This window comes from Teleopsis dalmanni, chromosome 2 (genome assembly GCF_002237135.1).
Source record: "Teleopsis dalmanni isolate 2A chromosome 2, ASM223713v2, whole genome shotgun sequence".
NCBI classification, from domain to species: domain Eukaryota; kingdom Metazoa; phylum Arthropoda; class Insecta; order Diptera; family Diopsidae; genus Teleopsis; species Teleopsis dalmanni.
In genome coordinates this window covers 61,346,982-61,491,160 of record NC_051847.1, presented here as the reverse complement: position 1 = coordinate 61,491,160, position 144,179 = coordinate 61,346,982, and the positions used below count along the sequence as shown (strand labels likewise).

Genomic DNA, 144,179 nt, shown 5'->3' with positions numbered 1-144,179 from the left:
AGAAATTTGTGATTCTCATGGTTTAGGTAAAGATGACATGCAAATGTTGAAGAAAAATTTGGTTTCTAGAGGACCAAATTCTGTATCGATAAAATATGTGACTAAGCAAAATAGAGGGGTTCCTCATATTAATAATATTATTTGTTTTGTTTTAAACAAAAAATGTTCAATCACACTTAACAGTTTACCCTTTAAGCAATAATTTTGGTTTATAAAAATAATAATAGAGAAACAAAATTATTAATTCCTATATTATGACAATATCTAAAACTAAAATTAAAATAATATATTCATTAATATCAGGACTTGCCACTAATATGCATTGAATTCGCATTTTATGAACACAAAGATGTGTTAAGTTAGCAGAAACCTCAATTCATACTATGATTAATTTTTTTTGAATTCACCATTAGATCTGTATCTCTAAATTATTTATTAATATTTGATTAAATATTAAAAAATAAATAAAAATTATATTTTGGAAAACATATATAGATAGTGTCTATTACTGTATTTAAAAGCCTTCGCCTATTATCTTTAATTGCAAGCCATGATTACACAGCTTGCAGTGACCTATAAAGTAATTAAATAGAATCCTTAAGTCTACAAACGTCATTTGCACAACACTTAAAGACTTAACCCCTTAAGTCTTTTGCTTAAGATACGAAAGTATCTTTATGTATATTCTTTTCAATAAGATAAAAAATCATTTTCCTAAGTATAGGTATATATTTTATAAATTAAACCTTTGTAATTTTAAGATAATTAAGTGTTTTAAAGAAATATGACTCCTTTTTTATTAGAACTCAATTAGGGCAATTAACTAAACTTCATTTTATAATGCTGTAATTTAAATTTATATATAAACTTTGTCAATATGTTGTGTTGTCACAGAGGATGTAAGTATAGATCTGCCTTGCTTATAATAATACTTCCACTGAATAATATATAATCTAAAGAAAATACACTACAAAAAATTGGGTGTATTTTTCAGTGTAACCCCCTTAACACTATCGTGGATACGCTGCTATTGTCAGCTCGATTTTACATTTAATTGCTTTTCAATAAACTCAGTAAATGTATTAGAATTTTTTAATTGAATTGAGAATATTATATTGTCTTCAATAAAGTATGACAAATTTTATTAGTACACCCCTAACACATTCAAAAGCATTTTAATCGAATCTCTAACAACTTTTAACATTAAAAGGATATCCATCTTTGTCCTTTTAAAGTCAATGCAATAACTTGATATTCTCATTCTCAGTCTCTTAAAATGTTTATAACTAAAAGGAACCGGCCGACAGTGCGTATGATTGATATTTGAAAAGAGCGTATGAGTTAAGTCAAGTCTTACAAAATAATTGTGTTAAAATTGTTGTGTTCTTAAGTGAAAACTTGCTATTGCACTTACCATCTCTCCCTTTAGTCGGTAAAATTTTATACATGAAAATAAATAAAAAAAATGAGAAATGAAAGTTATTAATTCCATTATTTTTGCAATATTACAATATAAAAGGTTAAAATAAAACAATGTCCTACCATGTGCAGAAACAACACCAACACCAACAGAAACAGCATTTCTTTCGTGAGCGATGTCGTTGATTTCTTGATGTTGATGCATTTGCGGAATTGCTTGTCAAGGTAATCGTCGCCCGTGTTCCACCTGTGGTACTATGGACGCCACAGGAACGTGTACAGCCGCTACTACTAGCTGCTCCACCGCTGCTACTCCCACCACCACCACCACCACCACCCTTCCCACCATTTCCGTCGGCTGCACTTGGTGAAGTATTTGAAGTAGTCATGCCACGCAAACGAACACGTGCTGGTAATGTCTCGGTGATGGTACGAGACATCCTGAAGGCAATAAAAAAATAATCTCATTAAAATCAAAATCTAATCGAAGTCGTCATATAAAAATACTATAATAAAATAACTTACTGTATTAAGAAGCCGAACGGCCGGAGGTGCGCTATCTTTAGCAGTTAACAGCCGTAGCTGTACACTACTGATAAAGATTTTGCCCTTGCTGACTTGCTACCGCCGTTGAACTCGTAGTCTTTACGACATCATCTTCGTTTAGATCTGGGACTGATATATTTAGTTTTACTTCAGATTTTATATTTCGAACAGCTGGGACGATGATTCCCTTTTGAAATCATATAAGTTAGCGTTCTGCAAATATAGAAAAGAAAATGTTTTTAGCGGTTGATTTTAAGAATTTTCGATTATTTCATTTTGTAAATACGAAATTGACTACTTGACCTAGTTTTTTATATCTACGATATTACATTTATTTTATTTTACTTTTTCATTTTTAAAAATATAAGAGAAAAATAATATCGAAATATACGTAGTAATTGCCAAAAAAAAATTTCAAAATATATTCAAATCTGTTAATAAAACTAACTAATTGCGATTGGTGTCAACTAAGAAATTGATCTACATTAATCTTTTCTTCGTCTTCATTATATTACAGATTTAGTAATAGTAATAGCATTCTAGTAATTCTAGTAATAGCAATGGCGTTCTTAGCCGCTGCGTTTCAGACTTTTCGAACTTATGCAATGATTAGATTAGGTTAGAATGACGGCCTTGTACTCAAAGACTACTTAAGCTCAAATAATAGCCGATGTAGTACCACAGGATTAGAGTTTGTACACGCACAGACTAAATATTAACGCACGAGCAACATAGAGGACACCACTCTCCATTAGGTAAAGATGAACTAACCTGTCAATTATATATATTATATGTTAATTTTCAAATTATTATTTTTTATAGACTCTAATTGAGATTAAATATGGTATAATCCAAAATTGAATAAAATTTTTTCACAGTTTATTCTATGTGTTAATTTAATTTTCATTCCTTTAGGCGATTAAACGAGTCCATAAAAAATTTAAAGTTGCTTGATCAGCTTTCTTTATATAAAATAATTAAATTATTATAATTATTTTTATAGTAACCTTGTCAAGATGTGATCAAATTTTTATTCTAAAATAGACACTGAAGAAAAAATAAAGTACATATATTCTTGATAAGCTTCATAAAAAGAATCAGTACCATCTGCTAATTGTTTGAACCGAAACCTATTTCTCAATGTCTTTTCTAGATTCATGACTATCTAAAATATTTAAGAATGAGTTTGAAATATTAGTTTCAAAGACCAAAATATGTGAAGTAAATATACTGATTTCTTTGTTATTTATTAAGGTAAATAGATACCTTCGAAATAAGAAGGAATATCAGGCTTGGTAACCAATTTATGACGCAGGTTGAGATGTGTGAGGGAGGATGGAAGGTTGTTCCAGTGTATTCTATATTACCAAGGAGAGAGGGAGGGTTCTCTTTCCTGTAATCCTCCACACCTAGTAGCGATCTTGATGTCTTTTTATAATTACTTAACGTATGTTTTATCTAATCCAAATTTAGTTTGATTTTGTAACAGACTTACAAGACTTGAAATATTATAAATCCCAGTGTTTAAAGAGATAGCTCGCTCTATTCATCAATGTACTATATTCTCTCTCAGTCATATATAATCAGTCATAATATTTCATAATATTATAAATCATATTGCTTAAAAAGATATTTCGCTTTATTCATCAATATAATCAGTCATAATATTTCCGGTTATATCTGGTTATAGCATAAAATTATATGACATATTTTTGGTTTTCTAATAATACTGCAATATTTTTAAAAATCGATTTATCAATTGAATTAAACATATTAAAGTGCTAGCTAAGGGGCAGTTCTAGAGAATATATCAGGTGCAATTTATACATAGTAATTCAGTAAGCCTGCGTCATCAACATCAAGATATATAGTTTATATATCGGTTTAATATATCAAATACACCAATTACGCTTTATCACTTTTGTTGGTTTTCCCTTTTAGAGAGAAACATTGTAATTTCATTTGATTGATCACAGCATTAGAGGTACCAGTGACTGTTCAGTGTGATGACTCATGTTTTTGGAATATTTAATTTGTATATGCGGCATTCTTTAATTTTTTCGTTTGGTTATCAAATGCACAATAATTTTTCCCTTTTTTGTTTAAAAGCAAATTTAAAGATAACATGGAAACATTTTGGGTTTCTTACAAGTTAAGAGGACAGTATTGAATTTAGGTGAATCAAATGTTCTTTATTATGAATTAAATGGTCTATATAAAAATATTTATTAACTAAATAATTCAATTCCTAAGAGTTATTTTAAATTTGTTAATGATATATATTCGTAGTAGATATACGAATATATCAAGTATTCCCTAATAATCTGACAAGTTGTTGTCATTATGAAGAGAATTTCTGTGCCCTCCTTTCTGGTAGTTTAGTATTTTATTACTATCAAATCACTCATACCCTGGTATACAATCTAGTGTTACTTTGTTTGTGTTTGTAAGCTCATATATGAGTCGTTCACTACTTAAATCATGGATTTTGACTAAATATATTGTTTAGCTTTTTACTCTTTGAATGAATATCTAATAATTAAGGCTTATTTATATTCTGCTGAGATTTTTTATAACACAGACTACATACCATGCATTTCTGACTGAATTTCTAAATAAAATTTTTTTTTATATAGTTGATATAAAAGTTAATAAATTCTATTTAAAATTATTACAAGTCGATAAAGGAACTGTATATGGAATCTATTCCTTATAGACATTGCATTAATAAAAATGCTGAAAAGGAAATTACTCCACCTTAGATATATGTAAACCGGAAAGTATAAGAAATTTTTTATATAGGATATCTGAAAACTTGATATGAGGATTATCAATGGAGACTTCCAATTTCTATATAGTTCTTGTTAGTTCGTCCTCCATATAGGAGAGAAAGTAGGAAAGTCGAAAAGCTAATCTAATTGCTTCATATTTTATATATAAAGTATAAATATTCAACTTCCTTTTGTAAATGACATAAAAACTAATATACAAACTTTTTCAATGCCAATTTTGAAAGTATATTTAGGTGATAATCATTAAGAAAGAAAATTTATTTATACCTTAGAGAATAAAAATATATAATCGTTACTATTAAACAAAAAGAAAAGGACATTCCCTATTTTTACACACAAATCCTTAATAAAGCACAAAACAATTTTACTGATACCAGTATATAAAACTAAACAAAGCACACTTTTAGATTTAATCACTAATAGTAAACAATTTCCAAACGATTTGTGAAATTACGTGAATGACATATTTGTCCTTTCCGACATGTACGCTTTCAATGGACTGATGACAACAGCAAACAATAACAAACCAAAATAATGCAATCATATTTCTTGATTGGAGCAAATAAACAATTGATAATTTATGATGTAATCTTTGTGGTCATTTATGTTAAACCCATTAAATGAACCCCTTTTCCATACAGTCGACATGTCAAAATAGACGCTACAGTCACAATAAATAATCCATTTTTTGTTTCTGTTGTTCGGACGACTGAATGGAAAACATACAATGCCCCAACACCAATGCGCAGGAGTGGAGAATAAAAGAATAACGGAAAACCCTAAAGCTTAATTGATGGGGGTGAGCTACAGTAAATAGAGAATTTATGACTATGTGTACGGAAATGTACACAAAAATCTAATTTATTGAAAATAAATTTTTAAATCTATTTCGTAAATATATTCTCGGTGTAAGTCAAATTCCCTAGCAGTTTAATTTAGGGAACCTTGTGTAACCTAATAATGTAACTGTTTTGATATTTGTATAAATATATTAATATATATACACATAATAATTTATTATAATTACATAGTAAATAAACTTAAATCAGATTTTTAATCACAACTATAGAACTTAAGAGTAACTTAAGAGTCAGTTAAAAAACTAGAAATCAATGTGCAAGAGTAGGAAAAAAATCAATCAAACCCTAAATTTCAGAAGATATATTATATAGTTTTTAAATAATTAATATCTTTTTAAATGGTTCCAGTGAAAGGTGGGTGTAATTTATATTCAAGTTTATTTTAACTTGAAAGCTAATTGCACTGCACCACATCCACAACAATGCCATTTGGTCGGTATGATGTTACTACTTAAGAAAAACAACATCAACAGAAGCTTATGAGGAAACAATGCTGAGATATGAAAGGAGTAAATTATGATCCAAAACATAGTGAAAATGGAGCGTTTTAAATATAATCGAATTAAGAATCTAACAGGTGTTGAAAAACTTTGTTCGATTTTTTAGTCATAATAAACTCCTCAATAATATAAATCCTTATTCATATAACACCAACAACAAAGAAAGCAATATACGATTATATACGTAAAGAAACAGCTTTAATTTTCAAAACCCGATATTAGCTTCAACATCTACACAGATTTTATTGGACCGATATTAATATAGGGGGAGCATCAGGCTGGTAGATGAGTAAAACAAATTTTTCTTATCTTCTCTAAATCACAGTTTAGACAGCAGGTGTAGAGCACAAGATATTCTTCAATATATGTAAAGTTTTAAAAATTTGATAATAATTTGAACCAAGTAATTTTAGGACCAAGTATTTTAAGAGATAGAAAGTCCATATTCTAGAAACTTGAATAGCATCTGTATGATGGAATAAAAGGGAAATTGAAGTTGAAATATAATTAAAGATAAATATAAATTTAATATTTTCTGATTTTATTAAAGGGTTTGATACTTTTAAAAAGGCCGATGATTTTACTATAGTATATTTAAAAAGAGAAATAATAATAATAATAATTAGCATCACGTCAAGTTTTAGTATCTACCAACAATCATATTTATAAAATGATTAATTACTTAGTAACAAAAAACAATTTAATAACATAACAGTTAACATATTGTAGAACTTAAAGGATCCTTAAATAAGGTTTGGTTACTATGGTCACCCTAGAGATCTACTCTAGCCTGTTTGTCAAATGTATTACTATATAAATCACAAAAAATTTGTTACAATTTCACACACTTCTAATAATTTTAACTTCTGAATTGTAAGATACTCTTCAATTGTAGAACTAAAAAGTTTGTCTCTAGCATGTTTAATGTACATTACAGTTGTTTAAAAGTTGTACTAGTCCATCTAGTGTACTTTATGGTAAGTTTAGGATTACCAAGTATTATGAAGTGACTCAGTTAAGTTATTCAACTTAAAAAGTATATATTTAACCTATCTTTTTAATTATTACATTAACAATCAAGACCCAATATTGATATGTTCTTTGCTCCGCTGACAACAGCTTAACTCCACTTTATTTGAAGGATGATAATCCCATACGCCGAGTTCCTTATTTTGTCCCGGTTTCATAAGATTCATTCTTGTATTCATTTCTATAAAACCATCTGAATAACTTATTATGAAAATTCGACGGAACTCTTATTACAGTGGATCATCCAAGTGCGTACAGGGACAAATAAGTAAAAATGCTTTATAGAAAGAAGAAGAAGACATATTTATTGAGTCCAACATCATAAATAGCTTTAATATCAATTGTATGTAAAGGTATGGCGTTCAGAAAAAACAGGTTCGTTACAGGAAACAGACAGGACTGAAAACAGAGTACATTTTTAACAGTTTAGCATACTGTTCATTGATACAGATGAAAAATTACCTATGCTATCTACGTAAATGTTAAATTATCTAATTTTTACGGAACGCATTTAGTCCTTCATTGCTTTTTTTAACTTAAGGTTTTTTGCATAGTAGTAATATGGCGAAAAATCGCTTATTGTGATTAGCGGAAAGATATCTCCTGACCTGCGAATATTGACAACCAACCAATCATATAAGAAATCTTTGGTTGAAGTGGTGGTTTTATAAATAAATAAATACATTATACAAACACATGCATTGCTGTTTTTATTGATGTGATAACAGCTGAGTATCGCATACTATAATGCGACCAATTATGATCTAATCTGTATCCAAATTAAGACTGAGGTTATTAATTTGTTCGAGTGGTGAATCAGTGATTTCTTTGAAAAATAAACTTGGTAATGCAACTTGGTTGCAGTTTTTCAGAAAAATTTTTATTAACTATAAAATTTAAAAGTAATAATATTGGGATGATTGAACGAAAATCATAGCACGAAACTTTTTTGTAAAGTTTATTGGATTGCATTCAAAGAACATTTCTTCGCAATGGTTCAAGATTTTATTTAAAAAATTGAAGAACATTATTGAAACTGACAGAACTGAGAACACTTTATCAATTTATTTTGTTACAGTCATCAAGAATATGGGAGGTTGTCAAGTGCTACTTTCTTTTTACTTTGGCAACTAAAATCTATTCATTTGTTCACCGTTAATGTGAAGGATGTACAAAGTCAGTACAAAATTCGCAAAAATTTTGCGATATTTGTAAAGAAAGTCTTTCATTTTGTTGTATTTATAAATTTTTTAGTAATAACAAAGAATTATTTATTTTAATAATAATAATCGGTAAGTCAGCACTTTCTGTGTAATCCATTGAATCCATTGAATCCATTTCAAATCAATGAAACCGCCATATTTATTTAAGGTTATACAATTTATTGTTTTTCTGCACTGTTCTTGCACTGTTTAACATTATTCAAACACAACTTATACAGTAACCATTAACAAACTTATTATAAATAGTGCAATAATGAAGCACATATGAATAAACGTGTGCTAGAAGGAATGAAAAAAAATGATAAATTTCATTGTATCTCTACTACATGCCCATATATAATTTATAAAATTGTTATATATGCATATTTATAATAAATATTGTTATATATAATAGTTTATAATATAATTTTTCCTATTTGGAAGAGAAAAAAAAATATAAAATATAAAAATACCCGACAAAAATAACCGACAACAGTAATCCCTATTCTGTTCGCATAAGCCCCATTTTCTTACCACGTACTTGATTCAATAAAGGATATACTCCACGTACTCGATGAAAATTTAATAAAAGAGATAAATTATGCCTATGTGATTTGGTTGTGAAAATTTAATAAAAGAGATAAATTATGCCTATGTGATTTGGTTGTGGGACTTTTAATAGTCTCCTTAATTCGTAAGCTTCTGCAGCAGAATGCTTTAATTTGACCAGACCTAGGTATTTGTATTTTTGTTTACATACCGTTTAGTGTTCATAAATGAAAAAAGTTGAATTAAAACTTCATTGAAAAACATATATTAAACTAAAAAGGCAAAACTTTGAAAGCATTTAATAAATATCAATGACTATATTAACAAACATCACACTAGTAGAAAGAATTGCCCTGGTCCAATTGAGGTCCAGATATTGTCATGTGCGACATTGTCACTTGCCACTTGTAAGCTAAGGTACCACTGCAACTCTACTTTTTTGAATGTTCCATCTATTCACTTGTCTTAGCGCACCGAATAAATTAAATTCTATTGATTTGTAGGTCGGACCCTTTAAGCTAGCAAAGTTCTTCTACTTGGACCCAAGTTCAATTCACTTATTTCTAATCACCACACTAATATTAGCTACATTAACAGCAAAACTGATGATTTTGCTAGGATGATTTTGTAATATGTTCCCAACTTTTGTATGTATAACTGAATGTCTAGTCATTCAAGTCAAGCCACACCTAATAATTCTTCAAATTATGCATTCTTGAAGTAGTTATGAAATTATTAAAAAAGTTAATGAATTTTCTTATACAAATAACTATGCAAATAACCAGCAGATTAACAAAAAAATTCCTAATACAAATACACAATTCAAGTACGGCTTTGGGTCAGTTTATTAATGAACACTGACTCTGATCATAAAATTTGGCAGGGTACAATTTCAACCCTCGGTACTTGCAGTCTTAAAAAATTATTTATGAATGATAAAAAATTGAAACAGTTCCAAGACAACTAATGATGGGTATTTAGCAATACTCGAAATAACTGTATGGTCAGCGAAAAATTTATTTAATTAAAAATAATAAAAATCTTGGTTGTTGCAATTCACTACTGTTCGACAAAAACCTCTCTATTAAAAATAATAGTTTATATTAAGAATTTAGTTTCTTTCGTCAAAACGGACATTACAAATGTAATAAATAACTAATAAATAAATAACTAATTAATATTTAAATAAATACAAGTAACTAAATAGATATTAAAGCTGTTAATATTAACTGCCATGGCAAAATCCAAATGTAAAATTCCCTAGAGTAAAAATCTACCTTCATAACACTTGCATGAAATCTGATCTTTTGTAGGGCACTGAAAGGTGGTTGTCGAGAAATAATATGTATAGAAAGCTTTAGAGCTTTTCTAACAGTTGTCTTCACAAAAATTTATGAATGTAGTGCAGTGGCCACAATGTGTTCCAACAAATCAAGAGGACATTAATACATAGATTAAACATTGGAAATACAGCTGTCTATAAAGTCAATCACAAAACCATAATTTGTCAGGAAGTCCTTTTGCTATTCAGTGGTATACACATAATGTTATGTTAGTCAGTTAAGAAGTTAAAGCTAGAATTGGTTGAAAAAGTTGAATGAAAGTTGTGCACATAGTCTTACCTATAAAATGCCTTTTATTATGAAAATAATAATTAAGAAATATTAGTAAAAGTTTCTTAGCAATTCTGAACAAATTATAATTTTTTATACATCTAATATGGTCATTTATTCTATATGTACATATATGTTTGGGAATATTTGGTCATATATGAAGTAATAACAATTTTTTATTACTTGTAATTACATTACCATTACTAATTTATTGATGTGTCTATTCATTAACCGAAACAAAAACAAAACTAATAATATTTGATAAGCACGTATTTATTTACAATTTTTAAAAATTAATAGTTTATAATTATTACCCATCACTCATAGTCTGTGGAATATTTAATGTACATAAACGATGAATAATCAAACAAAATCTATGATGCTAATATTCACACACATTCGATGGATTGCTTGTTTTTCAAATATTATTGAATGGCAACGATTTTTGAAAATCCAATAAATAAACTTACAATTTTTGGCAATGATTTTCAAAATAAAAACTTTTGAAAATAATTACAACAACAAAAAATAAAAAAAAACACTTCAAAACTATCTTCCACATAATGCTCTGAATGTGTATCTTAGAGATGTTCACATATGCAAAAGTTTGAAATACAAAGAGAAGAAAGGTAGACTAAAGGGATTCTTTTCTTTTTTTGTTTTTTGTTTTTGTTTTGAAAGAAATTCAATTAAATATTGAAAGATACTTAATTTTTCTTTAATACCTAATAATGAGTAGCAAACTCTTGAGATAATAATTTAAAAGTAATAAAAGTGTGAGGTTGAATAAATCATGAATTGCTTTTGATTTGCAAATTGACATCCGCCTACCTGCTGAGCAAAAGATGTCCACTTTTCCAATAAGGTAGATAGATAGCGTTTTGAGAATTTTTAGTTGTACCACGATGTCACTCACTAACTCTCGTTCTATCACACTATCTCGCTCTTCTGCTCTATCTGCTCTTGTGCTCTATTTAATGATGATTCTCCGTTTTGCTTTCTCCGTTCTGCTTTCTCCGGCGTGCTTTAACAGATTGTAGAGGAGCAATTGTAGCAAACAGCAGTGAAGAATCGCATTTATTCTATGATATTTGGTTATTTTTATCTGTTTCCAATTTGTTTTTAATTTTTGTTTTATTTATTTTTTTTTTGTTTGCTTAATTTTTTTGTTTATTGTATTTGCTAATTTGTTTTGTTTTTTGTTTTATTAAATTATTTATTTATTTCTTTTAGGCAAATATTTTAAGATGCACTATTCACACATTTCACGTACCTTTCAAATAGAAACTAATTAACATGCGCATCATCACTTCATTTTCTATTTTATTTATATTTATATTTAATATTGTTTTATCTGTAATGAAAATGAGTATTGAAATCAAAGGAAAAACAATTTGCTATCTTTTCACTGTACAATGTATCTGGCAGTAACCATGCTATTACTGGAAGAATTTCACATAGAAGAATTTTCAGTTGTATCGCAAACTCTTAAGGTATGAGTTTGGATTGTTTTCAAAAGCATTTGCTGAGAGTAACTCTGTAATCTCAGCTGTGCAAAACTATTATTTGATATTCTAGTTTGCAAATCATAAGATACTATTTTGAATTTTTCTTAATTTTTATGTATCTGAATTTCAGAAAAGTAGAAAAAGAAACTCTTAAACCCACAATAACATCATTGATAACTGTAAGTTCAAATAATTATTTGAACTTATAGTGTTTAACATTTGTCTAACTAATAATTATCTACATCTGTCCGATGTGTACACATCAGTGTGTTTATGATGAAGTGGTGGCGCGGTAGTGTACACACATCTTCCATATTCCGCGCAGCTCAAAGCCAACGCACCGCAGTGGCAATTAATTCAATCGAAAGTCTTTTCCTCTACCAAAATTCCATAAATATATGTACATACACAAAAAATCATTTAAAAAATCACATTTTTACAATCGATTCGATTCGATTTGGGCAAAAAAAAAACACTTAACTAATCACAAAAAATTTTTTCAATTAAATAAACAATTCTATTACATACACATATTTTTTTTTCAGTGTAAATATGGTAAAAAAATTATTGTACATAAAATGGAAATAAAAAAAAAATTTTTTTTGAATTGAAAAAAAAAAAATAAATTCAAGGATTTTATATGATTAATTCTTCTTTTTAATTATTTACTCATTTATTTATTTTTAATCAAAAACTTAATCAACTTCTTCATATTAGTCAAATATGTGTACACAATTTTTCCCCCCGTTCTAGCGGAGAAGAAAGAAAGATAGTGGCTCACTATTCGTTTATCACTAAAATTTTGTACTTAACACACTATTTTATGGTAAATTGTTTAAATTTTTTCCATAAACAATACAAAATAAATTCATACATTTTATTTGTAGTTAAATGTGTTATATTTGGTTTTTTCATTCAACTAGAATATGTTACAAAATTTTAAATTTTTTCTTTTACATTAAATTTTTTCTTTTCTTCAGTAGCGTTCGTCCGAACAGCAGCTTTTGCTTGCATTAGTCAATACCCAACCGTTTAGTTGTGAAACAGAAAATTTAACTAAAGCAAGGTGCCAGCTTTATGGGCGATTCCAGTGAAGTACTCCCAAAAATTTCTTTCTATAATAAAAACAATAAACGCATGCGAAAGCTTTTCAAAATCGAAACAAAATGTTCTCGCATTTTTAGCGAAGCTTTTTTAGCAAAAAAAAGCTCTCCGACAGTCTGTACCGAATAAAGCGGGAGCATAATTACCCGCAGAACCTTTTTCCAGATCTAAGGTATTCGTGGGGGGACCTACACAAAGAAAGTTGATGAAAATAACTTTCAAATGTTTAAACTTTTTAAGCAAAAATTGTTTAAAAAATAAAAAATGGTATTACTTTGATAACGGTGATTAACTGGTTGCTCAAAAGACTCAAACAATCAAAATATGTAGATAATATATAATAAATGCATGAAAAGCTCTCTTAAGCGGTCAACAAAGAAGCCACCAATTTTATCAGACGAAGAGAACTAACTGTTTAAAAGAACGGACTTTATATAGAATGCGAATATTTTGTATGATGTAGTGAGTTGTTCATTAACTATATTTGACTTTCATAGTGCTTTCACTGTATCAAAGATTTTAATATATAATATATGCACGAAAAGCTCTCTTAAGCGGTCAACAAAGAAGCCACCAATTTTATCAGACTGTTTAAAAGAACGAATTTTATATAGAATATGAATATTTTGAATGTTGAAGAGACTTTTCCGTTAATTTGAAGCATTCTTTAATAGATCTTTTACTGTATTTTAATATATAGTAGTTTCTGCTCAAAAAGTACTCGGATTTTGTAAATAAAACACACAAATTTAAATTTTATTCCAAATTTATTTTATCTCCTTCAAAAAACGATTCGCTTCTTCTGAAACGATACACGCTTAACCCAATCTTCCATACACTTTTCGTAGGCCCGTGAAGGTATGGCTTTTAGTTCCTTCAGCGAATTCTCGACTCAAAACGCTTACCACGAAGGGGCAATTTGAGTTTCGGGAACAGGAAAAAGTCACACAGATCCAGATCTGGCGAATATGGTGCCTGAGCGATGACAGTGGTCCAAAAATCGCGTACAACAAGAATTTTCCATAGTAAAAATCGCTAAATGCACTTGAGGTAGTCTCACATTAACAGCTGCTGTAAACAAACTAATTGACAGATGGCGCTCAAATTTGTACCATATATCAAGAACGGGTGTACCAACATAACACCCGTTTTTTGAAAAATGTCTATTACTTAAGGAGTAGTTAACAAACAACAAGAAGAATTTTTGATAATTTTTGAGCAGAATGTATGTCTTATAATAAATATTATTTGGTAAAAAATATTTCAACGATTATGATATTTATAATTAAAATTTTTACAACGAATCGGTTGACTTATTAGTAGCATGAGTACTAAAAAAGTCCGACATATGTCCGCCGCGGCTAGGAGTTACATGATCCATTCGATCAATTCAATATTTTAGTTCATGGCGTTAATGGTGGCATGAATATTGGTTTCCAATACATCAAGAGTTGAAGCATAAACCAATGACTTAACATAGCCCCATAAAAAGTGATAGAGAACGATTAACCGCACGAATGAGACGGTTAACAGGCTAGTTAATAGAACCAATTTTGGAAATAAAGTTCTGATCAAATTGTTAAACGCGCTGTATGACAAGTTACGTCGTCTTGCAACTAGTTGGAACGAAATGTCGTCGATGTTTAACTGATCAAATTTTGGAAACAGAAATTCAGTCATGACTCGACAGTACTTGCCAGAAATACAGCCCGACCGTTAAGCGGGTATGAAGTTGCATCAAGCGGCCGTTAAGGGAGATATAGGTGTATATAATATATAAAAAATTTAAATGCCTACTAACAATTACAAAATTTTATATAAAAAATTTAAATGCCTACTAACAATTACAAAAATGTTAGATTATTCTAAAAATAGTCGATTAGGTAACAAAATCCGACAGATTGTGTAGGAATCTAGATTCAATCTAGATTTACTAATAAATAATGCCAATAAACTGGCATTTTAACACACTGGTACAACAGTGATCCAACATATATTCCAACATATATTCAAATTTCTAAAAAACTGGTAATCGTATGACTATATCGAAGAGAATTGACGATTTGAAAATCTAACTACAGTCCAAATGCCACAAAATACAGTGACTTTTCCAGAGGTCTTTTGGTAGTTATTTGTAGATTTTCACTACTATAGATGCGATAATTGGTTTCGTGATAGATCATTTACATTGTTTTTAATTGAATTGCTAAAGTGTCCGAATTTAAAAAGTTATACATATATAAATACATAAAAATACAAAAATACATAAAAATCGCATATAATTTTTGATATGAAAGAATATCAGTGACTGATGTTTTCAGAACAAAAAAAATTTAACAAAGAAAAAGACGATATTAACATGTGATAACTTTTTGCGGCAAACTAACATGTTTTGGTTTAATTTTCAGCAGCCGATTAAAAGCGATATGGTCTATATGCTCAATACATATAATCTCTGACAATTCACAGAAATAAGTTTGCAGAATCTAAAATTGTATTGGTTCTTATTGGACACTAGACTATGGAGGACAACATAAATCTAGGTTGAGCCTGCTCTACCCAAAACTCTTGTAAATCGTGTTTACCTGCGCTTAAAAAAAAGAAATACCAAAACACCTCTTATTATTGTTTAGTCTAATACAGACTTAAGCTTATGGATATCCTATTCTTTAATTCACTCCGCGTTATATCCAATATAAAATTTCATTTATCAATTTTGGAATCAAAATTGAGAGTTCAAACCTCCTTTTATTTTGATACTGTTGTCATATACAATTTTAATTTGTGATTAATTAAATATTTAAATTTAAATTAATTTTTTCACATAAATATTTTAAAAACTTCTATAATGGATTTTTAAGAACACAATTTAATTAAGTATTTTGTTTAATTTAAAATCTTAATATTGAAGAATTATAATTCTTATTTGCTTCAAAAAAGTCTTTTTATAATGTGGAGACTGCTATTGACACTTGCATTACAATGTTAATAAAATAATATTTAAAATGATACAGTTGAAACATGACTTAAACAGTGAAAAAGGGTTTTCTGTAGTAGATCTGAGTATATCAAATATTAAAACTAAACTTATGTTTTAGCTTAAAATGTGAATTTAACCAATGTTAAATGTTAGTTGTTTTAATAAACATTAATTTTTTTTTTTTTCCAAATATTGGAATATCTTTTCATGAGAAGTGATGCCAATACTAAGTAGAACGTGGGAAAGTTAAATCAAATTATCGAAGAAAATAAATCACAGAAAATAAATCATTAGTTTTAATAACAAAAATTAAATTCGAAGGATAAAAGCAATTAAATCACCTTTGGTTCTCAGTTTGTTTCATTACTTTATTTTACCTATATATATTACCTTATTGAGAGAAGCGAGTGTTACTTGCTTATCTGGGTATATAGTGAATCCTGCACGTAGAGTCGCCCACTCCTGGATATTCATTATTAAAGTCCAGCTACCTTATACATATACTTTCATAAAGCACACAATAAATTATTATTAAATAAAGAATGCAAATAAGTTTTATGATTTTTCTATAGAAAAAGATATGCGACAATATTTAAATTATTATATTTTTTATTATACATACATGTATTTTTAAAAAGTTTTAACAAAAGAAATGGAGGTCAGAATAAATTTTAAACAGAAATATATAGTTTTGTTATCTTTAAAACAAATATCTTCTTATAAAGCCATTACAATTTGTTTATAAAAGGAATTTGAATATATACAGTTTTAGTTACTTTTTATTGACAATTGATTTGTTATATTAACATTGCTAGAATTCAAATATGTTGCATTTTAGTTTTATTTATACTGGCTCTCATGTTTTCCATAAACTCAATATAAGCAAACAGTAGCTGTTAGAAGTGCTAAACTTCAGAGCCGTGAATCGCACATATTGCTGAAGTAGTTCGATTTAGTAAATCGATACTTCTTTATTTCAGTTCAATTGAAAAACTTTTAGCAACAGTGATTTTAAGCATAATTTGTAAAGCAACATTGGTACGGTGCGTAGTTTGTTTCATTTATACTCGTAGTTTGAAAGTTCCGGTTCAAAACCATTCAGTTCTCGTCTGGTTCACAGCCCTGCTACATTTGCAACGAGCATAAACAAATTACAGTTGAAATTAGATGAATTAAAGTATCCGGAATTAATTTTTAACTAGTTTTCTTTTGGATATACTAACTTATATGCTAAAACATATATAATGCTACACTAAGCCCTTCACATCTTCACTTTATGTATACAATCTAATTGTAGCATCGGCACCAGTAGAGAATACCCAAGGTTGAACTGGATGCCACACAACATCAAGTACACCAAATTCTTCTCTCTTTTCGTGTGTTTGTAGTTTTTTCAATGGCACAATCAATGGATTTTGTAACAAATCACTAAAAATAAATACAAAAAATCAATAAACATTTTACAATAACTTTTAGTTAATAATACGTACTTATAGACCATGCCATGTGATACAATGACCGATTGATCGTCACTAGCAGAAGCAAATAGTGGATAACGTAAATGGAAAGCGACACTACGTACAGCGTTTTTATGCAAACGCATAGTTTGATAGGGTTTAGTAGATAGATCCAAATCAAACCAAAGCATTTTCTTATCATACGTTGAGACAAGCAAGTTGTCGCCTTTAGGATGTATGCTCATGCCTGATATCCATTTTGAATTGGTAAGTAATTTCTTGACCAGTTCTTGCTTGACTAAGTCATATATGCGTATATTATGTTGAGTCTATAATTAAAAAATATAATCAAAACAACTTTTTTTGGAATGACTAAAAGAAAAAAACTTACAGCCACAAACAAACAAGGCTTGATGGGATGGAAAAGTACACACTGTATAAGACCTTTACTCTTCGAAAATGGTATTTGAGATCGCCTCTTTGATAACTGATGTATGATAGCAGAGCGATTAGCACCTTCGGGCATAACTGTAGCTAGATAATCACCACGTCCATGCCAAGTGACTTGTCTTATAGGTTTAAAATGTGTTATAACCACACGTACACCTTTTTCTTGTTCAGCTGAACCAGCTGTTGCCCATTGTACGGCATTTTTAATACGCTCAGATTCCAATTGTTCATTTTTCGGCTCTTCACTTAGTAGATCATCAGTTTTTTTAACAATCAAATTGTCACCCACTTTGGGATTAATGAGTAACAAACGATTACCAGTAGCAACGGCGATAATTGATAACTTGGCATTGGGACACCAAGCCACGCAACGTACAACATCTTCAGTTTGAATGGTGCGTATGCAACGTCCAGTTGCAATTTCCCAAACTAAAATTATAATTTAATTAATTTTATATTTAAACAAATAAAATTTTCAAACCTACTTTTAACAGTTTTGTCATCGCAACCCGATACAATATACTCTCCCTTCGGTTCCACACTGATCGAACGCACCAAATCGGTATGACCACGATATACCATACTCTCGACTGTCGGAAATGGTTGCAGATCTTTTGGTGATGGTAATTTAGGTATCAAATATTCAGCATCAATACTCAACTTCATACGCTTAGCACGCGGACACAGATACAAGTCCAAACAACGTAGGAAACGTTCACGTAAATAACGTGGATATGCGGGCACTGCACGCAATGAAGTATATTTTTGTGGCATAAAATGCAATTTACGTTTATGTGGTTCATCTCTCAATTTTAACCATTCTTTTTGTTCCTTTTCATCGAAAAGATATTCTGGAGGTGGATTGTAAGATTCAGCATGTCCAGGTAAATCACGTTTCGGCGCAGAAACTGGGTCATGTATGCGACGCATATGCTCACGACCAGTATCAGTTTCCCATAACATATAGAATTTAGGACCACGTTTCGCTTGTTTTTCACGTTCTACTTCCTCAGTAGTTTTCATCCAACCCATTTTTAGAGCATGCACCATGCGTGAAACTTTTTTCTTCTCTGATACCGATGGCAAAAACGAACGTTTGTGATCGGGCACATTTTTAATAGGCATACGTTCCACTTCAGACGTAAACCACTCGATCCAAGGTTCATATTCATTGTGTTCTGGATTTGGCACACGTGCTGAATTGATACGCTTTATCAGGTCAATATCAGCATCTGTAAGCAACACTTCTTGTCCAGTTTGTGGATCTTTGACAGTGCGCCAAAAGTTTGGATCTTCAATTTTACGTAAGAAGTCATCAATTTGATCACCTTTTGGCGGTTTCACTATTTTCCTGCCATCCCAGTCATAACCGATGTGTTTGTACTCATCATACCAATGCATTGGTATATTACCTACCGTGTTGCGTATATCTTCTTCATCAGAGGTATCTGAATTCTCATATTCTGGTAATATTCGTTGAACTATTGGAGGCAATTGCGAAGTTGTTGTAGTGCCAATGGTTGTCTCACTGCTTTCAATTTCTGTGCTATTACTCGTTGATGGATGATTAGCATTTTTAACAGCTTTAGTCTTCTTCTTCTTTTGCTGTTTTTGTTGCTGTTGTTTTTCTTTCTGTTTTAAATTGCTTTTTTCTTTTTTAGACACAGCAACAGGTTCATCATTATCACTATCCGCATCAGCAGCTGATTTTAGATCATTTAAATTATTATCACTTTCATTAGAGTTTTCTTCATTTATTGCTGAACTGTTGTCTTCATCTTCTTCTGTATTATTGTCATCACTGGAAACATCTTCAATGTCTGCCTCATCGATATCATCCTCACTAGAGGATTCTTCTTGCGCCTCTGTTTTGTTTTTTGACATATAATTACCTTCATCATCACTTTCAAATTCTAACTCGTCACTATCATCGGAATTATGGTTTTGTTCGATACCCTCATCATCTGAACTATCTGCATCCATATTTTCAAATTTTTGCAATAAATCCTATAATATTTTATATTTTAATAAATGAAAATAATTTCCTAAATGCAAAAATTAACTTACATCTTCGCTTGCGTTTTCATCTTCTGACTGTATTTGCTCTGTTTTATTTGATTCTTTTAAATTTGTATTATCAGCATTTCCTTTTCTTTTCGCAGCCTTTTTTGCCATAATAACTTTAATTATATATTTATTTATAAATAATTTAACTTTCCGCTAAAATCGCAATGCACGTGTATTCAAACAACAAATGATTGTGATTGCCTTAGTGCTGCCAAGTTTCGGTAGAGATGTGGAGAAAAAGTGTGGTAGAAAGATATTTACTACATATTTTTCTGAGTTCATATATTATAACGGGGGGAGTCTGCTGTGTTTAAAAAGAGGGAAACAAAAAAATAAAATTTTATAGATATTACATATATACACACATATTTGCAATTAATGGTATTGAGCAAAATTGGTTTTAAGTATTTATTTTTTTGTCAAACTTGAGGGATTTTTTTTCATTTCTTAAATACTTTAAATAAAATCAAAAATATTTAAATAAATTGCTATCGACCATATTAGAATGGGAAATCTGTAATTAAGGACGTGTATGAGTTAGGCTAAGTTGATGCTAAACCAAATGGGAGAATTTTTGCACTGCACACATTTAGCCATCTATCGACACGTATCGACATATCACTACATTATCGGCACAACTTAGAATTTCCCTCATTTAGATCGCAACTTAGCCTAACTCGCACACGTCCTAAATAACTGCATTTGTACTTTACATTGTGAGATTAAGAGAACGATATTGAATTAATCTGCATTTTTAATCTCTTCCGTTTACATTGAAGATTAATTTTGATGCTTCTCTTATTGTATTTTGGTGTTTGACAAATTTTTGTAAATAAAGCATTTAATTACAATTTTGTGTGTAATATATTAAAAAAATAGTTTTATTACAATAATTTAACAAATTTTAGTTATAATTATGTATAAAACTATTATTAAACCAATTTTCAATGTTAGTTTTAAATTGATTTTGACATTTCTCCTTAAGATCGAAAAAAAATCTACGATATTAAGACATTTTTCTAAGATCGTAAAAAAATCTACAACATTAAGATATTTGCAGAGTTGCAGAGAAATAATCACCATTTCTAAGTTGATTTAAAATTAATCGCGACCAAAAGGAGATTAACTTTTGTATGCGGAATCTTTACTTTTGCCTTAATCTACTTTTAATCACATAATGTAAACGCCGTATTCGTTTATGACTGTAATCTACTTTTAATCACACAATGTAAACATGGTATAAGTATTTTAAAAAAGCAAATACTTGATTTTAAAGTTATTTGCGATTTTTAAAGTTATGTTAATTGTTGCGGTATCAATTTTCGAAATCTCTTACAAATATATATGGAAAGTGCATTAATTAAATTGTTACAATACTATTGTAATTGTCGATTGCAAGGATCATAATCTTATTAATCTTGTAATGATAAACAATTCGAATAATGAGCATATCGATACATTCTGAAGAGAACTTTTATTATTATTACATTTTTTACATAACTTTTACATAATTTGCATTTAAAAGCATAATTTGATAAATTTTTACGTGAATATATTTACAAAAATAATATTGTTACTTAAAAATTGTTGTATATTAAACGATTTTTTCGTTTTATTATGTATGGACTGTTTAAACATTCCTTGTATTATTTATTCAAATTATACAAATATATTTTATACTCCAAATGAAATAGTGTTCCTCGTTATAAAGTAAATAAAATTATTGCGCTAGGCAACCCTGGTGGAGCAGTCAAGCAGCTGATGTAGTTCGGAATAGTTTTTTAAAAAAATTTTGTAACTGAAAATATCAAATTGTACATGGTAATGTACATAGTAATTAATTTTCAAGTAAAGTAGACATAAAAGTATACGGTTAGTGAAAAATAAAAAATTATTCAAAATGGCTTCCATTGCCAGTGAAGTATAATAGTTTACGGTACCAATTATTAAAGAAAATATTGGTTATTATTTATAACATTATATATAATTTTTCAATATAATACATTAACTATATTCTGTTAATATATATATTAAATGTAAAACAAAAACTTGCGAGTACAAAATCCAGAACAAAATTGTGAATTTAATATAAATTAAAGAATGCCTTTGGCATATCCCTCAATATATAACGGTTTTACGCATAAAATATAGGGAAACCTTAACGCTGCAGCAGCAAAAAATTCAAAATATATGTTTATTTATTGATTTTAAAACCGAACTGTCTGAAACTATGATCTATCTGAAATAATATATCTATGTTTTCAAAGAATTTTATAAAAATCTGGTGGAAAAAATATGTAGTAATTTTAATAAATAAAATAAATAGTTCTCTAAAATAATATTACTAATTTAATGATTTTAATGAAAAATAATTTACTCATGAATTATTAAGTCTTAAGACATTAAAAGCAAAAGTAAATGATTCCACACTCTTCGTCGATAATTAATTATATCGTCATACCATATGAAGAAAATAATAATAATTAGTCCCTTCACAAAGGTAAGTAAAGCAAATGTTTTTTTTGAATATTTATTTTATTTTCGTGATTTTATCTTCTAAAATATATCATATATATATATCATATATATCATATATATATATATAATAATTATTTATAGATCAAATTTAAAATTAATATTTACCCTTCATATAAATGTATTTTTCGATCTTCAAGTTGATTTTTTCTCACACACTTAATCTAAGATATTACACCATGTTTCCACTTCTTTCATTTAGGTAGTTTTGCTAATTAAAGCCGCTAATGAAGATCATTTACCACATAAATAGCCTTCACATAAATAAGGTCATTATAAATAAATTAACCACACAAACAGCCTTCACATAACTAAGCTCATTATAAATAAATTAACTGATTTAAGGCGAAAAATGTTGAATGCAACTCTTAAAAAAAAATTTCCTACAAGGAAAATTACCAAAATTAGAAATATTTGTCATATATTTTATAGGTAAAATGTAAACAATCAAACTATTTCACAAGCATAAATCACCTTATGTCAATCGAAACAAACAAATCTTAATTTAATTAACATAGGTATTTTTAACAATGGAACTAGCTGTCTCACTGTTTGTCTATAAATCTTGACTAGTTTAATAAACTTAATAATTCAGTAAAACGGAGTTTACATTTTCTTTTTATTTATTTACGAATATGTGAATTAAGATACTTGGATGATAGATAGTAGATTGAAGTAGCAGTCCATTTCGAAGAAAAGTTGCAAGTCATTAAAGCTCTAAAAGCAGGTGCATTCACACACCACATAATGGGCAGACTTTTGACGAAAGACGACCCTTTCTTCTGGTTTTCTAATTATTGCAAGGCAAGGACAAAGTAGATGAGTAAAATTTTCTTCTTCTTGAGTCAGTGCCCCGACAGTATTGGAATTGCGTTGTAAAGTGAGTGGTATTAAGATTAATTAGTTGCTTGGTTGTTTTTTGTTTGATTATGGATTTTTGGATTTGTTATATTTCTAATGAATCGACCAATTTTTCCAGTTTTTGTTATATTGGATTGAAGTTAATTATATCCCAGAGAGAACATTATACGTTGCCTTATACAGAGTATTACCTGACATCAATATTTTTCTAATCTTTCTTATAACTTGTGAATTCTTGCTGCAAAGACTTGATATCCTTTCAATGAATCAACATAATTTTTGTAGTTTTTTATATATTGGGCTGAAGTTAATTGTATTTCAGAGAGATAGTTCTACATTGGCCGAAATAGGTGGTAGTTGATAGAGATAAATTCTGAACTATATGCTTTCCATTCATCATCAGTGAAATATTTTTTAGCCAGACAGCAATGTGACGAAAAATTAAGAACTAGCGTCTGATCGGATGTTCCATTTTTTGATTATAGCTTGATTGTTTTTTTAACAAATTGATTGTTGGGTTTATACTATTAGATTTCTGGATCTCAGAATAAATGTTACTCTTTTCATTTCGTTAAATAAAGAGGATTGTCCAGGTGCTCGCTTAATAATCAACTTCGATTATTAAGAAATATATTCAATTATTTATATATTTTTCATGTCAATTAATGTCAAATCAGTTTTCAATGACTATGTCTATAATTAATTAAAACATAATAATGTTTTGTATTTTTTTTTATTTAATTAAAAAACTTAACACATTTTTAATAACAATGAACAATGTTTACAAATATCTTTTTTTTTACATATAAGAATATAATTTACCCACGTAAATATTTATTGAATTATATTTAATAGTGACTTTTGAGTTGACTAATATTAATTTATTTTTTTTTTGATATTATTTACAAAATAATTGATATGGAATCTGTTCAAAAAACGGACCCATACTATAATATTTTTTTTTGTATTTTTAAGTTCAGTTTGCCTATATACATATAATTGTATATGTGTTGATATATCTTTCGCAACTAAACTAGTATACATAAGTAAGGTAAAATGCTAAGGCAGTTAAGGAACAACAATTATTATAGGAACATACTGATCTGTAAATATCTTCATCTGCCCATAATAGTAGGCTCATCTGCCATAGCAATTTCATCAGTTGGTGCCTTACTACCCTTCTTCTTACCAGAATACCAAATGAACATAATACCACAAACGATGTTAACAGCAAATGTAAACCAAGCTAAGTAGACACCAAATCCATAACTAATAATTGGGAGATACATTATAAATGACAGATAAAAGAAAATCAAATGAAATAAAATACTTACGTCAGTTCTGCACCATCCGGATATGAATAGAACAAATGTTCTTTTGTGTAATCTATTGAAGCGAACAGCACTTGTATTACTACAAGAGCTGTCGATGCAGAAACCAAATGTATACCACCAGCAAGTCTCTTAAACATGTAGCGTGGATTCATAAAAGTGTAGAAAGAAAAAACTGAACCCAAAGACATGACGAATACCGTAATACAGGCGAAAGATGCTTGAGTACGTATATAATCTATTGTGAAGTACTTAAGTGAGTTTATATAAATATGAATACAATCTGATATACGAACCTAGTAGTGTATCATCATAAGCAGGTTCATTGCGCAGTGCTTTTGCATTGGAAAACATATCAATATATTTACAACGAGCTAATCAAAAAGAAAAAATTGAATCATATATTATAACTATATATATATATATATATATATATATATATATATATATATTGTAGTTATGTAATTGTATAACATTCAACTTACTACTTGGCACATAATCATAACCATAAGCCAATCGTTGCTTCTTAGGTGGTATTGGTGGTACCAATTGTAATACAACTCCATTCTCATTCAACACGTATGGTGGTATACCTAAATCCCGGAAATATGCCCATAATAAATTAAGTACTTGATCTATTTTATTCCAGTTTTCAAAAATGGCTGCTTGTCCAGATTCCGGTATAACAAAATTATAATTTGTTGAGTTTACAACCACTTCCTGTAAAGCATTTCCGAATGTTTTACGTTCTTTCGCATTTTGTATATCCAAAGGATTTATAGCTATCGGTTTAGCACTGCTCGGATTTAACGCCTTGCGTGATTTTTCTGATGAGAGTTCTAGACTTTGGAAAGCAGCTTTCAAAGTTTGGAATTCGGGTTCATCGTTTCTTATCCAATGTGCGAACATACGTTTCTTAGCTTCTTGTGTAAAATTTTTTAATGGAAATGTTACATTTTCATAGCGAAAATCATCAATAAATTCCATATGTGACATATTCATTTTAGCGTTGTTAACCAAACCAACATTCGTAAAAGCGAAGGATGTGAAATTTCGTATGACAGTCGAATTCGGTAAGGCATTAGGTGTTTTCGTTTCTCGACAGTGACGCCATAAACCGGAATGCGAAGCCATAAAGAAGCGACGAGTTTCAGGAATAAAAATACCTACAAAATTAAAAATTATGAAAAAATGTATAAAATGTAAAAAAGTGTGAAAAAAATTATCTTTAAGGCAGCTAATAGATAATTCTTTAACGACAATTATCTACAATATAATTATCTACAATAAAAATCTAGTTAATATATTAACTTATAAAATGTTAATTATTGTAGTTATGCAATATTTTTAATAGTTAGTTCTAATAGTTAGTGATTTATCACTAAACTGAGTCGAAAAATTTTGTATATATCACGTTCTGGAAGACTGATTTAAGCTGATAAACTCACAATTAAGGCATTACAAATCGTTAGATAATCATGCTGAGATAGTAAATTTATCATATTTCAAACTTCGTAATCAGTTCGTAATAAGTGATTTGTGAGTAAGTAAATCCCTTCGTAATAATAAAATACATAGATTTCATTTTAAGTTTTGAACCCATAATTGTCCATCGCATTGACATGTATGATTTGCTTTTCAAACTTAAAGAAATATTTCGTTTTGGAGACGAAGCATCATCAATGAAAATAAGAAATTAATTGTTTAAAACAAGGTTAAATACAAAAAGTCACGGTGTAAAAGACGATACTCTCGTTAGACGATACTCTTAAAAAAGAAGAAAGTGCTATTCGGTTAGATTTTAAAGGAATCGTTTTATTTTGGCCTTCTACTAAACACCAAAGGGATAAATTTTGATTTGTACTATCACGAGCTAGACAAATTGAATGATTCGCTTGAACAGAAAACGCTAGAATTAACTCGATACAAGCTTTGATAGCTTAGCTGGAATATTCTACCATATTCTCCAGATCTATTATCTTCGGATAATAATTTATTCTAGTCTCTATAAAATTTTTTAGACTCTCCCTAAGCATTAATAGCTTGCGTGAATTATTTTACCACATCTACTTTATTCTCCAGACCTAGTATCTTCTATTTATAATTTGTTCTAATCTCTATAAAATTTTTTAGACGGTAAGACATTTTCTTCAAATAAGAAGGTCAAAAAAGACTACCGAAAAACAAAAATTTTATAAGTATGATCTAGTTACTGCTATAAAAAACGTTAAAGATATTGCACCAGAATGGACAATATATAGTTCAATAAAATAATTATATATTATAGAGAAATTGTATTAAAATAAACAATTTCACGACATTACTTTCCGAATAACCTTACATATTCAAATCCGATCTTAACTTTATCTTCTGAATGCTTATTTATATCTAAAGATTACAGAAATTTAAAAACTGTACTGGTATAACACTATTTTTTTGTAGAGATTCGGTAATTATATTAAAATAAAAAAATAATAAAAACTAATAAATAATAAATAAATAATAAAATAAAACAGAATAATAGAAGATAAACATGGTAGAATTATTATTTTTGTAAATAGATTTTAAATCTACAACTTTTAGATAAATACGACAAGTGAGTTCTAATAACGTGCAGGTTTCTATTGTATGAATGTGATGTAGATATAACTTTAGGTAAATTTTGCGATATTAATAAATATGAATCAAAATATAGAGAATTGAACAATGGCCAATATATTTGTATACAGAATCTTAAATTCTCCAAGCACAAATAATAAGAATTTTGTATTTGTACATTTATTATGAGCACGCAAATTTACTGGAACATAATCGGGGACGTTGAAAACCAATTCCGGTCACATTCCGGTCACAGTTCCTCTTGTGGGTAAAAGAAAGTCGAACTAAAACCACCCTGAAGCATTTATAAAGGCGAGAGTGTGGCCAATGCTAATACTGCAGATATCGCTAAGTGTGTTAAAGAAGGAGGCCCACAAAAACTCAAGCTTCGTTCTGGCCAATCCTGTACATAAACACAAAAGGTGTTCTAGTGTCCTTTCTTCGAGAGTTGGTAGACATGCGTTGCAGAAGATACCACAGTGATTGAAATAGGGGTATTCGTAGAGGCGTCCATTCTATCTCAAGCTCAAACTAAAAGTGCCTTGAACTGCTCATTTAGTGAGTTAATAAATTTTCTACATTATTTCAGATTAGTTATGGATGAAATGTAGGCCACTGATAAAGATTTAATAGCTGTCAGTAAGAATATAGACTTCCTTTCCGTGAAAGTGCATTTTCAAAGTAAGACCACATGCTCTAAGGATGGCGAAGATTTCTGCCTGAAATATTGAGGTTGAATCGGAGAGATGGTAGGATTTATTAATCCTTAGGTCTGTGGAAAAGATTTCGGCTCCAATGCTTTAATCTTATATTTTATAAGATATTTTTGTTCTAAGGTTAAATGGAACACATATTAACTAATAAATATTTTATATACATAAAATAACTTTATAATAATCAAAATATGAGAGAACTTAACAAAAAGAAGATAATACACTATTTTATTTATATATCTTCAATACATTGTATTTATTTTCTGTTTGCTTAAAAATATAAATTACCTCCTCCACCGGTTATGATGATCCAACGATCGGTGGCAATGGCAATTATCCAGATAATCAGAGATAATGCCATTAGCACGCTACAGCCTAACAGTACACGTCGCTGGAACATGTAGGCTGCCATCAGTGGTTTTCTGGCTTCATCGTGTCCAAGCGTTGACGTTGAAGCATCACGCTTCACACTCTTCACACTCATTTTTTTCATTTTTAATTTTTATCGCCTGCACAAATCGCTTTCGCGGGGACAACTAAAATTTCAGAGTTATCGTCCATACGTTTTTCACAAAGCCACACGGGGAATTTCCGTAGCTAAAAATACTGAAATTGTCATAATAAAAATTAAAATTCTTGCCTTTAATAAAATCTTTTTATTATAGTTTAGAATTTTCGCTTTTATTTCAATTTTAATGCACTTATCATTTATATTTCGGAAATTCATTTAGAAATTATTACGTTTTTCAAAAATAATATTTTGACACACTTTATCTCAAAGTGAATTTACATTTCTTTGTAACATTATTGCTTTATTAAATTATTTTTAAGATTATTTCTTTGTTGAAAATAAAATTATGTGAAAAAAAAAATTTTAATTCTAAATAAACACTCAATAAATTTTATTTTATTTATATAATTTATTAATATTGTAACTATTTAACAAAAATTGGATTAATTTTTGTAATTTTCTAATTTAATACAAATTTTATTTTTAGACCTATAAGCTGAAAATTAAGTATTTATTGTATATCATTTACACTTAATGAATTTCATTATGTGTAAATTATGCACAAATATTTATTTATATATTTTTGTCTAAATTTATTTTTTTTTATATTAATTTTATTAATTTTTGTTCTTGAATTAATTTTGTTTTTTTTTAGCTATTAATTGGAAGGATTTTGAACTTGTTTTTTGTGATTAAACATGATTTATTATTGTTAATTATTATAATTTATATATTTGTATTTAATATATATTTTTGTTTAAAAACAAAAAGGTTTTTCATTGCTTTGTTTTTGTTGCTAATATTTTTTTTTTTACAAAAATATAAATCATTTATTAATTTCTTTTCATTATACTCCTAATAAGTTTGCGGTTTGGGTTAAGAAAAACAAAGAAAAATGTATGAAGCAATTTGTTAATGACAAAAATATGTTTATAGAGTAAATAAATAATCATTTGTCAACAATTTGATTTCCAGAAAAATGGCTAATTTTCAGTTAAATAAAAACAAAGAAAATTTTCCGTATAATTTAAAATTAATGTGCACACATTTTTTTGAGTCTTATTAACTGCAAATATATGGAAAAATTTTCGTCTATAATGTATTTTTTGTTTTTGTATTTATTGTACATTTCTCATATATAATATGTCTGTTTACTTTTATGAACTATAGAACTCACAGTTCTTCTTATATATTGACATTTTTGACATATATTTGTTATTTCTTTCATGGTCGATCTTATATGTGATTTACGAGACTTGACAGTCTGAAACTCACAGAAGAATTCACAATTGGGAAATATCTTAAAAGCATTTTACTTTAGATTTTGAAATAATATTGAAAATGTGTAGCGCATTTTGAATATATAAATATGTTTATTTATTTAGATATATAAACATTCTTTTTGTTTAAGAATTTTTATTTTTGTGTTATGGTTTTGTTAATGTCACAGTTAGTTTATTTGATATATGTTTGCTAGCTACAATTGAGAAAAGGTACATTAGTTCCATTTAAAGTTGTAGATTACACCTTTTCATTGAAGCGAATAGTATACTGAATATTATTATTATTATTAGCATTAGTATTATTATTAAAAGAATAGATCGTGCACTGCGATCTAAAAGTTCTATTGTGCCCCTTAGTCGGATTAGAGTGTATCTCCAAGTCCGATTTCTTTAATGAAAGACAGTATAGAGCCTATCTTTCCTAGTCTTGAATCCTTATGATCCATGAAATACCCTCCTAGATGTTTTTTCCGCTTGTGCATCAGTGTTCTTGTTATAATATTTTTTTTTAATATTTATATCGTATAATTGAATTTAATAGTAATAAAATTTATTTATTATTTTTGATAAATAATTAATAGATCAATCCACAGCTCCGGCAGACGGCTAAAACGTTTCAAAATTCTTTCTAATACAATAAACTTATAATGAAATAAACTGAAGCTAAAATAGTACTACTATTCAATAATTTCGCGAAGCATCATCTACTCATTAATATTAGAACTTAAATTTAGACACCATTTTAATACTTCTTTCATAAGATTGAAAAAATTTTATTTTGATCTGTCAACACATTCTTTGTTTGCTTTCATTTTAAAATTGACGTTTCATTCCATTTTTTAACAATGGAAAATTTTGAACAACGTACAGTAACAAACCTCTTAGTTAAAAGTTCAAAGAAGTTCATTGAAGTTCATACCAAAAAGGTAAATTGGTGAATCAATCTGATATATAAGTACATTGGTTTAGTTAAAAATGCCGTACCTATTAAAAGTAACCTAAAATATTCTCAAGTATCCTTAGTATCCTAAATATTTTAAAGAAAAACAATCAGTTTTCCGTTTCATCACAACGTACTTGATGAAAATGGATCCAAAAACATGCCAATTTTATTGCAACGACCCGAACCGTGACTGAGTGATACCTCAGCAAAATTAAACGACGAATCCGTGTCGTTACAATTGGCACCCGAACAGGGACTAGTGTTCGAGAGTAGTCCAAGTAGAAAGAAAAAGAATTACTATGGACCTGATTAGACAAATCACAGTGGTCAATGCTAGAATGAAAAATCAAGACCCAGAGGATAAAATTTTAACGATTATCGCAACAAGGAACAATGTCGGTGGGATCAAAAGGAATCATATGTAAGTTCAATAAATCCTCCAGTGCTTTGCTACCTTCAGATGGTTGAAGAGATACAGAAGTAGTCCTGTAAATATGATGGTGGTAAGGATCCATTGGGTTTTATTGATCACATAGAGGAACTGGCAGAGATGTGCTGTAACGATGTAAATCTAATTCTCAACATGATGCCTATACTTTTTAAAAACAAAGCATCAAAATGGTACGGAAACAATCATAAACCTTGGCTCCTCTGGTCAAGCTTCAAGAGTTATGAGTGTTTTTTAATTAATTTGCAAATAACTTTAAGGTTCCATTTCGAATATACTGGAGAGCGGAGGAGTACAATAAATTTTTTAAATAATATCCTTTTACTCTTCCATTTACTCTATTCAAAAGTAGTGGTTTGAAAATCTTTAGACATACAATATATGGATTTGTGAAATTTTTTTGAGGACATTCGTAAAATGTTGACAAAAAGAGATCCTTTCGAGTTTGGGATTGGGTAGTTACACAAGATTTGAAGACAATCCATATGAAAATCATATATAAACTAAGATAACACAAGAGGTTGTCATAAAAATTTGATATAGGGTTTTGGAAGTGCTTCAATTGATTGAGAGAATTTTTATAAAACAAAAAATTCTGGATATTTTATTAGCATAATTTATATCAAGTTTGGGTTTCTAAAATCTCTATTTATTGCAATAGTTACTGCGAATAATATCGCTAATAATGCAAAAAAAAAAGATTTGAATGCCACATTATCAAGAACATCTGATGAGATTAGAAAAGAATAAACAGGATTTTATGAGCCGTTTCATTAGAGTGGATGAGGCTTCGATCACCCGCAGACATCTTAATTCAAATAGAACATAGAAGTGGTGTAAACCCGACTCTTCGGCTACAAGGGGATTTCGTGTCCAAAAATCAGTCATTAAAATTATATTTTGGAATGCCGGTATATCCTTAAAATATGAAATCTTTATTAATTTTATAACTAAAAATATATTTTTTTAAATTTCGTTCCACACAACGATTGAATAACCTAGTAGCTATTCGAAAAATGCATATTGTGTAGCCAAAAGTAAATGACGGCAAATACTTAAATAGGTGCTATTATAGTTCTTAAAAAACTAAAATTTTCCAAATATTATATGTAGATATATTTTAATCTAAATTTATTTGTTTTTGTCGTATATTCTCAAAACATGTAGCGCACCAACTAATTATGTATATTTCCGTAGGCTGAATAGTTCAGCCGTGTGTTCATTTAACATATTTTATTGGTTTAATATAAGCGCCAATATATCAAAACTGAAAAATTTCTCTAAATCCACGTGTATTCATCCATAACTTATAGTAGTAGTGGATTTTCTAATGTGCAGAGTACACACGAACTTGCGAAACAGATTTATGGCAGTATCGGATATGTTTCAATAGCGCATGGCTCTGATATATGTATGGTAAAAAAATTTTATGTATGGCAAATTTGTTAGATTTTGTGATTCAAAATTTAGAATCGTCTTCGGTTCGCGTATAATATAAATATTTAAAATTTATTGACAGGATTTTTTAATATTGCTTTAAGTTTAAAAAAATATTTAATCCTAAATTAATAGTCTATTTTTCATTGTCCATATAACATTTATCATAAAAATGTTTAAGTGAAATTTAAATATTTTGATTTTTTTATGTGATTAACACAACATTTAAAAACATATTTATGTGCTTATTGAATCATTTGTGGTGTTCATTATGTGTGTAGAATGTCTACATGTTGTAAAAATGTTATGTGACAGCCCACAACTATTGTAAATCTTAAAATTATTTTTGTGTTTCCCCCAATTAAGTTTTGACAGCACTCTCCCCCAAAAGGTTTCGGCATCACATCTCTTAAATCAGTTAAATAAAATTAATATATTTTAAGTTTTCAAAGAGCACGTGAAAATATAACTGCAGATAACTTTGTTGATCCATTGTGTATAGAAAGAAACTTTTGAAGAATCCTCTTTATAATCTCTGAAAGATTTTTTTACTGAAGTAGCGATAAGTTTACTTTTATATGTGGTTTGTAAAAGTCTTTATTTTAGTAAAGAAATTTTGAAGTTATCAAGAAAACATGACTGGTATCCATACCATTCAGAAGCGACGATATTTTATATAATATACACTGTTAAATTCTCCCTAATATGGCTTATAATTTAGATTTTCTATCGACTTCAGATAATACAAGCAGTTATGTTGAGTATCTTCAAGATATAACCGTATATCAGAAATTTGATAAATCTGATTAGTATCTGCATCAGTACGTCGAATTTATATTAACAGATATTGGATTAACTAGAGACTTAAAGCGAAAAAATTATTTTGTTTTTATTTTTACTTAATATGCTTACAGCAGTTACCATTGAACACAGAGCATGATTTTAATTCCCCTGCAATATGTATTTCGCAAGGAATTTTAGTAAATTCTTGAGAATTACCAATAAAAAATAGAAACGTCATATGTCACTGTTAGCCGCTGTTTGCGTAATCTATATAAAAAATTGCATACACTATATAATTGCATATGGTCTATATAATATGTTAACAATTCTAAACGTCGATATCTTAAGAGGTAAACTATATCAACACATATCGTATTGGAAAAAGTTGCTCGAAATAGCTGTATCTACCAAAATCCGTTGTCAAATTGGCGGGCCTAAAAAATCGGAATGCTCCACTTATTTGTTTGTAACTCTGGGATTAATGTAACCATCGTTTGTGTAATAATATGAAAATGATATATACTACTCCACACCTGATGACATGTGTAGTTTTTATTAATGTAATCAATACAAAAAGTAAACTATATTGAAATAGCTAACTTTACCAAAATCCGTTGTCAAATTTGAGTGTATGGGAGCTAAATACTGTCTTAGTAAACCCGCACATGTCTTAATTAACATCTATCAAGTACAATTTAACAATAGTTATAAATTAACACATAGTTAGGATTGTACCATTCATATCCAACAAAAGACATTTACAAAAAAAAATGATTCGTGTGCTCAGAAATACGGAATGTGATATAATTCTAAAACTGGCGCAATCGTCATCTTTTCAGTTAGTGACAGTTGTTATACGAAAGATTGATCTTGTATGATCGTATTGCTTTGCAACACTGGAAGCTAATATTTCTATCGTCTATCAATTTAATATATATGCAACGATTAACTAAAACCTTAAATGTATAATAAATTTAATTCTCTACCTAATACAGCCAACTCTATATATTTGAAAACCACTTTTATATATAACACTGTATTACTACCATCTTTTTCTTTATTAGTGGGTTAAACTTTTGTTGAGAGAAGTGGGTTGATAAATTATTGAGTTAAGAAAACTAATATAATTAAAATAATGTCTTGCTATTTTACTCATTTATATTGCGAATGCATTCTAATAGGAAATATGCATTATATTGTATATAAATGTAATCAGCTGTATAATCCAATTTATATGCAAGTTATATTCAAGCGTTGCAATATATTTTTATAAAAAAAATATTTATATATCTTATATATATGAATATGTATTTAATAATTGCAATTATTTTGTATATTATGAGGAAGACTGTTCCTATTAGCTATTTATTTTTAATTAGTATTTTGTACATAAAAAAAAAATTATAATAAAAGTTGGAAATACTAAACTAAACCTTTAACATTATTATTTCACAAAGAAATACGTGTAAGCAATTTTAATAATTTATATGCTCAGATAATCATATAAAATTTTCTGCATTCATTGCAATTTTTATAGATAATAAAATTTAAATTTACTGCATTGAAGTGTTGAATGTTTTGTAAACTAAGAAAATGTATATAATTCTAAAGAAAATCTGTGCGGATGATTTTATAGAAAATAATTATTTTTTAAAAATTTTTGAATTAATAACAAAGATAATGGTTCAACGTTATGATTATATTCCCTTAACTCTTACTAGAGCATGTGGCTGGAGTGTAATTTAATTTCATTAAAATAAAGATATTTTTATTAACGTATTTAATAATGTGTTATATACTATTATTTTTATATTTCACTATAATTTCTATTTTATTTATTTATTAAGTTAATTTATTAAGTTGATTATAGTGACATATAAAAATAATAGTATATAACACATTATTAAATAAGTTAATAAATATGTCTTTATATTTATTAACGTATTTAATAATATGTTATATACTATTATTTTTATATTTCACTGTAATTTCTTTTCTATTTAATTATTAAGTTAATAAAGACATATTTATTAACTTTAATAATGTGTTATATAGTATTATTTTTATATTTCACTATAATTTTTTTTTATTTACCTATTAAGTTTATAAAGATATATTTATTAACTTATTAACTAATATATTAGATATTATTATTTTCATATTTTATTTTAATTTCTTTTTTATTTATTTATTTATTCCAGATATTTAATACTTATTTTTTATTAACGATATTCACTGTCTACTAAATTAATAATATCGATCCATCATAAAAGTTTTGAAAACTTTTTATTACTTTTTTGAAATATTTTTATTTTATTTATATATTTTAGAGCAAAATAATGATCCACAATTAGAAGAACTAACAGGCACTATAAATAATAAATTTGACATAAAATCGTAAATTATATAAATAAATCATTTTTGGTATTTATTCGTATATATTTTGTACATAAATTCTGCAGTTGCAGTTAATCAGTATATGTTAGAACTGTATATATATATATATGTTGAACATTTCTATATATTATGTATTTAAACATTTCTATGTATTATATATTTAAGCATTTTTATATATTATATTTAATAATATATATAAAAAAATTGTCAAAATATTTTTTCCTTACATTGATTTTAATATGCAAAGTAAAAATTATTAAAATATTTTGTATATAACGTTGAGTATTTCTTATTATTTTCACTTTTTTTATGACATTAGGTATTATCTATAAACATTTAGTGTAAAATATTATTATAATACATTTTCACATTCGAAGTCGTACCGAAAAATTCTTTAGGTTTGCTTAAAATAGTGTCAAGCAAAATTTAAATAAATAAAGAAATAACTTATTGTTTAATTTTTAAATTTCACTGCACGGCACACACGCACACACACATACACTTAGCCGACGTTAGGTGCTATACATATTCCGCCAGATTGCTTCTTAGACCAAGTCAATCAGTCACTTACTCGGTGCGCGACCAATTTAAACTGAAAGGTTGCTATCAACAACATAGCCATCAAGCAAATGTTGAGCATGGCATCCTCCCATCAGGGTCCGGTACTGTAGTATGAAAATCTAAATTGAAACGAAGAGATATCAGCACCATATGATTAGTCTCTTTCACTATAGTTTAAAAGAAATCTTGAAGAAATTCTTTGTTTTGATTCTCTCGGGAAGCGCTATATAAACAAAAGAAAAAAATTTAAAAAGAATAAAGGCGGGTATCTGCAGCCACTGTACATTTACAAAATGTTAAAAAAAACCTATTTTTTGATATATGTTTGTTTGTTGATATCAATGTAGAGAAGTATAATTAAGTAAATATTATTGTAAGGCACAACAACAAAATAGCATATTTAAAGGGACGGATTCTCAGTAGTTCACTTCATTCACAAGTGCGATGATTTTTAATGTTCAGTTGGAAAGTCGAGCAATTTTGTTCTGCAGCAGCAGGCAGGTTAAGTTTTTTTCTTCGGACGACTTTATTTTCTTATTTTACTTAGCAAAAAGTTTGTTTATTTGATGCGTGAAAATATTTATTATTTAGCCAAGTATTCCCTCTTTGTGCTTAATTACTAGATTTTAATGATTAAATGTTCTATGGGCGATGTAGTCGGTATGTGTACAGTCCGACGTCATTGTTTCATATATTTGCTTTTTCTAAAATTTTTGTGTTAGATATTTTAAAACAATGAACTAATTATTAATTAGTGTTAACAATTTGCACTTGAATGCCAATCTGAATTCTTAATAATAAATCTTAAATAGATAGTATCAGGAAATAGTCATATTTAATATTCTGTCTAATCTGTAACTTTAAGTGAAAATGTGGGTATTTTTATATAACAGGAAACAAACATTTTTATAATATGTTACAATATAAATAAAATCTGACTGACATCTATGTTGTATAGACAGTCATATGACGAACGGTCATTAAAATTTCACGCTCTTATGTCGTATCATAAATAGTCATATCACAATTAACAATTAACAATGTGATATTTTTTGTTGTGCCGAAATTTAAAACATAATTTAAAAGTTAGACGGATTCGAATAGCAAAGAAAGGACAAAGACAAAAATTTTTTATTTTTAATTTATTGAAATTTGGCTGACCATACAACGCTGTTTCGAGTATTGCCAAGTACTCTTCATCAGTGGTCTTTGCAAATAATCGAATTTTATTTAATTAGTTTATAGTTCGTATATAATTTATTCGGACTGCAAGTGCCAGGCTTGGAACTCGTGCCTGTTAAATTAGAAGCGATGACTAATCGTGTTTATCCACAAATAGCCAAGGCTGCACAAACTTTCAATGCTCAAATTCCAGGTTTTGTCACTTATTATTATTTAATTAGTGACACCAACCAAAGCACTTGCCGGGCTTTAAATTAGATCGAGCGTTTAAACTAGAGCTTTATTTGGAAACACAAGTTCAACGAATTGAAAGTTAATCTTTGAGTTTGCCTATTTTTGTTTCAAAGCTATTCTTTTGAAAAGTCTTTCATCTAAGTTAAGGACACTTAAAAGCATATAACTAACACGTTCTTTGCTGAAAACGATGTTAATATATATAAATAAAAAATTTTTTGTATTTAAAAAAACAGATGGCAGTTGAGTTTGGGATGTGAACTCGATTTAGAGCCAAAGAATCGGACTCACACCACTCTTTAGCCACTCTCTCTCTTTAACCACTCTTTTTATATAGGTCTAGCACCATTAACCTTAAACACAATAAAAGACTAAAGAGTGGTGTGAGACTGATTCTTTGGCTCTAAAGCCGAGTTCACATTCACAAATCAACTGTCATCTGTTTTTTGGGATACATTGTGACCGAAAAGTTTCCGGAAATTTTAAATAAAACGCAAAATTCTTAATCTTCATCAATATTTATTTTATCTCCTTCAAAATATGCTCCATTAGAAGCGATACACAAATGCCAACGTTTCTTCCAATCATCAAAAAATTTTTTATAGGCGATTTCCGGTATGGCTTTGAGTTCCCTCTGCGAATTCTGTTTTACGTCTTCTATGGATTCAAAACGCGTTCCTCTGAGTGGTAATTTGAGGTTGGGAAACAGGAAAAAGTCACACGGTGCAAGATCAGGTGAATACGGTGGCTGTTCGATGGTATTTATTGAATGTTTGGCCTTAAAATCGTTGATAATGTTGAACAAATTGAGGTGAATCGGAACAAGCCGGGCGTTGACACGTCGCATACACAAATTGTCCACCAAAATCAAACGAGCCATCTCACGACCGATGCCTAGCTCTCGTGCTATCTCTCTAACACTCACATGAGGATTTTTGAACACGATTTCCTTTGCCTTTTCAATGTTTTCGTCGGTGGTAGAGGTCGAAGGTCGTCCAGAACGCGGCATGTCTTCGACGGTCGTACGACAGTCCTGAAAGGCTTTGTACCACTCATAAACTTGAGTTTTCGATAAAACTGATTCCCCATAAGCCTTTTGTAGCATTCGCAACGATTCTGCACACGAAATTTCGTTCGAAAAACAAAATTTGATGCAAACTCTTTGTTCAATATTTTTTTCCATTGTTTTTTTCGCAACGCACTACTGAGGTGAACTGGTTTCAACAGCTGCCGTAAACGAACTGTCTGACAGATCGCGCTCATTTTTGGCATAGTAATTAAGGACAGTGCTGCCAAACTACATAAACTTAAAATATCGAAAAATATACAGCGCGCGAATTTTAAATGAGAATTTCCGAAAACTTTTCGGTCACAATGTACAAAAGAAATTTTCTAAATGTATCACCCACAGACTGACAAAACAATAACCTCAGATTATTATTGCAACTTTTTAAATGAAATGAATGCACAAATTAGTGAAGAAAGATATATTTTACAAAAAAATATATAACATTTTAAAAAATTACACTGGGATCAGTGAATGAAAACACGATTTGCTAGTTTGCAAAAACTAGTTGATTTACTATATTTAATTTCTTCTCAGTTTGGGCTCTTCTGGCATCTCAAAATTTTTTTCATGAAGTATGGTTTTCAATAAACGGAGAGCTAACAGTGGCTGTATGCGTGTATTTCTCAGGCCTTCGGAAAACCACTGCGGTATTTAACAATTGGACAACTATTGGATGAAGTTTATTGACGCTAATGCATATTTTGCTGAATAATGAATTCAATTTGACAACTAGAAACTAATCTTTTATTTTAATGTCAAATAAAATTAAAAGTTTATGTGAGTTAAGACTTGAGATTCTCAAAAAAAATTTTATTTCAGTTAAAAACTTGCGAGTATATAGGAAAATCATTAGAATATATTAGAAAAATCAAATTTTCTTTGACAACATATGACACAATGCATCTTTAATCCCACACAAATTTATTAAATTTTTGGATCAAAGCTTCATCTACTAAATTTATGGTATCTTATAATGATGCATCGTTTGTATTATGTATATATGTGTGTGTTTTTAATTTAAATTCTATACAATAGATAAATCCATAGCTATATAAATTTTAATTTACCTTTGTGTAGTTAGTTAATATATTTAGAGAAGTATATATTGGATTTGTTTTTGGCGCTGCTATAAACTCTTGCGATCGTTAAAATTACAGAAAGTAAACAATATTTTATGGTTGTAAAAACATGCATACGCCCACACTTTACAGTAGTTCTACACTAAACCATACTAAATATATATAAATATACATATATATAACTGGCATATATATAGAGTGTGATTTATTTATGATATAGAGCAGGTGCTAAGTTTTATATATTTTTAATAGTTCGAATAAAACTTTTCATTTTTAGTGTGCCATAAAAAATCATCAGGTACGCACGTACCATGGCGTGTTAAACTTTGGGGACTCTAATTTTAGGTGTTTTGTTAATTTAAATATTGTGTTTAGAAGTTCATTAAACGATGACAACTTTTTGAGCATAAAAACTTAAATATAGAATGAATGTGTCTGTCGTCGATCATATTAGTTGGAAAGATCGTACGGCACAAAGCAATTTTATCACTTGCGTAGGTGTAAAAAAATGTTAATGTTTTCAAAATTTTGTTATTGGGAAATTTTTATTATGATTTTCAAAAACAAAAAAAAAACCACAGAAAAAAATAAGATATCTTATAATAATACTCGAATTTTATTAATTAAATAATTTCACCACAGGGTAAGATACACACACTTTTCGCACATCTTCTTTCATTTGCAAATTAAATTTTAATGAAACTGCAAATGCTCATCTATGAAAACGTCAAAATTGCAAACCACTTGTTAAGACTGAAGAGTGCCAATGGCAGGCTATCCCAAGTGTAGTGCTGCGCCATAAATTTTTGGCAATCGTAATTATTTTAGGTATTGTCAAACCAAACACATAAGCGTAGATAGGTATGTGTTGATATGGACTCAGAAGCACATCTCCTGTTTGCGAACTACAAATATAACATTTTATTCGTGGAAGTCACATTTATAGGTGGATCGTGCCTCTAAATATAGGATTACAAAAAAAAAAAGAGAATAAAATAATAATTAAAATAAAATATGTGAAGAAACTGTCATTTTAACGAATTAAATTTAGGTGAAATTTTGTTTTACTCAGTTCCGTAATATATAATACTAAGTTTTATATATTTTCATATATGCGACCTCTTTCACTTGCATCTTAATCCCCCAAAATTTAGCACTGGCTACTACAATGAGCAAACAATTTTTCAATCGATCTGCTATGAACATAATAGATTTTATTGCTTATTAGTTTACATTTAGCAGTCTCGTATAAAATGTTTATTAGTGAAATTAATTGTTCATGAAAATATTCTTCTTAATTACTAAATTGTTCTGTTATAATTTGTGTTGTGAATCTTACATATATAATAATTTTCAAGAAATGCAATTTTAATTTAATTCCCGCATTTTGTAGTGTATACAATTATCAACAATTATCTTTTAATTGCAATTGTTATGTAAATATTTTTGGAGGAACGCTATAACTCGATGATTCCTCAATCAAAGTATAGATATACGTAAAAAATGTATGTATTTTGTTTTTGTTTAATCGAAGACGGTTGTGTAGAGACCGGGATTCGTGCAATACTCCAAAAAGCTATAACAATGATCAAAACCGCTCAGGTGTAAACAACTTAAACCATTAAAGACTATTAATCATTAAAAACCATAAAACCATGTATTAAAGAATATCTATCTCACCTATCTTCTCAGTCAAATAGCGCTGAAATCTTCAATTGCATTTTCTATTTATCTAAAGTGGCTGTAGAAATGTTTTAAAGTAGTCTTAATACTATCTCTAATCCTATGTAGGAAGAATTCTGTATGTTTAATCTGAATACCAGGTCTTAAGGTAGATGAAGGTAATTAATGGACAAAATGTATAACTTAAGATGACACAGATAATTTCTTTACAAGCCCAAATAGTAAATTGATTTAACCTGAAGTTAAGTATATTGAATGTATGCTTTTTATTACTAACTGTTCACATGTTCTACATGCAAGTGCTGATAACTTCATTTTATTAACAATTTCTTGAATAGTCTTACATCCTCTTAAGTCCAATTAAAATTATATGTATATAACTATTTTTAACTCCTACAGTTATATACACATACTGCCCCTTAAGTCTCTAACTCTAATAGTAATTACAATATCACTTATATAAATACGTATATCACTATACGCAGTCCTATATCAGCAATTTCAAGAACAACGTTTTCGCGAATGAGAAGAAACCAGAGCCTATTCTTTAATTACTGCATATTTTTTTTAGTTTTCCTTTAGCGATTTAAGTTGTTTGTCGTCTCTGTGAAATGATTTGGTGCCTATAAAAAAATTACCTGCCACTCTTTTAGCTGCTTTTATTGCTTAAGTGACCTGGTATTTAGTTTTGAGATACAAAATTCTTCTTGGATTGGGTTGAGAGATAGAGTAGGTTGGACTCAACTAACTTTGAATCAATGGAAAATACCAGTAATCGAATTAAATGAAAATTGTTTCAGACCTCAAGAAAAAAAATATGAAATCTGTAGTAATGACAGGTCATTGAAAATGTAAATACTGTCTAAAAAAAATAAATTTAAATAATTGAGGTTCCTGTTAGATATGGTCTGATAATAACGTTATGTTATTATATTATTATCGTAACATACTTAACATTATTTAGGTTTGAGATTTTAAATGTCGTTTAGGTTTCCAAAACTTAATAAAACAAGACACACAACAGTTGTTAATTTTTTTGAAGTCTAGAAATAAGAGGACTTAACATACTTAGACGGCTGTACCTAAGACCTTTGTGTGCATACAGAGTAAGCTATATTAATAATAATTTGTCTTTAATTTAGCTTTGTTAAGCTAAATTATATTTTTCTTCATTGTTAAGTAGTACAACCTATAACCTATGCAAGTTCTCATTTTTTTATTTTTATATATCCGATATCCGAAATTTGTAAGGGATTGTGCTTAATCGATTATCCATATATAATGATAAACGATATGATTCGATAAGGTAAATGACACGATTAACGATATGATAAGTGATACGATGCATCACGATTGGCGATATGATACTCTGAGTAACTCGACTCGTCAATTAAACAAAACCTATGTTAAAGCCATACATTATCCACGCCGAAATCATACGATTCAACTACAGCTCGATCACATACGTATAATGCTTGTCGCTTAGGTGATATTATTGATTGTTGCTTAACAAAAATTCTAAAATTTTTCAATATTTTTTGATATTCTTGAAGTTTTTGAATATTTTTTTTAAGATTTAGAAAAAGACTACTGTAGCAAATTTGATAACTTATGAATGCTTTTATAAATCGTTGGGTATATATAAAGAAAAGTGAACAGTTTACAAACTCAAAAATACATTATTAATTTAATTTGTGAACTAATTCCGTAAATAAAAGAACTAAATTGAATTGAATTGTGAATTGTATTTTGTTACAAAGCGAATAGATATCGAATAACTGAATGTTGGAGACTAACACTAATGCGGCAAATATTCTTACTAAGAGCTGGGAGCGGTTGTCTGTGTTGATTCTCTTCTTTCTATTGTTCTTTACTATAATGAGCACGAGCAATTATTATTTTTTGCTTTATGCATGCATTTGTAATTATCAAGCAAACAAAAAGATTTCAATGAGTGAATGCATGCGCCTAAAAATGACATATTTATTTAATAAAGGATGAAGTATAAACTGGTTAAAGGTTAATAATGCTTTCTTTTTTAATCATAAGAGAATTAGTTTTATACCGTTTCACATAATGCATTGCCGAATCATTTTGTATACATAACATTGAGTTATTTTTTTAAATATTTTTTTTTTTTGATATGTAAATACCCTTTAAGTATTTTTAAATTTTATCTTTCTATGGCTATGATGCAGAAATACATTTTTAATACGCCCTAATAATCATAATTAAAATTTCTTTTTGTCTAAGAAAACATACATGTTCTACAACAAATCTAGTGTCTTTACACTTTGTTAGAACATAAATTACTAGATTTCTTGCCAATTTACATGTGCACAGATTTATTTTATTTCATTGTATTTTGATATCAAAATATAATTAAATATATTGAAGGGTATTTTCAAATTTAAAAAAAAATTAAATGTATTGAGATCTCAATATTAAAAATTATTTAATGTTGATTACATGTAGATATATACATATATTTATTTTAGATTTATTTTTTTTTGTACCTACAATTGAGTTTTAAAACTGAGTTCTCAAACAATAACTTTAAAACTTGATTTTAGAAAAGTTCTGATCCTGCGGATCGTCTGTCAGGATTAGTGTTAGCTGATAATCTTAATTTTTTTACCTATAACTTAATTTCTACGCCAACTTAATACTATAAACTTAAGGTTCTGAATGAAAGGAAACTAAACTGTGAATTAATATTAAATAATATTCTGGTTTTCTAATATATAATATCCTCTGAATACCCTCAAATTATCCTGTTGCAAGAAAAGTAGGAAAAAATCCGTACGTATTTAATTTTTTAAAATTCCATTTATATACATTTAATCAGAGCATATTTTAATTATTTTGGTTATATCGATTAAAATTAATTGAAAATATTTGCCGCTTGTCTATGCTGCTTTCGAACAAACACTTATAATGTATTTTCAATTATTTTGAGTTATATCTGGTGTATTTTAATGAACAGTGCTACATATAGTTTTGTGATAATGGTAGTTAATAATTTTGCTAGTAATCAATAGTATACTAGTTCCAAGAGGGGCCGGTTATATATCCCAAAGCCACTTGTCGAGTTTGACACCAAGTGCTCTGATCCATAGAAGTGGTTATGTTTCTTCAACTTGATCCTGGTTGACTTTAATTTTAGTCCTATCTATCCTTCAACCCTAATCTCTGGATTCATCCATACATGTTATCTGCTTTATAGATACTTGCGGGTTACAACAACCAAGTGTTGTTCAAACAATAAATAAACTCATTTCGGTAATTATAGCAAAAGAATTATTACCCTTTAACCTTCAGTGTATATTATTTTTTAGATTTGTATTATAATTTTTTGCTTAAAACAGCATCGCATTAAAAAAGTGAAAATAAAATCTGCTCAAGATAGATTTAACTGTATATATAAATAACTATACATTTATTATTATATTTACATATATATTATTATATAATCTATGTGCATTGTCATTTTGGTTTAGATTGAATTCTTAAAGTACCATTTTCAAATTCCACGACACTATCATTTTGTTCAACACTTTGTTGCTTAAGATTGGCTATGATATCTTGGGCCTTAGTACAACCTAGGCAGGCATTACGAATTGCAATTATACTCCATTCCTTCATTACTGAAAATCAAATAAATATTCAAAAATTATTATATATAGTAAATGCAATATTAACTATGTCCAACACTTACAAGGATTACGAGCATCCATATTTGTGCACTCAAACAATAGAGGAAGAAGTTGCACGTCTATGCAGTATTCCTGGTTTTGTTGATTCTCATGTAGTAGATTTGCTATTGTACGTACAAGTAATGTTTTCAGTTCATAACTGACTTCATTTTCGAAATCAGTAGATATATTTGATGTCGTAGCAACCTCATCCAATTTGCTCATTGGCGTAAAAATATTCTGTTCTGAGCTCTTACCAGCATCAAGTATTATACGTAGTAAATAGCAAGCACTTATAAAAAGTGAATGATCTTTACTATAAGATGGTGCATATATTTCATCACCACTAGTGGTGGCAATTACTTTCAGTAACATATAAATTTCACGTGGATGATTATCAGATGCGTTTGTTTGTGCTACACGTAGGAATGTATCGGCTTTGAGTTTGAATTTCTTCGAAAATGTTTGTAACACCTTAAAGTCTACACTGCCATTGGGATTTTTATGCGATATATAAGTAAGCACATAATCCAATAATGATATGCGTTCTTTAATTTGTAATTTATCATAACATTTAGCTGTAGTCATTGGTGCAGTCACTAAAATATGTTCAAAAAAGAAATGCAGACATTCAATGTCCTTTTCGTATTTTTGTGTATGTATATTATCCCAAACTTTCAATATTATTTTTAATACTTCAATATCCGTTAGTGATTGAGTATTACCAATGTATATATTGTATAAGATCATGAGTTGTACGTTTAGGTACTCATTTAATGGACCGTCTGTAGAGGATTCAACAATCATGGCTCCATAACGTTTCCAAACTAATTGCTGATTATTGCTATTTTGTACAATTAAATTTGATAATAACTGGAATGACATTTTTTTTAATTGTGCATCTTCTGGCCAATCTTCTTCACAATCTATGTCGAATATTTTCCGTAAGACGCTGTGTAGTTCTTCGTTTTCCATTATAATATTTTGTACTCGAAGCCCGCGACCACAAATATTACGTAGAAATTTAATAATGGTCATTGCTTCAGTGGTGTCATTTTTCCCAAGATTAACTAAAGTTTTAATTTTATTTTTGATTTCCAGCACGTCGTCGCTAAAGTGAAATTAATTATTATTATTATATATGTACGATATTTATATGAATGGTATAATATTATTAACTTACTCCATATTGTTTAGTAACACGCAGTCTTGTTTTTTGATTATATATCAAAAATGTTTAAAGTAGAATAATATAAAAACTTTAATAAATTTAAACTAAAATTTTGACACACTTTCCACGCCAAACAAACTCGTGTAAACAAATTTGACAATTTTATGGAGACGTCAACTGTCAATTTCTAATCTTTTTACGCTCTTAGTTTGTAAACAAAGCAATTTCATCCATACATATTTTGCATACCTTGCTACCTACACTGAATGAAAGCAGCTGTTGCGCCTTAAGCACGTAAACAATTTACGATATTAGGTTTTTACACATGTTTATAAGTTCTTGCAAAATATAAACAAATACATTTATTGTATTTAATAATTTAATTTTAAAAATATAAATTTTTTGTGAAATGACACAAAGTTATAAATCAAAAAAAGTGCTACGAAAACAACAGCGTTGCATTGCAATTGTCGAAAAGGATTGTGGAGTACAAGCCAGTGAGACTCCTACACGTAATTTGGCTATTCTGAATGCCGGTTTATCAACAGGCTTGACAGAAGAACGTTAGTAACTTAAAAATATGAATTATCTTATTATTTTTAATTATATTACTTCGATAAATAGTTGTATTAACCACAGTCAATCAACATGGCGCCATTAACCAACTCTTTATGCTACCTAACAAATCTTACTGCTTTTTGGAATGTGCCACAATAAAAGATGCGGAAAGCATATACGAAACCCTACATAACTGTTCGCACATTGGACAAAATGAAGCCGTTGTATATTTATCATATTTTAAAGAGCTTCCAACTGCTATAGACAATAAATGGTTGCTACCTTTACCAAATGGTCTAACAATCTTACCAAACTTCGTCACACCAGACGAGGAAGCACTGCTGTTGACAGCTATTAATAATAAAACTGTGGATACTGTTGCTGGTGAACTAAAACATCGACAGGTTCAACATTTTGGTTACGAATTTATATATGGTAAAAATAATGTTGATATTAATAGACCACTTGATAAACAGATACCAACTGCATGTGATATACTTTGGCCACGTTTGCAATTAGAAGCTGAAAAACTTAATCTAAAACTAGATTGGAAAATACCAGATCAATTAACAGTAAATAAATATGCACCCGGTCATGGTATACCATCACATGTCGATACACATAGTGCTTTTCTCGATCCTATACTCTCACTTTCATTGCAAAGTGATGTAGTCATGGAATTTCGCAGAGGCAATGAACGTGTGCCAGTCTTATTACCAAAACGTTCATTACTAATAATGTCTGGGGAATCACGTTATGATTGGATGCATGGCATAACACCACATGTTTATGATGTAGTACAATCCTCAAATGGTGCACTAACACTTAGTAAACGAACTGAACGTACGTCACTAACCTTTAGAAAATTGCGACGTGCACCATGTAATTGCAACTTTCCAACTTTATGTGATACTCATATTGAGAAAATAAAAACTACTGCCACTACATTCGTTACTGAAGATGATGCCGCAAATTTGGAGGAACAAAATGTACATAAAGTTTATGATGAAATTGCTAATCACTTCAGTGAAACACGTCATACACCTTGGCCTCGGGTGGCAGAATTTATAGATAGCTTTGTAATTGGTTCAGTGCTTTTAGATATTGGCTGTGGTAATGGAAAATATTTGCATTGTAATAGAAACATTCTGTCAATTGGTTGTGATCGAACCAATGGTTTACTTAATGTTTGTGTGGGTAATAATAAAAATGCTTTTAGATGTGATTGCTTAAATGTTCCTGTAAGATCGGCGTCTGTAGATGCTTGCATTAGTATTGCTGTCATACATCATTTGGCAACTGAGCAACGTCGTCTAGCAGCTGTGAAAGAAATGGCACGTGTTTTAAGGAAAGGTGGCAGGGCACTGATATATGTGTGGGCTAAAGATCAAAAATCTGGTGGAAATAAATCAAGTTATCTTAGACAGAATAAAGCTGTAAATAAAAGTAAAGTTACTGAAGACCAACAACGTCAGTTGACGGCTCACACTGTGGAATTACAATCCAACGATTTAACTTATAATTTACCTGTGCATACAAACCGTACTGAATTTCAACAACAAGATGTCTTAGTACCATGGAAACTTAAGGGTGCGGATGCACCAATAAATGAGCACAAGGCAACCTTCTTAAGATACTATCATGTATTTGAAGAAAAGGAATTAGAAGCTTTAGTTGCGAAAGTAGAAGAAGTTGACTTGATAAGCAGTTATTATGATCAAGGAAATCATTGCGTTATATTTGAGCGAAAATAAAAAAATATGTTGTAACTATTAAGAGATATTAAAAATACAAAATTTTTATAATATTTAAAACAAATATTTAATGTATTGAAATTAATTCCATACATTTAATATGTATGGTTTCAATTTTACGGATAGCATTAACTTATTTGTTGCCATTTATCATTATTCTTTTACCATTATTATTTTATGATTAATTTATTATCATGTTTTCAATTAATATTTTTATCTGTTTATTTTTTATTTTTTATTCTTATTTTTTATTTTTGTTTCGTTACGTCCAATTTGTTATTTTGTTTTAATTTATTCTCTTTTCTAAGTCTTTATCAATATGGGGTATGTATGCCATCCTTTGTCTATTTATGTTTTTGTTATATCACAATAGGCATTGCTAGGCGATGTACTGATGGCATGGATTTATAACCACCAAGATGGATATGAGTTCATGACGGTGCCGGCACTTCAAAGTCGAGGTCGGGACACCATACACAAAAACAAAATAATGTTTAAACTTTTACGGATAGCTTATTATTAATTTAATTATCAATATATCCTACATCTCCCAATCCCCCACGCTTTAATAAACCACTCATCTTTATCACAATCATTACCTGACCACACCCTAGTCCACGTATGCGTCATGTAATTCCTTTCATGTTTTCTGCTTTAGAGATCCCTGCGGGCTATAACAACAACAACAATATATCAGAAAACTGTTAAATTATTCATAAACTTCCCGTAATTCAGATTATGCCGAAAATCCAAAGAATTCACTTAGGCCTGTTAGCTCAGTTCGTTAGTAATCTTAGACAACTGAACTTGCAATTATCTGTTGCAAAAGCTAAATCACATGTTACGCTGAAGTCGATCAATTTTACAAATTTTAGACACTTTCATCAAATTCTACAACTTAGCAAACCTTTCTTTCTCTCTTTGCTCCATTCTTTATGAAACCTTAAAATACTAATAAACATTCTTTATGGAAGCTTAAGATACTAATAAACAACATTAAAATAACAAACTATATTGCACATATTGTCGAAGAATATATATCGAAACTGGTGTGCGACATTATAGAGGTCATTATAGTAGAAAGATATAGTTTATACTTTAAAGATATACATTTTAAAGATTGTTTTATTAAGAAAATTGCTCATCCTATTATGATGTTTAAAAAGCTTACATATGTGAACTATTTATATATTAATAAACTTATATTGTATATAGTTTTATATTATGTACCAAAAATTGTTTTTATAAACAATTTGTATATTAATCCTCAAAATTTAAACGATTGCAAATAAAAACCATGACATTTTCAAATATTTTTCGATAATGAAAAAGTTTATGTATTTTATTTTTATTGATTACAATTGAATTCTTTAAATATAGAAAAAAAGACATACATACATACATAAATATAGGATATATTTAATACATACATACTTAGTTATAATTTTATCTTAGGCTAAACATTTATTGTAACTTTGGACCATAAATTGACAATTCCATAAATAATAGTCAATGACTATACTTTTGAAATATCTAAACTATAAACGAAAAATATTTATTAATTACATTTATTGTGCTTAATAGATTAAGTTAACATTTATTTTAATATTTAATTAACTCTTAATTTAACATTTTAATTACTAATTTTTTTATAGTTAGTCTGACACATGTAAGTAATTATAAATTTTCAGTTAAGTAAAGCTACCACCATTGTAAATGAGTATATATAATATAGAAGTGTTAATATAACTTTTAATATTAGTATAATACATTAGACCTAGATATAGTTATTTAAACTTTTTAACAAGTGACAGTAAAAATTATATCAAAATATATATCTACTAACCGATTCAAATATTTTATTTGAAATGATTAAGAAATGAATTTTATATAAAAATTTAGTTCATTATTAAAATACGATTTATTAAGAATAAAACATTTTAAATGTTATAGAAAAATATTTATACAGAATTACAGGAGAGTCTGACGTCAGAATACCTTCAGAATAGATATAAAGAAATTTTTAGATTTGGTTCTACTGTACGAGGTAACAGGAAATATTTATTTACTGATAAATATATTCATTTTTAATAGAGATAATTCATAATAGAGATATAATAAAGATAACTTTTTAAATATGATGGACCAATGTTTAGGGTATGAGCATGTGTAAGTTCAGACAGTTTTGTAAAACAATTACCGTTCAAATACATGAATAATGGAATAAATATTGAACTGAACTCTACTGTTTATTTTAGTAGAAGGATGTTTTTCTTATTGCTCTTTTGTTTTTATATAGCGAAACTGTTCCATGATCGTTTCATGTCTTTAACCGATCTTAACCTCCAAATAAAAGTCAGAATATAAGCTAATGGTTTGATCCTAACATCAGATTTGGATAGGATTTTCCAGGGAAAACCGTAATATAATGTTATAGATATTGTAAATCGAAGTATGGCTAAAAATTATGAACATTTAATTAAAATATCGATAGACTGCACATAGTGTTGATAGAATGAAGAACTTAGATTGTTCTCCAGCATAAGGACTGTTCTTCATTTAATTGATTTAATTTTATTCGCTTTATTCGCAAATAAAATTGGGCTTTAGAGTAACTTGAAATATATTTAATACTAAATGCAGAAGTTATTTTTAGTAACGAACCTCTTTTGTGGTTACATGGATACATAAATAATCAAAATTGTCACATTTCGATTGAAAAAACCCACATGTTATTTGTGCTTGTGGACACTTATGTTAGGTTCGTTAGGTTGGAATGACGATCTTGTACCTAGGAAACCCTACTTGAGCTCAAATATTAGCCCGTTGTGGTACCACAGGATTGGCGTTTGTTCATGCATAGATTAACGATCATGTACGACAAACGTTATTAGATGAAAAATAACCAACCTCACAGTTCTATAAACATAACTAAGTCACTAATTTTGCAGAATAACAGTTAAGACAGGTCGGAAAGAAAAGGGGCCCAAAGATTTTAAATCGTCTCCTAGCTAAAGATGGGCACTGACACTTGAGATAAAACACAGTTTTCTCCTCATCCTCAGAGTTACAACCACAACAAAAGTTTTTATGGAGTAAACCCAGCCTACCTATAATGTAGGCATGCTATGAGACTAACCTATAATGTTCCGCCTTAATAGCAGTAATTGACTATTACGTATGGACATTTTGGTAACTGAAATCAACATTTAGTCCATAAAAATTTTAACAGTTTAGTTTAGTGTATGTTCTGGAGGTGTGGTTGGACTGTATTATTTTATAGATGTTATAATGGAATTGCCTTCATTGAAGAGTGCTGGTATGATCTATATATCAACAGGAGATATGAAAAAAACTCTGAAAAATATTTTGAACCATAAATTTGCTCGTTTCCAATTTTTATGTTATCGAAATAAAAAAATGGAAAATTTTTTTCAAATTGTTTTAAAAAATAGCAGGTTATACACCTGCACCTATAGATATGTTTGTCATAGATTCGACTTTAACTTTTGATATTATATTTTGAAATGTATTTAAATATTTTTAGTTTTTGTCTTGCAAATAGATAAAACACGTACTATACTTTCTGTTTACGAATAGAAATAGGTGGGTCGGTAACCCTTATAAATATAGCTACACACATATACTTATAAGTATATAAATATCAAAATTTACGAACTATATTAGTACATGAAAAGTACACATAAAAAATATTATTTAAAATCCTAGTATATATCTAATTACATATATGACAAATATATATTTAAATTTATTTCATACATTTATCTGGACACAACTACACTTCAAAAAATTTATAGTCATAAATATGTACTAAAATAAGTGTAATATTACAATTTTTTTAGATACTTTTTTTCGTAAGCCATCAAAAATATTTTGAAAATGTATATATAAAATATAACTAAACAAATTGTTTTTAAATTAAATTTAAAATTTAAATTAATTTTTTAAATCTCAACATTTTAGTTGATCAGATAGAATTTCTGTAATTAAGAATTTTTTTTCTAAAATATTTCTTTTTTCCTCAATTTTTTCTTTAAAAATTATAAAAAATAAATTTAATTTGTCACTGTTACGAATTTAGTGTATATTGCTAATAAAAACATAATAATGATATATATACATAAATAATTATTTTTTTTTTCTTATATATAAAATTTTCTACTTTACTGCTAGTGTTTGGTCTCTAATTTCAGGAAAATATGTCACGTTTTAAAGATTAGATATGCATAGAGTGCTTTTAATATATATATAATTTATGTAAAGATTTGTAAATATTTTTTTATATTTTTTTCTGTATTTCTGAAATACATAAATACATTTTAATAAATAGTTTATAGTTTATTTTTTTTTACTATAATACATAAAGAATTAATAAAGCTAATCAATTATATATAAAACACTTTTAACAAATTAAAGTTTACTGTATGTAGGTAGTAACAGATTATATATATCAATACATATATGTAAATATATATGTTAATATTTTATATTAAAGCCTGAAAGTTTTAAATATGGTTTAAAGCTTATATTCTTTCGTTTATGTGAATTTATATTCAGTCCAGTTAAGAAAAGTTTAACTTATAGTGTTCTCAGCAGTTCCGAAACATTTATTTGAGCGATTACGGATTTTAACCCGTTTCATTAAGAGAAATGAAGGAAGGAATTTAGTTGAAATAAATAATTAAAAGTTAATTTTTTAATATATATTAAATATTATATATAATCCTAGACTAATATTTAATATTTTGGCTTTTATATATTGTATGTTTATATAGTGCTGCAAATGATCATAAATTTCCTTCCATTCCATGATTTTAAACACTCTTAAATAAATGTCTCGGCTGCCATTTGTTACAAGCAATCGGACGGTGGCGGTTTTTCGTGTGGTGGTGAAGGACCTGATACTGAAACCATAGGTAGTGTACCAATTTTTGGTTTGATGCCTTTGAGCGTTAGCGTTTTCGGACTACTGTGTGTTGATGAAAATGGCGGTGATTGACTGCGTGCTGTGGATGAAGCTGTTGAGGAACGTTGATGTACTAATACTTTAGATCTAGTTTCATTGGGTACAAGAATGAGTTCTTCGACTGTATCGGTGGAGTCACGTGAAGTTGTTTTTGGAGGCGTTCTTATCAATAGTGGTTCTTGTTGTATATCAAGAATAGTATTTAAAGCACTATTACTATCGTCTTTCATGTACGCTGGTGGTGCCTCAATCGATATACTACCAACAATCATGTTTGATGTGGTTACTGGGGCAATATTTCCCAGTAAACTTGTTGTTGCTCTTATTTCACTATCATTTCGATTAGATTTATCAACCATTGGTCTACATTCTTGTAGTTCGATACACATATTATCCCTAGTCTCATCATCGGTATTAGTATCAGTGCCATCATTTGTGCGCCATTGTCGCTTTTCCGAGAAACTTTTCTGTTAAATGTAAATATAAATTAGATATGACTGGATCTTGTTTAAAAAATAAGCTTATTTAGTTGGAAGTATTATAGAGGCTTCAATAAAAAATAAGAAACTATTTATAAATCGTGCCAAAAGTTTGAATATTGCTTTGAATATAACTTTTGATATAGTTGAGAGAAGACGAAGAGTGTTTATCAAAATGGTCTTGTTATTGTTAACGATTTACTGTCAAGAGAATCTTATCTTAAATCAAGTAAATAAATAAGTTAGTGAATAAATAAATAAATAAAAAAGTCAAAATAAATTAACTTCAACTAATGCCGTATTCACATTTTTTAACTATTATACATTGTATTAATTTTTTACACTAAACTTTGTAATATTAATATTATTATTTTTGACAATTATTTTGTTTGTAATTTTAACAGTAGCCTTCCCATTCAATAATAGTATTCTAATCAAAAATTATATTAAATACTTATTTTTAAAATCCATTTCAAGTACCGCCAAAATCTAAAAATCCACATTCGAAAGGATTATTATAGGCAATGAATATAAAATTATATATGTGAAAGGCACATAAAGACAAAATTTTATAAAAATTTTAAAATATGTGGAAGGCTTTTAAAATTTAATAAAATTTGAAATATGAATAACTGGCATTTTAGTGTCAGTGGTAGCGGAAGTGACTGTTTTACGTAATTGAAACTATCGAGACGTTTCATTCAATCATTCTACAGTTGGTTTATGATTTCATTCTAATAAAATACAGCAGGTTAATTTGTTAATGAACTTTCACAGCAAATTAACAAAACTTTCCAACATACAAGTCAAGTACGGCTTTAGGTCTGTTGGCTAAGGAGCACTGACTCTGATCTTGGTAGGATCCGGGTTCAGCCCTTGGTACTTGCAGTCTCAAAAAATATTTTACGAATAATTAAATATAAAAAATAATTTCAAGACCACTGTTGAAGGGTATTTGGCAATACTCGAAACAGTTGTATGGTTTGCTAAAAATTAATTAAATAAAATAATAAAAATTTTTGTTGTTGTAGTTCACTACTGTTCGAAATCTCAATATTAAATAATTTAATATAAAATAGTTAACATGAAATATAATAATATGAAAAGGCTTATTCAAACTTACTTTTCGGTCGTTATCAGTTATGTTCTCTGCACTTTTGGCTTTTCGACAGAGTACACTTTGTGAGCCATGCCTTCGCAGGAATTCAATGGAATCAAATCCTCTTCCATCCGATGAAACGAATATCGCCGAATTGATGCGGCTTCTCGTACAACGTTCTGCTATAGATGTGGAGTGCTCCTCCTGCAACATATTTAAATTCTGAAAATGAAATGGAAATGGATTTGTTTAACATAGAGTTGTGTGCATAGGAAAATGATTTGTGCATCGAAATATAAACTCTTATTGCTAAATTGCTTACACGACTACTGCAGTGTAATGGTTGATAGGCGAGTGCGCCGCAATCGCTGCCGTCGAACTGAAATTTTCAGACAAGATACGAATTTTTCATCAAAAACAGGTAGTGGTGTTATCTGTACAATTCTATTGTGATTGCATACAACAATTGCGTTTAACAAGCACAAAGTGTAGTTTAAACTTTAACATTCTGAACAATATATACATTGCAGCATTTGAAGTTATTAACGCTTTCTTTCAATTTTTACATACTATCACTTTACCATATAACTTTAAATTATAAATATATTGCATTATGTGTTCATATTAGTTTATTCAATTAAACTTTTTATATGAGTTATTTTGTGCAATACAAAAACAGATAATAAAAATTGAGAAAATTTGTGAATTACAAAAGCACATTCATCGTCACATCGATTGGGACTTGAAAGCATACTGAAAGAATTCAAAAAGATGTAACTTATGCACATGTTTTCAATATCAAAGCTAAAAATTTTCTTATAAGTACCCATATGTTCTTTTTATGAGTTAGGTTCTTTAAATAACAGAAATAAGAATAAGAATAATAATACCCATATGTTCGTCTTTATGAGTTACGATCTTTATATATCTTCCATATCAACCTTTGTCTCAATACATGTGTGCTGTGTTTTTAATCTTAAACTGATATATTTAGTTCTAGGTATATTAATTTTAGGTATATACCATATCTGATATATTAGTTCTAGGTGCCGGATCGATTTCAAACTTTCAGGAGCTAACTATAACATTGTTACAAATAAAGTGATAAAAAACTTGAAACTTGAGCATTGAAAGTTTGCGGAAAAACACGACTAGTCAACAATTCTAATTTGACAGGCACGAGTGCTAAGCTTGTCACTTGTAGTCCAACAAATTATATACGCACTCTGAACTGATTTAATAAAAAATCGAATATTTTCTAGAATCCTTGATGAGTACTTCACAATACTCAACACAGCTTTGTGTGGTCAGTCAAATTTCAATAAAATAATCAAATTTTTGTTGTTTCTTCATTACTGTTCGAACCCTTCTACGAAAACTTTTTTGGAGATCAAACTTACAATTACGTTTAAAGATCTCTCAATCAACACCCAACAAAACGTATATCTATATATATATCTATATATATTATGTATATATTATGTGTATAATACATACATAATATAATATATACATGTATGATATTTTAATTATTTTATGTTAAAGATTGTTTTCTATATAATTGTTTTGGATAAATTTTTGGGTCTTGACTCAAAGGTTAAGCAATATAGTACTTATTAGGCGTATATAGTTCTTGTTTTTTTTTTCTATTTTAATACCACAATTTACAAAATTTAAGAAATTTGTAAATATTCATTACAGTAAAAAGTTTGCAAAATCAATGTGATATCCTACAATATTCAGGATGTTGATATTTGAGACATAATTTCTACGAATAATAGTATGACCTGCGATACCTTCAATACTTATAAATGTAAACAAATGTATTTTTTATTAAATTAAATATTTTTATGATATATATTTTTATCAAACCAATACTATGTTTTTTTAGTGCAATTAAAATACAGGTTGGCACTTGTATTTTGTATTGAATATATGGTATAATCTTTTTAAGAAAATAAATCAACATTAATAATAACTTAAGACATTAATAGCTTACTGGTATCAAATGTGTAAATAAAATGTTAAGTTCGATTGCGCTTTGTCTTGCATACATATGTTATAATTATAAAATGCTTGTACTGAGAAGTATAAGCAATGCCGTTTGTAATACTACAAACGAGCTTCCTATGCGGGATGGCTCTCACGCCCCTTATATATATCGAAACTCATAACAAAGCAGTGAAAAATATATACAATTGCTTGCAGCGGTGCTGCTAGTAATTATGTATGGCTTAATATGATCTAAAGTACCTTATCATTTAGTAGTTTACGTGCAGTTAAAAAAGTATTAGTAATCTTTATAGTTTTAGTACAATTGTGAACAAAAGTATTGAATGAAATACTATTTTTTGACTTGCAACCGGCTTCCCCTTATATCTGACACCTTGAGATGTCGTCCTCTAGTGCCCACCTGTAAAACCAATACTGACTACAAACACCCTACACAACGGATTGAAGTTCACAATATCCAATAGATCACCCAATTTTTTAATAATATTGTATTATTGTATTTTTATCTTTAGAAACTATTTATATTGTAAATATTATGAAGATTATATAACAAAAAAAAGTCGATCTCATTATAAATAAAGTTCGTTTATTTCAATATTACAAGTTCACTTATAATGATTATTATAAATTAAATTAAATTTAAACAAAAAAAGGAACAAACCTTAATACTTGTACGGTTAAAAAGCCGTGATAAAATTTATTTAGTGCTGATCACGATGAATTGTGTGTTGTGCGTCCCTAAACCGACGAAGAAGCCTGGATTTTAAACTTAATCACAACTAATTCAAAATATATATTATGGCGTTGCTAGACCGCGTAGATTCTTATAATAAAGTATCAATGCAATGTTGTGAAACAGATACTATTTAAGTTTTATTGTGAAGTTGTTTACTTAGTACCTTAACAAATGCCCCAACATTAAAGGTTCATCGTCAACAATGTTTTATTATATCCTAATAAGAGTCTTTACAGAACGGTGTCTACTTTGTAATGAACCTTTTCTAGCGGTTCGTTTATAGCTGGGATAACTCAGTCTTGTCCAAGGTCCACACAAGAAATTTATTTAGTGAGACCCCGTCACTTCTGATTGCTCTTAATTACAGATACCTAGGTTCGAATACCAATCGGAATCACAGACACAAAGGAATCACTTGACTGAAATAGACACGATATAATACCAGCACGCGTGACTGTTAAAGCTACGTGAGTGGTATTACAGGTCGCTGATCACACGCCCTTCCCTGTTCACTGTTAAAGCGCCCAGGGGCCGGAGACGTTAGGTGACTATTAAAGCTACCTATCGTTTCCGACACTATGGTAAAGACTCACGTGACTATTAAAGCTACGTGAGTTATACCCCGTACAACCGAGATTCAGTTACTATTGAAGCCCCGAATCTTTCTTACCTGTGTCTCTCACTTGTGTCGTTGTGCTGGATTCCCACCTTGAATTTATACCGTTCAGGAGTAGCTAGTCTATGTGGTACTTTATCAATTCTGTATTTGGTTAAGAATCTGATTGCGTTTGTTGAAATACACTTTTAGTTTATTTTCCTTTTAATTTATTTATTCGATATAAAAGAAATTGTTAAGATTTATTATATTAACAACCAAACAATTATGTCTAAGATATAATTTGTACGTACTTTTATTTGGCTTTACAGCCACTAGTAAAATTCAATTGTTAAGTTTTTTTCCCAATTTATTATTGCAAAATTTTCAATATTTCGATATTATCAAATATATATAATCTATGTGTACAAGATTTTAATTTGTGCGTACTTTTTATTTTTACTTAACTTTGACTTTGGTTACAAAATTCAATTTTTAAATGTTCACAATTTATAAATAAAATATTCTATATTTCGATATTATCAAATATATAATTTCTGTGTACAAAATTTTAAATTTTACGTACTTTTTATTTTTACTTAACTTTGACTTTGGTTACAAAATTCAATTTTTAAATGTTCACAATTTATAAATAAAATATTCTATATTTCGATATTATCAAATATATAATTTCTGTGTACAAAATTTTAAATTTTACGTACTTTTTATTTTTACTTAACTTTGACTTTGGTTACAAGATTCAATTTTTAAATGTTCACAATTTATAAATAAAAGTTTCAATATTTCGATATTATCAAATATATAATTTCTGTGTACAAAATTTTAAATTATACGTAATTTTTATTTTTACTTAACTTTGACTTTGGTTACAAGATTCAATTTTTAAATGTTCACAATTTATAAATAAAATTTTCAATATATATAATCTCTATGTATAAAATTTTTTTTTAACAAAATATTCTCACTAAGTTTGAAGAGTCACTCAAATTTCACTGGTGACACCGCCGTCTTAGTCACGTACTTTTTAACTGCAACGGAAACCAGAGCCAGGAGTCTTTCTTCCGCGGTAGAACAAACAAGAGACCTTCTTCTTGGTGAACGCTCCTTTTATCCCCTCCATGGTCAACGGTGTCAGCTGAAAAAAACGTTAAAGTTTGTTGACCCAACATTAAAGCTCCTTTTCTGTACCGCACTGAGCGAAAGTTTAGTTTCACGGCGAATTTACATTTCTTTGAGTACCTTTTAGAAGTGGTTTTTGTCTGAGTTGTGATCCACTTCTACACCTTTTCTGCACAAAGCTTTCTTCGTTTGACAGGTCTCTTTACTATTATTTTGTTTTGCTCTCGTTTGTTTGTTAGCAATGTGTTGTGCCGGTGAACGTGTGTATTTAATTCTATTAATTAGAAAATTATTTTAAAATGATTTTATTTTCCAATAAAGTTCCAGCAAAATAGAACACCCAACGATAGCTCAAGATATGTGTCTTATTTATTCAAAAATTGTTCACGCACTAACCAAGGATTTTCATACAATTTTAAGATTTGTCAAATTCAAAGTCACGTTGTTGGTGGCAGAGGATTGGGGTGAGTTGGTTTAACTTAATGTTTTTATAAGTATTTAACAATTTTTATTACAGGAACCTTCGAGTGAGTGTTACTTGTTGTGTGTTAGGTGGTCGTGTTGTGTTTAGTAGACAGCTATACCCACGACGTTGTAACGATCAAATTTTTGGTTGACAAAATTTTGGCCGTTACACTCCCTCCTTTCTTTCGGGAAACGTGATTTGCCCTGAACCATTACCTGCCAGCGTGATTTCTGTGACGTTGCTTTGGACTCTTATATATTTTATAAAAGTCGTGTTGCTCTTTGGTGTGATGATCGTCTTGTTGAAATACACTTCGCTGTTTCACTTGTTGTTGTCGACTTTGAATACTAGGTGGATTTTTCGATGCGTGATACTCGTAACATACTCCTACTTGTTTTAGAAGGCGGATTGTTTTTTCCTTTTGCTGTGGTAGTTGTGTTAATGGTAATGATTGGGTAAGACTAAGTATTTCATCATATATTTGACCTTTTGTTGAATTCGTTTTGATAATTTTATCCTTTTGCTTCCATGGTATTAGCGAAGTCTTTGACGGTGGTTGTTCTTGCGAGATGTTAAACACTTCTTGTACTGCGTGCTCTGGGGTATCTAGTAGCTGTTTTCCATCTGGACCTGGCGGTACATTGATAGGGCTTGCACTTCGGTGTCGTTGTACTTCTTCCATGCTACTAGGTCTTGAATCTTGCTGTTGTGCCACGTGCTCATGTATATCTAGCTGTTGACCAAATTCTGCTGGCATTTCGTTGAATTTAGGATTTGGTTGTCGTGGTATTTCTGGTATTTGTTTTTTGATATGTTTTAGATCTTGGTGCTGTGCTGCTTGTTCTTGTGTAGCTTGATGTTGTTTTACATCAGGTGCTACCATGATGGGACTTGGATCTCGGTGTCGTTGCGCCTTTTGTACACTATTAGGTCTTGGATCTTGTTGCTGCGTTACTTGCTTCATTTGAACTTGTAATATTTCCTGTTTTTGTATGACTCGTGGTTGACAATACTCTGCTGATATTTCTTTGACTTTAGGACTTTGTTCTTGTTGTACTTCTGGTACTTGCACTTTGATAGGTCTCGAATGATGCTCTTGTTGCATTTGTTTCAATTGAACTTGCAATGTTTCTTGATTTCGTATTACTCGCTGGTTATTAAACTCTGTTGACATTTCTTTGACTTTAGGACTTTGTTCTTGTTGTATTTCTGGTATTTGCAGCCTGATTGAACTCGGATCTTGCTCTTGTTGCATTTGTTTCAATTGGACTTGTAATGGTTCTTGCTCTTGTGGAACTCGCTGTTGCTTAATTATTTTTGGATTTTCTGGGATTAGTTTGCGATCTTGCGGTGATACATGATGTTGTTCCGCGTCATTTCGATGTCGCACGCTTTGTGTTGATATGCTTGCTGCAGTAGTTGAAGTAAAAATTCTAGACGTTTCTGCAGGTGTTTGCTTGGCGATTGGCTGGTGTTGCTGCTGGCTGCGGAAAGGTGACTTGGAGACTGGACTATGAATGATTTTATCACATTTCGGTGTATTGGCTATGCGTCTCATGGTCTTCTGTATTATCAGCGGTCGTGCACATTCCACTGCTACGCGCCCGAAGATTACCTCGCTATCTCGTGCTCGACTTACTTCATTCTGCTCTTCGCGTAGTTCTTCGAAGTCCTCAGCTAGTGCTATTAATTCCTTTAGACAAGTGAAATTCCGACGTTTGATGTATACTTGGTACTCTGTGCTCATGTTGCGATATACTCGTTCTAATTGTGACTCTTGATTTAAACCTGCGTGTCGCATTAGTTTTTGTAGTTCCAAAAGATACATTTTAAACGTCTCTCCTGGTTTCTGTAATCGGTTTCTCAGTTCGTCCTCCAATCGCTCGAAATATTGATGTGGTAGAAAGAATTTCAGAAAATCTCTCTTGAACGCTTCCCAGTGATTCCAGTCTTTCTTATTGTATCTAAACCACACCAAACCTTCTCCATCTAGTAACAGGGGCATTGTTCGAGGCAACATGTTCGTTGATATGGCATACAGATCCGCTAATTCTTCCAATCGCTCGATAAACGTCAATGGATCGCTGTTGTCATCATACCGGATCGCCCATTTTCTGACCTGGTCAATGACGCTTGCCTGTGTGTTCCTTTGAGGAAGATACGAGTGTACATCACATTGCGGATGTGAATGTAACTGCCTTGCTGTTGTATCGCTGATCATGCTATGTCGCTCTGATGTTTCACTATATTCTCTGTCGCGTGTATATTCCATGTTGCTTTCCCTGTGTTACGAAGTTTGTTATTTACCGCCGCAAGTCTTACATTATTCCGTAGTATCCAGCCCGAATTCTATGAGGTTCTCAAGTCATGTTTTCGTAAAATATAAAAAAAATATTTACGACCTGCCCATGTTAGTTGTGTGTATATCACCTCGTTATTGATATTGAAACAGTTGCTATTCGAGTCGTGAAGTGCTGGTCTCAGGGTCCCTGCTCGGGCGCCACTTGTAATGAACCTTTTCTAGCGGTTCGTTTATAGCTGGGATAACTCAGTCTTGTCCAAGGTCCACACAAGAAATTTATTTAGTGAGACCCCGTCACTTCTGATTGCTCTTAATTACAGATACCTAGGTTCGAATACCAATCGGAATCACAGACACAAAGGAATCACTTGACTGAAATAGACACGATATAATACCAGCACGCGTGACTGTTAAAGCTACGTGAGTGGTATTACAGGTCGCTGATCACACGTCCTTCCCTGTTCACTGTTAAAGCGCCCAGGGGCCGGAGACGTTAGGTGACTATTAAAGCTACCTATCGTTTCCGACACTATGGTATAGACTCACGTGACTATTAAAGCTACGTGAGTTATACCCCGTACAACCGAGATTCAGTTACTATTGAAGCCCCGAATCTTTCTTACCTGTGTCTCTCACTTGTGTCGTTGTGCTGGATTCCCACCTTGAATTTATACCGTTCAGGAGTAGCTAGTCTATGTGGTACTTTATCAATTCTGTATTTGGTTAAGAATCTGATTGCGTTTGTTGAAATACACTTTTAGTTTATTTTCCTTTTAATTTATTTATTCAATATAAAAGAAATTGTTAAGATTTATTATATTAACAACCAAACAATTATGTCTAAGATATAATTTGTACGTACTTTTATTTGGCTTTACAGCCACTAGTAAAATTCAATTGTTAAGTTTTTTTCCCAATTTATTATTGCAAAATTTTCAATATTTCGATATTATCAAATATATATAATCTATGTGTACAAGATTTTAATTTGTGCGTACTTTTTATTTTTACTTAACTTTGACTTTGGTTACAAAATTCAATTTTTAAATGTTCACAATTTATAAATAAAATATTCTATATTTCGATATTATCAAATATATAATTTCTGTGTACAAAATTTTAAATTTTACGTACTTTTTATTTTTACTTAACTTTGACTTTGGTTACAAAATTCAATTTTTAAATGTTCACAATTTATAAATAAAATATTCTATATTTCGATATTATCAAATATATAATTTCTGTGTACAAAATTTTAAATTTTACGTACTTTTTATTTTTACTTAACTTTGACTTTGGTTACAAGATTCAATTTTTAAATGTTCACAATTTATAAATAAAAGTTTCAATATTTCGATATTATCAAATATATAATTTCTGTGTACAAAATTTTAAATTATACGTAATTTTTATTTTTACTTAACTTTGACTTTGGTTACAAGATTCAATTTTTAAATGTTCACAATTTATAAATAAAATTTTCAATATATATAATCTCTATGTATAAAATTTTTTTAACAAAATATTCTCACTAAGTTTGAAGAGTCACTCAAATTTCACTGGTGACACCGCCGTCTTAGTCACGTACTTTTTAGCTGCAACGGAAACCAGAGCCAGGAGTCTTTCTTCCGCGGTAGAACAAACAAGAGACCTTCTTCTTGGTGAACGCTCCTTTTATCCCCTCCATGGTCAACGGTGTCAGCTGAAAAAAAACGTTAAAGTTTGTTGACCCAACATTAAAGCTCCTTTTCTGTACCGCACTGAGCGAAAGTTTAGTTTCACGGCGAATTTACATTTCTTTGAGTACCTTTTAGAAGTGGTTTTTGTCTGAGTTGTGATCCACTTCTACACCTTTTCTGCACAAAGCTTTCTTCGTTTGACAGGTCTCTTTACTATTATTTTGTTTTGCTCTCGTTTGTTTGTTAGCAATGTGTTGTGCCGGTGAACGTGTGTATTTAATTCTATTAATTAGAAAATTATTTTAAAATGATTTTATTTTCCAATAAAGTTCCAGCAAAATAGAACACCCAACGATAGCTCAAGATATGTGTCTTATTTATTCAAAAATTGTTCACGCACTAACCAAGGATTTTCATACAATTTTAAGATTTGTCAAATTCAAAGTCACGTTGTTGGTGGCAGAGGATTGGGGTGAGTTGGTTTAACTTAATGTTTTTATAAGTATTTAACAATTTTTATTACAGGAACCTTCGAGTGAGTGTTACTTGTTGTGTGTTAGGTGGTCGTGTTGTGTTTAGTAGACAGCTATACCCACGACGTTGTAACGATCAAATTTTTGGTTGACAAAATTTTGGCCGTTACAACTTAATACTTTGTTCCCATAGCCTTCGTTTTCGATTATCAATTAATTAATTTCTATTAATAATAGAAAATTAAATATTATCCACCAATAATTGAAATATAATAAAACAAAAGCTCTCTTAGAACTTTCACAGAACTTTCAGACAAATAAAAGCTCTTTCAATCAATTTATGCCAACGAAAACGACCAAAGCTTAATTTGATTAATATAAATTAATTAAGATGCAGTGGGAACATGGTATAAGTCTCAATAATTAAAAAAAACTATCATTTTACTATACACTGCAATGAAGCAAGAGATTGGAATTTCTCAAAATACACATAAATTTTCCATTTTCTGCGTTTTCGATGATCAATTAATAAATTAAATAAAACAAAAGCTCTCTTAGAACTTTCGCAGAACTTTCAGACAAATAAAAGCTCTTTTAATATATTTATGCCATTGATTAATATAAATTAATTAAGCTGCAGTGGGAACATGGTATAAGTTTCAATAATTAAAGAAAACTTTCATATTATTTTACACTGTGTTTTCTGATATCAATGCAGATAATTTAAAACATTATCATTTCTTCATATACAACAAATATTAAAAAAAAAGTGTCAGAGAACATGTGAATTATATTTTGAAGTGCTAGTATACCTAGCACTATAGGTATATTATACTAGCTTCACTTTACCCAACAATGGGTTCACTTAAGTGTATTTGATTCCATTTTACAAGAGGGGCTGTCATTGATATTTACCAGCTACTTGTCTAAATCGGTCCTTTATATTGCTTAAACCACATATATCAATATTCAGTTCTTTATGCGCATTTCTGAGTTCCTCATGTACCTAACCAGCGAAGTTTTTTAATGGATTTAAGCGTTCATTACAAGTTACAAAGTCAAAGGTTATGTCCTGTTTTGTTTATCTCGTCGTGGTTTGCTTGCCTTTGTAGTGCAGCCTTCATTAATGCGCAAAATGCATGAAATGTGTTGCTGTTGTTGCTAATAGCGTGAGTTCTAGGCTGTGTTTGTTTTCAATTTTGCTTGTTTTCACGAGTGGTTTTGTGCTTACATATTACACAAATATTTATAATATTATGACATTTGAAATATATCGTTTTAACATACAATATTTCTAAAACAATAATTTTTTCAAGCTTTAATAATTATTTTTTGTGATAAGAATTTTCCTTTATTTTGTGAATATTGTGACACTTTTACACGGGTCCAACACAATTTTGCAGTTAATGATATTTATTATTTTACAATTAATAAAAAAAAGGATATATGTGATTTTTGTATTCTTAAATTAATTCTTTGACCGATCCATTGTTCCCTAAAGAATAGGACTCTTGTTCTTTCAATCTAATTTGTAGAAATGTAAATACAGTAGTGCTTCAGATATTATTTAAACTATATTATGTATTGGGTTCGAACATAGTTAATGCTATTAATGTATCTATATAAACACAATAAAAAAAAAATAAAATAAAATAAATTTTAATAAATCAAATATTTTTATGTTCGAATAGTTCTTTGAATATTCTTAATCATCTCCAACATTTTCGACCGTCTAAAGTCTTCGATCCAAATGTTTAAATTTATTTTAGTAGATGAACATAAAAAGTATATTAACTTTATATTAAATAAATATATTAAGTATAAATTTATTAGTATGTATTATATATTAAAAATAAATTATATATTAAATACATTAAAAATATTTCATATATTAAATTTATTAAAAATATTAACTTTATACAATCTTATATTCTTTAAGAAACAGTTTTGTAGACCTTGAGAAATTTTACCCAATATATATAAAAATATTGAATTTTATGCAAAATATTTCTTCATTATCCTGACAAAGATAATGAAAGCAGACTTCTTGGATCTACTTAGGTTTCTCTGGAAGACCAAATGATTTAACAAGGGCAATTCTAGAACATAACAGCAGTTATACAACTCAACTTCCCCAGACAATTTCGAGGATGTGATGCGATAGATGTTTTCGAATAGGAGTAATAATAGACGATTAAAATGAAGTATTTTCTGATCCCGTACGAATATCAAAGAAATAAATTTTTAACTATAGTTGTTAAGATGGACTTTCTTTTAAATGAATTTTGAGCTCAATTCAATTACTGAACCTACGTCGAATTTGACCCAAACTTGCTCAACTTTTTTATTTTTATGAATGTCACAAAAACTATAATAGAAAGAAAATTTAAATTTGAGATAAAAAATATTTATATTTTATTAGTAACCTAATGTAATTCTCACTACAGAAATTATGGAAACCTGCGGGAAAAAAGAAACCATTTAACAGTTTTTCTGTCAAATACCGGCTTTGGCGTTCAAACGAAACAGGTTTTTAGAAAGGTATTTCTTTGACAGCTAATCAGACTATACAGACGAACGATCTATTAAATTTTCTGAATTCAGTGGGTTGGATTTAGTCTGTATTATTTTATCTAAAAAGTTTTTGCGAAGAATGTAGTATCAAAACGGCTAAAAATTGCTAATTGAGGTACATGAAAAATTATCTGATAGTCTGTCACTGCAACCAACCATTACTTAGGGTCAAAAAGTTTCGCGATAGCTCCTTGACCGCAACACCCACACTCTACACAAAATATTCCTGAAAAATGTTTTTAAATATAAAAAAATTTGGTAAAAATAGAAAAATTTGGTGATTTTATTATAATATATCTACTGGTTTATATAATACCGAATTATATAAAAATGTGTTATTGACTTATCAATTACGGCTGGTTGTAAAACTGAATCTAACTAATCATTTAGGTAGCTTAAAAACTTTAATACTGCTAATAGCTAGACACAATTTTTCTGAGTTTGTCTGATAGATAAAAATCTCGGTCTGAGAGATAAAAATAATTGAATAAGCAATAACTACCTTTAACTTCTGCAACAAGTCTACTAGTTCAAGATTAGCAAAACGCAATTATCTTAGAAATATATCAATTGTTTATTTTATTAGATATAATAAACTTAAAATTAAAAAAACAAAATGCAGTGATTTGTCTGAAATAAGTAGTACCAAAAATAATAATTCAGATAATTTGAATTATTGGAAAAAATATTTATTAAAAAACAAAAAAAAAAAACCAGAACTGTGGATCTTTAAATAAAATAAAATAACAAAATTTATTTACAATACTACAGAAATTTAGTTTAAAAATACATACATCCTTATTACAAAATGGGTTTACTTGTAAATATTTTCATGTGTCATTAAAATGCAAATTAAAAGAACGGTGAAAGTGTTAGATAATTATAATGAAATAATAATGAGAATTAATAACAAAAAAGCATCTAACTACATTAAAGAAATTAAAATAAAACCATCAGAAGGGAGTTAAAAATATGCTAGTTAACTGCACTAAAAATAGAAAAAATGAAATCAGAATAAAATAAAAAATGGTGGCTTTTATATGGTTGTGTAGCGTTTAGTAGAGCTTCAAATACTACTATTCACCAGCTAGAAATTGCATAAAGCCAGGCTCTGAGAAGACTTTTCAAAGTACCATGGTACATTAGGACGTCAAGGTTGATTCCATCAAAACATACATAAAGGATAGAGCCCTGAAATTATTTGCGAAAACTGACAGACTTACCAACACCATGTTTTCAAATCTCAGAATGGTTACAGGCTCCTCGGGGAGATATGCAGATTATTGCTGAGTCTATGTTAATGAAGTGATACACAATAATCTAGTCAAGGCGTAAAGAGGGGTTTTAAAAATACCACGAGTTAAGAAACAGTAAAAGTGCTTAAGTGCACTGGCTCAAATAGCTTCAACATAATAATAAAAATTAAATGACAAACCAAAATATATTAAAAAATGCTAACTAACTGCACTAAGAAATGTAATAAATAAAACTCTTTTTAAAAACTTTATATACTTGAAAATATATTCAATATTGAAAATTAAAAATACAAGATGCAATTAAACAATTGAGAAATATTCTAAGCCCATATATCGATCTTGTGCTTGTTAACGATAATCATATATTAAACGATATTTTACTACATAAGATAAATCTTTTAAGTAGGAACTTTAACAAACATTTCAAATTAATATTTTTATAATGTAATGTTTTAGATGCGGTGAAGTACGGTGCGGTACTCTCAATGTTTTCAGTACTTCTTCTATATCAGAATTTTATTGATTTATTAACGCTTAATAAATATTTATTCTCATGTTGGTATCTCTGTATTTGCTTTGTATTTAATTATCTACTATAAGCTAATTTAAATAATAATATCTATCTAGTACCGTTCGGTCAATTGTCTTATATATGCTACCAATGCAATTCAATGTTTCATATCATAAGGAAGTTCAGTAACATACCTCAATTACTTGTATAAGCCCATACACTGCAATATGTTTAAACAAATGCTTAAATTATAGAAAATAATTTGCCAACATATTTAAAATAATATTATTAATGAGATAATTATAAAGATTGAAATTGATTTTTTGTGTTGTTGTATTCAACCTACAGGAAAACCGAAACTAAGTTTATTTTGCGTTGTTTATTTTGTATCTAATAGGATATTTGTTTGGTTAGTTAATACACATTTAATTATAAATGTATATTTATGAATAAATGTATAAATCAATTATAATAAGATATTAAATGAGGTTTTTAGAGTATTAACGATGCTTAAAACCACAGTAAATAATATTTATAATTTTGTTCTGCTTATCTTCTTGTTTACTTTGTTTAAATTATGATAAATGCGGTATTATTAATAAGAGTATGAAGAGTAACAACAACATTGAGCTTAAACTCTTCTAAGCATATTGACCTATTATTTGGTATACGAATTCAGCACAAAGGAAAGTTACTTTATTAACATCATACCCTTTTTCTTGTGCTAACAATCTTAATCCTTTGTCATCAAAAATATAAAAAAGGATGATAATAAAGTTCATTTTAAGTGCTATGAATTGTTGAATTTATTACCATTTTCTTTCAAAAATAAATTAAATCTACGTCACAAAGTTGTACTAAGAGAATGACTTGCAAATTGTTTAAGTAAAATGCGATAAAAGAGTTGAAAAATGATATTAATTAAACAATAAACAATAAAGAATAAAGAAAACAGAAAATATAAAATATAAAATATAAAATATAAAATATAAATTGTGAGTAGTCTAAAATTTGCTGAAAGGACAAGCACACTTGCATATTCAAACTGTTGCCATAACCTTTTCGATAAAAATTAAAATGATTTATGGTCACAAAACATACATAAAGAAGCTCTAGAAAAGAGTATTTTTAACAAACTGAGAAAGAACTGAAATAAAGCAGAAAATTTTGAAAAATTTATGCTGCGAACTTGAACAAAACTTACAATAACAAAGTGCGCTATTTGGTGCAACAGAACAATAACCCCAGTAACAAAAGCATTTTGAAGGATAAAGGGTATTTTATAGTACAAGAATAAAGACTTTCAAAGACAAGACCACACAAAAATAATATGAATTTAAAAAATAATTTAAACAATTCTTGCTATTGTACAGTTTTTGAGAGAGTTCTCATTATTTGCTAGTGTTGAAAAGGCTTCAAATAACAAACCGCTTACGAATAAATTTGAAGGCAGAGGCAAGGTATTGTGTGTTGTGGTGCAATTTTGCAGTGCGGCAGTTTAACAAAGAAAAATCTAAGCTTTATGAACGCTTCAGTTTTAACGAGCGAACTTACACTGATGCGCTCAGTTGGATTGGTTGGATAAATTGTGGAGGAATCAGTGTTGATAGTGTCACTGGTTCTATCGCGAGAATCTTCACGACTGCGATCGGCACAAGAATATTGTCGTCGGTATTGGCGTCTACGCCGATAAGCACCCGTGCCTGTACCATCACTGCAAACTGATTGGCCCTTTGGCAGGTTGGGAGTGATGCGATAGTAGCAGGGATCGTAGCTGAATTGTTTACGTCGCCACTGCTCATATTGCCGATAGTGACTGAACAGCCTGCGACGTCTTAGTATCATTTGTTTTTTGGCTTCCATCAATTCTTGTTCCTCTCTGTTGTACTCTTGTGAGTTCTTCAGTATGCTACGCTGTTGAGCAAATCTCTTTTGTCTAGTCTTGTGATCGTTTTTATTTTTAAGCTGTAGCAGCGTTTGTTTCTGTTGATCATGCAGTATATGATCTTCATTGTGCATTATGTTATTTTCCTCAATGGCTTCGATATTGTTGCAATCATCATCTGCATTACACTGATGTGGTGGCGCGGTTATACTTCTGCTATCGTGATTTTCCGATGGCTGGGGACCATCGTTATGCACTGGTTGCTAGCTATCCACATCAGCCTTATGCAACAGCGCAAATTGGCAACCACAATCACGCTCCAATTCACGCCGTGGATATTGAAAGCAACGATCAAAAAGTCCACAACCTTCACAGCGAGGTAGGCACTAAATTCGCAAGAGGTATATTATGTACAATATATATATATTTATCAGTTATCTCTGTTCATTACAATAAAGTGTATTAAAACTGTATTAATATACTATTTATGTTAAAATGTTGAAAAAGTAAGCAACTACAACTACAAACAGAAAGAAGCGGTCTAACAATAAATCCCAGGACATTGAGCCAATACAATTCATGCTGCTGTGATGGACGCAGCTTATTACATTTCTGTCCAGGAAATTTTTGACAAGCTTATAAATTCTGCATAAGTGAAAAGTTAATTGAATATATTTTTGTAAGCCAGTAACAAATTACCAACTTTGGTGAATTTGAGAACTACAATTTACTTATCCATTACAAAATCAATTTAAATATTGTACAAAGCCTTCTCAGCTCAGCACATATTGGATGCAACAGGTGATTATGTATATAAGTATGAATGGTGCCAAATTGAGGTCGATTATTTATATTGTATATATTATATTGATTAACTTTTTTTTTTTAGTATCAAATATGTTTTAATTTTGGTTTTTTGTTTTGTTCTTAAATAATCAAGGTGTTCGTAACGATATAAAATGAACAAAAAAAAAAAAACTGAACTTTATTTATTCAATAATGTACCTTCACATATATATCAGGGTGTAAATTCTAAAAATAAAGTAGCAAAAATAATTATTTAGTACTAAATCGTTAACTATACTCATTCAAATTAATAATTTTTATTAATTGAATTTTTTGCATTAAGTTAATTTTTTATTTTCTTTTTTATTTTTATTTTTTTTTTTCAAATAAGTAAAATTAATGGTGAGGTTACTCATACGTCATGTGCAACGCAATTCGGTTTTTTTATATTAGCTTAACACTTAATATATTCGTTGATATACATATTTTAGAGAAGTGAAAATTCTTCATATTATTTGTAATTACCTGATGTGAATGATTTCCATTGCAAACGCCTCCACTGCAGCTACCTGCTCCTGGCACTTTGAGCTGTTCATGTTTGTAATCAGGCTGATATGGAAGTAGCATGCGAATTTTGCCCCAACGATTAAAGAAAAGTGCTATGGCTCCAGCCCACACCATTAACACTATCAGTACAATTCCGATTTCTACACCGCGAATCTAAAATTTAATATATATTTCAAATATTAAAATAAGTAGATAATTTTTACTTTCATAATATTTTAAAATAAATGACTTATTTCATGAAACGAAAATGTTCAAAACGCAATTTTAGGTTGCTAATGCTATATATATATATATATAGATTAGACGCGGTAGATTGGCTTCGTGTTATAGGAAAACGCGTTATACCCCTCGTATACCCCGTATACACTCGTAAGAAGGTACGCGAAGCTAATTATGAACTGTACAAATCCCCGCGTTATATGGGGGAATGTCCATATGGGGGTACTGAAATTGGGTAACGAAAACGCGTTATAAGGGTACCGCGTTGTCGGGGGTTGAAGTATATATGCTATAACACTTTTCTATGATCAGCAAAAAACTGTTTATAAAATTAAAACTTTGGAATTTATAATTTTCTCTAGTAGAAGATAGTTTCCTATTCATAGAACATTAAATTTTAGTTTTAAAATATTTATACACAATTTTTATAAAAACTTATATCACAATTAACATATTTCTGTCAATAAATATACTTTAACTTACCGTTGGTAGTTCCCTGTGTGTACCCTGTGCAAAATTATTTGTTGCTGTGGAAGTGACATCATCCGAAAATATACTACTATTGGTTGTTCTACCACCATAATTTGGCCCAAAATTAATATTGCTGCCTGCACCTAAGTTAGATGCCGCTGAGAAGTCTTGTTGTAGAGCAGGTTTTGGCATATCTTTAAAAAATTCCAAAGAAAAAAAATATATCAATATTTACTAATTCAAATTAATTAAGATTTCACATACTATATATATAGATTCACAAAAGATTTCGGCTATATGCTTACCAAGTGTTCTAAATATTATTTGCCTGCTGCGGTACTTTTTACCAAGCCAAATGGCCGTCACTGCTATTGAGTACTGTGTGCTGGGTGATAGGCGATCTAAGATGATTGCTTCGCTGTTACCTGCGACATCCTGGACAACCCTGTAACTTAAATTAATTCAATTACCACTCTTTGTCATGAACTACTGACACATTGAATGAGCATTTTTTGTAAGGCAACACAGCAATTCTAATGGACTTGATACACTTTTTTCTATATATATTTATAGTTGTTGTTGCTGCTACAGCAAGTGATGCGTTAAATGAATGAACAGATTATAAGCAACTTTACCAATTCAGCAATAAGACCACTTTATGGGAGTATATGTTACTTAAGTATTTATGTGTTATATTTGTCTGATTTTTTATACTTTATGAATGAACAAACATGCAATTTCCTAGATTGTGAAAAAGAATGTGTTTCGTCCTTATAGTGCTGTTAGCATGTGTGCGTGTTTAAGGAAGAATAAATACAATAAAAGGAGCTGGAAATAATCCGCAATGTAAACTACGTGATTTCCGCACGTGAAACTAAAATGTGACTTCAGTCGAAGTCACAATATCGTCCAAGATTTTTACTTTTGTAGTAAGTTTTACTGACAAGGTTGACGACGGTGGCTTGCATGCACTATGGATTGGAATGGCATTCGCTTTTATGTGTATCTGAATTATTAAATATTGAGAGCCATGCTTTGTTATGTTTGTGTAGTGATTGACAATAGTTCCCATCATAAAATGACATTTATGTCACAATAAATAAAAATAGAAAAGAAATAAAATAACGAATTAAAGTACATAACGTGCATAATAAAATAAATTAATAGAAAAATTTTCATTTCCGCTCTAGTTATAAAATTTGAAAAATATCTAAATATTTCATTCCATTAAAAATAGTAATAAAATAAAAATAATAAAAATAAAAAGTTTTAGGTCGTAACTTTCATGACCGAAACTTGCGTACTAAAGTTTAGACATAAATAAGTAACGATTGTAATATTCTAACAGATTTAAACGTATCTCAATATTAAGATACGTTTTCCGTTTTTAAAATAAACACATAAGTTATTAAAAGTGAAAGGAAGTTACGATGAGAAAATATATCAATTCTCTTAAACCATAATAAAAAAAGCAACAAATCAACAAATCTTGATTTAGCTTAATCCGCAAAATAAAATTGAAAATCTGAATTTATTATGATTAAACATTTTATTATACATGTACTCAATAATGTTTTTTTATATGTATTACTCAATATTATTCCCGAAATGTTAAAAATTTTTTAAATTTAATATCAATCATTTTATATAACGAAAAATAATTTTATAAAAAAAAAAAAAATTGTATCGAATCGAGATGGTCAGAAATGCTTTTTACAAATTTGTAAAATTTTAAGCTAACCATGAATTAAATATAAAACTATGGACATAAATATATATATAAATATATATATAAATATATATATAAATATATATATAAATATGTATATAAATATATATATGGATTTAAATACGACATTTACTTTTGCGACAATGATTAAAATAAAAGCTTTTGAATTGCAATGATACCATTACTTACTAAAGATACTCTGGACCAATCATGTATCAAATGAAAAAGTTCTATGATGCTGTCAAAACTACAAAACTACTCATAACTATCAAATGCTCCAAGACTTCTTATTTATAGCAAATTATTCATAGTGCTAAGTATAATCTACTACAAACCGATACTAAAAGGAAGTATAGCAGTATAGGACGTGCGGTGTAGGACGTAAACAGATGTCTTGGCTTAGATATAACCATGAATCAGCTGAACTAAGTACGATTGAGAAGCTGCTCATTCATATGGAGTGGCGTAGTCAAATTTTACTGAATATGGAGTGGCGTAGTCAAATTTGATTGCCAATATAAAATAGTTTCCTATTCTCTTTTTTTTATCTCAGTATCGCTAGTTTTGAATTTTTATGGATCTTAAATAAACTTTTATATATAAATAAAATAAACTTAAAAAAGAAAAAGAGGATGTCAATGAAGCATATAAATGAACTATATTTTGTTGATTTGGCAAATACAGTCGACAGAAGGCTGTAATCGTAATACTGAGCTACATATTATTTCATTAACCTGCTAAGCTATCATAGTAAACTTAGATAGCTACTTAGAAATGCAGATTATTTTAGAGAGATATGTATTTTACTATAATGTATTAATTTGTTAATTTTATTAATGAAACATAGATACAATTCTTATTGTTGATTATAAATCCTCTTGAAAACAAGTCCGCAATATGCTAACACAAATTTGAGCGTACTCATACTCTTGGCAGTAACAAGACTGACCTCTTTCCCACAGTTGCAATAAGAGTCAGTGAATGGAAATATCATCCTTCTAACATGCATTCCTAATCTCACCTTACAACTGGCTAAATAAGGAGGCATCTCAGTGGCACTTTCAATTCAATATTGAACACAGTTCAGAAAGCAGCTTGACTAATGTAAAAGGATAATGTCATTATGATTGTGTTCATATTTCTAAACAGCGAGAAAGATAGATACGAATATTTATAAAATTCAAAAAGAGACAAATAAACGACAATAAAAATTATTTATTATTTGTTATATATTTGTTATAGCAAATAATTCCAGATTTTCAATTGAAATTCTGAAATTCTGGTATTTAATAAAAACATCAGCTACGGTCTATCAATTCCACAAAGAAAAGTTAGTTAGAATTATAATTTGTATAGGATTCGCAATTTGATAATATAAATACTTGATTATTAGCATTAAGGTAAGCAATTATAAGCCCTTTATTCGCTAAGTTTGAATAAATCAAAATTGATACAGCAAATACCTAATCTAATGTGAGAAAAAGATGTCAAATGTGTAACTGTCTAAATGCCATTCAAAGTCATTCACCTCCATATTAAAATAATTGAATTTTAAATATTGAATAAATGATATTGGATGCGATATAAATGATGCGACGGTATTGTCGGTGATGTGGTGACTAGTTCCTAACTCTCTCAAAATCTATCTATCTATCTACCTAAATCCAGTCAGTTAGGAAAACCTAATGGTTTGACGCCATCAAGTCAATGCCCTTAAATATATTAAGAACACTGGACATTTGGTTCTATTTGTAAATAAAATTAAATCAAAAAAATGGAGACAGATTTGTTAATATAGCTTATAATACTGTATAAACTGCAAGAATAATAACAATAGTAAATAATATTCAAAGCATATGCGTTATTTTCTTTTAATATTTTTCAAGTTTAACCTCTGATAGTTCCTATATTACAAACTGATAAAGGAGAACTGCATCACTCTTAAAATCTTATGGAATCACAAATATTTTGACTGCATTCCAAATCGTTAAATTCAAGGGGTCTGCCGTTTGGTTGAACGGCACACTATATACATTTTTAAGAGAAGAGAAATATGATTTTATCCTCATTTAGGCAATTAATAAATGAAAAATCTGATAGAAAAGCCAACGTAAGACGCGAAAAAGGAGAAAATTTCAGAAAAAACACATTAATATGCTTAACATGGAATAAAAAACTCTCCAAACAAATCTTTAAAAGACAACTAGTTGCACTGTTCCTATACTGAAAGGAGTGATACTCCTAAGAAAGTAATGTGTATATGGACACTTTCCCAAAGGGTTAATATAAAAATTCCAAAACCTATCGAAGCTAAAAAGATAAGAAGAAAGAATAACGCGTATACAACCGCTATACCCATACTAGTAGTATTGTCCGTAGATAGCTATCAATGCCAATAGTGTAATAATGTATTCAATCATAATATTATCACTGATTTTTTTATTATCACTGAATATTATCATTGATTTTTTATTAATTTTCCCACACATTTGCACAGTTATGCATCGTTTTATGAATTCATTCTGAAATAAATGGTATTTAATGGATGCTGAAGAGTGCTTTGTCAACTTGTAAGTGATACAGTTAACTAGACGTTGTAAATCGAATGATGCATTTCTAAATACTACGCAAAGATGAATTACCATAAACTACTTTACAATGATATTGTTTTAAGAGCATTTACGTTAATATATTTCATATTTTGACCAAATGTCTTAACATCTGAATTAAATTTTTCTAAAAAGATATATATATATATACATATATAAAATATTTTTATTATGTATGCAAATTATATTTACGCTGAGGTTGAAATAAAAATTTGAGTTCGGCATAAAATGAATACTTAAACTTGTAATATTTTCTTCCAAGCAGCTTCTATAACGAGGAACTTTCTAATAACCTGATTTTCACGAAACCCTTAAGATTTCTTGCATAAATTTCGCTTCAATGATTACTTGCCCTCCACCCATCCATTAAAATGTGAAAATGAGTTTTTTTTCTCACGAAAATGTTTTAAGAAAAAATCGAATTTAAATTAAGGCGGTCTCTGGAGATGACTTCATCTACTAAAATGTTAATGCTTAGTTCCATGAAACTTAAGCATGCGAGAGAAAACTTGAATTTTATTTTATTTTTTCTTAATACACTATAGTTTATATGCATAGTTTGGTAGTGAATATAAGAATTTATTGGAGTACTGTTTCAGAAAAAAAAACTATTCAATTTTGTAAAACGCTGAAGTATTCACTGTAAATTATGTAAATGAAATGGTTGCATTTCATATAAATTATTGAAGCATAAAAATGTCACACTTAAGATACTTTTTGGAATTTATATGGAATAGCTGACGATGAACTCACTTTGTTTTATTTCTACTACTTTGTAAAAATATTTCACTAACATAAGTATATTTTACATAAATTTGCGCATATAAATAGAATAATACGTACATGTTTTATTTCCATTTGGGAATGGAAATAGTTTATGGTCAGTTTGGGGACATGTAAAGTATGTAAAGTGTAATAATGTTTTGGTATGGCGTGAGTATATTTTTCAAAACCGCATTCTATAATAGTAAGGCGATTGCTTATCTTTTAAATATTGACATCGTGAGGTACGCCCTACTGCGATTAGAGATTCAATAAAGTTATAACTCTGAATTCTAGTCTTTAGTTATATATCTTTACCTTTGAAATATTACATATTCTATTGGCCACTTTTAAGTTTTGTTTTAATGTTACCATAAATATAGGATAGATTTACTAAAGAAGGTATGGTTAAATTTTTAATTTTGTGGCTCGAAATATCAATGACTGTCTATATGCTATGTTATGTCATGCTATGTTAAGCTGCGAGTATCTCGAAATTCCTTCATAAATTGTATTTCATGTACATTTTAATATAAAATATACACTTTAATATAAAGGCATATAATAATAATACAATAATAATATAATAATAATATTATAATAATATAATTATAATACAATATAATATTCACTCTCCTTGCATGGTAAATATTATTATTACCACATTTACTTTTCAACTCTTTCTTTTTATGATTTCTAGTAAGAGAATCTCTACATACATACATTAACTATATAGTTAATTCTGTTCTCGATCGCTATATCGATACATATTGTGACAGTTTTTTTATACAAAAAAGAGTGCGCTTCTAATTAATAGTTTAAAAGTATATCTCTGCAATGTATCGAGCAAAGTCATGAATTATACAGCTGCTTACTGGAAAATGCCATAAAGCAACAGAAGTACTTGGAATAATGGAAGAATAAAAGAATGAACTGCTGCAAACAATAAAGTGGTAAACATAGAACACTACTTGTATGTACACTACAACATAAAGTATTGTAATTAATAACGCAAAGGTCGTGTAGAAAGCAGGACAGGTATTCGGTGATCCGTTAAAGGTGTTATGCGGCATTAAAAGCTTACACTGACTTGGGTTTTCGATTGCTCTGCACCTCGTTAAAAACCCCAAAAAAGTAAAATAAAGCCAAATACCAAATAGCTATGTGGTAGAAATATTAACCTATCAACTTAGATTGGACTGTGGATGATCATAGAACTGATAAATATTCTATGATTAAAGAAAGACATAGTGTGGCATGACATAGGCACCTAACACCTTACATAAAATTTTCTCAAAATTACTTACTATATAGAAAATTAACAATACATACTGCTGTATTATGTATAGCTTAAATTAGGTTTGAAAGGCCTTGTGACCAAAGCTCACTTAAGCTCAAATAATGACCCGTTGTAGTATCACAGGAATAGTGTTTGTATATGTGCTGACTAGAGTTCAGTATATTATGCACACTATATTATAAATTAAAACATACATGAATATATCCGTTAAGAAGATTTAAAACTGCACTCAGTTATAATAATACATTAAAGTTATATTAAGACATTAAAGTTTATACCATATATATCAGATAAAATAAACCATTATGAAAGAAATTTAATTAAAGTTAGGTATTTGTTTACAGATTCTTATTGTTTTATTACTAAATTAAATTTATTAAGTTAAGAAAAAAAATCATGATTTATTTTACAATAATTTTTATTTGAACAATATTTTAGAGTATTTAGTATATATTTTAGTATATATATACTTTAGTATAAAGTCAACATCGGGAAAAAAATATTTCCAAAGGCCATCGGTAATGAACAATACCTTAAACTGCTATATGGTCTTCCCGAAACCATAAATAATTATAAAATAAAGTTTTGTTGTATTTGTATAGAATAGAAATACACCGGGTACTAGCTCCCAACGGAGCAGAGCACTGCGACCAGATTAATCTTTTGTGCTGCAACTGACCCTAACCTAACAGAAGACATTCCGCCTTTCGAATGTAAGCCAGAATGTCGTCCGTTGAGGACTTCCTAATGTCAGAATGAGAGAGCAGCTCTCCTCCCAGTGACCTTCTCCTTGCCCAGATCAAGGCTCGGCAGTCACAGAGAATTTGACTGGTAGGCTCGTCTGCTTCTAAGCAGAGTCGACACTCCATCTCTTCGGACAGACCTATTTTATTAAGATGATAACGCAGTTCATGGTGACCAGTTAATTATCCCACCAGCAATCTCAAGTCTGATCTGCTAAGGAGGGATGCTTTGCCATAACTGTATAGGTGAACCAGCTGTTTAGCCTGACGGTTACCTCGATTGTCGCGCCAGTAGCGACCTCTCTCGGTTGAGGTCTATTTTTGTATACTATGTATTCATTTTCTTATCAAAAATGATATTTATTTTGTATTAAGTAATTTTATAATATCGAATATATTCACCTAATTAATTCTAATGTCAACTGGTAATGTTTTTAATACTGATACTAATAATTACATACTAAATTAACGTGTTTGCATTTATTATCTATTTACTTTTTATTTCAATGAATCTAAAACTAAAAATCATGTTTATAGAAATAATTATTGTTGAAATTTTAAATATTCACTCATTTGCATCACAAATTCATGAGAATATAACCTAAGGACCCTGCGCATGGAAGTGACATGTGCGTGAAAATGCTATAACCGCATAACCTGTGATATTTAATAAATAAAAATATATTTATGTGATTTTTACAAATTTATTCTAACCAACAATTTAACTACAATGCGTTCTTATACGTACTTAATGTGGTCAATGTGTAGCTCTTGGCGTATTTAGTACAAGAACTTTGTTTCTATTTGTGCTTTCGTAACATGTTGAATGCCTTTACGTATTGTATATATAATTAATTTAATGTATTGATGAAAATTTAACGGTCTTCATGGTAAACGGGAAAAACGTCAATTTATTTAATTTATGATAATTTATTATAATTAATATATACATTGACAACTAAAGTAATCGTGTGTGTATGTGGTAATAAAAAAAAAACCAATTAGTGTGAATCGTACGACAAACTTTGTGTGGTTGGTATGAGAATTGTAACATCGACAGAAATTTCCTGAGAATGCTACTACATTATTTAATTGTTGTGAACTTTATAAAATGGCATTTGTTTTGTTCTTATGTTGTGACAAAAGTTCAAATAAATTCCCAAAGCAGTCTAAGGTGGCAATAAAAAAACGCACCGTAAGCGTCACTCACACCCAATAAAGACTATTTTATTGACTTAGTCGACCCAAATATTTAAAAACTAGGCAAATCCTTGGTGGCATATTAAAATACCTGGTGTTTAATTATTTAGACAATGAAAATGTATATATAAAGTAAAAAAACACATTTTCTACTTGATATTGATAAGATATTAAAGTATATGTTAAAAAAAAATAAAGCGTTAGCGAATTCAAATATTGATCAAGAATATTTAAAAACTAGTTATCTCCTGATAGCAAATCAAATTATAAGGTGTTTAATATTTTTGTTAATGCAAATATATAAGCAATAAAGCAAAACATATATCTAATATTTAAGACGACCCAAATACTCATTAGTAATATTTAAAGACCAGACAATTACTCGTGTTATTTTATATTGGGTGTTTAACTTAGTTTTAGGAGATGACTTAAATTTGTACTAAGCGCTCTTTTACAACGACATTCACTTTATTCAAGAAAGCGTGAGCAATATATATTTTATTACATTTATACATTTCGAATTTAGTACCAAAGCGACAGCATTTGTGGAAAGTATTATTTTTTTCCTTAAATCAAAACAAGAACTGCATAAGTTAGCCTCAAGATACTTATGGCTAACCTAAAACGTTCGACGATGAAGAATTGAAGGCATTATTAAAGAAATCTCATCACGAACTGAATAATAGTTTGCAAAATAATTAAATCTCACTCAAGCAAACATAAAGAAATATTTACATGCCATGAAAATGATATAAAAATAAGAAAAATGTGTACCACGTGAACTGACTGAAAGGTAACATTGAAAATCGTTTAATGGTTTGCAGTTCTTGACTTACATGACATCAAAAATGGCATTTGTCGCTGCATATTGTGACTAGTAATGAAAAATGGGTTTACAACGATTACCTTTGATGCAAAAAAACTATGGATTCATTCAAGCGAATCATCCATATCAAAACCAAAACAAAGTATTCATAGAAGTAAGTTTATATATTGCATTTAGTGAGATCAGAAAGGAGTGGTTTACTATGAACTACTAAAACCGAATGAAACTGTTACTATTGAACATCACCAACAACAATAGATAGACAATAGATACGATTGTAGCCAACAAACAACGTAAAGTGATTTTTCTGGGCTACAATGTTCGATCACATGTCGCAAGACAAGTAAAAAAATATGTTGGAAGTAAATAATGGGAAATCCTAGTATATGCTCGTTATTCACTAGATTGGACTCCATCAGAACACTACTTGCTCCAATTAATGTAAAGCGTTCTTCAAGACCAGTACTTCAGAAAGCATGAAGAAATCGAAAATTTGGCTGGATGAATAAAGCGCATTAAATGTCAATAAATTTTAGTATTCATTTTTTTAGGCGAAGACGCTTTTTTGACGGTAAGAAACTATTTTAATAGTTATAAGGGTTCAAATAGGAATAAAAAGATAACAACAAAACTTTTAGTTAATTTATTGAAGTTTGGTTGATCATACAACGCGGTGTCGAGTATTGTCAAGCACTCATCATCAGTGGTTTCAGCCTTAGCTACTTGTACGAAAACACGATTAGTTATTGCTTCTAATTTGACAGACAAAAGTTCTAAGCCTAGCACTTGCAGTCTACAGCAATTATATATATGCGCTCTATAAACTAAATAAAAAATTCGAATATTTCCTAAAACCACTGATGATAAGTACTTGGCAATATTTAAAATAACTTTGTATGGTCAGCTAAATTTCAATAAATTAACTAAAATTTTTGTTGTTGTGTTTTCATTACAATTCGAACCCTTCTGGCAATAAATTTTTTCTATCTTTTTGGCCAAAAAAATGGTTGAAAATCATGGCTAACGATAGAAAAAAGTTTGATTAAAATAAAATTTCTTAATTTCTTAAAAATAAATGGATTTTTTTTAACAATGTGAATTTATATATAATGAAAATATAAACAATAATTATTCAAAAATTTATTAAATCACTTTATTAAATATAAACTCTAAAAAATAAGATATTAAATTATTTGCTAAAAATTTTCATTAAAATAAACTGAACAAAATACTATAATAAATGCCAAAAGGCTTAAACACTATTAATTTTTCATTAAGATACAAAAAGTCTTGAAGTGAACATATTACTCTCGCTCACAGTTTGTTAAACAAACTGATTGCAATGTTACCTGAGATATGTAATTAATCAGGCCACACTGACTTAGCGGGACTAAAATAATTAATTTAAAATTCCTCTAACGTAAGTAAGCAAAAACAGCGATTGGTCACACTTGGATACCCGCTACCAGCCATAAAAGGTTGAACAGCAATAACTCATAAAGAAAGGAAAGCGCCAGATGAGCATCGAAGGTCTTTGTGGTTTTATGAGCTCGCCGTGGTGAAGAATTTCAAAAAAATCACGTATACGACGTGTGTTACGCTTGTTTCGTACGTATAAAATCACAACACTTCAATTTTTATAGCTGGTCTTAGGATATTTTATTGATTTACCAACAATGTTCTTACGTCTAATACACATTTTTTATTATTTATTATTTTTAATTAATTGTTCAATAAAACCGAATTGGAATTTACTTTCGTAAGAATTCAATGTCTTTCGTCGACGCAATTGCAACGTTCTAAGCTACAATAAATACTGAAAAAAAATTTAGAAAATGTCACGTCATCGCTGTTTAGTGCTTAATACGTAAAGCATTTCTTAGTCATGCTCAAGTATGAAACAACTGAACTGAATAGTTGGAGGGCTTAATTCCCTCCAGGAAAATTTTCACTTCTGAACATTTGTGAAACGTAGTAAACAATAAAATAGAATATAATAATAAAAAAAAAAAGAAATATATTAAAAACAAAACAAAAACAAAAACAAAAAGAATTTCCAGCAATACAAACTAATGATAAAATGAAAATTTCCCCAAAAAATTTCATTACTGTGTCCTTGCAGCGATAGTTACTGGACACTTGAGTATGCTATCATGGAAATATTACAAATTATTTTTACTTTTATTTCACATTTTTTGAAAATTAAATTTTTGACATGACACAGACAACAAAGTTCGTTGCTGTATGGTAAAGTGAATGGGGTTCAGTTGTATGTGCAGCAACGTACGTTGATAGACACACTCGCAAGACACAAGAGCAGCGACAAACAAATTAATCATTAATTTTTCCCACAAAATAAAATTAATGTATAAACTTGTTATTTTGCATATTAAGGTAAAAATCGATGAATAGGTTGTAAAAAGTATATAATATAATTTTTAATATAATATCATATTATTAGATGTGAGAACAATAACGTTAAGGATGATTGTTATTTTTCCTGGACGGGTTACGAAAGAAACATTAAGAAAATTACAACCAAAAAATAATTACACAAATTGAAATTTTTAGTCATTTTATCTGTTACTTCCTAATAATAAATTTATGGCTCAATTAAAATCCAAAATAGAGTAAGGTGTAAAGAATAGATAAGCTTTGAGAGAATATATATACATGTCCTGCATATCTTAATTTGATTAGGTAGAATACTTCAATTTTTTGGAAATTATGAGTTTAAATGTTTAAATTAATTATTTGCATAAGATTGTGTATTGGTTTTAGTTATATATTTATACATAAAGGGAATATCGTTTATATATATTTAATAATTTAAAGTATGATTATATCAAATTAAAAAAGGAAACATTCATTATAATTATGTAGGAGACATTAATTTTTTGGAGACTATGATTTCGATATAATTATATTAATTCTTTATGTATAAAAGAAGTTTCTTTAATAAATATTTAATGACTTAAAGTAGTTATATACTGTATACTATATAGACTATACTATAGTCAAAATTGTATTTAAATTTTTCGAAAATTTATTTGCACCAGGCCTTATATGGCATATAATTTATTTAATAATCTATATAAAGGATTTTTAAATGGGAGGCATATAAATTTATTTTAAATCAATTTGATTTTAAAGTCAATGTGACGGTAGTGACTATTTTGACTTAAATATAAACTGTGGTATTTAATAGAGAGGTTTCGAAAAGTAGTGAACTACAACAACAAATTTTTCATATATTATTTTAACTGATATTAACTGATATTGATATTTGCTCTTGCAAATATTGCTAGATGAGATACTACAGTGCTGCCAAGTTATACAATGAAACTCTTGTGACAACATTTTTTGATGAGGATTCTATGAAATATGTACTTCGAATACTTTTGATATATATTCTATATATATATATATATATATATATTCTCTATATATTCTATATACATATATATATAGAATAGATATATATATTCTATATATCGTGTAGCATATATGATAGAGAATATCTCTGTTCAAATTGTTTAAACTTTGGTATTTTTTATTCATTTTTATTAATGTATTAAGAAATTGTTTTAGTTTTTAATGCTAAGCTAATTTTATGCTATGATAATTATGGGTTATTCTGATCTTAGTTACTTTTAGTAAATGGTGAGAAATGTTATGAAAGGTATTTATGTTTTTTAAATAATTTAGATTCGAATAAATTTAATCCAAATCTTCTGTATGTAGAGATGAACGGATTGGAAAAGATATGATGCATGATATATATAATAAAAAAATACATATGCTTAAAATGAAGGACATGAAAGATGAGAATCATTGTATTTGTGGTATTTGTGAGTTTGATATATCTATGTCTGTGAGTGTAGTACATTTTTTGGTTTTTAATCTATTCAGTCCTATATTAGTTAGATTTATGGTTGTTATTGTTATATTCGTGGGGTTGATTTGTTTATAACATTTGGATGTAAATTCCCAAAGTTGTTAGGTATTATGAAAGTGAAGCTTAAGAAATGATTATCTATCGATAGATACTTGTTTATATCACATAGTTATCTGCAAGTTTGTTACCTTAAACTTTGATATAAAATAAAACAGTAAATTAAATTTAATGCAAAAGGGTTCGAATATTAATAAAGTAGCAACAATAAAAATTTGATTAATTTATTGAAATTTGACTGACCATTCTAGTTTCTTTTCGTCATAAGACGTGTCACATTTGACAAAAAAAAAACAACATTAATAAATTTAATGAAGTTTTATGTGCTACATTCTATATATGGTATCTAATATTCAGGTGATTTCTAAATAAATAATCGATTTCAGCAAATTATTACCTTCCTCAATTATTATTTAACAACAAAATGTAAATCAAAACTGATTTTTGATTAAAACTATGATGCCATTTACATATGTAGTCAGTCTACAAATTAATTATTTATTTTATAAACCAGAATTTTTTATACCTATTGGTTTTTTTTTGATTTTTATTTAAAATCCCATTTATATATATTTAAAAATATCTTAACAAAAATATATTGTTAAGATGTGCTTGGAATATTTGATTTTTTTTCTGTTAGTATATACCATAAAACAAAATAAATAATAAATTATTAGTAATAAAAAATCTTTCAATGAAAATCATACCTAAAATGAATATCAAAATTCAGTTGTTAAAAAAGAAATTTATATTTTATGAAAATCCCAGGACAGCAGCTCACATGTTCTCAACTCAAGTGAATAAAAATCTAAATAAATTTCAGTTGTCTGAAGCTTGAAGTTACAGCCACTTTAACTACTGAATAAAATTCATATAATATTCTCATGTTATCGTTCACTTAACACAAGTTTTTTTATTAAAAAAAAAATTATTAGAAAATTTATATGTCTTTAAGTTAATATCTATTATAAATTATATGATTTTATGCATTTATTCAAGAGAATAAATTTCCTTAAGGATCATGCACGAAGCACTTCAGTTATGTATATTGAAATTTAAACTCGCTACTTTATTAAAATTCCCAGTAAATATAAATTTTAACTTCAGCATTATTTTTAATTAAGAACAATCGGGTTTCCTATGGAGATTCAATTTAAAACGGTAGATATCTGATTACAGAAAATGCCACCACAGTTCAAGCAATGACAACTAATTTGCTTTGTTTTTGCTTTCTGCCATTTTCGAGTGAAAAATTTTCCAGAACAATTGTTCTGAGGACAGCCATTGCTTTTATTCTCGTACTGTGAGTCCATGTCCGTGTTGATTTCCACTAGCCATTTTTGTTTGCGGATATGTCATGCAGGAAGCTGTTTTTGGAAAAGAACAAGTCGTTGGTGTATGTCGGAAAGGATGTACAAACAGTTTGATTGTTGAAATTTTAGTTGTCTGATTTAAATAGTTAATTTATGCGCATATCCTTTCAGGAATTAAATTCGTTTTAAAGGTTACACAGTGGAGTTTATAGAACTTGGTTCAAGTATGTTATCTAGTTGAAATGTAAGCGAGAAAGAGGAATCCAATTGAAGTTTTAATATTTAATTAAAAATTTACAATATAAAAGAAAACTTTTAAAATTGAAAACTTAAAAGTTAAATTCTTATTAAATATTATAACATCAATCTAACTTATTTTAATATTAATTTGGTTATCAAATAAAGAAATTTGTGATGATACTTGGTTTTAGATGATACTCAAAATACTTTTGGAATTTAGGTTTAATTAATACGCGAGAATTGAAGACATTTCCTAGGGAATGAGCATTTGTCATTTTGTTTTGCATATTTTAGCTGTAACCTTATAAGTTTAGAGTTTATTGTAATTTAAAAGTTATTGCTAAAGTAAGTCGACTTCAATCTGTCTATACAAAAAAATTATTGCTCTTTGTGCTTATGCTACAAAATAGTTGTGATGGAAAGAATTATAACCCATAACTTTGTGCTAACTGCATCAGTTAATGTAATTCTTCCATCTTTTCCCATTAAACTTGGTTTAATAAACAATTGCGAAAAACCTTTAAATAAGGAAGATGAAGTACTACAATATCTGGTAACTATGTTTCCTGTGTTATCAAAAATTAAGATAAAGAAACGAATATTCAATGGGCCTGAATTCTATTGAGAATTTATAGAAATAGTATTTAGTACTAACTATTAATTAGTAGTAATAATAAGTACTATAAATATTATTAAAATAAACTAGAAGTTATTATAGTATTATCATTTTTAGTAACATCCTTTGTTTTTACTTTCAAAATATTTAGTACCAAAAATATCAAGTTTAGTGAATCTAAATCGCAATAAACTGATACTTTTTCTACTTAGTTCCGGTTTTCGTTCCGGCCAAAATGTCGGTTAATATTTAATACTAAATACATTGAGTTTAGTGAATCGAAATCGCCATAAACTGATATTTTTTCTACTTAGTTCCGGTTTTCGTTCCGGTCAAAAAATCTGCAAATCCTCTAGATTATAAAAGAAAAAGTCGTTTTTTGTAAATATTTTAAAAATGTTTCTTCTGTATTAACATTTTCGAATTAAATGGGTTGCAATATTTTAGATATGATTAATTTGTTTTAGTGTTAAAATAAAAGCAGTAAAAAAAAATATGAGAATACATATGCTTACGCTACTACTGCATATTGCAGAATGTATCAATATAAACATATACATATTGTAAATGAAAATAAAATACTATTATTTTCCATTTTTTTCTTATAAACTATTTCGTAAATATATGTTCGATTAGTTTAATTATATACCAGAAGGGCCATAAGTATTCGTTGAATATATCAGCAATGACAATTTAAAAAAGCCCTCTTTTTATATTCAATTAGCGATTAAAAGCCGACGATAATGGTATGTATAAACATGTATTTTCAATAAATTAAAACTACTTCAATAAAAATATTAAAATATTTATAAATAAGTCTAATGATTTATTTAAATGTTTTTCACTTCATCTATAACCATACCTATAATTACAATAAACTCTTTTCATTTATAGATTAGTACAATAGATCTTATGTGCACCCTTGTTCGGATTCGTGATGACAATTATAGGTCGAAATCAATTACTATTAAAAGGTTTGTTATAAAAAGATTTATTCTGTGTCAAAATAATAAATCGAGTTTTATGGAAGATATAAAGCCCTAAAAAGATTAATTGATTTTGTTTTTTTTAATGTAAAAGACTTGAGGTTGATATATTTATGTAATGATTCTTAGTTGTTATATTAATTTTAGTAAATAATGAAAATAATTTGATATATTCTTACTCAATATTGTGTTGGATTCAGTAAGACCCACCGTTCATTAGCATTGGACTACACATTTTTTAAAGTACTCGTCACTCATATGCTAACATAAATGCTGATATATTGGAATCAGTACGAAAGAACTCAGTGAAACTTACCGTTTCGTGACATTAGGTCACAAATTTTCTGAATGCTAATATATTTAATAGATTTTAATAATTCATACCTAGAACCCATATATATTAATTTATCGGGTATGTAACCTGCTTAATATTGTGTTGGATTCAGTAAGATTCACCTTATGAAAGTACTTAGTGAAACTCACCATTTCGTGACACTAGGTCACACATTTTCTGAAAAGCTCATATATCATATGGTAAGAGCTAATATATTTAATATACTATTTTAATAATTCATACCTAGAACCCATATCTGATAATTTACCAGGTATGTGACTTTTATATATGATTTTTCTGGTTTCTGGATGGAATTGTAGAAGGATTTGAAGAATGTTCTGTTCGTAAAATTATTATTGATGTTTCAGGATTTATCGAGCTTAGTCCAATTTCCAGATATTCAAACTATTGATTATTTTTAAATATCTTTTTATCTTTAGCCTTATTTTTTCTTTGTTGATATAGGTGATCTTGAAGGTTGACAGCTATGATTTTTTTACACACATGTGTCCTTTATATTACTAAGTCAGAAATGTCGTCAAGTACCTTGAATTCTAAAATATATAATAATTATTTCTGCTAGTTTGTAAGTAATATAATTTATTGGTTTTCCAAAACTGAAGAGTTCACCACTAAGACTTAAATCAATAACAAACGCTATTTGGTATAATATTTTTTCTGTGATCAGTTATACAAGTCAAATGAGTTGTTATGATATTCAAAATTTTTGTATATAAAAACTTTGTAATACATATCGAAGGACTAATGAAATATCAACTACATGTTAATTATGGTATTTTTGATTCCAAAATCGGTTTGATAATCGGTCATTATCGGAAAAATAATTGGTAAAAATTTGTGAGATTTGCAAAATGCTAATATGATGCAGGAATTAATGGTTGCACCCCTAAGTAGTTACTTGGGAACTGTTGGGTAATACACTAAAAGTGCGTATAGCGAGTCCTAATCCCTAAACTTTAAGTTTGGGTTGTGCATAGGGTATAGCGTCTAACATATAAAATTATCCGCCAGTGCAGGTCGTGAAGAAGTTTCAGATATGGCAACTGAATATTAACGACTGCTACATGTATCTAGGTAATGAGAATCGGGTATAGGCTTCTTTATATTACCTTTGATTTTAAATTATTAATCTGGTTTGTAAAAATGTAAATAATGGTTGTAATTATTTTTTGTAGTCAATTGTGACCACTATAAATTGACATTAGTATAGTTTAACTTATTCTTTCGGTTTTTATTTGACTTAAAATTTATTATTTATTTATAGTTAACGTGTTTATGTCTATTCACGTTTTATAATTTCTTATTCCTTTTATGTTCACTTATCTGTGTAAAAAAATCTGAATATCAATATAATATATGGTATATTTTAGTATTTATGTGTTTGTATAGCCTTCAAAAAAGTATATAAAGTATTACATTAACAAAAAAAAACCAAACCTAATCAACCGTTCTATTTTTTCGTTTATTATAAACAACAAAGTTTACAAGTATTCACTTTGGTATCTGGCTATTTTTATTCAAGTTCAAATAATGAAAGGATGTGGAAGGAAACAGGAAGTGTTAAAAATGTCTATAAAAATGTACTTTGTTTATATTACACATTTAACTTAATGAATTCTATTTATAAAGTTTTCTATTTTAAGAAAAAATATTTTTGGTTTTTTCGTTTCTACTAAAAATAATCACGTAATTTCGTTCTAATGAATTAAATGAAATTATAGTCCCACGTACACATCCAGTTATATATTATTGTAATTAAAATGCTAAGTGCATATTTATAAAGTTTTTCATAAAATGCATTTAAAAGAAAAAAAAATAAAGTTTTAATTACTGTTTTTAATCAATATTTATTTTTGATATTTTTTTCAAGCTTTGATCTTTATTCGGAGAATTTTATACTTGTATACACTCGCTTTTTTCACATTACTTTTAATGGATGAGAAATGTTTTGGTTTCTTTTTCAACACTATGACTCTAAAGTCCATTAGAACTAATGGGATGAGTAATATGTTATTTATGAAGTAAATGAAGCAAAAAAATTATTTCAATAAATTGAGTATAAAACAAAAAACAAAAAAGAAAAAGGCTTTGGTTTTAACGAATTTCAAATACCCTTCACACAGATGGTTATATTATGAATTAAAACATTTTTTATTGAGTTTTTCTCTAATGAAAATTTAATGTTTTTAACATAATAGAATAATAGACCAGAACCTTATTGTGGATTAAGTTGTTTTGCAACTAGGTCTCTAATCAATAATTGGATTTTAACCGAGAGAAGTCGCTACTGGCGCGACAGTCGAGCCCTTTAGACCGTCAGGCTAAAGAGCTGGTTCAGAGGAGACTTTCAGCCACATTTTATGTGACTGCCCAGCTTTAATTTGGGTCAGGAGGAGGTAACTGGATCAAGAACTGCTCTCCGCTTCCGACATTAGGAGGTCCTCAACGGCCGACATTTTAGCCTTCATGGGCAAGGCGAAATATCTTCTGTGCGATTAGAGTCTATTGCAGCACAAAAGATCAATCATGGTCGCAGTGTTCTGCTCAAGTGGGAGCTAGTACCCCGTTCATTCTTACCTTAACATAATATTAAGCAATTAAATATTTATAATTAATAGATTTCTAAAAACTGACAAAAAGGCAGTTTAAAAGTCGCTATGAATAATTTTATTTTTTCAGAGGTTTAGTAGCGTGATCATTTATACCATCATTGTATTATTATGAGTCATATGTTCAAAAATTTTTGTTAATAAAAATACATTAATTTTTTAGTCCATTAAATGGACTAACTTGAATTGGAAGTTATAATACTGCATCTAATTGCAAAATAAATATTCGTTTTATTTCTTCAGCTCAAAATCAGGGAGAATGTTTTTTGGAAAACACTGTCTAAGATTGGACTTTATTCTTCTTTACACTTAGCTTAGGACCGGTTCATAAAGTCCTGGGTCCTAAGTTTTAAGCTGGGTTCTGTTATTGTAAGCTTTATAATTTGGCAAAAATTGCAAAAAAATTAAAAACAATGGGTCAAAGGGTCCTGAGTTTATGTGGTTCTGTCATTCTAAGTGATGTATTTCTGCAAAAATTGTAAAAAACTTAAAAAACAATGGTCGTTCAATTGAAAATATGCACGTATATAAAACATTTATCATTCAACATTCATTTCTATGCAACTTTGTTTTTACTATTAATATTACTTAATTAGCTATTAAGTTATTATACGCCATTTTTTCGCATAAAGAAACGAATATATATGTGTTGTTTAGTGGGGAATGGTGGCATAGAGTCTTACATTGTCTGTACATTTCAAGAGTCCTACATAGCACATACTACAAATAAAGTTCATAAACACTAGTACAGTTAGAGAAATAAACTGACATCGCTGAATCAATTTGTCTTATTATACTGACCACAACCATATATTTATACCATTTCCAATGCCATATTCAATACATTACAAACATCTCGGCAAAACTAATATTGCCTTCTTCAAAATTGAGTAAAGTTAACATATAATTTATAGGAAAAATGTAAAGAAAAACAAAATGAAATAAATTATACTACACCGTAATAGGTTTTCATCAGTACAACCAAAGCGTACTCGATATTAATGGAAACAATATATAAATTTTCCTTAAAACGTTTTATACACTTTAAGATATTGTATCTTATTCAGAGAGTGTTTTTAGTTTAGTACAGGAAAAACATTTATGAAATGATTCATTGTTAATATTTTCACAAAATAAATGTATTGTTATAAAATATTTAAATACACAAATATACTTATAAAACCAGTGTGAATGAAACTACACTTTTTTTTTATTTACAATATCATATTTAGTGTTGAGAGTTTAGGAAATACACTAAAATATTTATTTTTTAATACTAAAAACCGTTTTTAACATTATCAAAATTCTTCTTTAAAGCTTTATAAAAACTGATACAATGGGTCGTACATAAATTATTTATACTTTTAAAGTATTGAAAATACAAATAAATTTTAAAATTTTAAATTAATAATTTTAAATTTATTACTAATGGTAAGTAACTTTTTAAATTTTTACAAAAACATTTATTACATTGTATATATTGCATTGTATATAATGTGTGTACTTACATTTTGCGTAATTGAGATGGGCAAAGTAATTAACTAAAATGACTCCCTTGACTCTATTAAAAGTAAATAAAAATAAAATAATCTTTAAATATATTCAATTTAAATATTTCACTCTGATATACTCAATCCAAGCCTTTTAAAGTTCTCGAATAATTGTTTGATAATAAATTTAACGTATTTGAATTTAAGGTAAAGAATTTTTTTTTACACAAATACTTTAGTGCTATTGAATGCTCTTCAGAGTTTGTTATATAAAAAAATTAAAAGTGCTTTAGACACTAACTCGTGTTTCATCAAGCAAAGAAGAAGTAGATTTGAAAATCAAGAAGTTTTAAGACAGCAAAAAAAGCACAGAAATGGCCACTTCAGAGTTTGTTATTTACAAAACGAAAGAACTTTAAAATAGCAAAAAAATCTTGGAAACCTTACACTTCTTTGGATAAACAATATAGTACTTATATTATTCCGATAGTCTGATATTCTAGCAAGTTACTTTATTGGACAGACGGGAAACTGATCTTTCCCTCAGCTCAGGCAAAAGCGATATTCAAATACTTATCAGCACTTGCCAATTAATTTTGATGCTTTTAAAAAAACCAATACATCTTGGGTAAATGTATACAATTATGCAATGCCTAGGCTAATGTGGCTGACATATGATAGGAAAAAAGCAAGAGATCTATTCCAGCCTACGAAGGCAAGAAATCTCTAAGATCGGGTCTTCCATAAACGGTTACTGGTGATCACGCAGTATCTTATTAGTTATTATTGTAAAAACTGTGGAGATGAGGATGAAGAAAAAACAATGAAATATTTCTTCTGCAGCTATTCTGCTTTAGCTGGACACTAGATGATCTTCTATATCGCCATTTATTCAGCTTTAAATTCTCATGGTTGATTCTTCCCATATGAAGTTCCAATCTGAATACACATGTGATCTTTAACAAATGCAGTACATTAGATACCTGTATAATTATTACTATTATTATATTTATATTAATAATGAAATATTATTAACTGAGTCTTATATTATTCAATACGAATATTTTTCAAGTTTCGGATCTGCGCACATTCAAATTCGACTTTGTTTGCAATATCTAGAGCCTATTAGAAAGAATAAAAATTAATTTGGGTATTCTTCCATCACCATGAAAAAAGCATAGAGCTACCATTATTAGCTTGAAACCAAACAACAGCCTAAGAATTGACGTGGACCCAACTATTTAACTCGGGAGCGAGTTTGTATACAGGAATCGGCCAAATAGACGTTAGCGCTAAATTTGTGTACTACAAAAAAAATTTTTTGGTAGTTGATCTATAAACTAGTAAAATATAACCTTTTGAACTGGCAACCTTTTAAACTAAATGGATGTTGGAATTTGTTTAAAAAGAGCTGATTTACAAAGAAAATTAAGTAATTTTTCATCTAGATAATGTGTAAGTAACAGGTCAAAAACTATTATTTAAATCTGTGAATGTATATAGTTTGGTAATAACAAGTTCACTTGCCAGTCTTAGCCTCTATTAATTTCTGTCTCTCACTACAAAAAAATCTTTTGTAAAAAACGATTTTCTACAAAGAAAGTAGAAAGAGGTAATACCTGCTGTGGGGTGATAGACATGGAACACAAAAATTTTAAGTCGTTATAAAATAAAGTCATTTTAAAGTCACTTAAAATCCGTTTTCCTATTTCAAAATTTTTGCATCACTAAATATTGTCTAGATAATTTGGCCTAGCTTACCTCTTTGTGGTATGGCATAGCATCTGCAAAGATTTTTAGAAGTTTAGTTGCGTGAACTTTTAAGCCACTCTTACGATTATTTTGAGTCATATGTTCAAAGATTTTTGTTAATAACAATAGATAAATTTTTTAATCCATTATATGATGAGAAAAATTTTTACTATTGATTTGTATTGAAAGTTATAATACTGAATCTAATTGCAAAATAAACATTTATTTTATTAAATTCATTTTTATTAATTTATTGCTCTCCATAAAAAATTGAGTACGTTTATAATATACACTTTGCTAGAAATTTATAACTCGTAATATCGTAATTTTTTCTTTCAGAGATGTAAAAAAACAGCATTAAGTCTGGTTAAAACAAATTGGCATCACTTTTCAAATATGTTGTGTTTTTTATTGTGTAGAAATGTAAGAAAAAATTACGGTCACTGTATTTAATTGCAAACTAATGTTTGTTTTTAAAAATTAAAATAATTTTGTAAATTTATAGCTCCATAAAATATATGAAAAATTATTTTTAAACAATTTTTTACTATGCACTTTGATTATATGTTATAATACTAATTGCAAACTAAATATTTATTTTTTAAAAATTTAATATTATTTTATGAATTAATAGATTTTCATAAAAGAGTTAAAAATTTTTATTAAATTATTTTTAAACAATTTATTTATTTTTGTTAATATTGTGATATGCAAAGCAAAGTTTTAATTATCGCCTTTAGGCAATTTTAAGAGTTAGCAAAAATATGCAAAATATGTTATAACCAAACAATTAATTTACCGAAAATGTCGACCTTTTTTAAGTCCAAATTGTTGAAGTTAAACAGTATGCATTTGACAAATATTTTAATAATTTCGTGCCATTTATAAAACAATATAAAGTTGTGTTTTCATGAATAAATATATAATAAAAAGTTTTTAAATTTTTAATATGAAATTTATAAAAAAGTTCAGTCTTCTCGGTATAACAATATGCCACCTTCCGATATCCTTCATAACACATTTTCAGTTTCTAACTCAATTGTAAATTAGTTATTATGTGCATGAATTATTAATGGTACTTTAAAGTTTTTTATAGCAAAAGTTCTCTTATATAAAATCAATTAAGTATCACAGTGAAGTGAAACGACCAGCAACAAACAATAAAAACAGAAACAAAAAAAATAAATTCATTAAATTGCTTAGTAACCTCATAATAAAACTTCAGATTATTTACTATATAATTTTCCCCAAGGATCTGTGAGGATAACTAAAGGCTATGTGTGCTTATATTTATTTACGTTTGTATATATTTGTATGTTTGTATATATTTATGTATATTTTATAAAATGGTATCTTTTGCTGCTGCTCATTAGTGTAGCATAGGTCGTGTTAAGCTTGTGGACATATACAAAATAAACTCTATATCCTCTTAAGCACAAAGACAAAAGGCTTTGTTCACACAATTAACTCAATTTCATTTTTTCTTCAGACTTAAGGAGTGTCCTTAGGAAAAGTACTTAAACAACAAGCAACACAAAAAAGGTAACTTTTTATTTAATGCAATTTTTTTTCTTAAATTAAAAAGTATTTAATATAAAGAGAAATGAAGAAGAAAACTGAAATTGAGTTAAATAAAAATTGAAATAAAAATACACACAAACACTGACAAACACTGATAAATTTTCGGTAGGGATAAAAGTTCGTTTCAACCGAAATGAAATTTTTGAGGCAAGCTGTTTTTATGCTCTTCTGCTGTGTTGCAAGCACGTCTACAAAAACAATTTTAATGTGGAAATACTGTTTACATACCTGTCATCTGTTGGCTTATAAGTCACAATATACTTTTCGACTGGATGTGCATTCAGATCAATCATAGTTTGCCAGGACACTCGTACGGTTGTTGGTGTTAAAAATGTCACTGTAATATTCTCCGGCGTAGCGGGGATGGTACCTGCAATCAATAAAAAATATTGGAAAGTAGGTCAATTAAACTTCGTTGACACTGAAATAATATATTTCGAACTATAATATTCGACAACAAACAACAACAAAGAGAATATCGAGTTGGGCAGACATAGCAAATGAGAGCCAAAACACAAGTTAAAAGTTAAATAGAAGCTAAAACGTTGGCAATGCAATATGTGCACAGAAAGTAGAAGGATATAGTACCTTAACACACTTTAGTTAAAATACGTTACAAAGTCTGAAATTTTATTTAATTACTTTAAGTTTATTGCTTTTTTGGTGTTCTGAAGACAATTTAAGCACATAAACGATGAATTTGCATTTTACAAGCGCAACCACAAGCTGCCAAAGTTTCGAAACTTTTTTGTTTAATGTATTTAAGGACGTTGTGGTCTTACAGCATAACATCTGTAAGACCAGCAATAATGTTCCAAAATGAACTTTGTGCATAAATTTATGTGCAGAAAAAGTTAGGAAATTAGCTTAAAGGCCTAAACAGTTTTCAGTTAGATTCTGAACTATGATTGCAAAGGTTTGTTTGGGTTAAAGTGGTAATATTCATTTAATTAAAATGTTTAAGTGGTTCCTCTCGTACATAGGACATAGTTCAAAAGTAAAATGTATTCCTTATCTACATTGTAGACATTTTAAATTATTGTGATGTTTGACCTTTGGTATCAGCAGACTAATTAGTTAACACTTTCGTTGAGTAAGAGGTAATGGTGGTCGTGAAGAAGTGAAATAAAGTTAGACTACTCATACCCACACTTATAAAAACCATAGTTGTTATCATTTAAATAAAGTAAAATACTTCATAGTAAAATAAATCAATAATAAATGAAAGGAGTTAAATTCTTGTTTACTTGTAAATTTAATTTTGGACATATAGCCAATTGAATAAATATTTATAGCACTTGCTGCAATGATAGTTCAAATTCATTTGTAGGAGGTAGAATGTTACAACTAATGAACGTATTACATATTACTAGATTTTGGACATATAGCCAATTGGACAAGTATTTACAGCACTTACTGCAACGATAATTCAAATTCATTTATAGGAGTTAAAATATTGCAACTAATGAACATATTATATATAACCAGATTTGGTAATATAATGGAAAGATAGATATAAAAAAAAAGTTTAAAATATATGTGTTAATTATAACCTATTAGTCATTTTATATTATTAGCTTCAGAAATACACTTTAAAAAAAAAGTTTTCTTAAAACTTTTTTAAAACCATCCTATTGCTTCTATCACTGACAGAAATCCTGGTGATATTAATATCACCATAGCACGGATGAAATTCAAATCACAAACGTTCTGATTAAGAACTCAGACGAACTAATTATTTAATCTGCCATATATAGCCCTTAATAACAAAATGTAAATAAAGACACGAACACAAAATATTTTTCAATATTAGGGAATCTATTTATAACTGATAGTGATTATAATGCGGAAAATATATTCTGCAGATCCCGACTAACCACAACATACGGATGCGAATTATGTACCGAGGTAGTGAGACACATGTACCTGAACATGTGCAGTGTAAGACCAGCTTAAAGTTATTATCGGGTCATACTCTAGTGGTTGTCATGATAGATAAAGACCTTAGAAACAAGATAAAAATGTCAGTTATTTAAAAAACGAACAATTTGGACTTTATTTAAAGCAATATTGTCATCGTCTCTAAACGTCATAATGTTACAAAAAAGCGAGAAAAAAAACAATTATAGCGACTAAATACCTAATTAAATGTATGCGTGAAGCAGCATAGGAAACGACTTCTCCATCAAAATGTTATATAATGGAGTGATTCTATGCTGGGGTGATCACTAAAAAACTAAAACATAAACGTGGAACTAGAAATATACTGAAATCATTAAAGATCTAAAAATTCTTTTAAAACGACAGGCGGAACTAAATAAGCAGCAGTTCTTATATAGTCTGAACGTGTCTCACTTATCTAACTATTCTTTATGGAAAGTTAACAAAAAAGGTAATAATGTAATAGATTAACGATAATGTGGTAGCACCCAATAATAAAATTTTACTAATTTAATTATTAAATATTAAAAACTATTTATTAATTTATTGGGATTATATCCAAATTCGACCACAATTTCTCTCAAATTTTGCGAGTTTTACGACTCAAACTTAAAAATGAATAAAAATATATTAATAAGCTGGTGATTTACCGTGGTAACCTAAAATTTCTTCTTTTACCACAGCGGTTTTTTTGCTTAATTTAATCATTTAAGTAGCCTAAAAATGATGTACAATATTGCCCAGCTACTGCTTTGACTTTTTCATGGTAAACATAATTTTGCCATTTGGAAGCTAAAAATAAGAAATCATAATTTGTTGGAATAGATGTCCACTGTTTCGATTGCTTTTTCACTTTCAAATTATGATATAGACAAATCATATCTTCAGAAGCATAGACTCTTTTGAAAAGTTCTGAAATAGCTGGAAAAAGAGGTCAGGAATGGTTATGTGGAACGTTTTTGATACACTTCAAGTGAATATAAAACCCATTTGTTGATAATTTTTTCATATGGGAATACCTTTACAAGTAAATTTGGACATATTCACAGATAATCAGTGTCTCATTAATCGTTTGTGTAATCAATGTAAAAACTGCATTAGAGTCATTTATTAACAAGTGGAATGGTTTTTGGTTTTTAACTTCAAAAACTTAATCATTTTTTTCGAGCTTCGGGTACTTTATGTTTGAAAATGAAGGATATATAATAAAAATTTTATCAAAATTGGGAATTATGATGTCATAACCCATTCCGCTTGTAAAAGAATGACACATGTGGTGTACTTCTTGTTATTATATATTAGGGTTGTCCAAAGCATGCAGCATGGGCCTCATGCGGCCCGCTGCTAAGGTTTGTACGGCTCGCGACATGTCTTTTAACTACTAAATTTTCTTTTGGTGTACTGGTAAAACTACATTATTTTATTTGTATGTACCAAATAAATGAATTTAAATTAATAACACTAAGTTTAATATTATAATAACTATAAACGTATGTTTTTGTTTCTGCGGTTCTCCAATCTGTACAGTGATTTGTATTGCGCCACGATCGCATCTGGCCTGTACAGCCCTGTTATAAAAATTGTACAAATTTTGGCACTTTTATCTTCAATATCTCGGGAAGTTAACATGTACCGCAGTAGAAATAATTAATCGAAATAGCTGACTTGGCTAAAACCTGTTGTCAAATTCTAATACCCGTGAAATTGACAAGAATAAATATAGTCCATAACCGATTTTTTGTTATGTCCGTATAGCAAATGTAAGTTAAAAAACTGATATATAATAGGTATTCCCCTATTGAAAAAGCAATATCAAATTGAACTTTTAAATATTACCTTTACTGATTGTATCAAACAAAAAATATTAAATTTTTTTAGTAAACTTATCACTGACTTATCAAATAGTCCCCGTAATTGGTAAGTTTTTTAAATATTATATTTGATATGGCTTTAGGCAATGCTAAAGAAAATATATTCTGTTAACAAATCCAAATTTTTTATGTCACTAATATGTGAACTGTTAAGAATATGTTAATATAGGAGATCACCAATACGGAGACTAACAATTTATGAACTAACCACAAAGACTGTGAGATCGCTAGAATCTTATGGCCTAGTTTAGACAAAAGTAAAACGAAAAGCCTTTTAAACTTCAGCAACCCTACAGTTCGTGTATTTACTAAAATACTAACAGGGCACTCTGCCATTGCGTCTATGTTTAACTTCTCAACGTCATCTGGAAAACCAAATGGCTTAACGAGGATAACAAAGGTTAGCAACTCGTCTTTCCCGGCAAAATTTTTGAGGGCATCACAATGGGCAATATATGTCTCCGAGTGAAAGTGCTGACAACTGTCGCGTTGTCAGCTCGCGCCTTCTGAACCAAACCTAACCTAATGTCTAAAGTATTAGTTAATATGGTACATCAATAATCTAGAAATGTCAGTTATGATTAAAAGATATTTAGTTAATTATTTTTAAAAGAATTGTACAGTCTGCTAATTGTTAAGGTCTTAAAAGTCGTTACATATTGCTTAAAAGTCGTGGGTCAGGTAGTTTTAATTTTATATCTATATCAAAAAAAGTAAAAGAGGGTTTCTTTAATTTCTTTTTAATAAAATTTTATAGCTATAGTGTATTAAATATCTCAATTAATGTTCTTATAATTCGATTGAACATTTACAAGATATCTTCCTGTTTGCTACTATTTACTGCAAGTGCTGAATATTGCTGAATAAATTTCGATATGAAAATTATAAAATATTTAACTTAAAATTACCAACAATTTTTAAAGAAATACTATTTCTATGTCACAACTATATATTTTATATTTTTACAAACAAAGTTGTTCAATTTCATATCTAAGCACAACGTTAGTTTTAAATTGTTACTTTCAAGTTCCTTTATATAAAATTAATCCTTTAGCTTATAAACATAAAACTTTGAGGATGGTTATATTACAGAAGAAAACAAAAATTAAAATGCAAATTTTGTATATTTTGATATTCCAAATAATGTGAATACAAACAACTTTCGGCTTAACGAAAGCACCTACCAGAAATTCTAAAATCGCAAATTACACGCTGTGTATAGCCCATATAAGGGCTAAAAATGTTTATAAATTTAATACATGCTTAACGGTTTTTAATTAATTTATTATTTCAATAGGCGAAAAGTATTTTGTACTAAATTATGCCAAAGTATCTTGCACCACACAAAATTTTCCAAGCATGGAATTTTAATAGCTTATAAACACATGCAGGCTTATGCCCTAGTATCCACTTGTGTGGTTGTGTGTTCGTAAAATGTATCTGAACTGCGTGTCATTCACTTCGTAAAATGTATTAAAGTGCTTTATGTAGGATTTAGTGTGCATTATGGCATTTACAGCATAGAAAATTGTTTTATTCATGTAATAAAACTGTTTACTTATTGCTTGGTGAAGTGAGATTTTATTTGATTAATTCAATTTTTTTAAGTTCGTTTTACGTAAAAGTTAGGGAATGAAGCAATTTTATGAGTTCATCCTTGAATAAACAATAAGTAAATATCTTGCGTTTAGTTGGAAAATAATCTAACACGTTATCAGAAGCACTCAAGGGAAATTTAAAATAATTAACTTTAGGAAGAATAATTGCAAGTAACATTTTATGTATTTGTTTTACAAGTACATGGCTTAATTTAATAATATTCAAGAGTTTATTTATATATGTACTGATGTCATATTACTTGTAGACAGTTTTAATCATATATATATTATTTAAAAAAAAAGAGTGTAACATAATGGAAAGGTTGAATTTAAATTGTAAGATAAAAAGGTTATAAAAGTTGACACTAAATTACTGATATATTAATTTCATAATAATTATAATTCTTCCAACTGTCTGTCATATAAATAAAGATATAAAGACAGTCATTTTAAAATTTTTTGTTCTTTAATTATCATTAACATACATAATTAGTTCACAACTTTGTGGAGAGGTTTCGAAAAGTAGTGGAATGAAGTAAGTCAAAAATTTGAAATTTTCCTAAGACTCAAACTTACAGACTTAATTACAAGTGTAAGCTATGCGTTGACAATATTATTTTATTTAATTGAAATTTATTAAGTGACCTAAAGGTCACATTTCCACATGCTGGTGTGTTTTGCATTATAAAGGCTTAAAAGGGATTTGATTTAATAAGTTTGGGATTAGAATAAAAGGAAATAACTGAAATTTATACAATGAAATAAGACCCTTGTCGAGCTGTCAAATCGGATGTTAAAATTTGTTCAAAATAAATGAAGTGTATATTTTGAAAGAAATTTAAGAAGAAGTTTAGATAAACTTTATATTTTGCAGCAAAATTACAAAATTAAAAAAAATGTTAATAAGAAGTAAAATGTTTAAATGTTTCTATTATATATAAATTCAAGTAGATATTAAATTAGAGCCCTGAAATTAATTACAAAGACTGACAGGCTTACCAACACCGCGTTATCGAATCTCAGAAGAGTTACAGGATCCTCGGGAAGGTATGCAGATCTGAGATTAATTATTGATTAGTCTGATGAAGTGGTAAACAGTAATCCAGTTAAGACATAGAAAGTGATTATGAAGAGACCTCGCAGTTAATAGAGAGTAAAAGTGCTCAAGTGTACTGACTCAACTAGCCTCAACATAATAATTAAATTATTATATAATATAAATAAATTATAATTATCCCATAAAAAACATAATTATTCGGTATAATATTAATAGTAAAATTTCTTGTGAATACTAAATACTCTGCATTCTGCTGCCTACAATTTATTAATTTTTATGTCTTCTGACATTTCTAATAGGTATGCCTTATCGTCATATATACAACACTTTTCTAATTTTAAACAAAATATGTCGGTCAAATTTAATTAACTAGGTCTAACAAGACTAAGGTCCATTGTTAGGAAAAACAATGCATCAGATGTGTGTGTTCTACCATAAGAGTTGTTCATCTCACAGTATATGCCTGTGGCGATGTACTGATAGGATGCATATATCAGTTGATTTAAAGAATATGGGTAGACGAAAGCACGCACAATGTTTGGAACCTCAGTTAAGTTCAATTCCAAATTGTCTAGAAATTATTTTAAATTTTGTCGCTAATGCATTCCTTTTAAATATACAACGTTAAAACATGAAGCTCATAATTATTTACTGATTGGGCCTCAGTCCTTTTGAAGGCTTTATTCTGCTAATTCTAAGATTAAACGTACATTTATACTACTGTAAATTAAGGAAAAATTTTGAAGTAAAATTTTAAAAGTATGTATTACTTGCGGTTTTTGGAAGTTCGTTTAATTCTTACACTTCCTATAAAATAAAAACTTTACATATGTAAATTTGTTGTTATTTATATCGTCATAAAGTCGTTATTTTACCTGTAATACCATAAATATTTTATGGTATCTTCAATACCATAAAATCTGGTTTTATTGAATTTAATATTTAAATTTTGTATTTCGTATAATCTGGATAATAATCCTACAGATTTCTAACTTCTTACAAAAATTACTTATTTGGATAATTTATTTTAGTTTTATTAAATAATTTTAAAATTTTTGTCTCAAAATACTGTACGTAAGTTAGCTTTTTTGAATGCTTCTATCAATTTTTATACTGAAAATATAAATTTACTTTGTAAATTTTCTATCTCTCTATGTTTCCTGTAGTAGCTGATTGGGGTCATATTAGTTATACATTTGTCAATAATAATTATGATTGTTAGATGGAATATTAACAAAAATTTAACAGAAATATTATGCTATTTGTTGACGGAAATACTATTATCGCCCATAGTTTAAAGTTGTTTTGCAAGTTTTTGAAAAGATACTTTTTAAACAAAATGCATAAGCATATTTATAGATAAAGTCATTTTAGTAACTGTTTATCTTTGGTTTTGATAATGGAATAACCGGTAAAGTTAACGGAAATCTCCCCTTAGCAGTAAAAGAGTTTGCCTTATTTACAGGATATTTCCTGTCAAATCATATAAAGTATAAGCAAGTACTTAATTTGCTTTGGGGATGGAAGAGAAATTCTTTATTGGTAGTTTGAAAGTTGAATGGACTATTTCTTCGCTTTTAAATTTTATTTTATTTAAAAATATTGATGAAAACTTTGATTGAAACTTCTTAAGGAAGTAAAGATACTATTTGTATAAAAATAATAAATAAGTTATTCTAGAAATTTAATTTTAGGATAAACGTTAAACAAAACAATAAAAGATAAACGCCAAAAATAAATACGTTTGTTTTAACTCAAAAAAAAAAAAATTAAATGTTCCTAAGTTAGTTAATATATAATTTTTAAATGAATGCAATCGTTATTTTATTGACAGATATCCACCAATCAGTTGAATTATAGTTTAACTTATTTAAATGAAATGTATTATTAGAATACGAAATCATACAGTTTTTGGTATACGATCGATTTTTGATAACAAATTAATGAATTTGATAGCAAATAGTGATGACGAATGAAATATCAATGAATTTATTTTGCAATGAGAAAGATATGTCAGTAGAATTAAAAAAAGATTAAAACAATAATTATAATTATTTTAAGCAACTGTATTATATTCGGAAGGGTTCAAATAGAAATCAGAACACAACAACAAAAATTTCTAGTTCATTTATTGAAATTTGGCTAACTATACAACGCTGTTTTGAGTATTGCCACGTACTTATCATCAGTAGTCTTAGTAAATATTTGAATTTTTTAATTAGTGTATAGTTCCTATATAATTTATTTAAACTGCACTGATGATGAGTACTTAGCAAAACAGCGTTGTGTGGTCAGTCAAATTTTAATAATATAATTAAAAACTTTTGTTGTTGTCTTTTCATTTCTATTCGAACCCTTCTAAGTTTTAAATAGTTTCTTTTCGTCATAAGACGCGTCACTTTCGACAAGAAAACGTTAATATTATTTTATATACAATTTATTATATTGAAGACTTAAAAGTATATTAATTTTTTATTATAAAAATGTTCTATAAAATACAAAAGTATTACTTACCAGCAAAGCAGGCATTCACGACTAAAATCATGATGAAAACGAGCATTTCGTTTGATATATGATATTATTTTTCTTGTCTTATGATATTCAAAATTATTATTTTTATTTATATTTGCTTTTTTTTTTTTTTGTTTTTTTGAAATTATAAGGAGTTTTACATATACATTAAAGAGCTAAGCTAACTAAACAAAAAATCAGTCTTTGTTGAAATTGTTCCCGAAAATCGAAATCGAACTGTTTTTGTACATTAACGAAAAATTACACTTTCCCGCAATTTCGAAAATGTGTTAAAGATATTAATTAAACTAATATGTATATATATATAAATATATTTATGTATAAGTTCTTTATAGACTAATTTAATAAAAATCGTTTGTGTTATTCTTCATGTTAATTGTCATTGCATGCATTTATATATTTTTTTATGTAGCGTTGAGTTAATTGACTTTTTACAGTGTAACATTTGCAGTTAAAATTTCATATTTTTAATTAAATTGTTTGCATTAATTTACATATTAGAATTTTATTGTTTCACATATTTTTTTTTTTTTTCAAACTAAATTTTCTGTTAAACAAGTTGAATTTTTATAGGTTAAGGTGTGCAGATATTTCGTAGTAAATCGATGTGAAGTTATAGTAATTTGCGTATCTTCCGCAGGTATAAGACTAAATCAAACTTTATTATTAACTTATTTTAAGTTTTACTTTATTTTATTTTTACACTATTAACTATAATTATTTTAACAAATTAATGTAGTATATTTTACCCGTTCTCTCTGATATTTTGTTCCTGTCTGTATCGTTCTAATTATACTTTGCAAAGTCTCTTAATTGTTCGTATATATATAATAAGCACTTAGTTCTTTCATCCCATTTCTTGTTTCGTGATTTAAAATTGTGAAAATTATTTATATATTTTCCTGTATAATTACGACGCTTTGACAAGTTGGTAGTCATGCGCTCATCCGTTTAAATTCATTTTAATTTGAAAATCATTTACTTTTACTTATGAATTTTTGCTCTGATTAAACGGCACCACCACAATCTGTAATATACATGCGAAAAAAAAATCGAAAATAAAAATGTTATAGATTCATTCGAGTAGAAAATTATACATTTGAATAAATTAGCTGTGAAATAAACAATCAATTTAATGGCATTGACTATACGGACGAATATAACAAAAACTCCATTATTTTTTTATACGTGTAGGTATATGTGCATATGCTTGCTTGCCAATGTATCTGCTTGTATTTGTATCTACTTCTGCGTGTGTAGCTATGTAAGATACAAAATTGAGTATATTTAACCCATATAACAGAGTTTCGTAGGTTGCGCTGGCATATGTTGCCTTTTTGTTTTGGACAACATTTCTTCTGAAGTTAACATTTTATAAACAATTGCTTTATTTGTTTTTGGTAACATTTTATTTTGCAATTCTCATGCATAATTCAGAGAAATACACACATTTCAAGAAACTTCTGGCTTTTCACTTTTCCCTCGCATTCAGTGTTGTACTCGTAGTATGAGTTGGGGATGTGTTGAGTTTTCAAAATTTTAAAATGTAATAACAACCATTCAATTCTTTTTACAGTGTACAGTTGTGGGGACTGGTATATTTGTGGGCAACTGAAGTTTTATATAAGTGTTTGCAAAAGTATTTAGAAAGCTTCACTGGCAAACATTACAAGTTTCTGTGCCCCACAAAGTTTTATTATTACAAATCAGATTATCACATCTGCAAATTTACACTCGAGTTGCAATTGCTTTGTATCTGCAAAATATACATACCAAATGCTTTCGATGAGATTACTAAAAAGTTAGCTTTGATCCTTTGTTATAAAGAAAATCTAATTATGTATGAAGAAGAGATTTAGTTTGAAACAGTTTTAATTAAGTTAATACAGTATTATGAAATCTTAAATTTCAAACTATTGAAATAAGAATATTGTAGTTTGATTTAATTATTTAATATAAAAATATAAATATAAATTCTTTATCATTAAACACAAACTAATATTTCAAAATTATGTTTTATTTAGAATTTTTGACTTAATTGAATTGAGTTCAGTTCTCAAACTACTGGTATCACAAATTCTTTTTGATATTTCGTACACTAATATAATATTACAAACTCAAACTTAGGAACCACCAAAACTCACTTGCAAATAATCTTATACAAAGCACTGGAACCCAGCGACTCAAAAGGAACTACATAAACTTCCGACTATTCAAGAATAATGCCCGACATGGAAATGAAAATTATCTATTTTTTTCTCTTCTAATACAGCATTTAGCAGCGATAATTTATTGTTAGTTCTAATTAGATTTTTAGAAGATTCAATAGAAAGCAAACTAAAATTCCAACAAAAAAACCCAATATAATATTTTTACAGCTCTTGTGGGAATACGTACATAAGTTAATGTATGTATAATGAATATAAATAGAGAGATACTATTAATAAAAATTTTAAATAAAAGTAGTAATTGAACATAATTGAGCTAGAACTATAAAAACTTCAAATTTAATGCTTCAAACATCGTTATTATTTTGGAAGTCCTTGAAATTTTTAAAGGACTAGTTACTTGACAAGTTAGCTTTTATTTTAAGAAAGTATATATATATATTTAATTAAGTGAATTACTGGGCTAACCAAACAGCTGTTTCTATTGCTGCCAAATAATCATAAGGGAAAGGGATTTTTAATATAGTAAAAGTTTTAGTAAAGCAAAAACAATTCCTTTATATGGGGCATCTTCCAAAAATATTCAACAGTTCAAGAAGGCAAATGATAGTTTGACTACGTCTACTTGTTAATCTGCCACAACTAATTTTACCATGTGAATATTGAAAAAGAGGTGATTATATTGATAAATATAAACGAGGTAGTGGAATATATACACTCAAATATATGCTTAAAAAGCTGAAAGACTGTTAGTGTAGCTTAAGTAAAAAAGTCACTAGGATCATGTGCAAACATATATTCCATGAAAACACACCGAAATGTGTTATCATTCGCACCAAAGAACCACAGAATACTAATTGATGTTTTATTAAGGCATTGTTTGGCTGAAGCACAGTTGCATAAGCTAAATATCACAAGCAGTAATTGATGCAAAGAAATGCAACTAATCGACCATCAAGAAAACCCTTAAGCATTTACTCTTACTCAAAAGCTAGAATAAAATGCTTTTGAACTACCAGTTTTGAGGAACTGAACTTCGTCTGTGACGTTAAAGTGAAGTACCTCTTAAGATTCGCAAAATACGCACACATCAGAAATAACATATATTGGTAATGTGTACTGGTATCGCTATGGGCTTATTACGCTAATATGTGGTCTCAGTCAAACAGTTCAATCTAAATAATTTATATACATTAATTTATTTTCGAAATAATTTAATGCGCATAATAAAAGCAACCAAAAAGCAATATAGTAGAAATTTCAAAGTTAATTGGTTCCAATTAGTTGGAAAATTGACATACTAATGAACTTCTCTATTCGATTTGCATAAATAAATCGAAAAGCAACAATCTTAATTACTTAATTCCTTCAAATTAGTTTCTCTTTGCGAAAAAACCAATATATATACATTACCAATCAAATAACTTTCCATAACAACCCAAAATCAAAAGTATTTACTCACAAATTTTAAGTGGTAAATGTTGTAAAAACAATGCAAAAAAAAATACAAAAAAAAAATATGGAAAGTAAATCTGAATCAATTATTTTTGCAAGGATTTAATTGACAGCTTTAACAAGTAAAGTTCAGATAAATGAAAGCATAAAAAATAGCACTTCAGATCCCGAAAAAGGGATGTGAATGGCGAACCACGTAAACTCACAGGAAATGAGAAAGTCATGTTTGCGGTAAATATTAAAAAGGATTGGGATACTGACGAGTGCCACTGAGCTAAATGTAGAACAAAATCTCTAAGGGCACCTCCACAAGTAGTAAATAAACCGCATACAATAACAGACTGAAGTATTTCCCTAACTAATATACATTTTAACATAAGCTACTATGGAATATTGTGGTTATCTCTTCGTTTAGAGGAGATGAACTTTTAGTTTAAAAGTAAAGAAAGAAATACAACCACATATTATACTAAAAATAAGTATTTTCTGATTGAAAATAGCTTTGATATAGTTCGGTTGATGTTAAAAATGTTTTAATTTTTAATTCAATTATCAAAAGTGAGTTGGATACATTTCGAACAAAAAAAAATCCCACAATTTCTAGTCATTTTCAATAGAATTGTACGTGATTTCAATGCTTTTATTTAGGAAATGCAATGAGTTGATATACCTAATATTATATAACAGTTTTCAGTTTCAGTCCACACAAGCAATTAATGAAATTACGAACTAATTGCTAATTAGAACTGTAAGCGATTTACTTACGGTAAACATGCAAGAATTTTATACAGAATACTCATATATGTCTGCAATTAAATATTATAAAACCTTAACATATATATTTAAAATTGTGAAAACAATAAAATTTTAAACTATATATCAGATATCGTGCAAAAAGCTAACAGTAATTTAAATATATTTACAAAAGTCGCCAACAAAACTGCTAAAACATTTACTTCTACTCATATCTACATATGAGTACATTAATTTCTTCATCGTTGAAAGACTTTGACTTAACCATTATTAAATAGAGCTAAAGAATTGGACAATAGTGAAATACTTTAGCCTCAGCCGAAGTAGCAATAGGGTAAGAATATATAAAATATGCGATGGTTTATCTACAATTATTCAAGAATTAAGCAACTGATTGATCTTGTTTACTTTTCGGTGTCCAATAAAGTCATTGTACTAACTTAATGTTTCCTAATACCTAGGTTTACCAAAAGGATTGAGACTTCAACAAAAGCTGTCGAAGTTGTGAGTTTAAATAAGCAGAAGAAAATTTTGCTAATCTAATCTGTGACTGTTAGAAACTCCCCAGAAGCCGAAATGTCTATCCGATATTCTTTAATATGCATATAGTAATAAAAACACCTTTAAACTGCTTTATGCTATCAAAACAAATCTACGTATTAGAGTCCTAGCTAGAATTCTTAAGGCAGGATCCAACTGGTATCTATCCGTCTATATAATAGCATCATGCAAAAATGGAAGGTATAAATACCTCTTTCTTATTTGTATTATTATTATATTATTATTATATTATTATAACTTACAACTTATATTCACAAAATATTCGTCCCGGTCGTGCGACTCCTGTAGTAACATTAGCATGACTTTCTTAGTATTACGTTCGTAGATTAGATTTCATACATAAGAAAGAATATATAAATCATGCTACTTTCCTGGTATTTGCAGTCTCAAAAAATTATTTACGAATAATTAAATACAAGAATTATTTCCAAGACGCCTGATGATGGATATTTGGCAATACTCGAAACAGCTATTTGGTCAGCCAAAAATTCAATTTAATTAATTCAATTTAATCAATTTAATTAATAATATTTAAGGAATTTTTTGTTGTTGTAGTTCACTACTGTTCGAAAATCCTCTTTATTCCTTTAGTAGAATCACGAGTTTAAAATTAGCCTTGTATGTTCAAGGAACTTACTTTCCTCATATCTTAATTTATTGAAATTGAATCTATAAAGTGGCCCAATTGTACAACTTCAAACTATTTTTACTTTTGACCTGGTAGCAATACTATGTTCATATATGATATAATGATATATGAGGTTATTTTTTACAAATCTGCATAGTTCTGGTAATTAAATATTTCTTTGTAATGAAATTCAAGCTTATTTATACTGAAAACAACTTCAAATTATTACAGGTTATGATTCCAATTACATTTCCGAACCATTATGTTCTCAGTTATTAGGGCCTGCCCTAAAGCAAACATAGTTACAAGATAATTTTACATGCAGATGCGAATACGCTTGATTTCTCGGTATACAATATTTTGCAAACCGACATTAATCAGGGTATCGATATGTTTAAGAAAGTTCTTCATACTCAATGTTAGTATATGCCAAAGGTTCAAATTTATGAAATGTACGACTCAGTGTCGATAATGGCGACTGTATCAAAATCTTAAATGTTATAAATCTCAACCGGTATTTGTAAATAATTCTAAATGAAATGTGAAAGTACAGATGGTTTTTATAATTATTTGCAATTGAAAAGAATACTCGAATATATTTTTTTTTTTTGCATAAAAATGTAAGTGAATGCAGCTTGTAGTCGAGTCAATGCGTAAATTGACCTCTTGATTACTTAAAAGATTTTCAATGTTGTCATCAAAAGTATTAAATGTCGTCTGCCATTTTTTGTTATTCATCTTGTCATCAAACAAAAAGAAATTGAAAAAGTAAGTGGAGTTCGTAAGATATATATATATAAATATATATTTTATATAAAATATAAAAGTTATGGGATTTGAACAGTAGGAAAATATTAAATATTTGTTAACCAAATTTTTATATCTATATAAAAATTAATAAAAAATATTATTAATATAAAAAAAATAAATAATTCTGTTATCAGTATCATCATATCATTTATAAATTAGAGCAAAAAATAATTATTAATCACGCTTAAACAATTATTAAAAAATACCAAAATAGACAGTCCTGATTATCATAACTCTTCAGGTTTTCTTGGAATCATTCATATATACAAAACGGACAACGGAAATAAAATAAATTAGTATTAATTAGTATTGAAAATCTCAAGCTATAAATTCTGATTAAAGCAATGAACCTAAAGAGCAATAATTTTTTTTTTTATTTTATTGAAATTGCACTTAAACTAATTAGCAATATTGATATGGCGAGAACTTATAATAGTCGACATTAATCTAAATATTTATAATAAAATATCTTACATATAATGATCAATGAATTATGATAACAAATGTTTGATATTTTTGCATTAAAATGGTGTTGAAGTTGAAGCGCACTAATGATAATTAAAATTTCTTAAATTAAAAAATAAATGTCAATTTAATGCATAATTATGCTCTAGTTTGCTTATGGTTTAAAATTTTAAAACTTCTAACTTGTATGTAAGTTGGTTTATAATAACTAAATCTCTGGTAAAGAATTATAAAAGAATAGTTTCGTGGCTAGCAAGAAATGAGTTCTATTTTATTCAGCAGCTTTGGTGAAAAATACAAAAATAAAAATAATAAAATTACATAAATGAGAAAAAAATTTCACTAAATTAGCTAAAGCAAGTCAAAATTATAGTTAATTGCCATTTGTACTTCCAATACTATTTCTGTTCTTTTGGTTTTTTTCATATATATAGCACATTTACTAAACTAATTAATAACAAACACAATTCGTTACTATAATTTGATAATTATAGTTAATTATTATTTATATTTATATATATATATTTATATATATAATAATATTTATATTATATATATGTACAAAAAAATATGTATATATTAATAACATAAAAAATATTAGAAGTACAGTTTTATTTTTATAATTATTATATTTTATTTATTATTGTTATAAAACTATTTTGTTTTAAAGAAAAATTTGTTTAACATTATGTAAATTAATATGCATAGAAATACTTTCCATTGTATATATTGTTTATTAAATTTGCACAATTTAGTGACAATAATTTTTCAGAACGCCTTCAAAATATAAAAGACAAACAATTCAAGCGATTATTACACTCCAAGCAAAAAACACTCATACGTCACGTGAACTCATTTCATATTCATTTGAAATATAGATTAGAATATAAAAATAAATATAAAAACAAAACAAATGAATTAAAGCAAAATCAAGAATCAACCGTTAAAAAATAATTTTATTATAAAGTAAATGGCAGACCGCATATATATTTTACTCGTTTATATATATATACATATTATTTTTATTACAATTCATAATCTTTTATAACTTAATTGATGTGAAATTGTAGCACAATTTTTTGCAGTAAATTAAAGGGAATCTCAGTGACTTGCAGGTTGCAGTCCTTTGTATCGGTACGTTTAATTTGCTGTTGGTTTGCAATTATAGAGCCTTTCACCTTTAAGAACGTTCCATTTTCTTTTGCATATTCACTTCTTAACTTTATATGCAAACACGTTTTTGCTCAACCGGAAGTGAGCAGCAATTTGGGTAAAATATGTTCTGTGTAGGTTAAAAATTTTGAGGTAAATACTAGTGAAAGTAGATGGATTGAAACGCTTGCAGTGGGTAAAAAAATGCTGTGATTGTGGGAAAATTGGTTTTTTTCTGACAGTTTAAAAACATGCACATACTAATATTTCATGTTTTGAAGTGAAAAACTAATTTTTCCTTTCCTTATATTTTGTAATTTGTTCTTACGAAAATTGAAAGTTGTTAAATTATAGCTATGTTAGTTAAATGTGTTTTATGTAAATTTTTATAGTAGTATTGTAATTGCGAGTAAGTACTGCGTCACACTACATGGACGAAAGGGTTTTTTTAATGGCGCATATTTTTTTTGTGTTTTTTTTTTGTTGTTAAAAGGTCACTAAGTTTTTTCCCCAAATTTATACACTTTTTCCAAATATCAACACATACCACAAATAAATACATAGTAGAAATACATGCACACTTTCGTAGTATATATTATTATGGGTTTTTTCATACAGTAAAATACCGATACTTATGATAATGATCTCTTATCAAGTTTTTTGTGGGTTATTCACTTTTGCTATTTCTGCCATTAACATTTAGAACATGAAAGTAAATAAAAAACAAAAATATTAAGAAAAAATACAACTCGTATATGTAATAAAAAAGTTTATAGATACTTTCATGCATTTGAAAACTTATATCGAAATATAGCCAAACAACGTTTGAACTTATAATTATCGAACCTCATTAGCAAGTTTTTGTATGGACGATGTATGAATTTTATATGAAAAATGGTATTTCTTGCTATACATTTGTTTAGTTAATTACTATGACTTAAACATACATAAAATACAGTCCGAAACTTACAACAATATTATAAATTAAGTTATAACATATATTCGTTTACTCAAAGGCTGACATAAGCGAACACATTATTAACAAAAAGTAAACTTAAAACAGCAATATTAGTTGTTTAATGATAATGTTTATAACTAATATTTAATACTAATATCTGTTAATATTATAATCACTAGTGTTATGTCGAACTTTTTTCGTTATTTGAAGTTATATTCCTTTCAAAGAGATGTTTATTTATTGTATCCAAAACATGTGTTAAACTTACTCTAATTCCCGATTTTTGTTGTGTAAGTAAATGATATATAAGTAATCAAGAGAAATATGATCTATTAGTTTAATTTTTCTAATGAGATATAAACATTCATTAAGCGGTAGATAGATCCTTAGATATGATTAAATAAACTTATTAAAGTACAAATAATATCCTGTAGTAAAAGAAATGAATCAATTCTTCAATTTAAAGCACAACCTATTGGAATTACTATGAACGTTTCAGTTACTACTACTAATTAATGATTTATGTCTAAAAAAAAGAAATTTCTATTAGCCTTAAGTAAATAAATTTGACTAAAAAATTTATGTAATAAACAATTATTATTATTAATTTATGTTTTAAATAAATATCATCTCTGCCTTTAACAGAGACATTGAACTTAAAATTCTAACTTTTGAAACATTAAAAATATATAAAAATTATTTACTTCATCAACTCTGAGCTACAAATGTTAAAGTTCAAATTAAAACATTATCCTTTAAAGTTATTATACTCTTATATGACTGAAATAACAATTTTTATTTACATTTAATACACTTTTTATATACTTTTAATATATTGTAAATGTATATATATAGATACAAGTCGGTTTCTAATAGGAATACTGACTTGTGTTAATATACATAAATTTTTTATTTAAAAATAAAAACTTGGGTAATAACAATAGCATCATTAAAAATTGTCATCTGTCTAAGTTGATGAATTTTGGAGCGCATTTTTTATTTAAAACAATTTTTCGTAGGTTTGTACAAAAATTAGTTTTCTAAGTGTAATATCATAACTGAATTTAAATAAAAATTTAAAAAGTCGTTCATTTAAAAAAGAATTTAGTCATTGTAATATAAATTTAACCATTGAAGTACAAACTTCATAAACTATATATAGTAACTAGATAACAGCAAGTAGTTAACTTATATTTACAAATTTATAAAAAATCATAATTATTGTTTTATTAATTAATCTTATTTCTATCAAATCACCTTTTCCAAAGAATTTTTATGTATTTAAGAAAAAAAGAAATAAATTAATAAATAAATTATTTAAGAAAGATAGATACTACAGAAGTGACATGCGAATAAAAATGTATTTAAGAGGATTATTAGTAGATCCAATAGCAATTAAGGCAGATGAATTAAGCAAAATTTAATTACAAGCTTTCAACGGAATATATCAAATAAAATGAACATATCTACAATATACAAAATTAATTAAATACTGTGAATTCTCGCTTATTAAATCCATTTTTTTGATTAATCCCATACTTTTTATGAATATGTGCTGTGAGAACTCTAACATTTACAAGCATCACATACATAAAAGATGTATTTATTAGCATTATAACACAATTATAATATTTTATTTTATTTTAACAACAAAATTTTTATAATTTGAAAATCAAAGGTATATACCAAATATAAGTAATGAAAAACTTGTGAGCTTTTAAGAGAATTTTTTTATTACCGATTACTGATTATTGGGTTAAGAATTTTTTTGCAACTTCTTTAATACAAATTCATATAAAGCTCTTTATTTCCGAATATCCTTATTTATGTAATTGATTATTAAGTAGTCATGTGTAAAAGTTTTTTTTATAATATTTGATAAAACCTTGTATTATTAAAAATACACACAAAGGCTCCTATCTTCGAAATTTTAAAAAATAATTTGATGTATAATAAAATTGGAACAAAGCCTTTTGTGTTTTTTTTTTAATAATATAAAGTTTTTATAAACATATAAATATAATTACTAGGCTAAAATTATGGTTAAAATTAGGTATACAAATTAAGAAATTTTGTTTTGAACAGTAATTTGTTTACGAAAACTATATCGTTACTGACCTGTGTAGTGGATAGTTAAAGTATTCTAAAGTATTCTAAGAAACCTAAAGGATATTTATAGAGTTCACTACTCACTCTGGTAGATGTAAGCACATTTAAACTGATATTTAACAAAATCAAATTGTTGGGGAAAAATAGTCTAGAGAATGTTAATTGAACTAATAAACACTGTTTTTTAAATTGTGAAACGACACAAACATATTTTCCAAAAGCTTTGATATAAAATCGGTGTTGTAGAATAATAGTTAATGTACATAATCCTTTATATCATTCATTAACATATTTAAATCATTTATTAAAAATATTTTATTTACTAAATAGATTTACCATACTTTGTTATGAATATAACTGCCACACAGATAGTTATATTGTAAATTAATAATTATCTTCAAAAATTTTAGTTTTTAATAATTTACTAACCATGTATTTTTGCTATTTGATACTAACCACTTAAATGCATTTTGTACCAACAAACAAAGATAACATCGTTGTTGTTGCAAATTTGTTGTTTTTTGTTTGCATACGATTATTGCAATAAAAAATGAACTGTTTTTATTTTTTAACTAAACTGAAATCAATTTGTTATATAGTGAAATAAAAGAAAAATATATAACTAAAATAGGAAATGCAATGAACAGTTGTAGAAGAAATGTGTCGTACTAAAATTATTTTCTTAAAAATTGTAAAAAAAAAACTTTTAGCTTAATATTTTTTTCCATGTTAAAATTATTATCAGTTCGGAATTTTGTAATTTTTATAGGCTATTTGTTGAGAAATTATGAAAATTTAAGCTTTCAAATTCAATCCTAACAATATTTATACTATCTAAAATATATAGCAAAATTTTAATTTTCTATAATTAATGGATATTGGATATTTTACTATTCTTTGCTAAACACTTAAATTAGTTTATACACACAAACAAATTTTTGAACTATAAAGACATCATCATTGTTATTTCAAATTTGTTTTCATTAAATTTTTGCATTTATATGATTGCAGCTAAACTAATATTATCGGTACAAGTCTTTGTACTTTGTATATATATAAGATTGGTAATTTTTAAATTTAGTTCAACTATTATTTACACTATTTAAGTATATACAATAGCTGTGCATGCATTTTAGAGGTAACACTGTACACATATATAGTATTATCTTTTTTGGAACACATGCTTTTGGTTTTATTAATGGTAATGCATATTTTTCATAAATATATTGTGTATATATGTATATACTTTTATATGCATGTGGTTTATAGTTTATTGTAGTTATTTTATTGTATTGCATATTGTAACACGCAATGTTTATTAAAATACACATAAGTTCTGTAGGGCATTTGTTTACGTATGACTATATATACATACGTGCATGTATATATATATACATATATGTATATATGGATGGACTTAAATAAATAATATCAAACTACAAAAGTTTTCCTATAAATGTTTTATACGCTATTTGCGCCAAACTAAATGCTTACTTATATCCGGCCCAGCCAACTTCATACGAAACACATAATTATGTGATATTAAATATGACACTGACTAATAAAAACGGCAGACGTAAAGAGCTGTTTCCGTTAGTGCAGACGCTGGCGTTGGCTTTGGCGCTGGTCCTAGCATTAATACTGGTTGACTTTCTTTTTTATATCCTTTTAACAACATTCTTCATATTCTGCAGAAGTTATTAAGTTAAAGTAAAATCATGGAAGCGAATAATACAAAAAGAAAAAAAAACAAGAAAAAGTACAAAATAAATAAAAGAATGTCTTAACTGAGTGAAAGGAAAGTTTGATTGTTGGAGGCGGCATAAAGGGTACGTTATTGTGATATTTTGATGGATTACACAAAATTAAACTCTTTCTCTCTTCCTTTTGACTTTTATGCTCAGCAAAAACAAATTACTTTCCCATACATTGAATAGATAACATTGCTGTGTACTGTGTACGTACTTAAATTATATCCAAATGGTGGGAGTGTAAATGCCAGTTAATGTGCAGCCAATAAATACATTGTTGATTTATTGTTGATAAAAAAATTTAGTACATATTTCTTTTAAGAATGTCATTAAAATGAAAGTCATATATGTTTATTTGTGTGTATATATGTTGTGCATACACTCAGAGTATATGTGTGTGCCAAAGACTACTCTAATTGACAAACTTGCCTCGGTAATAATAAATAATTTCCACACAATATCGAACCTTAATTCACATTAAACTTTAGCAATAGTTTATAGTTTGTGTGTGTGTGTATATGTATGTGTGTATTTATTGTGTATAATGTGTAAAGTCACTTAATGTGTGAAGGAAGCAAGCTTGAGCCATTTAAGTGCCTTTTAAGTTGATGGCTCACATAAACTTACGAATATAAAGCGTTTACGTTTATTTCTTTATTTTTTCACTTCTTAATATTTGTTTTTCCATATGAACAGAAACATTTTTCAAATATAAATATTTAATAAAGTAACGTATTTAGTTTTAAGAGGCTACTGAATAAGCGCAACAATGCTAACAAAAGCTTAATAGAAAATTCTATTAGCTGTGCATACACGTATGCACATTTACAAACTACACATACATACACATATAAACACCAACAGAACACAACACAAAATAACACGTAGTATAGCTTAAGCACATATGGCCAACAGTCTTCATGTCCCATAAATGTCCTCATACGGGAAGCCAAAATCAAAAATTACAATTGAAAAAAGAAAAAAGAAAAAAAAACCGAGCTACTGACTGTACTGTAAAAGTCACAATGGCATGACTACAAAAACAAAACCATGCTTTTAACTTTATGAAAAGCAGCAATAACAGCAATAACAGCAATTGCATATGTGCTGGCCTCGTTATCAAAACTGACTCTGTGACCTTTTTTTCTTGCTTAAGTGTTTACATAGGCATTTCTTTTTATTTATTTTCTTTTCAGTTGTTGCCGTTGTTGTTGTTAGTATTCCCGTAAAAAAATGTTAAAAATAAAGTAGGAAACAAATGAGCTAAATTCAGCAACACGTATAGGCTTTTTTTGAGCACGTAAATAATCAACGTTTCAATAAAACAATTTTATAAGCAAAAGAATTTAAATATTTTAAAATTGTATTTAAGATATAAAATTGTAAAATGTAAAATAATTTCATAACTTCAATTTTATTTATTAAAGTTTCAGAAAAATGCACTTCACTTATATTTTGTAAATTTATTTTTTTCACTTTTAAATTTTTAGTACATTAATTTATTTTTCGGTTCTTATTAATAATAATAAATTTTTATTATTTCTCAAATTTTTTTATATTTATACTTCTGTTTTTTTTATTTTTTTTTTGAATAATATGCATTTATAAATAGAGTTATCATATGTAAAAAATTGCAAATTGACCTGGTTCACAATAGCTCAAGCGTATTTTCATGACTTTGCCGAGTTTTGTAGTGATTACCGCCGGTACATTGATATTACTGAGCAATGCACAGACTTTTCAAGAAGCTTCTACCCGTAGCCGAAGAAGTTGATGTTTTGTTTTTCGTTTCTTCTTCATTTTGTTTTTGTCCTCATACAATTCTAGTTGCTCTTCCATGTTGCAATTGAACGGCGCAATCGCTCTCAATTTGCACTTGTCATCGTATGTGGCATTATCCTCACTTGAGAGACAAAAGCATAAAATTGAGCCACAAGTAACAAACACACACATAACAAACATATAAACAAACAGTTACACATATAAAAGTAAACAAAAGCACGCACCATATGATAGACAGAAGGACAGATTAACAGATTGACAGATTGACAAACACAACAATGTCAGTCTAACGGACTAACAGTCACTACCACAAATAAACAAAGCATGTAACAACAAATAGATAAGCAGATTGACAAAAACTACAAACGGAATTTATTTGACGGGTACTGCAATAGACAAGTAGGCACGATAGCATTGTCGTCCCTATGTGAGCAATGCAAAGTATGAATTAGGTTTTATTTTGTTTTATTATCATTTTTATGTGCACACAAATAAACACGGATATACGCACAAATGTGTTTATTATTTATTTGTTTGTTTAATTGTATTTTTTTTTGTTTTTGTTTAGCTGAATTAAAAATAGTTTATTCTCATCAATGTAACATATACTTGCCGTTAAAGTACTTTACTTTTCCTGAGTGCCTAACAATTGTGTTAGTATTGCTTCAAAGCACGCATTCATCTCTCTCTCTCTCTCTAGTATTTTATTTAGAAAGACAACAACAATGTAAATAAATGGCAATTGAAAAAGACACAAAATATGAAATTGTGTTTAAAGTAGCACAATGTTGCAACGAAATTGCACCAAGTTTGTCGGTTATTGTATGCAAACTTTTTAAAACAATAAAACACATATGCGCTACACTTTACAAAAGCGGCATTTGAGCACTTGTAGTGTGAAGGAAAATTTTGTAACACTTTCTTTTTGTAAACATATATTGAAGTAATATGAAATTTAATAAAAAAACTTAACAAAATTTCACTCACATGCTCAGAATTCCAGTGGAATTTCTGAAATAAAAATTATTTTATAAACTGAATAAATTTCATGTAAAAAAATGAACTCACAACGTTTTATCTTTATTTTCATCTCGTTGTTGTAAATAAGACTAGCCGCGCACAAATTAAAACCGGCGCCAACAATTGTTGTTGTAGAAGATAGCATCACACAAATTAATTGATACGAACATTATTATTATAAAATTAATTTTCTTTTTGTATAAATAATATTATTAAAGTCACATTAAATTTAAAATTATTCGAATTAATTTCAACGTGGAAAAGAATTACAACGTGTTTTGCAAAAGTATGAAGACAATGTATACAAATGTCAAAACATAATTCTCACAGCGAATTAAAACCGGAAGTCGAAGGTGAGAAAAGAAAGCAAGAGATCAACTAATACATGTATGATATTGATTAAAGAAGCAGGGCGAATTCTAAACAAACGGCAATCAAAACAAATAACAGCTGAAGCAATGTGTGCGCTACAGGAAAAGCTTCGGTCAAGTTAGTATAAATAAGCGTATGCATCAGAAGGAAAAATCACTTGTTGGAAAACTCTCAAAGGCAGTCATACGTCTTTGCGATAACAAGGAATTCGTAGATTTGCATAGAAGTCAAGGTAGTTTATACGTCTTGATAAGTAGATTTGTATAAAAGTCAAGGTAGTTATACGTCTTGATAAGTAGATTTGTATAAAAGTCAAGGTAGTTATACGTCTTGATAAGTAGATTTGTATAAAAGTCAAGGCAGTTTATACGTCTTGATAAGTAGATTTGTATGAAAGTCAAGGTAGTCCATACGTCTTGACCAATAGATTGATGCTCTGTAACGCCAGTTTAAATTTCAAGTAAAGCGGCATCTGTCCAGAAGTACGATACAACGCCAGATTCATTTAGTCAAATCCCAAAAATTAAATATATATATTGTAACATTGTAAACTTTCTTTTTTTTTTGAATTATTAATAAATCACAAATCATATATATTAAATATTGTCTTTGATTTCGGAAAAGAATAAATTATATTGCAACGACCCCTGGACGACGGCTGAGTATACCTCAGCAACATCAACGACAAAAGTGAGTCGTTACAGTAGTAAAAGAAATTTATGTTAATGTATTTATATATATAATTTATACTAAATCATAAAGAGGTTTTTCGAACAGTAGTGAACTACAACAACAAAAAATTATTTCATATGATTTCATTTAATTGATTTTTTGGCTAACCATACATTGGTTAGAGTAATGCCAACTACCCAACATCAGTGGTTTTGGAAATAATTTTTGTATTTAAATATTCGTAAATAAGTTTTTGAGACTGCAAGTACCAGGAATCGAACTTGTGTCCTGCCAAATTCAAAGCTCAGAGTCAGTGCACCTTAACAAACTGTCCCAAAGCCGTACTTGACTTTTATGTTCGCACATTTTTCTGGATTTGTTGATTTGCTGTGAAAGTTCATTAACAAATTCACTTGTTGTTTTATATTAAAACGAAATCACAAACTAGCTATGAAATAATTGAATTAATTAATTATATTTTTATGTTTAATTGTTAAATTTCAATACTATTCTGTTTGTAGAGGCATTATTTGTTGCATGATTTATATATTCTTTCTTATGTATAGAACCTAATCTAGAAACGTAATACTGAGAAAGTCATGCTAATGTTACTCCACTAAATACTAAATATTTATGAAGTTATATATAATACATAAAATATATATATTTATATCAAAATCAAGTCTCTATGCTTCGCTTTAGAAATAAATCATTATGACCAGTTTATATCAAAGGTTATAACTGATTAGATAAGAATTAATTTATATCGAGCATATATATCGTGCAGCGATTTCTATAGTATTTATAAAATTAAAACATTTTTCTTGAGAAAACGCGTTTTTGTTAAATATAACCGCAATTCTTTTTAAATTTTTAATGGCATCTTTCATTTTGCCAAACATTATCTCTTGATTCGACTTTTATCTTAACCTGAGTTTCATCCTATTAGAAAAAAAATTAACTAAGATTAACTAAGTGCGATTAAAAAATAACGATAGTTATTCCATTTAAAATTAAAAACAAACATCAAAACTTTTTGGTATGCATCAGTTTGGTATATACATTCATTTGGTATATACTAAAGTGACTACATATTTAAAGTTGTATATTTAAAGTATTTAATTTATTTCTAACAGGTATGAAAAAATCACGCACTCTCATTGCGATAACCCTCAAAAATGTCTAAACTGTGATAAGTTTATTGACAGGTCACAACTGATTAGGGAATCATGGTAGAAGATTGAATTTACCGCTCAATCATTTTTATCGCAGTTATTAAGAAGACGATAAAATTGCCTTATATCTGCTTTGTTACTGCTTAGCGCTTGCGCGGCGTCAATTAGCTATTTTAGGAGTTTCCTTTTTGAAGATCTATGCCAGCACCAGGAGCATTCTCGAAAAAGCATTTTAAGTTTTATCAAAGGTTTAGATCCTTGATTTTCTTATAAGGTAATATAATGAGCCAATAGCCTTAATATATTTTAGAATTGTTGGTATAATCTTATTCGGGTGTTTTTTATGCTAACAAATAAATTTTTTTCAAAATGATAGAATAAAGAATTTTTCGCGTTTGTTTCTTCTACTGCTGGATTGGCATCTAGTGTGACTCTATATAATTAATATATTTATATTATAAGTATTACCTTAATAATATTTAATGTATACCATGTTTTAATATTATATTATACATATGGTTTAGATAATGTTTAACTAAACCATATATAAAATGTTTAACTAAAATAACTAAAAATTATTTTTCAAGTGTATAGGAATTTAGCTGAAGTAAATGTTTGGAACACCGAACGTATGAGTAACATTGAATTTAAGAATAATTTCAGAATTTTGAAAATCTGTAAAGTTATTTGTTCAGCATGGGAATATTTTTAAATTTATTTTTCTTGTTTAATTTTCGAATCAGTTTCCTCAACAATGCTTAGCCTCTGTATATAGTACACAGAATATTCATTTATAGCAAATATCACCTCTACATTTAATGCTCTCCTTCGTTTTATGAGTAATCTTTCCCTCAGATTACTGATATTAATCAGTAATATTTTACAACATGCAAGTAATGTTTTCCTTTGTTTTTCTTATGATAATAATAAGTGACTTTTTTAAGTCTCTATCAAATTTATTCCATAGAAATATACGTAAAACTCGAAAATTACAACGATATTTTTTTCTGTGTACTTTTTTAGAGTTATTTGCTGTAACTAACCTTTTTTTCAGTGAAAAAGGTGAAAGGTTTCATCAGGTGAAAGGTAAATATCTCTGCAATGGAGAAATGATATCAAGGGTATTGGAATGCAAGCATGTTGGTAGATTATTGTTAGACCATTATAAGAGAAACAAACCCTACACACTATAAGAAGTTTGTTGAAAGCACATATATACCTCATTATAATATATAAACACACTTTCAATAATGCAGTTTTAATATTTAATATTTAAATAAAATTTGTATAATTTTACATAATGCAGTTTTGATTTTACAAAATTATTTCGAAAAAAAATGATTTTTCTGACTTGTTAATAAATACCACTATTTTGGGCAAATTTGGAAAATGGCAAATAACATATTCGCATTATTATTTATTGGTTTCAGAATATATGCTACCATCGTCATTAAGTAATAAAAAAATAAACATTTTCAGTTGAGATTTGTTGCCTTCAGAGAAATAAATAAACATAAACAATTTTTTGATAAAAACTAAGTTGAATTGTTCATGAAAATAATGTCATGGTGATTTAATTAAACAAATAAAAAGTTTGATCAATGAAAATTGTTCCTTTTCAGTAACAAAATAAAATTTGTGTATTTTTCACAATTTCAGTGTTAAATAAATAATTTAAGTACAATGGCCAACGTTGATGCGGTACCGGACGATGAAGAAGAAGTACAAGTTATTCCAGTTAATGCTGTACCAAGAAATATTTATGGCTTACGTTCTGAAGTTGTTGGTAATGTACAATACTCCTACAATGGTGATGTTGTATATCCGGTCGAAAATGTAATTGTCTTCCATAATTTCTTAAATAATAAACAAAAATTTCTGCGGTAATTAAATTTAAATATAAATTCTTCTAAACTATATCATATAATATAAATAATTTTGATATTAGATTGCCAGTAGACACCACTCCACTTAGAATGACCATGGCATCTTCAAAAAAGTTTTTAGCTGTTTTGGAACAGAATCCTACAGAGTAAGTGATATGAGTAATAATGAATGTGAAAAAAATTTTTATAATATTTTATAATATATATATAAAATACTATATATATGAATGTTTAAATTTATGCATGAGAATTACCAATATCAATAACTATTGTTTGACAGCTAAGGATATCAAATTGTGTTTCTGTTAAGTAAAGTTTGACAATTCATCATGAATCAATTAACGATAGAACAACAGTTCTAATTGTGGAAATTCACTTTAAAAAAAATAAATCTGTTCGCAAAGTTCATAGAGCACTTCGTCTATTTTACGGTCAACATAATCGACCTAGTGAGCAAGCAATTTATGCGGTTATTGATCTTTTTCACACCTATTTTACTTTTCTCGATTCAAAATCATCCACACAATTTAAATGCTGGTGGCATCATCGCAGAAGTGGTCCTGTAAATCGGCCCCTCGTTCGTGTGATTAAACGCCTTTCAATCACTTTTTACGGAGCTACGTTAAGACATTGATTTATGACGATAAACTAGCTACTTTTGCAGCATTGGAAGTCAATATTCATGCCACCATTGACGCCATACGGCCACATTTATTGCAAATAATAGCCTGATATGAAAAATTTGACTGATCAAATATATACATATATCATATACATATATCATATACATATTATTTTTTGATTACCTTATTTGATTAACTTAACTTATTTTTAGTGGTTCTTATATATCTGTCTACGACATGTCTACTCTGAAGAAACGTAGACATTTAGTTCTACCCGAAAAGTTTCAAGAAATTGAAATAAATGCAATGCTGTTTACTTATGACGCAAGAGCAATAGTTCTGATGACTAAATGTGCTGAAGCTTCTCTACTCATGCTTACCTTGGATAAATCGAGTTCTGAAGCTGAATGTACCTTGCCATCGACTGATAATGATCAAGGGTATGAATGCATGGCATGTCATCCAGAAGATAATGCACTGGTAGCAATAGCAGGAACTGGCGTACTGATTTTCCTGTGCAAAGCAGAAACAACCATTACAGTTAGTTCTACATGCAAATTCGCCTACAATATATGCTCGATGTATTTCTTGGCCTCGGATTTGTTATTAATGGGTTCAGATGATAATGACTTAATATTAGTTGAGAATGGCGACTTCAAAACTCATCAAAAAGCAAATACTGCAGAATCAGTACATATACTTAAGGATCAGGAACAAATGGATAAGGAGCTGGCGAAAATGCTACCCTCTGATGAAGTATTAAAGGATAAACGTGTTACTTTTGTAACAAATTTGAGAGATGCATTTGTATTTGTGCTATTTAATAGAGTATTTGTATTTGAAAAAGAAACCAAATTCGAATATGTGCGAACAACTGTTATAACTTTGCGACCAAGTGAATTTCCGGAAGAGGCTTATCAAATAAAAAATATAGCATTTGATGATGTTATGGAAAACATAATCGTTTCGCCAACTATATCTCAAATCTATACAAGTCGACTATCAATGACAGAAGATGAATTCTATATGATTGAAGATGATGAAGAAAAAGAAGAAGAGGAAGAGGCTACGAGCTATATGCAATTATATTTTAAACCGCTTGGTCAAAAGCTGCATGTAGATGGAATTGTTGATGTTTCAATTTGTTCATGGAAACCTATTGTTGTAACAGCTTGTAAGAAAATCAATTTTTATATAGTACAATATCCTATTTTTATTGCATAATATTATTTTACTTATAGCCAAAGATCAAACTGTGCGAATTTGGAATTATGAAACTGACGAGATTGAACTTGTACGCAAATTTCAAGTGGACGTTAACCTCGTTGAACTTTGCTGCACTGGCTTTATGGTTGCTATTGGATTTGCGGATCAGCTGAGATTAGCACAGATTTACATGGAGGATTTAGATGTAATAATACAAAAAATTTATATAAATGTATATAAGATCATTTATAAATGCGTTTTCAGATTGTTAAAACCTTCAATTTTCCTCGCTGCACAATTGTACGTTTCTCTAATCTTGGTGCTTACATGGCCGCTGGGTATGATAATTGCATATCCGTTATTACAGCTCTGAATTTCGAAACGGTGATACATTTGAAGGTGAGTTTTTGTGTCAATTATTTAATTTTTTTATTTATTTAACAATTAGGATTTACTTTAAAAAGAATTTTAATTAAAAGTCATGCCTTTTTAAGGCTTTTTACGAATAATTTATATAACCTATCCTAAAAAAAAACAATTAAAAATTCAGCTTTTTAAATAATAATCGATAGTAATAATATCGATCCAAATTTTTTACGCTCCCTTCTACCTTCTATTTTTTGGTTGGCACCATTATTCTTTACTTGTATTATTCTCTTGTCTTTAATAAATAGGAGGAAGTGCTTTTCAAAGCTATTTTGTAAGTTTAAGATTTCACGCAAGTAAGATCATATTTCAAAGATATAACAAAATAATATTTAAATGTTAGACAATCAGAATCATTCGGTGGATGTATCAGAACTCCCAGTCAAGATCTTTCAATTTCTACTTTTCGGTTCTCTTCTGGTATTTTTTTCTGCCAGCTGAAGAATATGATAAATATTCAAGCTAGTGATAATCTAATGCTGTAATTTAGGGTTTATATATCACTTATATATCACTTCCTTAAATCAAATATAATACATATTCCGGGCTTCAAACTATACTTCTATGAAATCATCTGAAGAACTTATTATGAGAATGCTACAGAGCTCTAATTACAGTTGATCATCCAAGTAGTCACGGACATTATTGAGTAAAAGTGTTCAGATGGAGTACATATCCGTTCATTTTTGCAAATTCCTACACTGTCTTCTAAGTGCTATTTGCTGACATTAGAATTGAGAATCAATAATTTTTTTAAGTATCATATAATGCATGAATCCTACCAAAATCTGCGTCTGCTACTTTTTGTTACTTTTATTTTTTGTCTTTCTTATATTAGATCATTCTTCAACAAACTTCGTTTATTTTTAATATTTGATAACTTTGTTATCAGACCGTTTTTTTTTGGAACTTCAAATAAGAGTTTAGTTTTTTTTTAACTTAGGGTCACAGCGGTATCATTTTGACATTAGCTTGGACGAAAATGGATGATACAATTGTTTCTGGTGGTGCAGAGGGTGCAATTTATCAATGGGATGTTCATACCGGTGAACGTTTACAAGAAATCGTACAAAAAGGTACACAATATAATACTGTTTGCATTGGTGGTACCGACCCCATATCTATTTATGCTATAACAAATTACGGTGTGGTGCGTGAATTTCAAAACTCGGAGCTCGTTCGAGAAATTGCATTACCAACCGAAATGAAAGCCCCTCTAATTGATATGTGTTTATCACGTTCTGATATGGTTATGTTTGTTTCCAATACCTTGAACGATTTAATAAATATACATTGTCCCTTCAGTGAAGCAGGAGGTGGTAGATGTAGAAGTTTTCGTTTTTTTGCCTCACCAATTAAGCGTCTCAAATTTACTTTCGATGGTTTGATGCTAATAACAGCTTCAGATGCAGGCACTCTTGGATTTTGGGTATTAGAGAACATTGAAGGGCGTATTGCAATCATGGACAAGGATCTATTACGCTGTCAAGAAATACTCATTCCTCGTTCTATTTTACATGATAAAATCGAACAGGTCAAAAATCTGAATCTTCGTTTAAAACAACAGGCAGAGGAATTTGCCTATCAACTGAGTCAAAATCAACTTTTCGATGGACAACAATTGGCTGCTGTGCACAAGAGTTACTGTGATGCTATGGAACAACTCAGGGCGTTAAATAATCAAAGTGCCCAACTTCATGTAGAGGATATGAATGCAGTTACTTTCAAAATGACTGAAGTAATCAATGAACACAATAGGAAACTTAAGAATTTAGAAAATCAATATGGTGAGCAAATGTTGATGGAGTATCAAAAGTTTTCGAATCTGCGAGAAACAATGCTAAAAGTGCGTAAAGGGTATGAGGAGAAATTGCAAAAATCTGCAAGTACATTACAAAACACTGTTGAGGGTCTGGAAGAGGGATACAAGATGCAATTAAATGAACGCAGAGAGCTGCTACGTGAGCTCATTAAAGAGATGCAAAATAAGAAGGCGGAATATTTTGAGTACTGTCGGCAGGTGGATATTGAAAGCCAAAGAACTTTGCATGACACAAAGATGAGCTATGAAAATAAACTGCAAGATGAAAAAAATTCAGCTCAATTATGGCGAGGACGAGCTGGAGTTTACAGAAAAAAATACGAGTTAGTGGGTATAGAAATTGAAAACTTGTTGGAAGAGTTGGAAATACTTACCGAAGAGAATACTAAGTCAGAGAAGATTATTAATAAAGGTATGCGTGACATTGATGATCTGCAGAAAGATATCGCTGATAGAGATTATGTTATTAGCACTAAGGAAAAACGTATACAGGAACTATTTCATAGAAATCAGGAACTTGACAAATATAAATTGGTGTTATTGCATAGAATCACCGAATTGAAAGCACAAATTGAACCTAAAGAATATTTACTTAATGATAAACGCAAGAAAATTATAGACATGGAGAACGCATTAGAAGATTTGAATCAAGCAAATATTCGTTTAGAAGCTGAAATCGAAAGTGTTAAGGGTAAATATTACGATACCATTGAAGAGCTCAGAAATGAAAGAAATCGTGCCAAAGCAGCACGGGAGCGCATCAACAACATGCGTACTGAAATATATCAATTGGGCGCTAAAATTAATTTCCCTAAACAGATGCGAAAAATCGTACAAGATATGTATAAGAAGTATGTAAATAAAGAACCAATCAAGAGATCCATAAATATGGATAAATTGGTAAGAGAGGAGTATTTCAGGCAACGTAATTATATTGAAAACAAAATTAAGAACGATAAGGAGAAATCAAAGCATAACGTAGTCAAAGAAGAATGCGATGCAATATTTAATGAAAATATGGAACTAATGAGAGAAATTGATAAACTGCGTGCGGAAAACAATTCAATGAAAGAAAAAGCACTAAAAAAGCAAAAAGCTAGAAATGAGGCAAAATTAAAAGGAGCAAAGAAAAAGGCAGTAAAAAAATAATAAGAATTGTTAAATTAATTTTCTTTCAAGTATTTATTTATGATTTCTTTTTCATTTTTATTAGAAAATAAATTTATCTCAGAGTTAAATAATTTATAATGTGTTTAATGTATATTGTTGAGTTTAACCTTTGCTATATGAAATAATAACTGATTGATTAATCACAATAAATTTATTATGATATCTATTATCTATCTATCTGTTACATATATTGCATGTATTTCAACTGTCAATATAGTACTCTCTTCGGGATAGGAGTTTGAATATTCGCAACGTAAACCATGCCTATCGCAAGAGACATCTGAAATCTCGTAAACACTGTCCGATACTGTTTGGTGTATGACTGGGAGTGTGCGAGTTTCAGTTGCAGATTCCGACCGAAAGTGTAAATCGGGTACCACGGGCGGTAGAATTTACAATTTTAAATACCCTCACAATAGAAATTGACCATTTAAAGGCAGTGTCAATGGTGACTGTAGTTAAAACTCAAATATACGCAGGAAATATAACTGTATTCATTTACTTTAATTCGATGTTGGTTTACAACAGAATGTTATGATTGAAAGAACAACAGATTTGGAAGAAACTATGTACACACGTACAACTTCAATTGGTACCAGCGAAATTCTGTGGAATTCCATTGGGTCATTTAGATAATAGAGATAAGTGTATTAAGGACACAATATTATTATGCCTGCACAGTAGGTAAACAAGTTAAAAAGCTTTCAGCTCTGTTATTAGAGACAACTTAGATTTTGTTTCCGCAAATTAAGATGTGTAGAATAATTATAATGCTATTAAACAGTCTATAACAGGCAAGGAACACAGCGCCTTATCTTTTTTGAAGCCATAATATCTATATACCCGAAACAAATTTGCAACAAAATTATATATAGCTGTTACTCCAAAAAAGTGAAACCTTCGTTTTTCCTTGTATATTGTAGCTATATAAGTAAAGATATAGGAAGTAATTTATAAAAAAAATAATCCAAATTTTTATTTTAGTGCTATAGCTTAACTCAACAATAAATTAGTATCTAGTTTGGATATGGGTGAAATTGATTTACATATATAATTTTTGACATAGCCTTATAGATGCACTTCTTATTATAGATACTTATAGATATATTTTTTGAGTTCAGTTTCTTGATAACGAAAACGATAAAATTTTTGTAAAATATAATCATATTGTTTCATTATCTTGGTAAAAGTAATAACATTCAAGACAATTGATCTGATTTTCTATCAATTTCAGAGTGCGTTGAATTTTATGCTCATTGTTTAAAGAGGTTTAGAAACTTATTAGGTGTAAGAAATTTAAAATAATCTCTTCCTTGTGATAGTTAATACCTTAATTTACGGAAATATCAAACACTATAACTTCTGTTTTTCTTATAGGGGAAGATTTATTTCAAAATGAAAAACAAAAGATTTCATAACATATAAAATTTTCTACTAAAGCAATTAACAAACCTTGGACTATGCTCATGTAGCATTTAGTAATGTATATAATACCTATCTTCTGTAGGTAGATAGTAATGTTCTGTATCACTTATACATTATCTTTGAAGATATATTTCTTCTAAAATATATTTTATTCATTTATATTTTATTTATAGTTTTCTCAAATTCGAATTAATATCTCGGCAACATTTTGAAGATATTACTTGTCATCATGCGACAAACAATGTGGTAGATATTTGCGACAATCTTTTTGATTGGCAACATACGGTAGCAATGTGCGACAACAGTATCTCTAAAATAGTTTTTCTTAAAAAATTTTGCAGTGATAATCAAACTGTTGTAGTTTCAATAGTTCAGAAATATACTACAAGCTATACCTATATATACTACAATATACTACAACGTATTGAATTTATATTATAATTTTTTTTATACATAGTTGTAGTTAAATGTTGTATTAACAGAAATTTATCAATCTCACGAGAGAAAACATGACAGAAAAGTCAAAATTAATCTGAATATATAATATAAACGATATAGATAAAAAATGCAGACTAACTTAACCTTGTTCTCTTAATCTCACAATATAAACGTGGTATAATTTATTTTTATCTTAAATTCATATTAATAAACGCAATATCCATTTGTAAATAAAATTCTACGATATTTATTAAAAACTGTTTGTCAACACTTTTTCTGTAGACCGTATTATTTACAAACTGATGACCGTATTATTATTACGTTCTTTACTAAAAGCTTTCTATGTGGTACTGTGGGAAATTTTTTGTTAAAGTTTTAAAGCTTTCGTAGGAATTTTAAAATTAGAATTTACTTGTTGCAGGTTTAGGATGAAAAATCCGACCATTATCACCATACTTTCCGGATCTAAAAACGTGCAATGACCACTACTTTCTCTCCTTGTGAGTGTAAATCGTTACTTTAATTATTACTACGTTAAAGAGCAAGAAATTGTTTACGAATTGTAGTAATAGAGCATTGAAATTATGAAATGTTGATTATTTTATGTTATATGAAATATATGTACATATAAAATATACATATGTATATTTCATTATTACATTTATATATTTCATTCCTCAAATCAATTAATAATAATGCAAGGTGTATTAGTTTTAAGTAATGAATATAATTTATTAATCAAGATAATCAAAATTATAATAAAATATTATTACATATTTCTTACTCTATAGTAAACTATTATTAAAAAATATTAAGCGCCAGATGTTGCTTGAATATTTATGAATATTAACGACTGTAATAGTGTAAATATCGTTAATAGGTTAATTCAAATAATTGAAATTAAAAATCTGTGATACATAAATAACGTATAAGTACAATTCCACATTCACTTAAACTGTTATCAATGTATAAATTGAAACTAGTACACTAACTCAATTTACTCTTTTGTTTACTTCATCCACATTTTTTATATTAAATTTGTATAATTAAGAGATTCTATATAAGTCACAGCTGTAATATGTCAGTGGTAAAATGTCAAATGAATACGGGAACGGGAACCTACATTTTAGATAGTGACATAAAGTGTTTACGCTTCGTCGTAAAAGTAATTTTCTGTTAATGATTTATGAATCAATTTTTTTGAGCTTTAGTGCATGATTTTTTATTGTTAGTTTCAGTTTGTAATGACAACTAAAATTTAATAAATTGAACTGAAGAACAATTATTTACACTAATATGTTATGCTGATTCTTAAAAAAATTATCTATTGAAGTATACTTCAGCTAGTTGGCTGGTTAAAGTGACGACTTAACCTATAAACCCAATATTTACTTTCGTTCCGTTTTGTCACTTTATTCTTATTACCAATGGTTGTTTGGCTATTAGTACAGATAGTATGGTTAAATCAATTCTGTGCGGTTTAACTTTCTTACTTAAATGGTCATAAGAGTCCGTTATCAGGTTTTGGCTGACGCAGCACTTCTCTTCAGGCGCCTCACTATTCTCACGATTTGTTTAAGCCAGCAAATTTGCTGGATATTAACTCGTTAAATTATATTAATATTGTTATAAAGCTCGTGTAATAGTAATTCATTTGGATGCGATGGTCACAGCTAATTTATAGAGGATTAAAATCACACAAAAAATTTTTCTCTTGAAAAATCATAGTGCTGCTTCATCATTCTTTGAAAGCGTCCATGCCTCTGTGCTATACTGAATCACAACATATAAATGACCTATAGAGTGTAAGTTTTGTCTGTCGGGAGAGAGTTCTACATCCTAATTGCTTATTGAGCCTATAGTAGTACGTATTGGCAGTGCCAAGATAGATCAAATCCTTGAAAGATTTGAAAGTATAGTCGCCAAACTCCAGCTAAGCATTTAAGCGACGCAAATTTCTACCATTAGCTGACATAAATTACGTTTTGCTCTTATTAACAACTAAACCCATTTTTGTAGAATCTTTCGTGCGTTTTAGAATCTCTATCAAAATCGAAAGCAAAGCTTTTGCTAGCTCCCCAAGATTATTGAAATAACGTTACCTTAGTTCAATTGGTTAATTAGTAATTAAATATCCAAAAACAAGAAATATATTTCGAAATGATAATAGTATATTATCTAAAGACAGAATAATTTGCTTAAAAAGGTGTACACATATACTTAAAATTCTTATATTTTGTCTCTCTCTCTCTATTAAACATCTACATAAATGGTTCCAAAATTATTTTACATGTCGGATGTAACATATTTTCTAAAAAACTGGGTCTCGGCTTTTCGCTTCGACTGCTTAACCACTGCAGTGTTTTTCACGCAGAGGTAATAGCAATTCACTATACTGTAAAATGGACCATAGATAACTAGATCCTTCACGTAAAATAAGTAATCTGTTCTGATATTCAGAATGCCAATAAATACCTGGTAGGTACTGCAGCCACATCTCTAATAATTCGAGAATGCCCAGCACTCCTTAATGAACTAGATAGGCGTGTCAGTGTCCAACTTATATGGGTTCCTGGATACAGAGACTTTTCAGGACACAGGGACAACTGTAGCATAGAACCTGTCAAGACAGATACTCCACTCCCTGACATTCACTTCTTAAATATTGGCTTCCCACGTGCGACAGTTAAACTGGCAATCAAACAAAAATATTTAAGCATTGTCAAGCAATAAAACCGGCTATCTGATCTCTAGATTGACCTGGGTTAAATTGGATAAACAACGCACCAGCCAGTTGTTTCTACTAAGGCGTAATCAGCTCAGTACTACGCTATCGATGCTGACGGATCGACGTGTGTAGAAAAATAATCTATAAAACTGGGTTAACCTTATTATGACTTATGTCGAGATTGCGGCTTTGCTGAGGAGAAAATAGTGTTTTACCTTATTCCGTCAGTGTCTTTCTTTGGCTAGGAGAAGATCTAAAATTTTGGGGTTTCTTTTCTTATCGACTTAACTATGCTATCATCCTGCAAAAGAAGGGACTTAGTCAAGTTTATAGAATTGTCAGGTTGGTTCTTTTTTACCTAATGGGACTGTCGTGTCTTCTGCGTTGATCATACCCTGACCTTTAGTCTGCACATATACAAACGCCGCACCTGTGGTACTACAACGGGCTATAATTTCAGGCTCAAATAGGCTTTGAAGACAAAGCCGCCACTTCAATCTAAGCTTACCTGTATTATTTTTCACAACGTCAACTCGTCTATCTAAAACTATACTGAACTCATTAATTGTCAAATTTTTCACTAAACACTAAGTTGGACATGCATCAATTTAAATACAGTGTTTTGATATTATCTAAACCATATCTTAAAATAAACAACAGGTCCATATTTGTTGAATTTTTGTTTATTTTCTTTTAACTCTTGCTTTCCGAAATGTTTGACGAAATTATTAAAAGTAATTAAATTGCATCGTTAGTAGTTTGATGAGCAAACAAAATCAAGAAACAAGAGATTCCAAATTATTAAACAACGAAACTCATCAAATTTAGCAGTAACAGATGCTGTGGTTTTACACCATGGCTATGTCCTGTTCCATTGTGTTGTTGTATGTTGTGATATTGGGTTGTTGTATGTTGTCTCGTTGTACAGTGTACTGATAAAATTTTATTTAATGAATATAATCTTTATATGCTGTTAAATGAGCAATATTTCCCATAAAATGAATGTATTATGATCACGGTTATTAGTCTACCGCAACGTGGCAGCCCCAAATCTGTGAAGTAGAAGCAGCAAGAGCAGCATTAACATTAAAGGTTAAGGTACTAGTGCCTTTTGTTGGTGCATTTACCTGCACCTGCAGGAGACAAATTAACTAAATCATAATTTTAATATTAACAAATTGTTGTTGACTTGTTGGCTGGAAGCGCGTCAATATTTTCATGCCTGGCGGCGTTTCACTTATTATTAATGATGCACACGCTCAATGAGAATTCAATTTTATTGCTTAATATCAGCGCAGGATGTGCAACGCAAGGTATCTCGTCCAGTCGAAAATCATTGCTGCTCACAGTGCATAATTACAAAATGAGCCAAAAATCGAAAGGTAATGCAGAAGACATTCTGCCAACATTGTTCAGCGGCTCACCGTCAATCTTCTCGGAGGCGCTAATATGAGCTTGTGCCGCAGACAACACTTGCACCCAATCGGTTCCGTACAAGTGGCAGTTCGCATGCAGCGTGCAGCACGCATTAAACGCGTGCGTAATTGGTATCTCAGTTCATGATTTTTTATGATGTCATCGAAAAAAAATATTATTTTCTTTTATTTTTTTTTTTTTTTGAAGATATTATTTAAGTTTAAAGTTTTTAACCTTGATAGAAAAAAATTGGCATAAAAAATCCAGTTGAATGAACTCTACATCACAAATATTCATTTCTCTATTTACCTGTTTTGCTTAGACTACTAAAGCTAAATATTATATAATCCTTAGTGATGGATTTAGTTCGCATCGGGAAGTGCATCGCATCCACTATATGCACACATGCATTTTAACACGCAAATGAAATCATTCAAAATCTATGAAAAAAACTTTAGAGTGCACACTTAAAGGTTGGTTGAGGAATACAAAATGAAATCGCATATAATGAGCAATATATCCTTAGCAAATTGATAAAACTATCTTCATATAAAACCGTGAAGAAACCGCAGCTATTCACTTTTTTTATTATGGCCATTTCCAGAATTTTATTGCCATATCAAATTTTCATATCCGTTTCGATAAGGCATTGGTTTTTAAATTTTGATGAATTTCATAATAAAGTTTCTTCATTATTCCTCTATATTTACATAGAAATGAAAAATGAAGATATATATATTCGAATACACACTCAGTCCAAATTTAATGTTGTGGAAATAATATTTGTAAAAAAGGCGTGAAAGAGTTAGCTAAGTTATGCCTTAGCAATCCATAATTTTTTAGTTTTACATTTTATTTGCTTAGGATTTACTTAAGTTGAGTTAAAATCGCGTGAAAATCTTTTTAGCAATCTTCACTTTAAAAATATAAAATATATAATGAATACAAAATTTTATTTAATAATCATACATTAACGAGTTTTTAGCTTTACTGTGAACAGAACCGTGATTCACATACACTTGAAGTAAATCTTCTCACAGATATTAAATGTTTTTACATTGTAAAACATAAAATACTATTCATTTAAATATAATAATAAACTATATAAGTGAATTACACATAATTTTTTTTCTATTAATCTCTTTTTTGCTATTAAAATAAGTTTCGAGGGGTGAATTTTGAAATGTCTCAATTAATAATCAATGGAAATGATTGGAGTAGAATATAGCAGTGACCACAAAAATACAATCGTTATATATATTGAAACTCAAACCACCCAAAAAAAAATTAAATATTAACTGTTGGGTTACTGCAATAACATAATAACATACAAAAATATAATTAAGGAATTGTGACAGTTAGACCTTCTCTATTTAAGATGGGCTTAAAAGTATTTGCATAGTACAATAAAATGTATTATATGAATCAATATTTGACTGTATTTTTTTTATGTTAAATTAAAACAAAATAATTTTTTTCTGTACTTTATACATCTTCATTATAGAACAAGTTGCTTTTACGGCATACAAAGTAGGGCTCTAGTTCGACGATAAATTTCAATTTGAACCCACAGTATTGTTAAGTGATAGTTTTTACAGAGGTTGGGATTCCGTCTTTTAAAACGGATTAATTTAACAACAGATTTCAGCAAATTCAGCAATTTCATTAATTATTTTCTCTATGCTACTTTCACGAGATATTGAGTTTTGAAATTATAGACTTTTCATACTCATAACACTAACCCAAACTACACACGCCATTTAGCGCCAAGTAGTAAATTCAATTTATTATTGTTTAATCTAAACAAACTTATCTTCCGTAGTTTTCTGAAAACTAAAAACTTTTAAATTAAAATAAATAACTCTTCTATGGAGTAGAGGCCCGAAGAGGTTATTCCATTTCCTCTATGAAGTGAATAAATTTCGTTAAAAAAATTTTATGGAATGAGAATATGAGTAGAAAAAAATTGTATGCAATTAAAAACCCAAAACTTTATGTGATAAGCATCTATGGAACATCTCCGCCCTATGCTCTTACTAAAAGCGGTGTCTTTACCGATGACGATGTATTTAAGTACATTGTAATAATAATAAATAGATTATAACTACACCAAGCAAATAATAATATAATAATATATAATAATAATATAGGATATATGAATAAGTTGCAAAAGCAACATCCTAATATATAAGCAGGTAATCAGGATGCGCAGTTTATTTATGGATGCGTAGTGTTTGCCATAACTACGTTAAAAAAGCTTCAATTATATTAAAACATAATTCTAAGGCTAGTGAAAGCTATGTGGTAGGCACAAGGACATGAAAGCTGAAAACATTAACTAATATATTAGGCATAGAGCCCTCAAAGTTTTCAGTACTGTGAATATTCACCAGAATAAAGCGTTAAATTGATTAAACCCATAATGCTTCTGTTAGCAGTGCAGAAATGCTGAACTTCAAGATTTGATATCACAAAAAGTATTAAAAGCCAGTATATTTAAAATTAGATACTTAGGTACTTAAGTACTTACTCTTCTATTGAAGGATTCTCTTCTATTGCTATCATCTTAGCTGACTACCGATATATTTACCGAGTATGGTGATGAAATCATATGTCACTCATGATTACATGTCATTACAAGAGTACATACTAATTTTTATATAAGTGATGACAGATGGTTTCCAATTGCTCAATGAATACGAAGCAGTGGAATCTTTAGATTCTGTAGTAGCAAAAAATTTCAGACTAGAATAATGAATATATTTATATATTTGCAAATTCAAAAATTGTCTGTTTCAAATATTGCCATTATATTAACGTCATCATAAAAGATTTTTAGGAACATCTATTGGTTTTATTTATCCATACGTCATTTTTGAATAACCATTGTCATAAATTAAGTTAGAATAGGCGAGTCAAAGGAATCCACTAATATTTATTCATTAAAGGTTTAAAATCACCTTGAACTAATTCAATTGAGTTCTGTCAAATTTGTAAAGTGGACTCACATGTTAACATATACTATAAATCACTAAAACCAATAGGTATTTATAGAGACGCCTGCAGATGGATATGTGGTGTATCTGAAAAATTTGAATAGTCAGCCTAATAATTTATATGAAGAGACTAAACTGTGGGATTTAAAAATTTCCCTTCTTATTTTATTTTTAAAATACATGTCGAAAAGGGTATTTTCTGTAAGCTTTATATATATAATATAATTGTTATAAATTTCTATGTGATTCAACTTATTTAAAATGAAGTAAGATAAAGCTAAAACTACAAGATATCTTGTCATAGATATTTTGCATATGATTTTAAACTGAAATTATCTTCTCAAGTATTAGAATAACATTATAGTACACAATTGAACTTGGCATATAAAATTGTTTTTATCTAAGCTTCAATAGCTGTATTATGACATTATAATATTATCATATTTCGAGAACAACTTAATTTTTAAAATGATAAAGGACATTTTATCTACTGCAAACAGCATCAATTCATGTCCTTTGAGAGAACAGTTGCGTAATTATTTATGATATTCTGACACTTGTTTTTGTAAATAAATTTATTTGCAAAATTTTACATATCATTGCATTAACAATCTATTATTATCTATCAACGACTTTGCAAATATGTCAACATACCACAACTCCAAAATAAATGAGCTGCCATTTAAATTTGAGATTGAAATGAATTGGTCCTGTTTGCGTGAATCGTTACGCTAAGTTGCACTAGGATGAGAGCGCAACAACAGCAGTGAAGGTAATGTACTGGAACAATGCGTTCCTAAATATATTAAAACCGCATCGCATATGTCCTTAAATTCACTAGCATTACCTTTACGCAGGACGCAGGACTTGAAAAGGTTGAATTAAAATTGGCTTCTGTGTCACCACATCAGCAAGTTTGCAGCTCATTTTGTAATTAATTTATGAACAAAAAAATTTGAAATGATCATTGCGGTTCTGTTTATATATGAATTTTATGAACTCATAATAATGACAATCTGTTCATATTATCTGTATTTCATTTTTTCTTTTTTATTTTTGGTTGTTTCAATTCAGAATGAGAGAAGGTCAAACAGCAATGCGTACGAACGAACGGAATAGTTTGTAGTTATGAATCACTTTATCTTTTATAACTTATCCCTTAACACCTATGTACAGTGAACTCACGGGGTGGCAAAAATCTGGTATTAAACGGTCGTCTTTGTGTTCATGACTCTTGTATTATTGTTGATGATGAGAATTTGATTGCTATGGCGCTGATGATAATTTTGTATATAGTTTTGAATGATTCTCAAACAAGATACTTTGTTTGGCAAACAAAGGACATTTGAATCTTATTTTGACTACAACAATGATGACATTTCGAACAAGTTATATTTTATTATGACGGAGCGTATCTGTCCGAGGGTTGTTGAATGCATATAAAATACTGTATGCAGCCAATTTTATTCTCTTTGTAGAAATATAAACTTAAATTGCTGAATCTATTATTTAATGTTATATTGAAACTCCTACGTTTTTGAATTAAATAAAATGATTTTTTGTTAATAAGATTGTTTATTGGGATCATCGCTTTTTGATTTTAGTATTTTTACACGTTAAGTTTCAATACCTCAAAAGAAAATTTATTCCGCAAAATTACTAGGCCCAACACAACTTTGTCGAAATAGTCCGTGGTATCAAACAGGTCATTATTTGTTGAAAAATAGATTTTGTAGCTCACATATATCATAGAGCATATATCATATTTTGCTATAATTTTTCATTTAAGGATTAATAATAATAAGTTCAACTCGGTATAATAACTTTTGCCTTCCCTTTTTGGGAAAGTACAAATGACGTAATGAAAATATCCGATGTTCTTCGAGACAAGTCCCATTAAATTTTATTGTGATACGATTAAATGAATTAGATATGTTCCTAATTAGGCCAATACATATTGTTTAGAGAAAATACATAGTAGTCAGATTGTTTCATTAGTATATACAACTAATAAGAAACACAGTCCTATTTAAAAATTGTACAACTAATTTAAAGTATTATACTGAAAAGTATTATGTAAAGTTCGCTTAGAATGTGTAAATTGAATTGTGAAACGTTTTTTTCAAAGATTTCTAATTTTTTTATGAAAACCTTCTTTTGCAATAAATAGAATCAAATGAACTATGCACATTTCAGCTGTATATTTTATATATATTTGGTTTTTTTATCGATGAAATACTAAAGACAATGATCGAACTTACAAGGCAAATTGCAATTCATTTTAAAGACACACCGACTCACTTATTAGCTTAAAATTGGGCAAATTTTGATATCCTAATTTATATATAGATAGTTTTACTACTTTAAGAAAATTTTTATTGTTAATCGGAAAACCTGGTTTAATGAAGTTTATTCTTAATAACCTATACTAATGATATTGAACAGACATAACATGCGCTAACTTTTAATATGGATTACTAAGTAAAATTACTTGCCCTCTTTAGCCTTGAAATTTGAAATGTCAATGTTTTCGATAGTACTTTCGAGCAGTTTATACGATAATCAAATAGATGTCCTTTTACTTTTGCTAAGAAATATTTACGCTTAAAATAATTAATTTGGAACCAATTAGTATGTTCACAAAAGTTAATGAAACCTTTGGATTCCCTAACTATGGAATTCCAACGTAAGTATTGAATTTAGTAAGTTTGAAAATCTCGAAGGAACCCCATGGTGATCAGACTATTACAAGTCCCAAAAAATTCTTGTTGCAAGTAATTAAAATAAGCAAAAAAAAAAGCAACCTTGAATATAAAAAAGTCCTGGGTGACTATCAACATCAATTGATGACACATCAAAGAAATTAAAGATTTGGCGCTCAAAAATAGACCTCGCTGACAATAAGAGACCTCGCTGGCACTGCTGGTCTTCTATTTGAATCAATTCAGATTATATTAATATATGTTTTATACCTAAAAAGAGTAAAATCTCTATTGATGCCAAAAACAGTCAATTGTTTTTAAAAATAGAGTCGTGTTGATATCTGTTAAATAGTGCTTTCTGATTATCAGGATAAGAAGAAATGCATGATAACTAAATATGAGATTGGATATACAAAAAGGTTTAGAGAGGAAATTACATACAATTACAAAAAAATTCTTTAACTCGAAATTTGCATAAGTCGAACCTCCTCTCTGATAAACAGTACTTCGAGTTATAGAAGTTTAACTGCATATATTAAAAATATTTTAAATATTATGTATATCATATTATATCAATCAATCAATCTAGTACGTTCCCAGGGGAACATTAGGCCATAACAAACTTCTTCCAACTGTCTCGATTTTTGCCAGGGTTTTAATTTCTCCAAAGGTTTTTCCGCTTGCTTGAATTTCTTTCTCCAGTGTTCGCTTCCACGTTTGCTTGGGCCTACCAGGTCTTCTGCTTCCTTGAGGATTCCATGTTAATGCTTGTTTGCAGATTTCATTCGGTGCCTTCCTCAAAGTGTGCCCGATCCATTGAAATTTACACACCTGAAGTATATCATATTATATCATGTTATATACGTTTAATAATATCAAGAAATATGTTATCTTTAATATATAGATAAGTTAGGTTATGTTATGCCGGCAATACAAAACCAATAGGATCTACTTAATTCTATTGGAGCATTGTTCTAGCATATAAAGAAATAATTAGAAATCTAATAACAACCTTGAAAAACTTTTTAAAATCATATCAAATTTTACTATATACTAAAGCCAATGCTAGCTTTTATCCTTGTTTCAGGCAAAATTTGAAATATTTTTAAAATCTTATCTTCTTTATTTATGAATTTGATTTCGTATATAGGCGAGCATACAATTTAGTAAATATTTTGATTTTACACTATATTTAATTGAAATTTGTTACAATTTAATGTTATGATTCTTTATCTCTTGCTGTCGTTAACAACGTTCTAATGGTATTTATTCCAATCCAGAGATTTATGTTTCTGAGCAAGGAGA

General features: G+C 28.6%; 7 protein-coding genes across 11 annotated transcripts in view; 2 read left to right on the top strand and 5 right to left on the bottom strand.

Moving 5' to 3' along the window:
- LOC119674681 (AMME syndrome candidate gene 1 protein homolog) overlaps nt 1-11,653 on the bottom strand; it is a 12,473-nt gene extending 820 nt beyond the window's left edge. Inside the window, exons 1-4 of the mRNA XM_038085834.1 lie at nt 11,342-11,653; nt 1,945-2,178; nt 1,543-1,860; nt 1,415-1,423 (exon numbers count right to left, since the gene is read on the bottom strand). Of these exons, the coding sequence (XP_037941762.1) occupies nt 1,415-1,423; nt 1,543-1,859 (326 nt within the window). The 5' untranslated portion in view covers nt 1,860; nt 1,945-2,178; nt 11,342-11,653. The remainder of the gene's footprint in view (nt 1-1,414; nt 1,424-1,542; nt 1,861-1,944; nt 2,179-11,341) is intronic.
- Nucleotides 11,654-16,831: 5,178 nt separating this feature from the next.
- LOC119680602 (ribosome biogenesis protein BOP1 homolog) lies at nt 16,832-20,261 on the bottom strand. Its single transcript, XM_038093514.1, has 5 exons — nt 20,077-20,261; nt 18,495-20,016; nt 17,951-18,438; nt 17,593-17,888; nt 16,832-17,530 (listed from the first exon to the last, which is right to left on the bottom strand). Exons 1-5 carry the CDS (start codon nt 20,182-20,184, stop codon nt 17,377-17,379), a joined length of 2,568 nt encoding a protein of 855 aa, XP_037949442.1. The 5' UTR covers nt 20,185-20,261; the 3' UTR covers nt 16,832-17,376.
- Nucleotides 20,262-24,378: 4,117 nt separating this feature from the next.
- Nucleotides 24,379-36,572, bottom strand: LOC119684050. Of its 4 annotated transcripts, none has more exons than XM_038097995.1 (6): nt 36,488-36,572; nt 28,403-28,720; nt 25,289-25,969; nt 25,100-25,177; nt 24,807-25,041; nt 24,379-24,741 (listed from the first exon to the last, which is right to left on the bottom strand). In XM_038097995.1, the coding sequence occupies exons 2-6, from the start codon at nt 28,605-28,607 to the stop codon at nt 24,588-24,590; spliced, it is 1,353 nt and encodes a 450-aa protein (XP_037953923.1). In that variant the 5' UTR covers nt 28,608-28,720; nt 36,488-36,572; the 3' UTR covers nt 24,379-24,587. The 4 variants fall into 4 exon arrangements, with proteins under 4 accessions (XP_037953923.1, XP_037953920.1, XP_037953921.1 ...); XM_038097992.1 differs by having other exon boundaries at nt 36,300-36,561; XM_038097993.1 differs by having other exon boundaries at nt 36,417-36,561.
- A 4,358-nt stretch (nt 36,573-40,930) lies between these two features.
- Nucleotides 40,931-46,699, bottom strand: LOC119681514 (ataxin-10-like). The gene is made up of 4 exons (XM_038094727.1): nt 46,603-46,699; nt 45,443-46,530; nt 45,243-45,371; nt 40,931-41,000 (listed from the first exon to the last, which is right to left on the bottom strand). Exons 1-4 carry the CDS (start codon nt 46,605-46,607, stop codon nt 40,963-40,965), a joined length of 1,260 nt encoding a protein of 419 aa, XP_037950655.1. The 5' UTR covers nt 46,608-46,699; the 3' UTR covers nt 40,931-40,962.
- Nucleotides 46,700-46,871: 172 nt separating this feature from the next.
- LOC119685824 (alkylated DNA repair protein alkB homolog 8-like) lies at nt 46,872-48,922 on the top strand. The gene is made up of 2 exons (XM_038100210.1): nt 46,872-47,153; nt 47,215-48,922. The coding sequence occupies exons 1-2, from the start codon at nt 47,000-47,002 to the stop codon at nt 48,900-48,902; spliced, it is 1,842 nt and encodes a 613-aa protein (XP_037956138.1). The 5' UTR covers nt 46,872-46,999; the 3' UTR covers nt 48,903-48,922.
- Nucleotides 48,923-53,659: 4,737 nt separating this feature from the next.
- LOC119680818 lies at nt 53,660-106,293 on the bottom strand. Of its 2 annotated transcripts, none has more exons than XM_038093812.1 (7): nt 106,188-106,293; nt 97,435-97,576; nt 73,446-73,591; nt 73,153-73,334; nt 72,409-72,603; nt 55,492-55,689; nt 53,660-54,356 (listed from the first exon to the last, which is right to left on the bottom strand). In XM_038093812.1, the coding sequence occupies exons 1-7, from the start codon at nt 106,231-106,233 to the stop codon at nt 53,775-53,777; spliced, it is 1,491 nt and encodes a 496-aa protein (XP_037949740.1). In that variant the 5' UTR covers nt 106,234-106,293; the 3' UTR covers nt 53,660-53,774. The 2 variants fall into 2 exon arrangements, with proteins under 2 accessions (XP_037949740.1, XP_037949741.1); XM_038093813.1 differs by having other exon boundaries at nt 73,446-73,585.
- Nucleotides 106,294-125,629: 19,336 nt separating this feature from the next.
- Nucleotides 125,630-131,148, top strand: LOC119674680 (cilia- and flagella-associated protein 57-like). The gene is made up of 6 exons (XM_038085833.1): nt 125,630-125,919; nt 125,985-126,068; nt 126,758-127,719; nt 127,787-127,956; nt 128,016-128,150; nt 129,121-131,148. The coding sequence occupies exons 1-6, from the start codon at nt 125,720-125,722 to the stop codon at nt 131,146-131,148; spliced, it is 3,579 nt and encodes a 1,192-aa protein (XP_037941761.1). The 5' UTR covers nt 125,630-125,719.
- Nucleotides 131,149-144,179: the final 13,031 nt, after the last annotated feature.

Bases quoted from the DNA above. Each gene is read 5' to 3' on its own strand.
- LOC119680602 (XM_038093514.1), bottom strand. From the start codon at position 20,184: ATGGCAAAAAAGGCTGCGAAAAGAAAAGGAAATGCTGATAATACAAAT. The intron at 18,439-18,494 runs GTAGGTTTGAAA...TTATAATTTTAG, and splicing joins CGATGACAAAACTGTTAAAA to TTTGGGAAATTGCAACTGGA. The intron at 17,889-17,950 runs GTAAGTTTTTTT...TTTTAATTATAG, and splicing joins AGCCTTGTTTGTTTGTGGCT to ACTCAACATAATATACGCAT.
- LOC119684050 (XM_038097995.1), bottom strand. From the start codon at position 28,607: ATGAAAAAAATGAGTGTGAAGAGTGTGAAGCGTGATGCTTCAACGTCA. The intron at 25,970-28,402 runs GTAATTTATATT...TTAATTTTGTAG, and splicing joins CATCATAACCGGTGGAGGAG to GTATTTTTATTCCTGAAACT. The intron at 25,178-25,288 runs GTAAGTTGAATG...CTTTTTGATTAG, and splicing joins TTATGATTATGTGCCAAGTA to CTCGTTGTAAATATATTGAT.
- LOC119681514 (XM_038094727.1), bottom strand. The intron at 45,372-45,442 runs GTAAGTGTTGGA...TTTGATTTTCAG, and splicing joins TATGGATGCTCGTAATCCTT to TAATGAAGGAATGGAGTATA. The intron at 41,001-45,242 runs GTACTTTAAGAA...TCCTATATTTAG, and splicing joins TGTCGTGGAATTTGAAAATG to AGGCACGATCCACCTATAAA.
- LOC119685824 (XM_038100210.1), top strand. From the start codon at position 47,000: ATGACACAAAGTTATAAATCAAAAAAAGTGCTACGAAAACAACAGCGT. The intron at 47,154-47,214 runs GTTAGTAACTTA...TTCGATAAATAG, and splicing joins AACAGGCTTGACAGAAGAAC to TTGTATTAACCACAGTCAAT.
- LOC119680818 (XM_038093812.1), bottom strand. From the start codon at position 106,233: ATGCTCGTTTTCATCATGATTTTAGTCGTGAATGCCTGCTTTGCTG. The intron at 73,335-73,445 runs GTAAGCATATAG...AATTTTTTAAAG, and splicing joins AATAATATTTAGAACACTTG to ATATGCCAAAACCTGCTCTA. The intron at 54,357-55,491 runs GTAAGTTTGAAT...TACATTTAACAG, and splicing joins TAACTGATAACGACCGAAAA to AAAAGTTTCTCGGAAAAGCG.
- LOC119674680 (XM_038085833.1), top strand. From the start codon at position 125,720: ATGGCCAACGTTGATGCGGTACCGGACGATGAAGAAGAAGTACAAGTT. The intron at 125,920-125,984 runs GTAATTAAATTT...TTTTGATATTAG, and splicing joins AATAAACAAAAATTTCTGCG to ATTGCCAGTAGACACCACTC. The intron at 127,957-128,015 runs GTAATAATACAA...ATGCGTTTTCAG, and splicing joins TTTACATGGAGGATTTAGAT to ATTGTTAAAACCTTCAATTT.